The following is a 141,956-nucleotide window of genomic DNA, read 5'->3' as shown; positions in this document are numbered from 1 at the left end:
GTAAAAGGAATGAATATGGACAGGTTTGTTGGAATGCTTTCCTGTATAGTTTTGATGTGGTTTTTTTTTTTCTGTGTTACTTCTCCACATCAAGATAAAGACATTTAGGGCATATGCTTTATTGCAAATTAATGTTTTCTGTGCCAGTATGTAACTACCTTATTAATTTTTTTCTTGCAGAGTCAACTGCTCATTTTATTTCAAAATTGGAGCATGTCGCCATGGAGACAGATGTTCTCGGTTGCACAACAAACCAACATTTAGCCAGGTTTGTTTCCCCTTTTTTCTTTTTCTTGTGGAAGTATATTCTGGCTTCTTTAAAACATAGATTCTCAGATACGAGTGAATAATTACCAAGCTCCAGATTAACTAGTTCAGTTTTAGCCCCAGTTTATCTGGGTCTTTGCTTTTTTGGGGGTATTCCATTTACTTCTCCCAGCATTTCTAATTATCTCCTGTCACCCTTAATGGCTGCAGGAAGCGATCCTGTTGTAAGCTTGCCTGTAGTAGAGACCAACCAGTGCTAACTTTCAGGTGAGTGTGCCTTCTCAGTGGTGTTCAGGCACTTAAACCATCCCAGAGTTTTTAAATCACAGAAAATGGCAGCACATTCCACCTGTCCCAAAGGTGGGAACCTCAATCTTTTATACATATAATAGAAGAAAATTAATTAATGAATAGAAGTGACTCATCTGTCATTACATTTGCTCTCTGACCCAGGCTCTTAAGCTTCAAGAGTAACTTGTGTACTTCTTTGACTGTGGAAGAAATGGTTTATTGAAAACAACTTGCCTGGTTGCTAAGGGTGAATTGTCAATTGGCATGACAGATTGATTATTTAATCTTTGGCTCAGTGAATATTGTTTAGAGACATGATGTGTGACTGCATGTCTGCCAGAGATAAAAACAAATTTGAAAAGGTGCAGGGAGTGACAGGGTTTTCATTATTGTTATTATGAGCTGTACAGTATTCACAAATTACATTCCTGGAGAAACATATGTTTTTCACTCTTTCTATCAATGCTGATTGTCAAGGTACACACATGAATTTCTTTGGGAGTTTTGTTCATGAGCAATAGTGCCTTTGAAAGTTACTGCATTTTTAACTACAGCAGCTTCAACTGCAGTGGTTTTAACTAGAGAGAAAAAGTTCATAAAACAGAAGAGTCTTCTGCAAAGTTCATTTAATCTGCTTAGGAGCCAAGTTGATGGGAAATGTGGGCTGATGTTGGTTTGGGAGTACAATCAATATGATGGGTTCATAGCTATGATCAAGTTAAACTGGGAGTGGGCAGGGGGACTTCTAGGGGAGAATGTCAAGGTTACTGGCGGATAAGGACTTCTGATACTTAAGCAAGAAAAAACACTCTTTGCTCCTGGGATTTTAAATTTTTTTAATGCAGATACTGTATTTCAAAAGAGTATTGTCCATTTTCAAAACTATCCCACGTTGCTGACCTACATGGAACACAAGTTGAAGTGCAGTTGGTTATTTAGAGACCTAAATTCAGGTCATTGGCTACAAAAAAATATTTCTAAAGCAGACAGCTTCCACAGTAGTTGTCTTTCAAGTTAGAAAACCTGAAAAACTTAACAAAAAAAACTAACAAAAAAAACCTATGACCCTTACATCTTTTTTTTAATCAGTAAAAGTTTGTGTAAAACTAGAGTTTTCTGTCAGAGCAGCCTTTAGCTTTGCTTTAGACGCTGATTAGCAACACCAGCTGAAGTCGGTCAGCAGGGCACATCCCATTCATCCAGGGATGTCTGGGACTGCACAGCCTTGTATCTGGCAGCTGTGCTGTGACATCTCCCAGGTCCTGGCAGTGTGTGGGGTCTGCAGAAACCTTTATTTGTGTGCAGGTTGACAATCAGCAGTGATAGAAAATAGAGCGGAGATCTTGCAGAGGGGAAGTTACTGGCACAATGTGCAGCTCTTGCTGGTGCAGCTACTTCACAGAAGAGCTGTGTTAGGAAAGGTCACACAATCCATGGTGATCAAATTACCCCCAGTCAGCAGAAACACCCTAAGGAGATGCCCCTTTCTGGCACTCTCTAGTTTTAGGCTAAAGCATAGATAGTTGAAACCTGGGCCATGGAAGCACAAAGCTTTGGTTGGTATGGCTGGACCCTAAATAAAACAAGTGTGTGATTTTAAATGTGATGTTAAAACTATTTTTTTACATGTTAAATAGATAGTGTATGTAGGTGTGACATTGCTGGTCCTGTGACTTCTTTAAGCTCTGAATTCTTTTTGTGACTAATAATAATAATAATAATGTCTAAGCTAAAGTTATTTGGGGATTGCCATTCTTACTGACTAACATTGAGCTTGTATTTTAAGTAATCAAATCTCAATTTTTGAGCTACTTACAGTGATATGGACGTTTGGAATTTTTTTGTAATTAGTTTACTAACTTAAACATGGTTTGTTTTTTCAGACAACTTGATTTTAAGAAGAACGGTACAAATGTAAGGTTTCAAGTCTGCCTGGGCTAATTCTTCAAGTAAAAAGCAGAAGGGCTAAAAGGATATTGTCCTTGTTTGAAGGATCGGAAACATGTGAACCTATGATGCTATTATATTATTTAAACAGAAATTCCACCAAGAAAATCCTGATGCACAAAACGAGATGTAGCAGTTGCCTAAAGGCCTTATGGTCTGGTGTAGCATTTTGGACACTGTGGCATTATATATTACATGCTGTGCACATAACACTTATTTTTTCCCCCCCTAGACTTGCAGTAGTGAATCTGGTCTCGAAAGTTTAGGCATCTCTAGAATACCTCGTGTGACTTTTTAGGTTACTGGGCCTCACACCTCCCATTTTGAGGATAGCTGTTGAGATAAACGCAGCTCTTTCTTGGTGGTTAATTAAAACTGTTTTCATAATATGATGGTCTGGATGCAGTTTTGGAAGATACTCTGCAAATACAAAAGGAAGTCTTAAGGATAAAATATGACTTTTAGCTGTTTGCAAACAAGTTGTCTCTTTGCAATTGTCTATTATATGCACAGCAGCCAGTAGAATTCCCCTTTTTATTTTTTTTCCCCGCAGACCATCTTGATTCAAAACATCTATCGTAACCCCCAAAACAGTGCACAGACGGCTGACGGCTCACACTGTAAGTCCCACAGTTGGAGAAATTTTTTTAAAGAATGGTGTTAAAGAGCCCACTCCTAATTATGAGAAAATAATGTTGGCTTCTGAGCTGCTGACATAAAGCTGTTGCAAACAGGACAAGTGACGGAACTCTTCTTGCGCACAGATCAAGAATTTGTGGAATGTGTGCAACTCTGAATGCAGAAAGGACTGCACAAATTGGACTTGATGCAGATTCCCTTTTGTGTTGCAAAGTGAAACTTGGTTACTTGGTAACACTGCATTCCTTTGAAAAGGTTAAGCTGCAGACATTTTTCAAATTCTTGATTTAACACCCAAAAAAAAAAAAATAAAAAAAAAATAGGTCTATATGTGATGTACGGTAAGTCCCAAAACTGGGTTTTCTTTCATCTTAACTTTTTTAGGAAAATGGAGATTTCATGTTATGCTCTAATTATTGTATTACTTCCTTTCCTGGGATTTTGCTGCTAAGAAGCCATTCAGTAATAACAAATTAAAATTATTATGCTTGTAATGTGACTGCTGTGTTTATATACCACCTATTTTCAGAGCTGTCTGAAATCATGCAAAACCCCTCTACAGTAATACTGGTGAATGGAGTGAAATTAAGAATACAATAATGGAGTATCATGAGATCTCTATTACTTTACAGTGTTAGGTTGATGTAGAAAGGTCACCAGCTAAGTGCAAGTTCTCCTGCTTGGGAGAGAATAACCACCTCTCTTTCAGCACAGACTCGGCTAAAGCGACCCTAAAGGAAACCAGTTTCTTGTTAAAATTATTTTCCATAATATAAAGTTGTTGCGTTTTGTATTTCAGACCATTGCCCTCTTGAACATTTACCGTAACCCTCAAAACTCTTCCCAGTCTGCTGACGGTTTGCGCTGTAAGTTCATACAAGTTCCTTCACTGGTTCCCTGGGCTTGATTGTCAGAGCTCAGTGTCGACTTAAGCTGGTCTGCCATTTTAGTTTAACAGATCAAACTGACCACATTTCCTTACATGTGTTCAAAAAAAAACACAAACAAAAAATAAACCCAACAAACTTTGTCCCACTACCTTCCTCCCTGCTCCCAAAACTATGAGGGGAATCTGAATACCAAATACTAAATCAAAAAGGGTTGAAATTGTACTTCCCCTGTGAAGCGGTGTTGGTTGCACTGCTTTCTTCTGTCACCTCCCTGCCAGTTGCCTGCATCCTAGGAATGGTTTTCTGTATGTCTTGTGCCATCCATTAGGTTCTACTGTCGAAAAGAGCAGGACAGTGAGACATTGACTTCATCCAGAACAAATGTCCTGCTCTGTAAATGTTAAGAGAACTTTAACTGAAACTTTTCAGACTGCATGCGTAAATTTGTCCTAGGTTAATGCAGCTTCCATTCAGGGAATGTACTTTGGAAGAACACACCATGACTGACTAACCCCTTCTGCAGCTGTCCTTTTTGGATGGGTGCATGTTTAAAATTCTTTCCATGCTTTGAAAATTCAAATTCCAATGCCATTTGGCATATTTACCTAAGACAAGTATTTTTATTAAAGTACTTTTGAGGAGGGGAAGGCATTTGGGTATGGTCATGAAGTAATTTAATGACTCCTCCTGAGACACAAATGGGCATAAGCAAACACATCTCCTGTGAGACTGGCAGCACTTAATGCCCAGGATTGTTGATCGGCGATTAACTGATTTATCATTGTAATTGAATCATCACTATTAGAGTAAGATTTAAAAAAAAAAAAGAATTTGTAGAACTAAAAAAGGGTCGGTGTTCTTTTCTAACTAATATTTATTGTTGAAGTGAGTATTGACTGTGTGGTAATAAAGCTTTGTTTGGCTACTTTTTTTTTTTTTTTTTTTTTTGACTGTTGGTTTATAGACTAGTTCAGATTAGTTACCAGCATCTGATTAGAAGTGCTTTGTGAATCAGCCACTAACTTGAAAGTCAACACTGTCTCTCTTGCTTCTAAAAGGAATAATGGCTCGATTATGCAATTTGTGTTTTTGTCACACGATCAAGCTGGACATGTAAATGAGCTGTGTCATTTTGTTGAGATGCTTGACCAGTTCCATTGGTTTGTAGGCTCTCTCCTTGCAGATGCTTAGTAGTTAACGCTGTTTCAGTAGACCAAAACATTTCCAGCTGGGTGTTTCTGCTCTGTCCCTGAACTCTCAATGCGCTGGTAACTAATTTGCACAGAGTTACAGCAGTTTGGTCTGTGGAGCTGTTTAGATTTACAGCTGCAAGAGTCCTGTACAGATCCTCCAGTGCTGTAAATGCTGGTATCCAACTCTAGTTTGTCATGACAAGCAAGTAGCTGTGTGCCAGAGCCTGACTGTACCTCCTGGGGTAGAGCTGGAGCTCTGCAAGCAGTAGGTTTGCTGAAACTCCTGGCTCCTTGGTTTTTGATATTTGTCCCTATTAAATATTGCATGTATTTTAAATGGATAACTTGGGTAGCTATTTAATGCCTTGTCATTGTTGCTTAACTGTCTTCCTTTCTATTGCCGTCGTAGAGGATTAACCTTAGTTTGGAACAGCAATAGTTTTCCTGAGTATTTGAATTAGTAATTGGGCTTCTCATGGTTCAGATACCAGTAGCCCTGGAAAATGGATGTTTGTAAAGCCTGTGCATATGTATGCTTCCCACTTTAGAAGGTCATTGAAATAGTCATTAACTAACTGTTGCCTGTGATCTCCTAATAGGACCAAAAAAAGGTTTTAACATTTGTCCCTCTGGTAAAAAGTAGTTATTCCCACTGAGGCTCACAGAGGCTGCTGTCTGATACCTTTAAAAACAAAACCAAAAAATCCTTAGGTGTTAGTAAGCTGTTATCAGTGGTGTTGGCAAAACCTTGGGAGTATAGTTAAGTATTAAACTGCCTGGAATTACTGGTTTAATGTTTGATATTCCTTAATTTGCTATAACCATGGAGGAGAAGAAATTTCTTAAAAGCAAACATATCTCAAATGCAGAAATGTTGTTAGCCTAAACTATAAACCAAATGCCCCTTAGCCTCTAAGGAGGAGGTGAGCTGGGTGGAAGAACAGGAACAGAGAGTGTGGCTGGTTAATATTAGAACCTTTGAAGAAAAACATATAGTTTGTCCAAGTGGTAATACTAGCCAAAAATTTTTTCATAATAGCCTGAAAATGAATAAACTCAGCTTTATTGGCTCAGTTTCTTGTCTTTCACATTCTGTGAATTAAAACAATCTGGTTTGTAATTTTAAACACTAGCATATTTTTCTAGCATAAAATGCAGGGTTTGTTGTAAAACTGCTTCTCTTGATCCTAATAAACCACTTAACTGCTGAAGAGCTGATCTAATGGCTTTAATGTATACAAGCTTTTTTCAAGTGCTGTAGACTGGAAGAAATAAATGAAACTCATTTTTATACTTCTAATGCTTTGAAAAAAATAAGCCACACTTATATTGGGTTTTGTAGCAGCAGGCAAGCAGCACTCATTTATGAAGTCCAGCTTACAGCATGAAAATAATCTTGATTTGAGGCTGGCTTGTCTTGCACTGAAAGGTGTTTTGCAGGACTACAGAAAAATGAAGTGACACTCAAACTAGAAAATGGTGCTCTTTTGCAAAGAATTGAGGGCACAGAAAAGTGTGTCATTTCAGTAATTGTTTTCAGCAAATTTAAAAAAAGATTCTGGGCTATTTTACATCGTGAGCTCTCAAATTCTAGTGGATATGCTGGAGAAGTGGCCATAAATTTCTGCCTTTAGGAAGAGGAATATAATAAATTGTTAATATTTTAAGGTATGGAATTGTAACAAAGCACTTGCCTTCTGTTTAGGTAAAATTGTTGGTAGTTAGAGAGTGGGACTGTACATTAAATTTTAAGTGATATTTCAAAGTAATTCTTTTCCCCTTTAAATTTGTGGCATACAAGCTTGGCTCTGATTAAAACTTGCTTTGATTTGATCATATCAATGTAATGTTTTGACAGATATTTTGGGGACTCAAAGCTCTTCACAGATCCTTATTTTGCAATATTCCTGTTAGTTAGCTCCATGCTATATGATGTCTCTTATGCTCCAGACGGCCTCTCTAGATTGTTTTGTAGTTTGATCAAAATCTCCTATTCCTTATTGGCAGGCTCTAATCGATCTGACTCTTTGACTTTTGCAGGTGCTGTGAGCGATGTTGAGATGCAGGAACATTATGATGAGTTCTTTGAGGTATGTAAAGGTGCATTGCAATGTCACTGGATTTGTCACCACAGATAAGTTAAATAGATGTAGTGGATAGCACAATTCGATGGATTGAGGGGAAAAAACCACTTATTTCCTCAGGTGTTCATTTAAAGCATACAGCTTTGTATTAAATATTTCCTGATGTAACCATTGGTTTGTTTGGCCTTAATTTTACTGCTTGAAATAGACTTTGTTTAACATCAGCAGCTTAAGTAATGTAGCATTTTGATTGTATAATCTCATTTTTTTCTAAATTTAAAGTATTCTTAATTATTTATATGGAAACAAGTACCTGAAGCTAGCATCAGGGTTTCTGTGTTGTGTTTTCAGTGCATTCTGTGTATTCTGTATATGCTGTGCGTGTTTTCCATAGGTTTTTATTGTATATTGGTAGTGCTGTGCTTACAGATGGCCAAGCAAGTACTAACTTTAAACCAAAAAATGTAAAAAAGAAAATCAAGTGGTCTCGCTTTTTTCCAAGGAAGGTTTTTTTTTAATACTTAATTAGAGCTAGATGCAATGTTTCTGTGCTTACAAATAATGTGCTGCAAACTTCTGCTGGGTTGCTTTGTGCTTAGGAGGTCTTCACAGAAATGGAGGAGAAATACGGCGAAGTTGAGGAGATGAACGTTTGTGATAACCTTGGAGATCATTTAGTTGGAAATGTATACGTAAAGGTAGGACAAAGAGATGCTCATGTAATCAGGAGGGGGGTGATATTTATTGATTTAGAATTTTAAAAGCTACTGTGTGATTGTAGATTTTATTTTGCTAGGAGAACTCTTCAGTGTATAAGCTCCTCTCCAACTTCACAGTTTAAAGTAGAGTAAAAATGTTAAAGGAATCCAAAATAAATTTTAATGAATTTTGAGAAAATTTCTTGATAGTTCAAATTATGTAATTTTCAGAAAGACTTACACTTTGATTTTCTTTTACATAAACTATCACTGTTGCTGGACTGTTCAGTTTGGCAGGATTAATTTGGGATCTGTTTTAGTATCATGCTGCCCTTTAAGCACATCAGTATGAGATAGGTTTATATGCCACAGATGCATTAATTTTCCAACTTTTTAGTTAAACACAATATCTGTGACCAAGTTGGATTTGGCAGTAGCTGGGTGGTTCAAGGTGCAAACAGGAGCACTTAGGTTTAACCTTTAAAAGTCATTGGTTTCTCTTGAATAACAAGTACAGAGTTGTCACCTGCAGAAATTTTACTGTGTTCACAGTGTGGAGGTGGTGTGAAAGAGTTCCTTTGAATATTTTGGCTGTATGTTGCCTCAGCTAGAAAGTATTTTCACACCTGAAATTCTTGACTGTAGGTCATAATCAGAAAAAAACACTGTTTTAAAAAAAATCAGCTGTGAAAAGGAATTTCAAATTTAAGTTTTACATTCATCGTAAAACAGGATCTGATTTTTGTAAATTCTCATTTAAATTAATGTTATCTCCAGTTTTTATATAAATTTCTCTTAAATTTTTGAAAAAATGCATTACATCAGGACTTGGTATTTCAGAAAGTGTTTATAAGCATTCTCTTGGTTTAAAGCTATACTAAGAAAATACAATATCTTCGTATCTTCTATTGACTAACTTTCCCACTTGAAAGACTAAACAGAGCATAATGAAGAGGAGAATCAATGTTTTGATTAGCCCTTGAGTCCCAGCTAATGAAAAGCTGGCATATTTACCCTTAATTTGATGGAATGTCCAAGAAATCTCGGGTAGCTTCTTGGTTTCATTACTAGCCCTGAGCCTCAGATATCACACAACTGATTTGATAGGAATCTTCTCTGTTCCAGTTGCTTCACTGAAAATGCTAATTGTACTTTCAGTTCCGCCGTGAAGAAGATGCAGAGAAGGCGGTGATCGACCTGAACAATCGCTGGTTTAATGGGCAGCCCATCCATGCCGAGCTCTCCCCTGTGACTGACTTCAGAGAGGCCTGTTGCCGTCAATACGAGATGGGGTAAAGCAGGGGCTTCCTCTTGCCTCCACAGCTGGGAGGTGTTTGCACAGCAGGGAGGGTGCTTGGGGGTGGATTTTACGTGGCTGAGTGCAGGAAGAAAACAGGTACCAGTAGTGTGCAGGACCTGCAGTGAACCCTCCTGACTTCTGCCATCTTTTGGGGATTTTCACCTAGAAGTGAGGTGTTAGAGGTCAGCAGAGGTTAGCAGATAGTGTCGAGCTGGAAGTTCTAACTGTGCCTCTTGAATTCTGTTTCAGAGAGTGTACACGAGGAGGTTTCTGCAACTTTATGCATTTGAAGCCCATTTCTCGAGAGTTAAGGCGCGAGTTGTATGGCCGGCGTCGTAAAAAGTAAGTTTGTTGTTAAACACTACTAAAACAAGTGATTTAAGAATCAGTTGCTGAAAAATCTGAAGGCAAATCTTTAAACTTGTGCAAAATCCTCTTGCTTTATCTGACACACTTCTGGCACATGCCAGAGGGCATCAAGTGGCCAGTTTAGAATAAGGGACTAGGGCTCTAAAAATGCAGTGCTTCTTGCTCTGCAGCACTGGGGATTCTGAATGTGTGGAAGGCTCAAGGAGAAGACTCAGAGTTACTGAGTACGTAGGCCCTACCTGTTCAGATCTCCAAACTGTAAAGTGTACAAGATGGATGTATTTGGGAGAAGTTGCTTTATGCTTCTTGGCCTTTGTTAGATGCAGACTACCTTGCCAGTGGGTATTTTGGCAGCTTTCAGCATTATGTGCAGTCAGGCATATCTATAGATCAAACTCAGGACCCAACCTTACTTGCTTTTAACTGTTAATGGTGAAATGTTGCAATCTGTATTCATTTCTTACTGTTAATACCAGCCAGTCATTGTATGGAGCTCGCTTTTAGCTTTACAGTGTGTCCCTTCTTGATGGGAATTCCCAGTAGGAGAAAGAAGTGATTTTGCTTAATGGAAAAAAAAATTGATAAATACATTTTATTATATATTAAATTATTCATTTAGTGAGGTACCTTGTACAAAGGCTTTTACCACTGCTTGTTACTATGGTGGTTCACTTGGAACTGGATCCAATCTGCTTGCATTTAAGACCTTGCTATTTGGGATAGGCATATAAAATTTTTGATCTTGCTTATATATAGAGTGTGATTTTTGTAGATTTCTATCAGTCAGAAGGAGCCTGGTATTGTGAATGTGTTTTTTCTATAAACATCTCTTAATTGGCAGTGTTTCAGAATCTGTGAGGATGAATTTAACTTTGAAAAACACAGATTGTGCTGCTTAGCCACACGTATTTGTGGCTAAGTAAATTTTTCAGATATTTGAATGCTTTATGAAAAGACCAAGTGTGCTTTTTATATTAACCTTTTGGTCACTGTTACAAATCTGGAACTCCCAGAATCAGTAACTCTGATTGATAGTAGCTGTGGTAGCAGTATGTTCTGTCTGGGTGGTTTTAGCTCCCTTCCTGAATTTATCAACTTAAGAGCCAGGGAAGAAGATTTGCCAGTGCTGATGTCCTGAGGAGGGGGTAGAAATCATGTAGAGGGAACAGCAAGAGAGAATAGGGTTGTAATTGCTAATTTATGCAATTGATTGAATATGGGTGGACTTAGAAGCAGCTGTAGGCTTTCAGTGTGTGTTGCTAAGAGCTATTCCTGTCTGCCAAAGCAGGTGTCCCCTTCTCCTGCTTTATATAACAGCGCTGTAGCTGTTCCTTCCCTTAGGGTTTGCACATCCATTGGAACAGATGACTGCAGGGAACAGCCAATTCTTGTACCTGTTTGTGCTGACTCCCCAGTATGAAATTTGGGCAGTTTATAAATACACTGGGTTTGCAGCCCAAGTGCCAATTAACCAATCCTTCTAATGACATGCTGCCTTTCTTCTCCCTCATCACTCCCATTCTTAATTACGTGTTCCGCTGTGTGGTGCTGCCTGGGATGAAAGAATAAAATGTCCAAACTTTCTTTGAAGGCATAGATCCAGGTCGAGGTCCCGTGAACGCCGGTCTAGATCCAGAGATCGCGGCCGTGGCGGTGGAGGAGGAGGAGGAGGAGGAGGCCGTGAGCGTGACAGGAGGCGGTCAAGAGATCGTGAACGATCCGGTCGATTCTGAGCCATGCCATTTTTACTGTATGTCTGCTAGAAAGTGTTGTAGTTTGACCAAACAAGTTCATAATGACATTTTTTTTAAAGATGGGCTTCTGAATAAAAAATTTGTAGTGATACAGTATTCTTTGTGTAACTTGTTTCTTGTGGGGGGAGTCTTTTTAACTGTCATTCCTCTATCTTGACAAATACCTGGATTAAGTCTGCCTGAGGGAAAGGTGGTAAATGTATTGGAGGAGCGCCAGTTTTGGTTTGGGTTTTTTTTTTATTTTATTCGGGTATAATTTGAACTGTTGATGAAAATGTGTGTGTATATAATATAAAATATTATATACATAGTAAAAATAATATACTGCTTAAGAAACAGTTACTCACATAAGTTTCCCTTTTCTGCTAATGCTGTCTGCTTACTTAGGTTAGTTTAGGCACATTTAAGAGGAAGGCTGTGCGAAATGCATTTATTTACTGAGTAGAAACGCTTAGTTACAAAAATGTATGTTTGTTTGTTACCAGAAGTCTGTGCTCTGTCTATCAATGTGACTGTGGCATTTACAATAAATCCAATTTCTTGGTGTAAAATCTAAAGCCTATTTTCTAAGCACTCCGGAGTAGTTGAGTTGCTACTCCTGGCTGCCTATTTTCTAAGCACTCTGGCATAGTTGAGTGGCTGCTCCTGGATGTGCCAGAGTTCATAGTTCAGGTTTTTATAATTCTTGACTAAATTCCTTTCTTTAGCTGGAAAGAAAGTTGCCTAGTGCAGTGTGGAAAAAATATTTTTATTGCAATGATTCATAATAGGCAGGTGAGGGTTTTGTGAAAAAAAAAACACCAAAATTAAGCTCCATGCAGCATGATAGAGAAGTGCTGTTGAAGGAAATGCAAGGTCCTAAATACAAGGATCAATTTTCTTAACAGATTTTTTTTTTCTAAGCTATGCTCTCTCACCTGTCATTTATTGAAAAGCATTTTGTTAGCATTCAAGGTCATAGAAAACTAATTGGATGCTAGTGGAAAATAAATCTTTTTTCCACCTTTCTGATGGTCTGGAGTGTGGTGAAAGCTAATGGACAGATGGCAGTTCCTTCACAAATACTTTTTTTTTTTCTTTTGAGCTTGAATTGCACAATCACTGAATATCATAGGTTGTGTCCCAAAGTGTTAAAGCTCCAGTGGAAATGTTGGAATATCCTGAGAGACAGTTTGTACAATGGTTGACTTGCAGTTTCACCTCATTCGTGTCTGCTTTTATTCAAACTGTAAAGTAGCAAGAACTTTGGGTCATCAATCATATTTCTGCAAAGTAGAACTTTATTACACAAAGCTACGCAATAAAACACAGCTTTCCAGTTGGGGAGAGAGTTTGCTAGAGCTTCCTTAGTTCTGAGCCAGATAACTTCCTAAATGATAAATCTGTTCCTTGGTGATTCTTCTAAAAAAAATGGAAATAGGATACGGATGCATCACATAGTCAGATGATTAACAAACCAGCTTCTTTCTGCCTCTTAAGTATAAAACTTATACTTAAGTATAAAAGTTCCATTTTTCTCTGGAACTTAAAATGAGTTTTTCTAAATTAATCTGCTTTGCTTCTTAAACTAAATTCTTTCACCAGTTCAATTTTAAATTTTTTTGTTCCCACTGGATGGTTTGGCCAACCAGACTTTGGAACTTGGTGTGCCAGGACCCTTTTTGAAGAAATATTACTCAAGCAGTGAAGCCCATCTTCCACATGATGTTTTGTTGTAAGTACATAAATGATGCTTTACTGGAAGAAATTGAGCAGTGCCTGGCATTAAATTGAGCTGAAATGTATTTCTTCTGGGCATTAGGAATTTCACATTGATAATTTAGTTCTTAGAGTTTACAGGATATTTTATCCAGTTCCATATTTCTCTTAAATGAGATTCAGGATTATTGGTGAGCTAATTTCAATCTCAAACTACAAAAGGTGAGGATAGTTTTTGTTTTTTAAACAGTATCTAATACAATGTGGATACTATTTAAAAGGTTTAAGATTTGCTCTATAAAGCTAGTTTAAAAGTTAGTTGTTCTATAAAGTTGGTTTAAACCAAGTACAAATGTGTCCCTGTAATGGCTTTAAATGGATCTAAATCCTGTTTCACTGCAGGTATATTTTTGCATGAACAGACAGTGGAAGGTTGCTTTTTGTCTCTCCACCAATACAATTTTACTTAAGAAAGCATTCTAGAATTCTACCAAATGTATAATTTTATGATCTGATTGCACAGCTGCCCAGAAATTCCCCATGTAACTGGAATATGTCAGAATGGGCACTGAAAGCAGCGGATTTTACTGGATACTCTAATGGGTGCCTAGTGACAGCATTCAGCATATAAACTAAGCTCATGACATATCTTGTTAGGTTCACCTTTTGGGATTGTGCTACCAGTAAAATTCATCAAATTTGAAATTTAAACTGCACCAACATTTAACATGGTTAAACATTTACACCTCATAGACCCAAGTGTTGGCTCACCAATACAAACCAAGTGGAAATCCTACCTCCCCCTTCCCTTGTTGCCCACAATGTCTTTAAGATTTGTTTTTTCCTCCCTCCTCCTCAAGGTTCCTAATTCTCAAATATTTCATTGTTGACTCTTTTGTTGAACAGTGGATCATAATCTATGGAATTCCTTTACCTCAAATAAGTGACAGCATACAGGATTTTCTGAAATCTGAGTCAATTAGGTTGAAACTGTTAATCCCAAGTGGCTTTCTCTTCTTTGTATTTGGCTCTTATTCTGTGAAAATGCTGCTTGTCCATGAATATGATGTATGTTGAGACTGTAAAACCAAATGGAGAAAACTTGTTCAAAATAAAGCCTTTTTTTATAAGAATCTGACAAAAATTATCCCTTTCCTTTAGATTGGATGCCGCTCTCTAAATATCTGATGAGGACACAGACTAGAGTTTCAAATTCTTAGCTCTTAAGCTATTTTTTGAGCAGTTCTTTGCCTTCTGTTTTTCAGAGCTGGTGAAGCATGTCTTCAGCTAAAATAACCCCAGCCTCTCCATATTTACAAGATCAAGTTGAATTTTAAGAGTGCAACTTGGGGTTAGGAGTTGGGGGGGTTGGTTTGGGTTCTTTTAATTTAAATTTTAATAAATTTGGTAAGGTTAGGAGGAACATGCAAATTTCTGTTGTGGTGGTCTGCAGAGGACAAGAAAGCTCATTTTTACAGGAGTAATGTGCTTAAATGAAAAAATAGGTTATCAAAGGGGGTCATGACTTTTTAAAGATGATTCCTCCTGGTGTTGTGCCATGCAGGCTGCAAAATTTTGGGTGTTGTACATCAGCACCTTAAACTGCATCTGTTGTCTTTAATATGTTAAAAGTGAAACTGTTTTCATAGCAGCTGGGGAGGGTGTGGGTAAATAATTTAATTCTCCAGACACTACTACACTGAAGATTCCCTAAAAACAGTCCTGGCCAGGAAAAGTTCCAGCTGAGAAGCAGAACTGGGTTGGTGGTTTTAGCTGGTAAGGAAGTAATGGCTGAGTGGCAAGGCTGTCACAGGAGAAAATATTTGTAGCTGCAGTTACCACTTACTGCAAGGCTGAAGCTGAGCTGTGTTACTGTACAGTCTTACCCTGGAGCAAATGGATTTCAGTTTAAAAAAACCAAAATTACATCTAGATGTCTGTAGAGCAAGTTAATGCATCTTCACATTGAATTGATACATGATGCTCTCCGAAGCCATCCAGAAATATTTCTGAATTCATCCAATTAGCTGTTCTTTACAAATCATAGAATAATTTGAGCTGGAAGGAACCTGAATGACCTGCCATGGGCAGGGATGCTTTCCACTAGAACAGGTTGCTCAGAGCCCCTTCCAGGTCTTGAACACCCAAGGGCAGGGAGTGCCCAACTGTTCTGGGCAACCCGCGTTGCACTGTCAGTAGTGAGAGTGTCTCCAAATTGTTTTTATTGTTTTGTAATTTTCATTGTGTTAAATGCACTTGTATGAAAAATTCAGCATATCTCCTCAGCTCTGTAGGCAGTCCCTCCTTTATCAGCACTGTGCTCATCAGCCAAAAACCTCTGATCCCCTGTTTTCATGTTTTATTTTTTACAAAATTATAACCTTAGCAAGAAGAGCCACGAGCGAGAGGATAGCACAGCGCCACTCTGCAGTCCTGTGGTTCTTCAGCAGCAGCAGCGCTTTAGAAGGTTCCTGTTTCCCTGTTGGTGTTTTCTGCCAGGAATGACGTTAATTCAACTGATCTCAAGTTTCAACTGTAAATTGGATGTGTGGGATCGGGTGGAAGAGCCCAGGTCAGCTGCCAGCAGCCGGCTCCGGGTAGCCAGCGGCTCGTTTGAGGTATCAAAGGTGGGAGGTGGGGGAGCAGGGTGTGCTTATCTCTGACTGTTCAGATGCAAATGCCGACTTCTTGGTGCTCTGATAAGCATCGGGTACTTTTGCGTAATTTGTGTTGTTCAGATGTTCACTTTCCACCAAGGTTGTTTTTACAGGACAACTGATGAAGTGGTGGGATGTGAGTGAGGGGTGGGCAGCAGCTTGTGTGTGTGGCTGCCCCTTTGATCCAAGTGTCCTAACAGCATTCTTCGAGCTGTTCCCACTAGGCAGAGATAATTGCTGTGATCCAGCTGCTCCTTGGGACAAACCCGTGTGTTAATGACAAAGGTCTGCAGAACACTGTTTTCCCGAGCACTGCAGGCCTCTTCCAGCTCTGCACTTCCATGAGGGCACATGCAGTTAAGGCTGGAGGAAAAGAAAAAGTTTCTTCTCTGGTTGAGCAGTGAGACAAAGTGGGGACAAAGGCAGCAGGGAGCAATGGAGTCTTCCTCCTCCTTGTTTTTCAGGGAAAAGCCTTTAGTCTGCCAGGCTGAGGCCTCCTCTGCTTTTGCCAGCACCTGGCTTCATTTCAAGTCTTGCTACCTATTCAGCTGAATATTGGATGTGTTTCAGATCCTTCTCACTGTCTTCCTGGAGCTGTCTGGGATTCTGGCCAGGCAGAGGGAAGGAGGGAGCTGCACCCACTGCAGGCTCTGCACCAGCCTGCTCCTGGGTCTGGGAGCTCTGGGAAGAGCCAAGGGGAGTGACTGCTCCTCCCTTCTCTACCACCCATTTTCCTTGAGAGCTAGCATTGCTCCTGTCCCAGAGAGAAATGAGAGAGAACCTCACAGATCAAAACAGTCCTGCTTCTTCCATCATCCTTTTTCCTTCCTCTTCACTGAGCAGGCAAAATGTTCCCTCTTGTGTTGTAGGAAAAGAATCCTGGAGAAGGGAGGTGATAAAGAGACTCTAGGCAGGACACGAAGAACTGATTTCTGGACAAAACACCAGAGGAGAGTGAGCAGCCAGCCCTTACTGCCTTGGGGATTGCATGCAACATTAATTATTGCAGTGCTGGACTGGAGATGGGTGAGGAAAATTCCAGTCTGACAGACCAAAATCTGACCAAGTAACAGTCTCGTTAATGTCTGGGCCATTTTTTCCTTCTGCAAGAGACTGACTCGTTCTATTTTACCCTTTCATGTGACCACAACAAAAATACATTTAATTGCCTTCCTTGCTCAGTTTCCAAGGAGGCCAGCTTTTGGTCTTTTGGACAATCCTGGAATCCTCAAGCGCATGTGTGGTGGCAGCTGTTACACCTCACTGAAAAAGCACCTTCAACAAAGGGAATAGATCTGCAGTCCAGAGCAAGCAGCAAATTATACTTGTTCTCTGATTTGTACAATGTAGCTGATTTGAGCAAGGTTTCTGACAGTCAGTTTTCTCTGACAACTTCCCTTTTTTCAGTCTTTACTCCTGGCCTGTATTTCCCTCTACAACTTCTTGTGTCACACGTGGGCCACGTTATTCCAGGTGGGACAAGGTACCTCCCCACAGCACATGGGCGCTGGGAGTGCCATGTGTCCTGCAGGCTGGATCCTGTTTGCTTAACCCTGTATAATGTTTGCTTTTTACACAACAGCAGGGCCTTGTTGACTCACATTGAGCCTTCCTGGCACTGTAGTCATCCCTTCCACTCCACACAATTACTGTCCAGGTAACGGCCACTCAAGCAGATGATTCCTTCTGCCTGGCTGCAAAATTTAGCACTTGCCCTTATCAGCCACCTTCCTATTTTACTTTCTCTTCTGATTTCTCCAGTCTGCCAAAGATCATTTTGAAGTATGATTCTGTCCAAATCGTGGCTTATCCCATTCAGTTAAAATAAGGAGTGATTCTTTTTGGGCTGTGTTTTCTTCCCTTTGCATAAAAACATTGCCATGAACTTATGCAATAGGCTTATGCTGTCCCTTCCCAAAAGGGCTCTGGGTACCACCAAAGCTCCATTGGCTCTTTTGGTGATTTCAGTTGCTGCTCACAAAAAGCCTCCTCCACTTGATCTCCTCCTTCAGTGATGTTACCAAAACGGCATTTACCTTTTTTTCCCCCTCTCTTTGATCACTGACTGTGCTTCTCCAAGGGGTTCCTTTCCTTGACCTTTCAGCCTTCAGCATGTCTGCTAGTCACTGGTACCAGAAGCATCATTCTCTGCTTGCCATTCCTAAACAAGTTGTTTATTTCCATGTTAATATTTCAGCTGGTGTCACTTCACTGCTAGGCTGATCAGATCATAATTTTGCTTTTATACCAACCCTCACTGCAGCTCCTCTTGTCCCTTGCAAGAGAAAGAACCTAAATCATTGCCAGATCTCAGGAAATGGATTAAGTGGTTCTCCTCATGAAATTGGTGCTGATTTATGGGAATTATTCTCAAGGCTGGGATGAAAAGTAATCTGTGTCCCACTGATTGTGCTAAGCCCTAATGGAGCTAATTAGTGGTGTGTATTCATTCCCAGCCACCATGATTGATTTTAATGGCTTTAAATGCCAGTGGCACAGTCTGGGTTGGTGTTGCTGTGGAGATCTTTTAAATCAGTTTATTATGGATACCAAAACTCCCTTGTAGTGGAGAGGGACTTTCCAGAAGAGCATGTAGAGACAGAACAATGGGGAATGGCCTTAAGCTGGAAGAGGGCAGGGTTAGATTGGATGTTAGGAAGAAATTGTTCCCTGTGAGGGTGGGCAGGCCCTGGCACAGGGTGCCCAGGGAAGCTGTGGCTGCCCCATCCCTGGAAGTGTTCAAGGTCAGGCTGTTTGGGGCTCTGAGCAACCTGGGATAGTAGAAGCTGTCCCTGCATGTGGAAGGGAGGTTGGAACTAAGACGTTCTTTAAGGTCCCTTCCAACCCAAACCATTCTTCACCTGGCTGCTGCCTTGGCAAAGGAAATTGAATCTTGAGTGCGGAGTTGTGCTGTAATTACAAATCCCTCTAATTTGCCTCACACATCATGTTCAGATAGTTTCCAACACACTTGGCGCTGTCACTTGGTCTTACAAGTTTCCTCTGAGGTGTCTGTCTTGCATCTCTCAGGATCTGGCACATCCATCTGTGCTGACGATTCCATACCTCGACACCCATCTGTCTGAAGTTGCAGTGGTTGCTGCAAGGCTGGCACTTCTTCAGACAGAACAGCTGACTCAGGGCCTCTTCCCCAGTCCCTCCTGAAAGGCATGAAAGGTATGGATATTCCTCCTCAGCTACGACTGCAGTTTGTCAGTGCTTGCACTCCTGTTCCAAATACTCATTCATTTTTGCATAACTTCGCCTCATGTATGCCCTGGCATCTCGTGGTTTTCTGAGACCCAAATCAAAGGCCAGGCCTTCTTCACGTCACCAGTTTCACACTCTGCATCGCTCCTGTGCCATCCCATAATTTATCTGCTACCAGATGCAAGCCACAATCTTATTCTGCATGTTTTTCCAACTGATGTTTTTACCAGTGGGGCTAATGGTTACTTGTGCAAATGTCACTTTAAAGCATCTTTCAGATGTAATTAACTAAGCAAACTATGATTTAGAGTAAATAATTGTTCTGTTTAAGAACACTATTTTCTACTAAACTCTTTAGTAAAATTAGAATGTGGAGGGTAAGGAAAAAAGAGAGTTATTTCAATCAGAAATTGTATTTTGACGATCCTTGTGGGTCCCTTCCCACTCAGAATTTTCTGTGACTGTGATTCTGTGGATGTTTCTCTGCAAGTTGTGAATTTTTAACAATACAGTGAGACAACTGCTTCAGTGTCTCTATTTATGGCAAATACAAAATATCTGGCTCTTCTCTTGATTTGTTTTTAGTTGCTCAGTGTTTTTCCTGCATTTTTTTCATAAATTTCACCCCACATTCTAGTCATGGTCCATTTTCTTATCAGACAGGTGGACCCATGACTTTTTAACACTGAAACTGGTCCCTCAGCTTTAGACCAGTCACATCCAGGTGGGAAGTCTTTTCTATCACTTTTACTTGATTCAAGCATGCTCTTTCTCATTTTTCCTGTTTCTACAGTGTGCAATACTTTCCAAATAGCTCTATATAATATATGTGCAGATGGAGACATCCAGCTGTCTCAACTCCTTCAATGGCCTGAAACACATGGAACACTTCAGGGTGAATCTCATGTCCTAAAATAAACTACCTTGAAATGCTTTTCTCTGTATTGGTACTTTTTATAGATACAGAAGAAATTGCTGCTTGGGCTTCCCAGAGGCACAGTCTGTGCTCCTGAGGAACTTCTCTCTAGTAAGGCCTTTCAGTATCTTCTGCTTTCAGGCAAGGATTTCTTTGGTGTTTTTCTATTTTTAACTTTCTGCATAATCTAGAGCAACATTTTAAGAACTACTGTGAGGTAATTTGCATGGAGTGTATTAAATTCACCTGCACGCTGTGTCCTACATCATCAAGCCGTGTTCACAACAGTGAGGATGCAGCTGTTGTGACACTGAGCTGTTTCCCAGGTGAATTGTCACATTCTCAGGCACCATCAGAATGGCCTTAGGCTGAAAGAGGGTAGGGTTTGAATACATATTAGGAAGAAATTCTTTACTGTGAGGGTGGTGAGGATCTGGCACAGGTTTCCTTTGGATGTGGCTCTGATCATCCTGGGCTAGTGGCAGGTGTCCCTGCCCACAACAGGGTGTTAGAACATGATGGTCATTAAGGTCTCTTCCAACCCAAACCATTCCACGATTATCAGGCTCCCTGCCCTGAGATGGGCATTTCTAGGGCTGTCTGCCCCTCTCCCTCCTGTTGCTGGCCTGGGCAAGCTGAGATGCCTTGGCAATGCCTGCACAAACCCAAGGCCTTTTTAGGGAGAGCACTTGACTGCTGCCCCAGCCATGAAGCCCCTCCCAGACCCCTCAGATGCAGTGGGTGTTCTACCCCCAAACCAGAGAAGCGGCCACTGCCACAGGAGCCAGTGACAGCCACATGTGTGTCCCCACTATGGCCACTGCCCATGGGGACTTGAGTAAAACATCTTCAAAGGTGCCCTGGCAGAGCCCTTTCTCCAGGGTCCCAGGATTAGGCTGGAAAACCTCTGAGATCATCAAGTCCAACCTTTGACTGATCTCCACCATGTCAACTAGACCATGGCACTGACACATCCAGCCTCTTCGGGGACCGTAACTCCACCATGCCCCTCAGCAGCCCATTCCAATGTTTAATCACCTGTTCTGTGAAGAACCTCTTCCTAATGTCCAATCTGAACCTCCCCTGGTGCAGCTTGAGGCCATTTTCTCTTGTCCTGTTGCTGTTTAGGGGAGAAGAGGCTGACTCCCACCTGGCTACAACACGTCAGGCAGTTGTAGAGATTGATGAGGTCATTCCTGCACCTCCTTTCCTCCGGGTTAAACAAACACCCCCATCTCCCTCAGCTGCTCCTTACAGGACTAGTGCTCCAGACTCTTCTCCACATCCTTTACCCTGGTCTGGACACGCTCCATCACCTGGATGTCCTCCCTGAACTGAAACCAGAAATGGACACAGTCTCTGGAGGCCCTGTGGGTAAGCCCTGGGTGTTTCTCCCCGGGTTTCCTTCAGTGATCGAGCCGGACATCCCCGGACATCCCCGGACATCCCCGGACATCCCCGGACATCCCCGGACATCTCTGGACATCCCCGGACATCCCCGGGCGCTCCAGCCCCGCGCACCGCGCTCCCATTGGCTGGCTCGGACTCGCCGACACCCCCACGCTGACCAATCAGCGCTCGCCTCGCCGGTCTCGCCCCACCGAGGGGGCGTGGCCGTGGGCGTGGCCAGAGGGGGGCGGAGCCGGCGGCTCGCGGGCTCCTCTTAAACCCCGCGCATCCTCCGCACCTTCATCCTCCTCATCATCATCGTCCTCCTCCTCATCATCATTGTCCTCCTCCTCCTCACAGTGTCCATCGCCGCCATCCCCACAGCGGCCGTGTCCAGGGCAGCGTCCGGATCGCGCGGGTGAGGAGGGCTGGGCGGGGGCCGCCGCATCCCGGTGGCCGCGCGTTGCATCATCCGCGGGAGCGGGACCTGGGGGGGAAGAGCTGCGGCCGGCCGTGCCCCACGTCCCCGAGGGGATGGAGGGCTGCGGACTTGAGCGGACTGCCCACAGGGGCTGCGGAGTGTGGCTGGGTGAAGATGTTCCAGAAGCGTCTGGATGCGGTCCCGTGCCATGTGCTCCGGGATGGCTCCGCTTGCGCGGGGAGCTCGGACCAGATGTCGCACCGTGGTCCCCTCCGTGCCGCACAGCTGGGCTTCTGCTTTGCTTTTGTGATGCCGGGAAGAGGCAGCTCTGGCTCAGGGGAGCCCCGGAGCCACCCCCGGGCGCTGCTGGCTCTGCTGCGGATGCCCAGGACGGGCCGGAGGACGCCTGGGAGCGCCTCCTCTGAGCCCGGGGCAGAGATGGGCTCTCTGCTTTTCCTACAGCTTCACAAGATGACTTTGTGCCTTTTGGGTTTCACGCGGGGTTTGGCACCGCCGCTCCAGCCTGGTCTCGGCTCGTTGCCCATTGTTCTCGTGGGTGCCGTGAGGTTATCCCGCGAGCTTTTTTTGGCTGATGCACTGGACCAGGAAGCTTATGTTTTACATTTGATTCCATTTACTACCCCTCGCCAGCTGAGAGGGATCTGAACTTGACTAGGACCTGAGGGAGCTGTTCAGTAGCAGGGTTAATAATGCTCCCAGTGACTCGAAGCAGCCACAAGTTGAAAGACGAGTGATTCTTCTGTTCCTGTTCCTGTTGAGTATCTAGTCTGCTGTGTATCTCTGTAATCCTAAAGCCTTTGGCCATGGAGGTTTTGGAGCACTGGGCCCCGTTCCAGCAGAGTTGCTCACTGTATTTACCCTTGCCAGGAGTCTGTTTGCTGATTTGAGGCGTCAGAGCTCTGCGTTCTGCAACGCTTGCGCTGTGGAAAGGCGGAAAAACACAGAACATCAGGGCAGAGAAAGGTGGGGATGTGAGAGAGAAAAGGCATTTCCTGAGAAACTGGGGCCTGCTCAGAACCTGGCACTTCTCTTCTGAAGGGAGATCAGCACTGATGAACTGTGGTTTAGGTGCCCAGTACTGGGGTATTTACACTCAGCATCCTTTTCCATACCAGCTGGTGGCTCCTGGTATCCTGCCATCCCCTCTGTGGGAGTTACCAGCTTTCCTGAGGCCAGGGAGTGCTTCTAACGAGGGTGGTGGCAGTCAGGAGCACGAGTGTCCCGTGTCCTGGAGCGTGCAGGCTCAGGGACGTCACTGGCAGCACGGCAGCCTGCCAGGGTGGCTGGCATGGGCTGGCCTCTGGCTACTGGCCTGTGGCCTGTGTGTGAACACAGGAACCGGGCACACAGCAGTGCTGTGCTCCTGGCTGCTCTGGGGATCCTGCTGAAAGCTCCACGGGTGCAGTCAGAGTGGTGGCAGCTGGTCTTTCCCACAAAACATGCGTCAGCCAAAAAACTGCCTTCCTGCCCAGCTCTCTGCCAGCCTTTATCAGAGGTCCCTGGGCTAACAAAAGTTGAGAATCCTTGCAGGAGGCACCAGAATGCTGTGAAAGGGGTGCTGTGCTTCTGCCTGTCTTATAGACCTGGTCAGAAATTGAGCAGCTCCCTCTTTTTGTCATGCTGGGAAACTTGTTTAATCTCTGAGCCTCTGTCTCCCTCCCTGGAATCCTCCTCTCCCTGGGCTTGGTGAGCTGGGCAGATGGGGAGCACTGATGCAGTGTTGGTCCATCTCTGTGTGCTAAGGAGGGGGAAGTAGAAACCAGGAAAGAAATACTGAAAGCTTCTGGCTGCAAGAGGTAAAAACCCAGCTAAAGCGTTCTCCAGTCTTTTCTCTAATGCTGCTGTGCTCCTGAAGACATCAGTCTTCACTCGAAAGGCTGAGTCCAGGCAGGGTTGGAGTGAACTCAGGTAATGGAGCTGTCAGACACCTGTGGGAGGGCTGCAGGCACAGCTTCCCTCCTTGGCACAGCAAACTGAGCACTCCCCTGTTCTCCCTGGCTGGTTGCTAGAATAACAATTACCACAGCAGTGGAAGTTGCTTTGCTGCCAGAGTTTAATCTTTGCAATGTTACAGAGGTGAGGGCATTAAAAAACTTCTCTTTTCCTTTCAGAAAGTTAGGAGTGTGCCAGTCTGGCTTTTAAAGAGGGATCATCGAGAGGACATGCATGTCCTCACCTGCTCTGTAGGAGAAAATGGAAATAAGACTTTGGATTCTTGAAGGATCTCTTCCTAGAGCCAAAGTTAATTTATTCCCCTGTTACTTCAGGTCACTTGATATCTCCTGACACAGGAGGGATGACTGCTCCTGAGGAAGTAGCAAGGACACACACACACACACACTCACAGAAAAACCACAGCAGCAAAACAACCCAAATGTTTGACTTTCTCCTTAATCTGTTACAGCTATGGTGTTTCCAAAGGCTGGATGGGTGCTGCTGCATCTGGTTATCCACAGAGATCCTGCAGCTCTGTGGTACTCAGGCTGAGCAGAACAACTGTTCTGCAGTGGTTTTTTTTGTACCTGCTTCACATCATCAGCTTTCCCTTTCTCAGGCTGCAGCATAATGGAATTCTGTATCTGGTCCCTCCCTGAGCAGTCACCCCTGGGGCCATCTCCCTCTGATTCAGCTCTCACTCCTGCCTTTTAGACAGCTCTCTGTGCTCCAGGCAGACTCCAGTTAATGTGGTTGTTGCACATGGGTTGTTTAAATAGTTGAGTACATTAGTGCTGATACCACACTCTTTGAACAGCCACAGAAACTGTAGCTCCTGACTCATCTGTGCAGTGAGTTCAGCTCAGGCTGCTCAGGGATTATTTCACTCACTGGCCTTCTCTAGGAGCTGGAAAATACAGATCTTGGGTTCCCTGTGGAGATGGATTCAGGGGTGTGAGCCTTGCCCATGAGACTTTCTGGATCTTGTACCTCTGAGTCCCACTCCCCTTCATGACTTAGGTTTAAGTGGCTTTGTAAATTGTCTTTCTGATTATTTTTTTTTCCTTGTGTTATCTGCAGATATAATGGCAGGAGCTAGTCAGGCTTTTCTAGTTAGACTCTAGCCACACTCCCAACTAGTTTTGGCAGTGTTCCCCTTTACAGGAAAATTAAATTCAGGCTGCCAGAATTTTTTTCCTAAAGATGGGCAGCTCTTCCTGCAGCTTTTCTCCCTTGGCCTCTGCTGAGCAGTGTTCAGCTGCAGCTACAGAAGCAGAGTTGCCATCCTCCAGTGCTGCCTGTCCAGAAAAAAAGGCTATTTTGGGCCTGCAGGGAGGATCAGGGTGGGGATTTGGATGTCCTAGACCACCTCTGCCCCCCATTTTGCTGAGGTTGTGTCACCTTGGGCTGCAAGCAATGAATTATGTTGCTAAAGGTCAGTATTTGGTGACCTTTTTGTCACCAATTTGTTGTTGTTTAGCTTTTTGTCCATCTCCTTGTTTTTGTTCAGAGCTGAAGCCCCATTATTGAAGCTTTGATCAAACATCAAGTACTGCCATTATAAAATATGAGAGAATTTCACAGCTTATTTGAGGGCAATAAATAAGCTTTTTCTCAGCTTCTGCTGTTCAAGAAATAATGGGAGTTGCTGTGAGTAAGTTATTCATATTTTTGCCTTACCATAAAGGAAATCAGATGCTATTGCCTTGCCAAGTCCAGAGGGAATCCTCCAAAAAGCAGCTTTCTGAGAGTCACATTAATTTTTTTTTCCTGCCATTAATATGAAGAACAAATACTGTAAACCTCTTAATTTTTTGTTTTACTGCAGCGAATTTCTCCCTCTTTCATCTCAGTCTTTGGATGCTCTTGAAAGATACCAAGAGCTTTAAAACTGAGTGTTTTAAAGCTTTTACAGGTTTTGTGCTCCTATTTTATGAAAACTTGGAAGCAGAACGAAATTTGCAGTTTCCTGCCTCTAAACCCTTGCTGCTTTTCTCCTGCATTTTGAAATTATTTGATCCTTTGGCAGCAGGGCCCCCCTTTCAGCTGGACTTTGTCAATATTGTCAGTGTTACCTGTGGCAGAGGCAGCCACTGTCTGTGTCCAGTGTTTCATGCCAGCTCTCTCAGGGAGCATATGCCTCATAGGAAACCTTGAAATTCCTCCAGTAATTTTCCTTTACAAAAAAAAACCAAACAGTGATACTCTGGACTGTGAACCAGACTGTCCTAGAAAGAGAAATGAAGGCTGGGTTTCTCTGGAAGTAAGCTGATTTCTGGTGGCAAAGACCAGTGTAATCTGGTGTTAGATTTTGTATATTTATGGGATCTTTGCTTTTTTAGACTGCTGTCCCTCATTCTAACCCTGGTCAGTAGTCTATGACAGGTTATAGTCCATCCTGGCTCTTGGGCATGCATTAACCTGATTAAATAGAATTCTGTCATTTTGGTGGCGTGGAAATCTTTTTATCTGGGAGGAAAATTATTTCAAGACCTAGTCTGGAAAGTTGATCTTTTCAGAGGTTTTTTTTTTCCCCTAGAGGAGAGCAGTTTAAATGCTTTAGGCATTTTCTTCAAACCAGCATGCAGGAGGGGCACTGGTGTGCCTGAGGCAGCAGTGGTTAGTGGCCCATGTTAACTTTGCAGCATCAAACACTAAAGGTCACTGATGCTGTGATCCAGGTTTTATTTTCTCCAGTTTTCTCACCAGACCATCAGCTCTGTGAGATCTTCAATACGTGTTTTGTGTGCATCTGTCAGGAGGATAAGGCCAGGGACCCTTTCCAGCACAGTTCAGTAATGGAAAGAGCTGAACCTTGCTGCAAAACAGTGATGAAGAAAACAAATACTATGGGGGGGGAAAAAAACCCCTCATGCTTTCCAAAATTTCAGCCAGATTTTTGTCTTTAATTGATAGGAAACAGCCAGGCTCTGTGAACAACTGGTAGGAGAAATGAAGTTACTATTTTGTATTTACTAATTTCTGGAGCAAAAAGCTGCTAGAAGTATGGGCCATTTGCTGTGTGTGTTTTGTGCAGCATCACTGTAGCTGTGCATGCATCACTAATTAATTTTGGGTAGGAACATGTGAGATTTTGCTCTCCTCAGGGGTGGAGAGGCCCCTGTTCCTGGATAAAACTTTTTCCAAAGTTGTGTGCAGGGTCTTTTGGGGACAGCACCATGAAGCCCTTTCACCTTTGGTGTCTCTAGGACTGTATTTCCTGTGAACTGAAGTATTTCCTATTATTTCTTGTGGCTTTCAAGCTCCTGGAGTTGCAGAAGGTCTACTAAAAGATGTTTTGTGCTTACTTTCTGGTTCTGAGCTGTGGAGGAAAGGGCAGAGGGAAGATTAGGTAATGCAGGAGGGACAGGGTCAGGGGACCCTCCATCAGTCTTGCACAATACCTCTGCTGCATGATTTATTTTTAATCCTGCTTATAGAAGTAATCCTGTTTTGCAGCTTCTTTTTTTTTTTCCCTATGAAAAAGATGTGTTTTGCCCCTGTGAGAGAGTTTCCTGATAGTTTGTTGTTTTGTTTTCTTCTTCTAACTTGTATGATCTGCAGCTTTGAAGAGGATTCCATTCTTGTGACCCACAGCAGTCGTTCTCCTGAAGAAAACCGAGTTTCCTGTACCGCCACCCCCACCAAAATCCATGGAGAAGTTTGTATCAGAAAGGCCTGTGTCTAAGGTACTCACAGGTCTTTGGGGAATACTGTTTGCCCATCTTTCCATCACCAGTATTTGGGAGAGCCTGTTTCCAGGGAGATTTCTAGTTTGTTTGGCTGAAATTCTGTTGAGGCAAGAGGTTAATAAGTAAAAATACATAAAATAAACTGAAGGGATTGATGCTGGGCATACTGGAGTGAAAGTTCTGAACAAGGGGAGAAACTTCCAGTTTTATCAGAAGCTTTTTGGCTGGAGAACTTTTCAGGGAAGGGCCAAGACCAAGAGGTTTCAAGGCCAGGTTGGATGGGGGTCTGAGCTGCTGTGGAGGAAGGTGCTGTTGAAAACTTTCTGGAAGAGTTCTCTGTGACCACCAGCAGCAGTGCAGAGTCTCCTGGCACAGTTTTCTAATCAGACACCAAGCAGTCTTACTGTATTCCAGCCTGCTTGGAACGGGGAGGTTTCATTTCTGAGAGCTTTTGGTGTGGGAGGGGTGTCTGCCATGAGAATAGTCCTGGTTTGTTTTTGTATCTGTGGAGGTTTGTTAGAGTGAGCACATGTGTGTTTAAATTATCTTTGTGCAGAGCACTCGTGGTGAGCCTTTGCTCCCAAACTCGCAGTGCAAGATTCTCATGTTGGTGATAAGGATTTGGCAAATCAAGATGATGCTGAAACGCTTCCCCATCCTCACAGTACTGCGAAAACATCAACTACTTTGTTTTTTTCTTCTTTTTGTTTTTCTTTCCTCTTCCTTCTCCCTCCCCCAAGAATGAAATCCCTACTCTTCCTTCCCAGAAGAAGCCAGATACAAACTCATGCCCTCATGCACCTGCCAATTATCTTGTCCCTGGTGGGGTGGACACTGAGAAATGCAAGGCTAACGAGAAGGAAAGGCACTGGATCCGTCCTGATACACCCAGCAAGTGCACCTGGAAACTTGGGAAACCTCTCTCTGCCTCCCCCCATCATCATGCCACCCTGTAAGTGATATCTTATTTCCTGATTAATCCATGTTTTGGATCAAGGACTTGATCTTGTGAGTTTGTACCCAGTGGATATTCCTTTGAGCTTAAATAACCAGCCTGATAAGAGAGAAGGAGAAAGCTGGTTGAAATAAAAAGCAATAAATGCTGTGTGGTTGTTGTGTGACCCTTCTGGGAATCCACTGACTTTGTGTTTGTACCAGGCCAGAGCCTCCGAAGATCCTGCCGAACATCCTGAATAAAGTTGGCAATACGCCTTTGGTGCGGATCAACAAGATTGGGAAGCACTTCGGGCTCAAGTGTGAACTCTGTGAGTTGCTGCAGGCAGAGAACAAACTAACAAACACTGTTTAAGTAACTTGGGTAGCTCAGGTTAGTAGTGTCATATAACCTGGCCACAGGAGTGCAGGTAATTGGCAGGAAATGGTGAGGAAAAATTCCTGGGTTTCCTTGGCAGATTTTCTGGTTTTCAGGATTTGGTCATCTAAAACATCTTTCAGTTTGTACCTCATGAGAACAATTCCTGCAGCTTTTCCACTTCTGTACAAAACGCTAAATGTTTTTCATAGAAAATAATTTTTTAAGTTTAAAGAAGTTGTGTGAGGTTTTTGACTGCTTCTCCTATTCAGAGTATTCATCATTTTGTGCAAAATTCAGCTCTGCAGCTATCACTAAAGATCACTGAAAGTGACTGAAGGGGTGAAACTGTCGGTGATTTTTTTTGTTGTTTGTTTGGGTTTTTAACCCCAGCCATACTGTAGATATTAGAAGGCTCTGATCAGAGTCCTGGAAGGTGGTGAAGGGATTGATGCTGGGAGAACTGGAGTGAAAGTTCAGGCTGAGCATGGCGAGAAACTTCAGTTTGATCAGAACATTTTTGGCTGGAGAACTTAGCAGGAAAGGGCAAGACCAGGTTTTAAAGCCAGGTTGGATGGGGCTTGGAGCAACCTGTTCTGGCGGAAGGGTGCCCAGGACAGGGAGTGGAGCTGCCTGAGCTTTGAAATCCCTGCCAGCCCTGCTGTTGTGTGTTTGCAGTGGCCAAGTGCGAGTACTTCAACGCCGGGGGCAGCGTGAAGGACCGCATCAGCCTCAGGATGGTGGAGGATGCTGAGAAGGCTGGGATCCTGAAACCTGGGGACACCATCATAGAGCCAACCTCTGGGAACACAGGTAGGGGATGGAGAGAGCAAAGTGTGGGGGAAATGCTGTGGGGGTTTTCCTGGAAAAGGCAGGTTTGGGGTGGCAGCCTGTGCAAGGGAGAAAGGGAATCTCTTCCTGCCTGCGTGGTGCAGGGAGCAGTGCCTCTTCCATCTCACACCAGGAGCAATCCTGCAGTGTCCTGTGCTGAGCACAGCAGGTGGGAACAGGTTCTGATAAATTGCAGAGCCTCTTTGCTTTAAAATAAAAGAAGTGCTAGGCCAGACTCACAAGAGTCTTTAGGACTTCAAGTCTGACTGAAATTATTGTGAAAAATCCACACCATAAGACTGGTGTGAATCTGGATCTTCCCCTTCATTCTGTTGGGGAAGTCCCGTGGTTCCTCTGTCAGGTTTGAGGAACAGCCCTTTCCATGGTGATGCAGCTGAGATGGGAGATGAGCTGCATCCTTACAGCACTGCCTGACAGAGCCCCTGCACACCTGGATTGTCAGCAGATTCCACCTGGGTCCACTTTTCCTCCTTGGAGGGCTGGAGGAAGGAACAGTCCCTTAAGTCAGGGGCCAGGGCAGAGCATCTGATGATCTGAGCAGTCTGGAGTTAACTCTGGGCTCCTGTGGCAAGGTTGTAATTGTGTGAATCTACTCTACTTGTGGGGAGTCAAACACACCTGGAATGTTCCCCCTCGAGTCAAATATAAAATACATAATGTAGGTAAAGAGAAACAGTTAAATATCTAATACACTGCCTCCTCTGAGGAGGTTGATGGGGTGAGCTACAAGCTGCCCTTTTGCCTGATGTGTTCAGTGTCTGGTCCTGTTCCTGAATTCTTCTCTGGACTTCCCCCACTGCTGTTTTCTGACAGACACAGGGCAGGCAGATCTTTATTCTGCTGTTCCTGGAGGGCCTGGGGGCTGATCTGTGACCAGCTCCCCAGCCTGCAGCAGAAAAGAAGAAATCCCATCCATTGCTGTTTGCTCAGCAGCTGCTCTGGGGGGAATCAGGGGGTTCTGGGGGCATTCAGGGCAGCTGAAGCCTTTGTGAGTGTGGCTGAACCTCCTGCCTGAACAATGGCATGGAGTGGAAAAAATCCTTGTGTGTTGCATTCCTCCAGTATCCAAGGTCTTACCATGACACCCCTCTCTCTGGGTCAGTACCTGATAAGTGATTCTCATTGCCACAGCATCCAAAAAGGCAGAACTGAAGGAGATACAGGACAATTACTTCAGAAAGCTGATTTTTTTTTTTTTGTTACATAAGAGCAAAGACCAGGGCACACAGTAACCTGAGAAAATTGGTTTTTGCTCTCTACTGCTCAGAGCTACTGAGTATGTTGAATGTGCGAGATAGTGTGTTATATTTTTATCCTCTCTGCATCCTAGTTCTCCCTCAGCCAAAGTCCCATTTTGATGTTTGCTGTATTTCCAGGTCAGTAGCAGAAAGTACAAAGTATTAGAGTTCAGGTCACAAAGTCATTTCTTCATCAGACCATGAGGAAGATCTGGATGACTTCAGCCTTTGGCTTTAATGAGGCTGCTGCTGTCTTATTTATTTGTGTATTTGGGCATCCATATTTACCTATAATATACTGAGAAAACTTTCCCTTACATTAAACTTTCCCAATATATTAAACACTACTTGAGTTGTTTGGGGTGTGAGTTATGCTTCTCTTACAGGAAGAGTTAAAAAATTATTAATGTGGGGTTTTTTTCTCCCCTATGCAACCCACACAGAAACAGAGCCAGCTTTGAACAAGCAAGCCTCTGTGTAGGGTGAGCTGCATGTGTTGGTGCCCAGAAGAGCAGGGGAGCTGCAGCCTGACCTCTCACACCTCTCAGCCAACCTGATCAGCTCAGCCTGTCCAGCAGAGGTGATCTGATAGCAGGTGTAAGCTTCTCTTCCACAGGGACAGCACCTCTGAGCTCAGCTCGTCAGGTGCAGGCAGTGACCAGGCAGGAATCAGGCTGGAGGTACAGATTTTCAGGGTGTGCTTCACTGTGGTAGCAAACTGACACAGTGGATTCGAACCTCAATCACCAACAGCATATAAATAATTTGTTTTCAGACAGGATTTCAGCACATTGCAAATAGGGATTTATGCAGAAGTGAGTCAATAGAGGTTCTATGGACCTTTTGGCAGAATCCAAGTGATTCCTCTAGGTCCTCTGGCTTAAAGCACAGTTCCTTTCCCAAATTACTTCTGGACAAATGAAGTGGGTGAGACAAATGAGTGGGAGGAAGGTGATGTGCATGTGGTAAAGCTTTGTTAAAGTTTCCCCACCCTTGTCTAAACTTTCTCTGGGCTGTGAACCTCAAACAAGTATCAGCATCTGTAAACCCTACAGGCAGAAACATTCCCTTTGCCACCCCTCTAGAGACACTCCACTCAAGCCTCTGGTGAAGATCTGATGAAAGCCAGGGCGTGCCGAAGCTGGCACTGTGGGTTTTGTGCTTTGCTGCTGCTCACTGAGTGCTCTGCGTGCCTTTGCTTGCAGGGATCGGGCTGGCCTTGGCGGCGGCAGTGAAGGGTTACCGCTGCATCATCGTCATGCCAGAGAAAATGAGCATGGAGAAGGTCAGAGCCGCCTCTGTTTTCAAAAATTTAAAGATAAACGTGTTTGCACTCGCAGAGTTCCCGGTGCAGATGAGTGCTGGGGCTTCAGCAACAAAGGTGCAGGCTTTTGGCCAGGGAAAGCTGTGCTGAGGCACTGTTGCCAGTGCCCAGAGAAATCCAGGCTGGCTAGCCATGGAGAGAAAATGTCTTTAAGACCCATCCCCACAGCACTGCCACTTTGATAACTCCCATTATTGTTTTAAATACAGATGTCAGGACAACCTGAGGTTTGCCTGGCACATAGAAGTGGTTACCTGTGCCCCAGGTTAGCTGTCCCTCACTGAGCAGAGGGTGAAGGAAGACGGTGCTGAAGCTTTGAATAGTCTGCAAATATTCTGGCCTCGGGGCTCAGTGTGAAGGGAGCCTGTTGAGGGTGTTTTGGGGTTTTGTGACCACCTTTATTTGGTGCAGGTGGATGTCCTGAGAGCTCTGGGTGCTGAGATTGTGAGGACCCCAACTACAGCCAGATTTGATTCTCCTGAATCTCACGTGGGGGTGGCCTGGAGATTGAAGAATGAAATCCCCAATGCACACATCTTGGACCAGGTAAGAGCCAAGGTGTCAGAGGTGCACGTGTGGCATGGAGGAGGCTCTGTGGTGTTCTGGGTTGTCTGTTCAACACTCTCCATGTGTCTCTGGAGGAGAAGATGCCCCAAATCTGGAGCTGGAGCTGAGCAGTCACCACGTTGTAGGAAAGGAAATTATTACAGTCACTAGAGAGCAGCAATGAGCTGGTGTTTGTCAGAACTACAACACAGTGTATTTCCACTGAGTTGGCAATCCTGTGAAGAAGAATGGACACAGAGCTCATGCTGCTAAGAGTGCTGTCCCACTGACAGGACTAATTTTGGCATGGGAGGGTGCTGACACTTTAGGACTGCACTTAAATTAGGTCACTTAGGAGGCCTAGTTCCAGATAACACACAATCAAACATTCTGCAGAGAGAGTATGTTCAGGTGTTGTGGGGCCTGGGGATTGTTCAAAATAGTTTTGAACTCTCTCAAAATGTGATTTTTGTGTTTCTGATCTATTTTGTGGCTGATCTGTCTTTCAATTTAGTACCGCAACGCCAGCAACCCCCTGACGCACTACGACACCACAGCTGAGGAGATCCTGCAGCAGTGTGATGGTAGGTCTGCTCTACTGCTAAACCCCTTCAAAGAGCCCCTGGTAGTGCCCTGTTGTTAGGTACTTGGAGAATGAGACCTCAAGTGAGAAAAGCATGGATTTTGATGAAGCAAACCCCATACATGTGCTGTGTGTCGTTAGAGAGTTACCTTATTTCAGTAGTCACAGTAATGATGATTCTTTTTTTTTCCCTTAAAGAGGAATTATTTGGTTTTTAGACTTCTCTGCCTGTGAGCAGGTGGAGAAAGCAGTGGTGTTTAAGTTACCTTAAAAAAAAAAAACCCACAGGTAGACTGGTATGGAATAGGGTCATTCTTTGATCACAAAACCAGAAATAGGTGTTGTAACATTCCCAGAGCAAACACTCCTGGATTCCTAGTACTGGAAGCATCTTCACTGAGCAGTCCTCAGGAGCACAAAGTGCTCTGTGTCTCAGCTGTCACCAGCAGGACCCTCTGGCTCTGCAGGACTCTCTCAGTGTTGGCTCTGAGCAGCTGAGCACCAGAAGGGGCTGAGCTGTGGCAGCAGATCTTCAGCTGGGCTCATTCCTCAGCTCTGGAGCTGTTTTGAGAGCTGTTGGATGTTGTGATGCTGCAGCCACGTGGGCTTTTCCACAGGGGACAGAAGGGGGTCATACGGAAGGCTCCAGACCTGCCTTATTAAACAGTTTCTGATTGGGCCCTCTGATAAGAAAATCAGCAATTAAATTAATTCACATTAAGGCAAAGACCATGTGAAAGGTTCTCCTCCCTCCTAAAACTCAAGCTGTTGAGAGGATTTGGCTTGTCTTTCTGTGACAAACTTTGAGTTAAAGTCAGTACGCTTTTACAAGCTGCCATCCCACAAACCAAGGGTCCAGATGAGTTCCAGATTTAGGCTTCTTGTTTCTGTTTACTTCTCCTTACAGCCCAGGCACTGTTCAGTTACCCCTGCTTGGTAGGGTGTTATTCTTTTGGCTGCTAATCAATTGATTTTGTGAGTGAATTGGTGATCTTTTAAAAATCCATTTATTTTTTTTTTTTTTTAATTAACAAAGCTGTCATGTGGATGCGCCAGAGAAGCTGCAGGTGGTGACACAGGAATGAACTGTCATATCCACAGTCACTCTGAGTGCTAGTGACCAAAACTGTCTTTTTGATACGAAAATGAGGGAGTAGTTGTGTTAACATTTCTCTCCAGGGATGCCTACCCCATGCTCTTGGCACTCACTCAGTTAATTAACAAACATAATGGGCTGCTCAGTTTAACTTAGAGAATGAATTATCTGTATCAGCAAATACAGTAACAGGAAAACTGCAGCTGTCAGCTCTGTGGGCCACCTCCAGCTGTGTCCAAAGTGCCACAGATTGGTGCCTTGCCAGGCCTTTGGGTGGACATTTCAAAACCCTTGTGGGAGAAAATGATGATTGAGCAATGCAGTTTCAAGGCAGGTCTCACAACAGCCCCTGGGAAGCAGAGCCCTACCCTGCCCTTTTCAGCCACTTTGTGCATTTTTGTTGAAGAAAATCCATCCTTAGGTGTAAGTGAGCTTTCAATCCATAATTCTGTTGGAGATTTCACACTTCTCTTGCACACCCTTAAACAGGAAAGGTGGACATGGTGGTGGCCACGGCTGGCACAGGAGGTACCATCACTGGCATCTCCAGGAAGCTGAAGGAGAAGTGTCCAGGGTGCAAAGTAAGTGACAAGCCCACTTCTTCTCTCTTTAGTGTCTCCTCAAGCTGCTCCCCTTGGCACATCCCACTCCTTGCAAACCTGCCCTGGGTCTCTGGGAAGCTTCTGGGTGTTCTCAGTTAAAAGGTAGCTCTGGCTGCGTCAGAGTGTCTGAAATCATTGTGCTCTGGGTCCCACTGGTGACCAGACTTGAGGTTTGGCTCAGCAGATGACCACTGACCCTCAGATCCCTCAGTGGGGTGCTTTGGAGACTTCCCTCTCTGGTGTGTGCTCTGCAGACTTGAGTTTCCTCCCTGGCTGTGCCTTCCCCAGCTGCTCTGGAGCTGCTGAGGTTTTGCCCAGTGGGATTGTCTCTGCACACACCAACTTGTGTGTTTTACTGTGTGATGTGTTAGATTTCCTCACAGAACTTGGAATCCTGCTTCAAGCATGAGAATTTTCCTACACAAGCAGGGAGTGGTAAAGAAAACAAAATGGATCTGCCTGCACTTGGCACAAAATGAATTGTCTGTAATGATGCCTGGCAGGATGTGAATGAGGGCAGCCTTGTCAGAGAAACCCTGCTTTCTGTTTATACCAAGCAAAACCTGTGTAGAACAAGTGGTGCCATCAGTATCCACAGCCTGAGGAGGTGGGATGGGTTTCCAAGGGGGCCAGAAGCAGCAGAGCATTTTGCACCCAGGGGAGGTGAATGCTGCCAGGAGGAAATGAACAGGAGAGCAGGTTGGCTGTGTGCCACCAGCAGCTGTGACAAGGCCAGTGCTCACAGGGGCTGTGCTCTCCAAAGCTGTGTGTCTTGGTGGCCTGAGTGGAAACTGCTTCTCCAGATTATAGGTGTGGATCCTGAAGGCTCCATCCTTGCTGAACCAGAAGAACTGAACAAGACTGACAAGACAACATATGAAGTGGAAGGAATTGGATATGATTTTGTCCCCACGGTGTTGGATAGATCTGTAAGTCATGCTACTTGTTTTGCTGCCCTTTGTCCTCTGCTGGGATGTAGGACTGAGGTTAAAGACAGAGAAGAAATTTGGGGAAGTACTTCTTCAAGCTGAAATGGAAGGGGTAGCAGACAGAACTATTCCTGCTCTTTCCATCAGCATAAACAGCCCTTGAAAGGCTTCTGAACTGGCCACATTAGTTTTACAATGCCAGGTCAAAATGCTGCAAGTAGATAAAATTTTTAAAGCACATTTATTTTTGTGCTTAAAAAAGTCCCAAAACACACCCAAAAAGCCAATCATGAAACACACACAATAAAAACAGACACACAACAAAGAACACCAACTTACCAATCACAAAAAAACCCACAAAACTACAAAACAAAACCTTCCAGCAGAGCATCCCAGCCCCTCCTGGACAAAGTGGTTAAGACTGTCCTGAGCAGAGCCTGTGTCTCTAGGAAGCCTTCCAAGAGAGGAGGAAGCTGATGCTGTCTGAGGCTCACTCACAGCAGCCTACTCTCACAGGAAGGTTCCAATAAGGAGCCTTTTGTGCTGATGTGATCATCTTACCTTGGCAAAAAGCCCCACTTGGCATTTGGAGGAGGATGGAAACACCGGGCTCAGCAGGGAAGCTGTTCTCCCTCCAAGAGCCAGGGCTGAATTCACACTGGTTGTGTAGTTCCCCTGTCCCTCCTCATTTAAACAGAGCCTTGTTTCTGTCTCCTGCTCCTCCCCAGGTAGTGGACCAGTGGTACAAGAGCAATGATGAGGAGTCATTTGCCTTAGCACGGATGATGATCCGCGAGGAGGGGCTGCTGTGTGGTAAGAGCAGGCGGGAATCCTCTGCCTTTCTCCGAGGAGTCTGTGGGAGGCTGAAGCCTCGTGCAGATCAGAGACCTCCTTCCACTTCAGAGCTTATCCTCCTCTCTCTGGGCTCCTCTGCTTTTTCTCCTCCTCTCTTTTGATGGCCTTCATTTCGTGGTTTGACTGTTTTGGCCCTGCTGTGTGTCCTGGCAGGTGGCAGCTCGGGCAGTGCCATGTCTGTGGCTGTGAAGGCAGCCAAGGAGCTGAAGGAGGGTCAGCGCTGTGTTGTCATCTGCCCTGACTCCATCAGGAACTACATGTAAGGACCTGCAGGTTTTCCCTCTGGGAGAGGGGCGAGCGAGTCCCTCAGACCCTGTAACACCCAGCAAGGAGTGTCTCTGGGGCACAACTTCTGAGCTGTCTCAAAGGGGTCTGACATGGAGCAGGGAGGATCTTTCCCCTTTTGAAGCTGAGCTCTGATTTCAGTAAATAATCATCACTGGTTAGCACTTTTCACAACAAAGGCCTTGCATTTACTGTATTATTTGTGGGAGATCACTGGTTATCCCATTCCTGGGAGGGTTCCTGTGCCCACAGCAGGATCCAGCAGTCCAGCAGCAGCAGCAGCCACATCAGGGGGAGTCTGCAGGTGGAAGTGCCAGGGCTTTGAGCTGTGCTGAGAAGTTTTTCTCCAACCACACTGAAACACACACCAAAACATGGTATTTTTATGTGAATTTCCTGACTTCTCCTGCATCCATCTCAATATTAGACAAATAGAAGCTGCAGACAGACACATCTTCATTCCAGGCTGTGCCTCTATTGTATTCCAAGGGGCTGATGCAGTTGGAATTTTGCTTCCTACGGGATTCCTTTTTCTTCCCATGAGTATTTCTTCTCCATGTCCCTGGCTGCTAAGCTTGGATGGCAGATGATGGTCTATTTCCAATCACACTGTAGCTGTTGGTGACAGTGAGCTGTGAACAGTTGCCTCTGTTTGCTGTCAGATGTTCAAATGAGCTTTTCACTTCCTGGTGCTCTGCAGGTCCAAGTTCTTGAGTGACAAATGGATGATTCAGAAAGGGTTCATGAAAGAAGAAGACTTTGGCAACAAACCTTGGTAAGCCAATCAGATCCATTTGGATTTCCATCAGTCTATTCAATCGAGTTTATGGCAGTTGCTAATTTAAAGCAATTTAAATTATTTTCATTTCAATTTACACTTCTCCTTTGATTTAGCTGATCTTCCATGCTATTGTCTTGATGTATAATTGCAGCTGTTAATCAAATCTGCTTTAATTAACAATTAACTTTAATTGACATCCTTCCTTGAGTTTTATGGCAGCAGAAGAAAATTTGGTATTTAATGACTGTTTTTTTTTAATGAAAAGCATTATGTCTGGAATTTTAAAAAAAGAAGGAAATATGCAAAGAATCCTTCCAAAATCAGAGTTCATGAGTGCAAAGCACTGCAAGTCTACATAGGTAGAAGGGAATCTTTCCCAAATTGTTGTCTATTATGACTGTAAATACATATGGGTCTTTGAGTAAAAGCACAAAATTTTCTCTGTGAGAGATAAATAATGAAATTGGGGAGATTAGTGCTCTCTATTGACTGTCTGTAACCATAGAAAGCAGATGAAATGAGGAAAAGGGTTTTGATTTTCAAACCTTCTCACACTTCAGTGACTTTCTGATATTGGGAATAACACCTGAGGGCGCTGAAGCTTTACTGACTCTGGATGAATCCTGACTCTTCCTTGCAGCCTTTTGTCGTTCCTGTGGTGCTGGAGCCCACTGTGCATGAAGGACTGGTTCTGTGTGCTCCATAAGACTTGCATGGGTTTGTTTCTCATTCCATCCCCAGGTGGTGGAACATCAGTATTCAGGAACTGAGGCTCTCTGCCCCCCTGACTGTGCTTCCAACTGTTACCTGTGCAAAGACTGTGGAAATTCTCCGGGAGAAGGGATTCGACCAGGTACCAGTTGTTGATGAATCTGGGTATGTCCACATATATCACTCTTCATCCATATGTATCACTTCCCTCAGCAGGTCCTCAGGGATGTCTTTTAAATGTCTTGCTGGAAATACAATGTCTTCTCACTCATCCTTTTTAATTTATTAACACAGCTCAGAAATGTTGCCTTGAACACACCAGTGCTGGACTTTGTGTTTTCATGCCAGGATTGTCATGTCCTTCACATGTTTCTAATGATTAATGTGACATACTTATTCATTGTGTCTCTGCAGGATAATTTAATTTCTTTTAATAATACCAGTTTAACTTAAAAAAGCAAAAAATTCCTATTTAAAACAGCCAACCCAAACATGCCCACCTCTATCAGAGTTTCACAGAGCTTCTTCAGCACCCTGTGTTGTAGTGCAGTGCTGCAGTGACCCCAATAAACCAGGGTGTCCCCAGGAAGCTGGAATGTGCCTTGTCACCCTGCAGGTCTCCTGCAGTCAGGCTGAATATTGAAGAGTTGCAGAGTGGTGCTGACCCGAGGGATGAATTGTTGTAGATCCTCACAGGGAGAAGGGAAATGAGCCAAACTGGGGTGAGCTTGTCTCTGGCTGTCACACCTTTCAAAAGGACAGATGGGAGTGTGAAAAAATGAAGTAGTCTGTGCTTTCCAAAAGCTCTCTGAGATTGCAGGCAGCTCTCTCCAGTTGCAAGGACATGAAAAGGTCCTGGTGCTCAGAAGGACCCGCAGCACCTGCTGCCCTGTGTGTGAGTCTCCAGAACCTCTGAGAACTGTACTCTGTCTCCTGCAGACACACAGAATCCGAGAATACCATCGATAATGCTGCATTATTACCATGAAGTAGCTGAACTGACTCCTCCAGGCTGGCTGGAGTAAAGGCTTTTTTCTACAGGAACACCTGAGTCTTTTGTGTTGTTTATCCCTATCTTGTCTCTCCTTCCCCAGGGTGATTCTGGGCATGGTTACTCTGGGTAATATGCTTTCCTCACTGCTTGTTGGAAAAGTTAAGCCTTCTGATGAAGTCAGAAAAGTAATCTACAAGCAATTTCAACAGGTAGGCAGGTATATTCTGCAAGTACTAGAGAAGGTGTGCTAACACTACCCAGGCTGGGTGAGGTTTATCTGGGACCATGTCAGCAGCTGTTATTGAGCACAGAATTTTCTTTTAAAAACATGGAATGCTTGGCTTAGTTTTCACCAGGATTTAAGTTCCAGCACTGTCCCAAAGTGGATTAAGTGCTGTGTTCTAGAAGTGTGTTTAATGCTCCTGTTCAACCTGTGAGCCACTCAAGGGTGCTGGTTCTTTATGGACAAATGTAAATTTATTTTTTCCTCCCCAGACAGATAATCCAGCATCATGGGGAAATGTGGTGCGTAACACAACTTCTTAGCTCCTGTTCTCCCTCACCTGGACACCTTGAGAGGTTCTGGGGCTGGTGGTGTGTGATAGTTTCTGTGGCTGCTCTGGTGTTGGCTGCATCAGCCAATTCTCTGCACTTCTGAGGTGGCTCTTGCCATGGGCAGCTTAAAGGCTTCTTCAGTAAAGAACAGCTTAAACCATTTATTTTCTCTTTATTTCTGATATTTTCTTGGTGGAGGCTGAAGGGAAGTGACACAAGCTGAAGTGAAACAAGTGGTACTGCTGACTGTTAACTAAAAATGGTTATTTTCCATTTGAATTGATGGGTTAATGGAGAAAAGACCTCAGAAATATTGTGGCTTTTGCTTCTCTTACCACTTTAGACAAGCTGATTTGGCATGTTTATGAGTGAAATTGGTAAAACGAATCAACTGTGGCACCAAAATAACTTCTGGGATCCTACATGGGATACCACAGCATGCATCAAGTAAGAGGCTTGGCCTGTAAACCAGGGCAAAGGTACATTTTGAAAAGACGGATCTTTTGGCTTTTTTACATTGCTCAGAGAGGTTGTGGATTTCTCATGTATGGAAGCATCCAAGGCCAGGCTGAATGAGGCTCTGAGCAACTTGAGATAGTGGGAGGTGTTCCTGCCCATGGCAGGGGGTTGGAACTGGATGATCCTTAAGGTCCCTTCCGTCCCAAACCATCCTGTGATTTTATAACATGGGCAGCCTGCTTTGGTGGGATCTCCACAATTATTTTATGATAATCTCTTAGAATGGAAGCAGAATGGTTAGAGCTTTTTTCAGTCTCTGCTACAATTGTGCTCTGGGGATTTGAAACACCAGTCACAGGATAATTTGCCAACCCAAACAAGTGCCAGTGGAGGGGGTAGCCATCCTTGTGGACACAGATGTTAGTTCCAGTGGTTTGGGTTCCCAGTCATGTGTAGTGTAGTACTCACTGCCTCGAGACCTAGTAGGCTTAAAAACAAAGCCTAAATGTGGGAAAACCCATGGGCAAAGTGTTTTAAGAAGCTTGAACAAGCAGTAGTGAGACTGGTGAAAACTCTGTGGGGGCTCTGTTAAATTCCCACTGAGCATCTCTAGGCAGGTTTGTGCCTCCATGCTTGTCCCAGTGCTGCTTGTCCTGTCCAGTCCCTGAAGACAGATTTGGGATTGAAGGATGACTCCATGTGGCAGCAGATCCAGATTTCCCACCTCCTTCCTTTCCTGGCCCACAAGTTGAAGGATTGGTTCCTCAGTCTGGATACACAGGCTGCTGGGAATGCTCTGACTCCCAGCAGGGAGACAGAGCTCCATGTTCTAGTGCAGCCCAACTGTTCATGCTGTGGGCATTTATTTCTTACTGAGAGGCTTTTTGAATCTACAGTGCAAAACTCTGCTGTGAATTCCTTCATTAAAAGTATGTCAGATGGTGGGTGCTGGGGAAAGTCACCTGGTTAATGGAGCTGTGGCTGCTGCTTCATCTGTTAAGTCACGTTTGAACAATTTTAGACATTTTTAAAAATGATTGCAGCAGGTGATTGCTGAAGTGTTTTGCAAATATCTGTATTTTTTCAGAGTTGAAACAGGGTGGTTTCTTGTTCAGTCTTAGTAAAGTCAAATTTCACAAAAAAATGAATTATTAAATCTCAGTTTCTTGATTTGCCCCCAAATCCAGTGTTAGCTGAGCAGTCTTTCATCCTTGTTTTTTTGTTTTTTTGGCTTGTTTGGGCTTTTCTGCCTTTGAAGATCATATTCACTTCACAATGATTTGCAGTCTGATTTGTTCACTTTTTCAGTCTTTTTGGAATAAAATCACCAAATATAAAGGCTTTTATGGTAACTTCTTTTGTTGAGACACATGGAAAACTTGACCTTCTTTGATTATTAACATTTTTCAGATCTTCATTACATTCACTATGTTTACAGAATCAGAAGGAATAACTTTATGTAGTGCTTTGTTTTTTTGGAAATTAGAAACAAAGAAAACTGATCTTTTAAGTTGGCCTTGATTTGTTGGTGTTTTCTCATGCCTCAGGTGGGAGCATTACACAAATGCTGATGTATTGATTTTAGTTCTGTATGAAGCTTATGGGGATTATTAACTACTAAACATAGAAAAGATTGTTTTATTCAAGTTTTGTAACTCTCTCCTCAGATTAACCTGAGAGACAACTTGGGGAAACTCTCTCACATCCTGGAAATAGACCACTTTGCTCTGGTGGTTCATGAGCAAATTCAATGTGAGTACAAAGTCCTGCACCTTGTGAGAGCAAATCTTTGAGTGGCAACAAGAAGCAAGTGCAAGTGTGAACGTGTAAAGTGAGCTCTGAAGAAAGAAAATCCTCATTCTGTGTCTAACTTCTGTGCTGCTAAGCCAAATTTCCACTCCTGGAAGTGCTCAAGGCCAGGCTGGACAGGGCTTGGAGCAACCTGGTCTAGTGGAAGGTGTCCCTGACTGTGGCAGGGGTGGAACAAGATGATTTTAAGGTCCCTTCCTTCCCAAACCATTCTAGGATTAGTAAGACTAAATAAATCTTCAAATCTGGGGTATACCACTCTAATATGTGAATAATATTTTGTCCTGTTTAATCTTCCTAATAGCAGACAACTTTGCAAAGTTACAAACACTGAGAAATGAGAGTCAGAATAAATCATGTCAGATAAATTTATCTTTAGCTTCTCAATTACAACTGGAAGAAGAAGAGCCATCAAATTTGGGGCTGTTCCTGATAATCTCCATAAGGATGTGCTTTTGGCTCTGAGCTGACTATTTATAAACCTGGAATCTCACTGGAAGCTTGCCGTGAAACTGAGATTGAGTAAACAAAAAGCCCAGGACAGTATAGAATTAGACTAAACCTCTCAGTACAGAGAGACTTTAGGAACTGGAATTTAGACAATTGATAAAGGGCCAGAGGTCATGTGGCCACTTGGTTCTCAGGTCAAGGCTTAGGCTTACTAAGAATCAATGAGAAAATCACTTGAACCTGTGCTCTCAATGCAGTAAAGGTGGTATGGTTAGTACGTTTTTTGGATATGAGTGGGGTATTGTGGTTTTTATACTGATTCTGTATTTGATAGGGATGCAAGGAAGATGGTGGTGTCACATTTCCTCCTCCAAATGCCATTCAGGTGCCCCCTGGTTCCAATGGGGTTATGCCACTTGCAGCTGTTTCAAGTAATTAATGTTTGAGGAAAATACATTTATAACAAGAGGGCCTGCTTTGAGTTTTTGTGTCAAGACAAAGAAATCCAGTGCATCCTTATCCTTCTTTCCATAAAGCTTCAGTGTCCCTTTTGATGAGGAGCTTTTCTGAGCTGAAAATCCTTGTCACTTGCTCTGTGACTCTTGCCCAAGGTGCTTTTTGTGTTCCCCCTCCACAGCTCCAGGCTCATGGAGCTGGGATGGCTCAGCCCCTGACCTTACAAACACTGCTACTAAAACCAAGCAAGAGGGGGTGTGTTTGTGCCTCCTGAAACCAGAACTCCCTTTTTTCTCTGTGCAGATCACATGAATGGCTCCTCCAGCAAGAGGCAGATGGTGTTTGGCATCGTGACAGCCATCGACCTCCTGAACTTTGTGACCGCACGGGAGCGGGAGAGGAAATCCAACTAAAGCCAAGCAGCAACGTGGAGCCTCTTCAGTATTTTGCAATCTCAAACAAAGAATCAGGTTTATGTCTTAAGTAGAATGGGTTTTTTTCTTGTGTTTTTTTTTTTGGTTGGGTTGTGTTTTGTTTGTTTTTTAATTCTGAAGAGAAGCAGTTAGCTAGCCTGGTGTCAGCTATCCAGCCAATGTGTCTTGCTGTATTGCCCAGATTCTGGGACTTGTTTCTTAATCAGGTTAAGCAATATTTCTTATCAAGACAATTTATTTTTTTACCTATATATATATATATATATATATGTGTGTAAGAAATATTGCCTAAATGAACTGGTTTGTTCCTTACTTGTTATGTCTAAAGGCTGGCTTTCCAAAATGTTGTTTCAGAGTCATAAAATGTGTTGAAATAAAGTTACTGAAGCAGAGGCCCAAGAGAGCTCTGGAAAGTTCTGGAATTTTTATTTGCCCACCCATTCAAGGGTGTTAAGTTAGGTATTACCTGTGTGGAGACAAAATTGGGACTGGGGGGCATAGGGAGAAGAAAGGAGGGTTTCCCTTTTGGTAGCATCATTGTAAAACAAGAGAAAATCCTCAGGGCTGAAGCTGAGACTTGCTCCAACCATCTGCTCTGAGGAAAAGCTGGTCTGAGTAGAAGCATGGCAGTGAAGTGACAAACATAAACCAGTGACACTGTTTTACACAGTGCACCAGCTTCCCTGCCATGACAGACCTATTCTTTTTCCAGTGGTATCCTGATAAGTAAGCACAAGTGGAAAGATTTAAAAGGTGAGATCAAGCGTCTTGCCTGAAGGTTTTTTCAAATCATGCTGTTTCATCTCTTACCTTCCTCTTCCCTCCCCATCCTTTTATTTATCTCAGTGTGCCTTTTTTGTGCCAAAGAAGAGCCAAAGATAATCTGTCAAGATCTGTGAACTCTTCCAAGTCTTGTTCAGGTACTTCTACCCTGTAGTGCCTTATTCTAGGAGAAAAGCCCTGCACTGGCTACCCCTTCAGATTAGGGCTATTGCTGAAGGAAAGTGAGCCCATCCTTACCTTAAACTGTGGTTTGCCATTAAACTCATACACTTCTTTAAGATTTAAGACAACTTTTCCCAAGGCTCTGGAAAAAAACTATCGAACTATACATGTGCAACTTCAATAGTAGTTAAAAGGTTCTAAAATGTGATCAATTTCTTTCTGAAAACTGACATTGTAGATGTCACTGCTGCTAGATTTTGGCATTATTTTGAATATTTACTTTACTGGCTCTTATCTGATTTTCTTTTCCCCATTTTCCATCTGACATTCGAGGTGCTTGAGTAGCTAAGGTTTGTCCTTTTCCCATGTAAAAACTCCGTGTCACTACCTAACTGAATTCAGCAAGAAATATGAAAATGGTAGAAGGAGGTTCTCAAAGCTGCTTTTCAGAGGAGTTAAAGGTGGGACAGCAAATTAGTCAGTTATAAAGAAGAAGTGTAAAGATTTGAATCTGTTTTTTTTTAGTTCACTGCTCATACATTAATCCCTGTAGTGCCATGAAAACTGGCAATATTGTGGACTGAGACATAGGAGGTGGTTAGAAATGGTGGGGAACATAGGATGGGAGTCTAAAGCATTCCAGGTAAGCCAAGGGATCCGAAGGAATTCACCTGCTTCCCTGGGGTTTGCTAAGAGCAGGAGCTATCTCCAGTTCTGCACTGGCACAGGGAGGAAAAAGTCTTTCATATTCAGGGCAGCAACTTGGTGAGACCATGGAATGGGGTAAATAAATAGAGTTGCTGCACAACTGAAGAACTTTCCAGAGCTCTTTCCCATGGCAGGGATGAAGGCAGCAAAGAGAAGGGGACAGGGAATCCAGCAGGGCTGAAATTCCTATGCAAAAGCTTGTAAATGTGATGCCTTTTTGCATGCCTGAGAACCTCATTGCTGGCCTGGTCCTGGTTAGTTGTGATAGGGCTGATTAAAACTGGGCTTATCTTTGTTTCAAATGCTCTGAAAGCCAAGAAAGACTGCAGTTTGTTCAGTCTTCCACCTGAAGCTGAAGGCCAGAGCCTGAACAGAACTGTATTTTTTTTCCTGAAGTGAGTGCCTGCATCTTCTGTTTACTTTTGCTGCTTATGCAAGCGCTGACTAAACCTGAAAACTATTTTGCACATGGATATTTTTATCAACAATTTATGCTGTATTTGCTTGTCACTGTAAGAGATTATAGGTCCTAATGTTGGCTGTGCAAAAATACTTTTTATTTTCTCACCTGAAGACAGCTATTCAGTAAAATCGGTACAATATTTTGCAAGCAGTTACCAGACAGTGACTTAAGGTTTATTTTCATGTTGTCATGTCTAATGTTACTTCCCATTTCTTGTACAAGCTGTGGCTGACTCCAGAACTCTGGCTAGCAGCTTAGCTCCTCTAAGCAGCCAGACCAGCCTCATCTGCCCACCAAGCTCATTTCTGAAAACTTTTGCTTGCTGCTATAAATCTCACTCAAGGCTCACTGTCTGAAGTTTCCTGACATTGCCCCTTTTATCCAACAGCTTTTCTTACTGTGTAGTGTCAACTAAGGGAAAGGGAAGATTTCTTATGCTTCAAGGAGCTGGGAAAAATCAACACTATGAGCTGTATTTATTGCACAGATATTCATGAATGTACAACACAAAGAGTTCAATAAAAGCTGTTTGATTATGGAACGACTCTGGGTTGTTTTTTTAATGCCAGTTCAAGCTTGTAAGCGTGTTAGACTGTAAGAAATCAGTGCAGAAGACCCCTGGCTGTCAGTGTGAGTGTTTCTGTGTCTCCAGAGCGAGGCCAGTCCTGCCAGCACAAGCTCCTTGGTCTCATGCTGCTGTTCATGCTGCTGCCCACACACACATTGCTCTGTCCTCAGCTTCACCTCCTTACCCCAATCCAGCAGCGTGGGCTGACTTCATCTTGCACATCCTTCTTGTGTGACACCTGAAATGCTGCTGTGGCTGGCAGCAAGTGCAGACCCCTGCCTTCCCCTTCCCTTTTGGCAGCCCCCTCGAAGGGAGAAAAGGGGATCCTGATGCCACAGCCTGAGGGGCAGAAGGCCAGCATCACCCCTGTGCACAGAGAGGTTTATTTTCATGTTGTCATGTCCAATGTTTCAGCAAAAGGCCAAAGGCTGCCCAAGCACAGAGAGCTGCAGGAAGTGTGAGGGATCAAGTTCCACCTTCCAGCAGGCTGAGCACGGAGCTGGACAGGTTAAGAAATACCCTGGTGAGGTACCTCAGGCCCTAAACCAGGCCTCTGCTTTCAGCCAGGGCAGCTATTGAGGGATCAGGGCTCCTCAGCACCTTGTCAGCAGCAGCCCCCAGGCTGGAGGGGAGAGCAGGGTGCTGCCCAAACCCCCTTTTTGCAAGACCTTCTGACAAATGAGTCACAGCCTAATGACAGCCCTGGGACCCAGCTGTCCCCAGCTGAGGAGCTGCCCCTCCTCATCACCAGCAGGAAAATTACTGGGTACAATCAGCTGTGCTGGCTCTGCAAGATAAAGGGAGGACTTCAGTCAAGGAAGCTGCCTTATGAAAGCAATAAATTCCCTTGAGGGAGAACAAAAAAAAAAGAAAAAAAAGCACAACCACCAACCCACACTCGTGTTGCTGATGGAAGTGCTGCTACCTTTTGTCACGTGCTGGAGGATGGTGGGTGAGGGCAGAGCCCACAGGACCTGACTCGTGGAGGGCACTAAGAGCAGCCAGCTCACCTGCCACCACCCTGTCCCATGGAAAAATCCACCTCTAGTTAGAGGAAAAGCCAAGTGCTGTTGACCCTGCAGGTCTCACTGCTCTTTCAGGAGCTAAAAACATGCCATAGCTTCTCTCACACCTGCCAAATCCCAGGCTTGGGGAGGTCATTGCCTCCTCCAGTGGCAGGCAGCTTTTTGTGTGCCCAAAAAAACAGGGCAAGGGGCCCATGGGCACCACCTGGCCCTGTATTCCCTGTCACAGCCACTGCCTGTCCCTGGGGAAGCTGGAGAGCTGGCAATGTCCTGATGCACGGCGAGACCCTCCTGGAGCCAGCAGGAAGGAGCTGATGTGCCCTGTGGGACAAGCAGAGCAGGTGTGACCTGTGAAGGGTGGGAAACGCGCTGTGCTCGGAGCTGCTCATGCCTCGTGCTCCTTCCAGGCCTGCAGGCCTGCTCTTCCCAGGATCTCTGGAGCATGGCTCTCCCCACAGCCCCCAGCAGCAGACCAAAGGAAGCTCCTCAGATGTGCTGAATACTCTGTGGGTTGTGCTGAAGCCTTTCTGGGGCTACCTAAAAACAGACACCAGACAAAATCAAGGTAAAGAACAGGTCTATTCATTGAAGGGCCTTCAGGTACATTTAGGGCAGACAAATTCCCCCTGGGGCTGCACCCAAAACTGGATGATGGGTCATGGGTTTTCACACTTTTATGTTTGGTCCATTTTGGGGGTGAATCTTCCAATTCCAGCTGCAGGTAATGAAGTCATTTACCCCAAGTTTGCTCCCCCCAGCTCACTTCTGTTTACACTTCTCAGGGCCTGAGGCAGTGAGGCGTCCTTGATTCCCAGGCCTGGAGAGGAATTGTGTTGTCTGACTAAAATGGGAAAGCAGCAGCTAAAACTTGATGTGGAGTTTAAAGTTACACACTAAAGAATTTCAGGATTACAAATACATGAAAAATAAAAAAGCTGAAATCCTAAGGCACCACTACAAGCAAATGGTGAGCTCTCCTGAAACAGATGGGTGTGAAGGGCTGCTCCAACGCAGTAACAAAAATGTAACTTTTCTAACCTATTCCTGCCTTGGCCTGAGGCAGCTGGAACCGTGTTTCAGCTGGCATCATTTTGTTCTGCAGTAACACTTCTACGCCAAGTGGTAAAACCAACAGGTAAAAAAAATAAATATTTTTAACAGCAAGTGAGAGCCTCCCTTTTTCCCAGTTTACCCACATTATTCAGATAGCAGGTATCGTCAGTAGTACTTCAACTCACAGGCCAATTCAGCTCAACCAGAAGCAGTTTTAACCTCATGCCCTCGCAGCAAGATTTTTTTTCTGCTGGCCAAAAATAAGCCAAGAACGAAGGAAAGCCTGTTTTGCCCTGAATTATTTTCTAGGCCCTCCCAAAACATTGCTAACCCTTCTCCTGACATCTTCTCAAGCCCTCATGTGGAGCTTCAACTGCTTTGATTAAGCCTTTTGAATATTAAATTACATGGGAGGGGAAAACATGGATTTTTCTTCCCACTTGGTACAGCAGAATCAGGAACACTTTAAAACCAGGTTGTGCCTTCTAGGGAACACAAAAATCGCTGGTGGGGCGTGACTGTGGTCACGAGAGGTCTTTCCTCCCAAGTGCCTAAAAGTAAAACCCGAGTCCTGCATTCCCACAGGGGTCACAGAATCACTGGATGGTTTGGGTTGGAAGGGACCTTAAAGACCATCTCATTCCACCCCCTGCCATGGGCAGGGACACCTTCCACTATCCTAGGTTTATGAAGGCCCTGTCCAGCCTGGCCTTGGACACTTCCAGGGATCCAGGATTCTCTGGGCTGTGCCAGGGCCTGCCCACCCTCAGAGGGAAGATGAGATGAAAACTATAAAACTCCCTCTGCAAGGAGTCTTTCTGTTGGTGTTTTAAAAGCAGAGTCCCTCTCCCCAGGCACAGATTTTTGTGTCACACCTTCTTGTGAAAGTCCAGAAGCACCGCAGTGTTCTCAGCCGCCTCCCCCCATTTTTTTGGCTGGCTCATTGCTCTCTCCAGTTGTTGCTTCCCAGCCTGAAGATGCTGATGTTTAGCCAGTGGAATCCTGCAGGACATGATTAAATTAAATGCTGCAAGGCAACTGCTCAGGTAGAGGATGGGGCAGTGCAAGCCTCCTGGGGAATGAGCACCTGTGCCCTGTGCTGTCTTGTGTTTTTTAAACTTAGAAACGCCAGCGCTGCAGAACAGCAAGGTAAAATTAGATTTTATGATGTGTACAGGCTGTGAAATACCTGGTGTTCCTGTGTGTTCCTTCTGCATGGCAAAGATTCCAGTGCAGACCCCAGCCCAGCTCCTCCTCTGCTCTTAACCCAGGCACAGGCAAAGCAGGAAAACCCATCTCAAAATACCTGCTGTCCTCAAAAAAATCAATTGTGTGTGTGTCTGTTGGGCTGGTGATACTGAAGAGCCTGAGTGCACAGCAGCTCTGGGGATGGTGGTGGTGGGAAAATATGGTTTAAACCCAGCCAGCAACACAGCCTGAGCATTCTGGTCAGATGCAGCAAACAGCTATAACCTTTCCCCCCCCAAAAAAAGGGACTTTTTTCTTTCAAAGTCCCCAAACTTGCCACTTAAACCTTTTTTAAAAAGAAAGTACTTAATTAAAAATTTTATGTCTCTAAAGGAAGCATTTTATTTCAAAATTGTCTTCTGTCCCTCCAATACCCATCTAAATCTTGTTTCCTTTCAAGTTGAAAAGATCCCCATTTCTTGTTTGGTCACTGAAGGGAAGAATCTTATTTTTGAGCACACACTGCTGAGGAGACAACCAGGAAGGGGTGGCTGGGTTATTCTGTAACTGCAATGCCCAGAAAACACAATTCTTGCTGGGGTTGGGATTATTTGCAGCCTCTTTGCAGGAGAGCTGCATGTTCTCTGTCACATCAGATAGCCCAGAAAAGTTTTCTGTGATGGATTACCTCTGGCAATGTTTTCCCCGAGAGTTCATTTATTGCAAAAAGATCAAAGGTAAAGTCATCCCTGTGCTAACACCTACACCAGTCTTGTCTTCAAAGATGTAATTCCAAAATAAGCATTCTGAAAAATCCTTATTCTTGCCTGATCATGTCAGCAGTGGTGAAGTTTCCTTCACCACAGTGATTTGGAGGAGCACGGCCCCAGCATGGAGCAGGCAGCTCTGTGCGCTACCCTGGGGAAAAGAGGGACTGAAATTCTCGTGTGTTCTTCCTCTTCAAGCAAAATCTGCATCCATGTAATTTCCTGATCTCCAGCTGGTGCTTGGAAATCACCATGGAGCAGAAGCTGCTCAGTGCTCTCAGCTGATTTAATAGTGAAGCAGTTGTACAAGAAGGAGGCAGAGGTTTAGGGCTAGAGGTGGTGCAGAGACTAACCCTAGGATCCCAGAGGACACAGAAAGTCCCCGCCAGACAGCACCTAACACAATATGTCATTTCTGTCACTACTTATGCCTGATTGAGCAAGGCCCACGTCGACACAGATGAGCTGGGTTTAAGTTCCAGCACAGGACATGAAACCAAAACAGCAGCAAAATTCTACAACCAGCACCAAATTGCTGGGGGAAGGGTTCAGAGCACTCCTGAAGATAAATATGTAATTAAAACAAACAATAAATTGCTTATCTTTTCCTTTCTAGCCCAGTCACCTCCCCTCGCAGAGCAATCAGGTGCTGGGCACAGCGAGGTGTGGGGCAGGACCCAATCGCGTCCCTCCCGGAGCCCGCAGGTGTCCCCTGCCACCAGCACATATTAACTGGGGCTGAGCCTCAGCTCACTCACTTGGCTGACGGGCTGCAGGGGTGAGTATTGGCTCATCTGTTACCTCCCAGCAGACTCCCTGGGAAATGTCTCAGTGCCGTGGGGAGATTTGGAATTTGGCAGCCCCTGCTCCCCATCCCGTGCAAAGGCTGAGCCTCACTTGGGGAGTAGCTGCGCTCTCAGTAAGCCCTGAGTAAATCAGGCAAGCAGGAAGGATTTGGCTTCACACTATGAGGTCAGTGGGGTGGTGGAGAGGGTCTTCTGGAGAGCTTCTGCAACTCCGTCCCTGGAGGTTTTCAAGATCTAAGGAGGGCAAAGCCCTGAGCAGTCTGGGCTGAATGAAGTGGTGCCCCGGCTCTGAGCAGGAGGCTGGACTGGGGCCTCTTGAGGTCCCTTCCAGCCTGGGTCACTCCATCATTCTGTTAAGCTGATGTTACATTTGTCTTGCTCAATGGCAGCAATGCTATTTCTTTAGAATGAGGCAAGAAAAAGGCATTTTGCTTCTCATGGAGCGAGCTTGCATGTACCTCTTTCTGCCTTGCTGAGTTCATCTAATTCTTCCCTCACTTTACTTAATGAACATCTTAATTTTCTTCCCCTTGAAGTTATCAGAGCAGTGTGATAACCTGATAACTGCAATCTCCTATCTGCAGAGTGCTCTGTAAACATTAGCCTGTGCTCCTTGTCATATATTTTCATTAAGTGGCAGCAGCTGGGTATTATCATTCCCGGTCTCTTGGCCTGCTTCTCAGTTCCAGTGGAGATTTCCATTTATCCTTTGCCCAGTCTTGTGCCCTCTCAAGATTCTCCATTCAGCAGCAAGTAACGGGGCTGTGGCAGGACACCTGCAGTGGGTCAGGTGTATCTGCTGGCTGACCAGATCATACCTGAGGCTTCAGCCAGGGACTGGGAGGAGTATTGGGACACAGGTAAGAGTTTTGGTAATCCAGAGAGGATGTATCTTCTCTTTGTGATCTAAAACTGCACTGCAGGCAGTGAGGGGAGATGTTTGCACTGGGCATTGCTCCTCTCAGCCATCCTTGGCTGCAGCCAGGCTGTTCATGACTGTCCTTTCTCCTCACACTCCACCCAGCCCATGCTGCTGGATGTGACTGAGGCTGGCAGCAAGGGATCAGCTCAACCAGTGCTGTGTTAAACCCTCCAAAAGTCCCAGATTCTTCCCATCCTTTGGTGCCGTTTCAGGCCATCTGCCATCTCGTTTTGGGGGTTCTACACTTCAGGCAGTTTTTGAAGTTACCTTCAGAGCCACTGTGGGGTTTTTTGATGTACATTAATGTAAATACGAATCCAGACTCTGGGCACAGAAATGCAGTGATTTGAGAGCATTTTTTAAGTGGAAGGAGGACATCCATGCCATTCCTGCAGCTCCAGGAATTACCCAGCCCTTGAGGAGACACATGAGGAATTCTCCAGCAGAGAGGAATATAGATGCACAACTAGTCAAAGGCCAGCTCTTGTTTCTTTGTTCCCTGGGTGTCTAGAAAACATGTATGTATTCACTTTGGGTGAGAGAACAAATGAAAACCCCATTCTTAACTTATTTTTGTGTCAGATGTCAGGGAAGCTGAACACAGTGAGGAGAATGCAACCTTATTTTAGAAGGTGGCAGCCAGTAGTGCTCTTCCTTCCATGAAGCCCTCCTGCACCAGGGCTGGAGGGGAGAGGGGGCTTGTGTGGTGAGGGCCTGAAGCCCCAATAATTTCACCCTCCTGCCTTGTCCCTTTCCACCCCACCACAATTATAGTAGAGATGGGCATCACCAGAAAAAAGGAGAAAAAAAATATAAAGTGTATTTTGCCAGCGTTTTGAACTGGTGAGTTCAATTGTGAAAGCATGCTGATCACCTCTGATACACTGCAGGTTATCTCTTCTTTACCCACAGGTGACTTTTGCTCCTTCCCAGCTAATTCAGTAGGTAAACACAGATTTGCTTTGGGAGATACACTCAAGGCCAACATAAATCCTGGCTTGCAAAGGAAATGAGCCATATTTTTCCCTTTAATCCCTCCCAATGAGGGGCAGGTTTGTCAGTGGTGGGGAAGAGCAGCAGGTTTGCTGGGAAAGCTTTTACTGGCTGAAGGATCCAAGGCATTTTGGAGTGATTGCCCTGCACAGTCATGGTTTCCTGCTGCTCTCTGAGGCTGGGGGTGGTGTCTCTGGAGAAGAAAAGGTGGCTGAGGGCCTAGTGTGGGGGTGGACCAGAGTTCTCTGTCTGCTTTAGCTGTTGGGCCAGGCTGCAGCACGAGGTTGTTGACCTCCATCTTTGGAGATGATGTGGGGCCTCTGGATAAGGAGAAGGTTCAGCCACACACCATGGGCTGTTCCATCCCTCTCATGTGGCTGGAGTAACAGTGTGGTGTGTTTCTGTGTTCCAGGGACAGCCCCAGCCCTCAGGGACCAAACCCCAGCCCCATCCTCCAGCGTGGAAACCACCAGGGAATTACGGCACAGACCTGGGGCTGTCCTGCCACGCTGCTGCAAGGAAACTCCCACCAGGAGGGTGAAACGAGCAGGCAAGCAGGAGGAGGACAGCAGTAATGGTAATTAAGGCTGCCCTTGGGCTCATATGTCAAACCACAAATAATTCAGAAAATCAGGACTCAGCCACAACTGCGTGCTGGCCACTGTGAGTCACAGCTACTGCAGGGAGCCCAGGGACTGGGGAGGAGCAGGGCTGTGGCTTTATGGCCTGGGGGGAAGATGATTCTCCCCAACTAAACTGGATTTCCCAAGGCCCCTCCAGGTCTGGCCCTACTGCAGCAAGTTCTCTGTGTTTAGAAACGGGATGTTTCTCTTTTGAGTCACTGGTTTGCTTCTGTCAGACGGCAAAACAACGTCTCTGTTCTCAATCTGAAGCTAAATGCAGAAGGAATGTCCAACACCATGTCTTGGACCATTTCTGCTACAGCAAAGGTAATGAGAGGGTTAGGCTTGCTCTGATTGCAAAATGCACCACCACAGAGGTGTGGGGAGACAGGGCAGACTAAGCAGCTTAACAGCAGCTTCCATCACCAGTCAAAGTGAGACACAAATCTCCACGACCCTACGGAGTTCTGAGGTCCCTTTATTCACCAATGGTTGAATCAAGGCAAATTCATTCTGTGAACAAGCCAGAAAAGGAACTTACAGGTACCAAAAATCATGGTTTTTCTCCATGTGGTTTGTTTCCTTAGCACAGATGAGTGTTGGATGGATTGCAGAGAGGTCACACCAAACCTGCATGTAACCCCTGTTTCTGGTACTGGACAGTAGCAGATGTTGAAAATAAACTTTAAGCCCAGACTCCTCCTTTTGTCTGTATATGCACCACCAATACAGAGAGAACAGCATGGAAAATTGCCTTTCTACAGAGCACTGATGCCATCAGGGCTTGTGTGCTTAAAATCTGCTACTGAACTCAGCCTTTTCAAACTTGTTTAACTATTTTCTCATTCCATTTTTTTATCTGCTCTGCCCCTGTAGTTGTTCCTGATAATTCCATTCTGCCTTATTATTTACTGCTCATTATTTGATGCACCTTCTCCAACTCCCTCAGGATTTACAGCCTGTTCTCAGCAGTAGCCTCTTGTCTCATTTCCAGCCTGATGAACCCTCCTCTCTTTAAGCTGCTTTACTGTGGGAGTTGCTCAGTACCCCTGGGCACCTTTGCTGCCCTTTGCTGTTTCATTTTTGGTTTTTTGTTTTTTTGTTTTTCTGGTTTTTTTCTCAATTTTAATACACTTGGATGCCAGAGGAGAGGTGACCTCTAAGTCTCACCATCACCACAGAAGTATTCTCCAATTATTGCTGGATGGATTTACCTGCAGGTTCTTCACTGCTAGGGTGAAAAAAAAAGCTGTTCTTGACCATATAATTAAATTGGGAGCATAAAACATTCTAGTGGAGGCGATGGTTTTGAGATGGGCAAGAAGATGTACTGGAGAGGATGCCCAGGTGATGTATGGGGTCTAGCACACCACTCCAAAAGTGCAATTTTGTCATGGAATCATGGAACCGTGCAATTGCTCAGGTTGGAAAAGAGTGGTATGATCATCAGGTCCAACCATGAACCCACCACCAACATGTTCCCCACCAGTATGTGTCCTCAAGTGCCGTATCCACACGAGTTTTGAACACTTCCAGGGACAGTGACTATACCACTTCTCTGGGAATTCCATTCAAACACTTGATAACCCTTTCCATGAAATTCCTAATGTTTAATCTCCCCTGGGGAAACTTGAGTCCACTTCCTCTTGTCACACCACTTGCTCCCTGGGAGAAGGGACTGACACTCACCTTGCTACAACATCCCTTCATCTGTTCATCTCCTTCCAACCTCCTTCCATCACTACAACCTCCTATCCACCTAGATCCATGTGGTTGAAATGCCAGCAGGATGCTCCAAGCAGCCTGGCCACCCTGCCTTCACACCCAAATGCCATTTTTTTCCCCCTTCTGCAGCTATTTTTCTCCCAGGTGCCTATGTGGTCTCTATTTCCACCACACAGGAGCTGAGTAAGAAGTGTCCCCTCGTGAATGGCAATGGTGCAGGAATTCAGGACAGCTCATGGACCCTCCCCAACTTGCCCAGTAAATGCACATGGACAGCCACAACGCCTGCCAGCAAGTCTCCACACTCCTGTATTCCCTTGTAAGTAATTCCTCGGTGCTGCTAGTTTCAGGGCGCAGTTCAGCACCTTTTCCTGGAGGTGAAGTACTGTTGTTACACCAGGATACTCATGGCCAGAAGCCAGTTGTTGTGTTAATGATGGTTTATTTTCCAGATGGCAAAACCAGCTTAGTAGCTCCTCTCCAAGAAGGCCTTTTTCACTCCCTTTTATTTTGCAGAAAGATGTGGCTGGCTCGAGTTTCAGCTCTGTGTTTTCCAGAGCATCTGTTTGTTTGGGGCATCTTATTTTAGATGGCTGAGGGACCTTCACAAAAATGGATTACCAAGGCCTGGGCTTTTAGATCAATGCCAAATGGCCACAGTACAGAGAAAAGTGTTCTGAGCTCTTCTTGCCCTCGCAGCAGCAGGTTCCCTCCCCAGGTGACGTGAGGGCCCAGACTAGACTTGACAAGAGGTGCTTTAATGACCCTGCAAACCAGACACAGACAAGCTACTAAAGATAAGGCTGTCCCATAAATGTCAGGGGAACTGCAGGCAAGTCCCTGCAGTGCAGAGATGTAAAACAGGAATCCAGCTGCAGCGAGTGAGGAACTGGAGCCCATGGGAGATGCAGCACTGCTCTGCATGGTCGTGTCTGACCACATGCCAGGTGGAACAAGGCCAGGGCACAGCCACCAGCATGTGGGTAGCCCAGGGCAGCCTCTGGGTCTGGCCCATGAGGGAGGGAGGAGTGGAATGCAGAGCCCTGGAGCTGATCCAGCATGCTGTTCATCCAGGCACTTGCTCAGTGCAACCCCTGCAGCTGGTGCCCGAGGATAGAATCAGCTCTTTTCAGTCAAAATTAATTTTTTCCCCCTCAATTATCATTCTGAGAAGGATAGCATTCTTGGTTTTTAACAATTTAGCATCAGGGTGCAATGGTGGTGCCAGTGGCTGGGCCCATCCCATCCCCAGACAGGAGATGGAGAGACATTTCCCAAACCTGGGCATCAAACAGTGCTCTGGGAATGGAGTCTGGCTGAGGGAGCCCACACAGCACTGCTGGGGCAGGAGCTGAAACATAACCCATGCTGTAGCAGGGGAGAAAATACCCTGGAAAACACCACACCTTTGCAGCAGTGCATGGAGGGAGAAGTGGTTTGGTTTCCCTGCTCTGGGTAAACCACAGATGGCAGTCAATGCAGCAAAAATCTCTGGACTTGCTGAGATTCCCCGGTGAAATCTGATTGAGTTTGGGGGTAGAAGCAGAAGAGGAGATAAGATGTTATTTTAATAATATTTAGGAATATTAAAGATTTTATAAAATTTAAGAATATTAAATATTTAAATTTTTTGAGAGATACAGAGTTCTGATATCCCTTGAGCTGATTCTGACCCACTATAACCTCAGCAAGAATCCTTTGTTTTGCCAGGACTGGTTTTCCCCTGGACATCTTAAGGAGTAGCAAGCCATGACTAAAAGCTGGAATCTTAGGGAAAAACCATCCCTGTCCACTGTGCTGAACTGATATCAGCATCTGCAGGATGCAATCCAGATGTGTAAAGCAGTAGCACAGGTCACTCTCAGGAGAGCCTGGCTCTAGTTAAATGTTATCTGAAGGAGCTGGAGCCTTCTCATGCCATGGCTCAGCCCCACTGAAACCCCTGAGCATTCCAGTGGCTTTTGGAGCAGATGGGCACTGGCTGCAGCAGTGGGGGAAGCTCATTCACTGCGTTACTGCCTCACATTTGCCAGCACTCAACCGAGCCTGTGATGTGTGCAGCACATCCCATCATTTCTGGGCTTGAGAAGCAGAGATCCTCTGGGTAGTAAAGACCTTCACTAAACCCCTGTAGTCCTGAACTGCAGGAAGTGTTTCTATCATGCTTGCAAAACCTGGAGGGAGGGGTTTGAGGACTCTAAGTGAGCCAGCACGTCACTCCAGCACCACACGGGCTTCCTGCCAGCACACAGCCACCTGCCTGGCCTGACAGGGACAGGAGAGCCCCAGTTCAGGGGTCAAAGGATGATAGGAGCTGAGGGCTGTGCAAAGCAGAGCTGAGCAGTGAGGGAACGTGAGTGAGCAGTGTCACCCCACTGGCAAAGAGATGTGCTTGGCTTGTGACCAAGGGCAATAGGATGCGGCCCAAATAAACACAGCCCTCCCCAATCTGCTCCTTCTGTCTGTGAAAAAGCTCCAGGGTGTGAGTTCCCTGGCAAGATGTGTTGGGCAAACAGGTCTTTTTCATCCTGGTTGCAGTTGCTGTGATGTGGTTCTTGGCTTCTGCTGGAGTCTGACAGTGACTGGCAAATCCAGGCAGCTGGATTTCACTGATCACAGAGCTGGGTTTAACTCTTTGCAAAACACCCCCCAGAACCCTCTGTGGCTTCAGCTTCTCTGAGGGCTTGGAGCCATCCTTGCAAGTTTGGGAGTCCTGGCCAGCAACTCTTGGCCCAGAGGCATCTGGAAATGTAGGGAGCAGAGATGGGGCTGGGTAGGATGGGGGAAGAGGAAGAGCCTTGTGCTGTGTCTCCTGGTTTTCTCAACCACTGCATAAAATCCTAAGGCTTGCCAGCATCTTCTCATTCACTCCAGACCTGGCCTAAGGCCTCAGTGTTCTCAGTGTTCTCAGAACAACCCTGAAAATTAGTTAGCTTACTTTTTATGTAAAAGAGCTAATAACTCATGATGGAAAACAGTAACTAACTCCTGGTTAACTAGCTGCTGATGGGGCACACCCATTTTCTCTTGGAGCTGGGGTATCTTTTGGTGGCCTTGGATAAAGTTGGTAAAATCTCACTCACTCAGATTTCCTCTTGGTTTATGGTGCACAACAATAGCTTTGATTTGACTTTTTTTTTTCTTTCTATCCCCTGCATTATTTCAGGACAGAAGAAAAGAAGATCTTGCCCAATATCCTCAAGAAAATTGGCTGCACCCCAATGGTCCGGATTAACAAGATTGGGAAGCCCTATGGGCTCAAGTGTGAACTCTGTGAGTGCCCCCTTCCCACCAGGTTTTTGCATGCCACGAGGTGAGGGTGAGGGGTGGTGCTGGAGGGAGGCTTCAGGAGAGGCTCCTAGAGAGGAAGCACAGATGGGGAGGGACAGATGTGGCTCACGTTGGGCTCTCCTGCTTAATTGGCAGTAATTTCTTGGACCAAACAAGGAGGTTTCAAGCAGCAATGAGCAGGAGGGTAATGGTAGTGAAGCATCTCTCCTCCCAGATAACAGAAGCATAAGCTCAGAGCAGAGCTGGCCTGAATTTGGGGATGGACCTAAGTCCTCTCCCTAAGATGTTAACATAGCACTGTTGCTATCTCCTGTGAGGGTCCCCTACAATCACAAGTATGATAAAATCAGATCTGTGCATGTGGACTTTTCAGTCTCCTTTCCTGCAACTCCTAACCCTAATTGATTTCATCCAAACTGGGCAGAAAAGCAGATTCTCAGGGTCAGAAAGTGCCATGAGTGTCACATGAGCAAGGAGAGGCTTGCTGAGCACTCATCCTCAATGGAATGGCACAGCAGAACCTTGCAGTGCTGTGGGGCAGCTGGGAACCCACAGGGCAGCCAGACCCCACTGAGCACACGAGCACGTGGAGCGAGCTGGGCTTTCCCAGCAGATCCCTTCCCAGGATCTGGGATCTTTGGGACACCAACCCTGCAAACTCCACACCGCACTGCCTCCCAGTGAGAGCTGAGGGGACGGTAGGAGACAGTGGGAGGGAGCTGGTGGAGGTGGGAGGACAGATGTGCAGTGCCCGGTGCACCCCTGCAGCAGCCTGTCCCTTGGAGGATGTCTGGCTGGTGCTTAAGGTGCTGGGAAAGCCGGGCTGATCCCATTTTCTGGGATGGTGTCTCCCTCCCCTGGCACAGGAGGGGAAGGAGAGCAGAACAGGCAGAGCAGCCACATGCTCCCATCTGAGCGAGGTGTCAGCACAGAGCCTCTTCCCCAGCAAACGCAGGAATTCCTGCAGCACAGCTGCCTCAAGACAGGCTACAGCTGGATGGGATTGCCTGGTGTTGCCTTGTGCAGCTGGAGTTGTGGCACTTTGCATTATAAAATGTAACGGTGAGCACAAGATTTCTGTATCCACCCAGGCTGCTCAGGTATTGGGCTGATTTCTCAGCCTCAGGTAGCTGTCCCTGCTAGGATTATGTGAATGGCCCCTGGAAATCCCCATTTCTCCCTGTTGTCTGTAAAACAGAGCTCAGTAGCACCAGTTTAGATGCAGATTTTCATCAAAGCCTTGGTAAGAAGAATCCTGTGGTGTGGAGGCCTCAGTGAGGACTGAGATGTGCCTTGCAGTTTGAATGTGCCTTGGAAGGTTACTTGGTTTGTTGTTAGCTCAGTGAAAAAAAACATAATTTTGTCTGACAGTTGAAAATGTTCTTTCTATTGTTTGGGATTTTTTATGGCACCTCAGGACTACAGATCACCCCTGGAAAAGGGGACCTATTTAGATATCTGCGAAAAACCTCAATGCCTCAGGATAGACAGGGAGACCTTGCTGCTAAACCCTGCCACAAAAGAATCCTCAAGGCACAGTAACAAGGAGTGCTGTGCCAGTGTTGGACTTCCCCCCCTTGCAATGATTATGTCCAGCTGATTTTAAACCCATCCTGGGTTGACCAGGTTGACTTCAAACCCATCCAGGGTGAAGGAAATGTGGGGGGAAAGAAGGATTCTGTGCAGATTATGCCAGTGGATAATCCCAGAAAAGCAGATGGTGGATGCATTCCCCTGAGCAAAGGACAGTCCTGCAGAGGAGGAATAGGTGTCCTAAAACTGCAGTGAGGCCTGGGGGAGCAAGAAGCTGCTGCCTGATGGAGTCTCCCCTTTCTTTCCCTTCCCAGTGGCAAAATGTGAGTACTTCAATGCAGGGGGCAGCGTGAAGGACCGCATCAGCCTCAGGATGGTGGAGGATGCAGAGAGAGCTGGGATTATCAAACCAGGAGACACCCTGATTGAACCCACTTCGGGAAACACAGGTGGGAAGGGCAGGGATGCTCCCTCTGCCTGGGTACTGAGCAGAGTGGAATTCTGAGGAGCAGGATTTGAGGAGCTCTTGCACTTGGAGTTACAAGGTTGGCTCCATCCTCCCCTCAGCTCCCCTCCTGGTGGCCATGGGCTTCCTGGGATGCTGAGGTGCCTCCTTGCTGAAATTCCTGAGGGTCCTGCAAGGGTCCCACACCTGCACAGGTGTGCCTGGAAGGTCTCTTTGTGGCAAGGCAGACAGCAGCAGCAACTTGGGCGGCCCTGTGTGTTTTCAGGCTGGGAAGCTTTTAAATCCTCAGAGGTTCCCAGAGACCATTCCCCTGATGGGTTGGAAGAGAATTCCTATGATTTTTGCCCTTGTTGCTGTCACTTGTCACCCCACCACATTGTGTCAGCCCAGCCACCCCCAGACGTGGAGCCAAGGGGATCTGTGCTCCCCCAGCAGTGTCCCACATGGATCACGCTGGTTCCCTGCCTGCCTGGGGCAGCTGGAATGGCACCAGGCTCCCTGCAGCCCCTGGCAGGGACATGCTGCTCCTTCCTGTTGCCTCACCTTCCTGCTCTAGCTGGGAGCAGCTGGCTCCATCCATCACCCTGGTGAAACTGGAGCAGAGGTGCCCTTTGCCTGTCGGCCACGGGGTGACGTGCAGTGTCCTCTGTGCCTGTCCCCTCACTACTGACAGTGCTTGAGGGGGAGGGGAAGGCACTCCTGAAGCAAAATCACCTCTCTCCTGTGTTTCCAAAACCACGGGAAGATGCCTGAGCCTCGGAGAGGGGAGAAAAGCTCTCCCCAGCCCTGCCATTCTCTCAGTGCCACGCTGGTAGACCCCTGGGAGCAGGAGTGATGCTGCAGCTCCACTTGCCTGTCAGCACATCCTCCAACACTCCCTGGTGCTCCCAGCACATCCCAGGAGGCTCGTGGAGGATGTCCTCACCTGTGGTTTGTCAGTGCCCATTTCATGGTTCCGTTCAGGAGACAGGAATGTAGGAAGTGGCGCACGTTGGTCGCTCTTGCCAAATGCTGTTGTCAACCAATTCCCTTTGCTCCCCCCCACGCAGGAATTGGGCTGGCACTGGTGGCTGCATTGAAGGGTTACCGCTGCATCATCGTCTTGCCAGAGAAAATGAGTGTGGAGAAGGTCAGAGCTCTGTATGGTTTTACCCCACAGCCAGGGAACATCTCCTTCCTCTCTCTCTCTGCCTCTCCCTTCCTGGAGCCCTCTCCTTCAAAGGCCAACGAGCCTTGCACACCCACTGCCACAGCTGCTATTCACAAAGTTGCCTCTTGAGGGAAAAAAAGCAGCCTGTGACAGCCTGGTGGCTGTGGGTTTTCAGAAGTGCAGCTGGGTGGTGGGATAGCCAAACACAGTGTGTTGCTGCAGAGGATCTGCTGCAGGTGAAAGCACAGCAGGAGAGGAAGGCAGGCGCCAGGGCTATCCTGCCAGTCCTGCTCACTTACCCTCTGACATCTGACGGGTCACTTGGCCTCAGTGGTGTTTATGGTTTTCTTTAACCTGGAGACACTTAGAGCTGCCTGAGCTGCTTTCTCCAGGTGGTGTCTCAAGTCAGCTTGCATGAGAGCTGATGATCAGGTGAACACACTGTCCTGGAGATGACAGAAATCCCTCAGTCGTGGGCCAAGAGCCTCACAGACAGCTCAGCTGAACTCATGCCACTGAAGCCAGACCTGGACCCTGACCTGGCTCAGGAATGAGCCCTTCTCCAAAGTGTCACCCTCATTTCAACCTAAATCTCACTTAAGCTCAGTCTGTATCAGATGCCACCTCCAGCTGCCATGGGCTTCATCTCCAGGGGTCCCAACACTCCCCCTCTCCCACTGACAGCCACGTCTCTCAGAGGAGACATCCTAGGGCTGATTTGCTTCTTAACCATTCTTTGGTGAGAGAAGAGAAGGGACCTTGGGCAAAACCGGCTTTCTGATCTTCCTTTTGCATGCTGGGGCTCCAGCCCCAGCACACAGGAGACACTGTTCCGTGTCCAGCTCCCTCTGCCCTTTTCCCCAGGCACCATGGAGCAGCACACTGTCACCTCCCTCCACCCTGTCCCCAGCCTGCCCTCCAAGTAGGACAGGGCAAGAGGCCAGGCTTGAATCCATTTGCCAGCTTCAGGCAGGAGGCCCTGGGGTGCTAGGAGCATGTCAGAGATAGCACAGTCCAGAATTGGACATTGTATCTCCAAATGATAAATGTCTCCCACATGCAAAGCTGCTCTGGCATCTGGCACTGCCCTGAGCCCACAGCTTCGGGTTACCCTCCCTGTGTGGGATTAGCTGTGTTGCATCTCCTCTTTTCCCTCCCAAAGGTCGATATTCTGAAGGCACTGGGTGCTGAAATCGTGAGGACCCCGTGCACCCGCTTTGATGCCCCCGAGTCCAACATCCGAGTTGCCTGGAAGCTGAAAAGTGAAATCCCAAACTCTCACATCCTGGATCAGGTAAAGGCCATCCCTCCACTGACACTCTTTCCCAAGAGAGTTTATAAGGTGTTCTCCAAGTGTGCCTTGTTTGGGGGCTTCATTCAAACTGGCACCAGAGGCAGATTTTGTCAGTGTTTTATGGCATTTGAAACTTAATTGCTCCTCTGCAAAGTAGAGGGGGACAGAAACAAAATAAGGGACACTTCCAAACCTGTGACAATTCTGCTAAAGCCCGGGTGTGGGCAAGGCTGGGTTTTCTTGCACAATTCAGACTCCTCAAATTGCTTCAGGTTTAACTTTGACCTGAATAAAACCCACTTTTTAAGCCTAGCTAGCAGCCTCTGTTCTGCCTCAAAAAAAAAAACTCATTCTGTAAAGGGCAAACCCTGGTGATTCATGCCAGAGGCTCCTGCAGTGCTGGGTCTTGGACAGGAGGGCACTTGGTCTGACCCCTGAGTAAGGAGCCCCTGGAGTGCAGGAAAGTCAGACTCCTTCCTTCTAAGAAAAAAGAGGCTCAGAGACTGAATGAGCTTTTCAGGAGCAGCCTGGTCCATGGGTGTGAATGTGGGGGTGCACAGACACCACTGCTGCAAAACCCCTCTGTGCATGAGAGCTGATGATCAAGACAGCCTCTCCAGCCCACAGTTCCCAACCTCTGAACCATCCCCACACCTAATGGGCACCAAGTGCTGGAGAGTGAGTGTTTGTGGACACATTTAACCTTCCAGTGTGGAAAAAACCCCAAGTGGGCTTGGAAATCTGTCCCAAAGGGATAAACAGGAGGAATACCTGTGACCTGCTCTGGTGGGGTGGCAGTTTCCCCCTTGGCAGGGAGAGGAGGGGGCAGCTGCACGCTTTGGGTACAGCTGTGTCAGGAGCTGTTGCTGGTTTGGTGTTTGACCTGCTCTTCACACGGTAACTGCTGCTGTTCTCTGTTGGAATAAACAGTACCGAAATCCGAGCAACCCCCTGGCTCATTACGACACCACGGCCGAGGAGATCCTGGAGCAGTGTGAAGGTCTGTGCTGTTGCCTCTACGTGCAGAGGGCTGTAACCCTCTCTGAGAGGTTTAATTTACATCATTTATTGACCTGCATGTCTAGAAACAGCTCAAAGGGCCTCTGTAGGGGCAGGCAGTATTATCTTAATAACACTGACACGCGGGGTGTAGCAACCTCTCCTAATCCACTCCAGATACACCTCAGCCTGCAGGGCTTCCCGGCTGTCCCCTCCCATTGCAAAAACCTGGGGGAGGAGACCAGAGGCTTAAGAAATTCAGGCTGTACCTAAAGAAGAGGGAACATGTCTCTTGGTGGCCACAGCACCTCTGTGACCTGCCAGCTGGGCACACAAGATGTCCCACGTGGCCTTGCAGGGGAATATAAATCCACCAGGGCATGGCAGGCTGCATCTGATCCAGCACACTCCTTTGCAAATCAAAACAGACTGAAACCTCACAAACTAGTGACGTGGGAAGTGAGGGCTGGGGGATGATAAAGGGCTGTCCCAGTCCATGTGTGTGCAGATAGAAGTGAAGTTTATTGCCGGTTCTGGGAGCCCTGTAAAACGTGAATAGGACAGGAGGATTTTAACTGGAGAGCTGTTATCACAGCAGTAAAGCAGTCAGGTATAAACAGGAACAAGAGTCCCAGCTTTCCCTCCACCACAGTGGTAGCATTTGCTCCAGCTGGCTGCCAGCCGTGGATTGAAGCTCCCCCTTTCCCAATGCAGCAGCAGCAGCGTCAGGTTTTGAAGGCCAGACTCCAATTCTGCTCCTACCAGTCCTAAAACTGTATAATTGCAGTGATGCCAGTGGGGCTGCATCTGACAGAGGCAGGTGCCGGGGCAGAGCTCAGCCCTCCCTCCATTGTGGATGCCAACACAGGCTGAAAAGTTGTGCCTGTTAATGATACTCACATGTGTGATTTGCTTTGATATGCTGTGGTTTGAAAGGGATGGATGTGCTGAGATATTCCTTCCCCCTAAAGCCACAGAATCACAGAATATCCTGAGCTGGAGAGGACCTACAATGATCATCAAAGTCCAACTTCTGGTCTTCCACAGGACACCTAAAAAGTCACACCTTGTGTGTGAGGGTGTTGTCCAAACTCTATCACTCTCTACAACTCCCTGAAAGGTGGCTGTAGTCAGGTGGGGGGTGGTCTCTTTCTCCAAGCAATCACTGACAGGATGAGAGGACACAGCCTTAAGCTGCACAAAGGGAAATATAGGTTGGATATTAGGAAAAAGGTTTTACAGAAAGGGTGATAAATATTAGAATGGTTTTCCCAGGGAGGTGGTGGAGTCACCATCCCTAGATGTGTTTAAATAAAGACTGGATGTGGCACTGGGTGCCATGGTCCAGTTGTGGTGTTAGGGCTGGGTTGGACTCGATGATCTTGAAGGTCTCTTCCAACCTGGTGATTCTGTGATTCCTCACATGGGGTTCTGGTGGACACAGGCTCTGCATCTGCACAGGTGTCTGAATAAAGGGGAGATGGTGCTGGGGGCTGTGCTGAGTCCTTGCAAGCCTCTCTCCCCCCTGATCTGCAGGCAAGGTCCATATGGTGGTGATTGGGTCTGGCACAGGAGGCACCATCACTGGTGTGGCCAGGAAGCTGAAGGAGAAGTGCCCAGAGTGCAAGGTAAGGCAGGACTGCCAGGAATCACAGCATGGTTTGGGTTGGAAGGGACATTGAGGGTCACCCTGTTCCACCCTGCCATTGGCAGGGACACCTTCCACCAGACCAGGCTGCTCAGAGCTGGCCTTGAACAATTCCAGGGACGGGGCACCCACAACTTCTCCGGGCAACCTGTGCCAGGGCCTCACCACCCTTACAATAAGGAATTTTTTCCTAATATCCAGTGTAAATCTACCCTCCTCCAGCTCAAAGCCATTCCCCCTTGTCCTGTCACTGCATGTCATTTCCTGCCTAACCCCAAGGCTCACCTGAGGGAGTTGCTGTCTGCACCCATTTGTTTGTTCACAGCAATCGTGGCTTTTGTTAGAAGCAATTGGATGATGTTTAGGTTGATCTAGACCCATCCAAGTGCCTTAAGAGATCAAAGTTTCAACAGCCCCACTAAAATCTCCCCCTGCCTGGTGCCTTGTCCTGTGCAGGATGCTCTGGGGGGCACAGACTGCAAATGCTTCTCCTCTGCCACTGCAAAACGCTCTGTGCTTTAGGGTTAACATCTGTCACAATGCTCATCCTGCAGAGCTCGTGCTTTGAGGCAGACTGGAGGCGTGACAGTCACTGCCTCTCTGGTCTGGCCAGTTGTGAGTGATCCCTGATCCACCAGGGAGGTGTGGACCCACCACTGGAGCACTGGCACGTGAGGTCACCTCCCTGGCAGTGGGCAGCTGCATGTGGAGCAGTGTCACCATCCCTTCTCAAGCTGCGTGCTGAGGGAGGCACCTGAGCCCAGACACCAAACTGTAAATAACCAGGGAGGTGTCACCATCAGCCAGCACAACTAGATCCAGAAAGGATGTCTGTATCCACATGTTGGAGCTCACTGGCTGGCTTCACCTAGAATAGATTAAGGAGCTCTGGCACTGTCCTAAGGGTTGGGCTTTGGAAGTGGCAGGCTCTGCCAAAGGGGTGACGACAAACACCTTGAGAGTGATAACATTTTAAGCCACCAGTCACTTCTGCAACAGCTGAAGCCACCTAGGATCTATTTTAAAAGACAGTGAAAAACAGCACCCTTTTATCCTGGAAGCTCTCCATGCTGCCAGTGATTAGGAATATTAATGAGTATCACGGGAAGGAAACATTGCTGATAAGGGTGAGGGTAACTTTTCCTTTGGGTTTTGTATTTGGCTGTTTCTGAATTCCCACTTTGGCTTGACAAAATGTCTTTCCCTCAAAGATCATTGGCGTGGACCCCGACGGCTCCATTGTTGCTCTGCCCAGTGAGATGAACAGGACCAACACCACAACCATTGAGGTGGAGGGCATTGGGCACGACTTCATCCCCACTGTCCTGGACAGATCAGTGAGTAACCCTGGGAAGAGGGGCCTCTGCCTGATCTCTGCCTTTGCATCCAGCCTGCTCCCCAGGCCAGAGGTGTGGTGGCCCTGACATATCTTCCTAGTGCAGAACTGTTGTGGGGTATTGGGACACCCAATTACTTTCTGAGTAACTCTGATTATAACTGACCCACAAGGAGAAGGCAAATAGAGTGAAAAACAGGCATATAACACAGTGTGAGTCTCCTCTGCTCAGCCTCACCATTGTTCAGTGTGTCCTTTCCACTGTGAACACACAGAGGTCTGGGCTGAGGCTGCTCCTCATCATGCTGCTGTTTCCTGAGCCTTCTCTGCCTCAGGCACCCCACACAGAGAGCAGAAATCCTGCACTATGCACAGGCTGGATGACAAGATCCAAGCCCTGTAAGACAGCAGACCATGAACCTTGTAGCTCTTCTTGTCACGTTCCCTCTCAGTCTATAAGCTGCCACAGAGCTTTAAATCCCTAACACAGGCTGCCTGTGTTCCCCATGCCTCATTCTAGAAAGGTCCCTCACAGCCTTAGACCCCAGATTCCTTCTGCTTCCAGGTGTTGACTACATCCCTGCTGTCAGCACATGGCTGTAGAGCTGTCACCTTAATACAGACTGATCATTGTAGCTGGATCTCATTCTGGCAAAATCTCCACAATTAATGTACTCTGGCCTGGGACATCATAAATACTCTTCCACATCCTAACTCTGGACCTGTCAGGCATTCCTAACTCTCCAAGAAAACGGTGCTGGATGGAAAGGTGTGGGTGTCTGCAAGCAAGAACCCACCCTCCAGACCATGGGTGTTCTGACAAATGCTTTCAACAAGTGTGGAGGGCAGCTCAGGGCTGCCAGATATTGTGGGCATCAGCACCATGGTGTGCTTCAGAGGGTCAGGGCAGCCTGAAATGACATTGCCAAGACTCATCCTCCTTGCTTTCCTTCCAGGTGGTCGATCAGTGGTACAAATGCAACGACAGAGACTCATTCCTCATGTCCCGCAGGCTGATCAGAGAGGAGGGGTTATTGTGTGGTAAGCAGAATGCAGCCACAACAGTTTTGTTCTCTTAACAAACCTTCTGAACCTCATCCTTTTGGGACCAAAACGCTCCAGGGTGAGTGCTCTCTGCATTTAGTGTCTGCTGGGTCAGCAGGGCTGAAAGGCTGAGCCTGGGGCTGTGCAGAGGTCACTGCAGACTCCAGAGGTGTGTCCCTCAGTCTGCTCTGGGGTCTGACTCATGGGCCACAGTAATTATAGAAGCAATAATTCTCTCCTTACTGGAGCACTTTTGCAGTGGAACTGGATCTTCAGGCAGTGTAGAGTTACACAGGCTGAAGGGAGGATTAGTGGGGCTCAGGGCAGGACAGGTGGGCTCTGCCAACAGCTCTGTGAGGCCGTGCTTGGTGTCACTGCCACGCCAGAGGTGCCAGGTTTGGACCAGGAAGGTTTGAAAGTAAAGAAAGTGTGAGATGTTCTTACTGAGTATTTCTCCCTGTGCCAACAAGCTGTAAGTGATCCCACTGGCTTCCCAAAATGAACAGGTGCCCTCAGACAGACCCTGTCTGTACCCTAAGAGCCTCCACAGAGCATCAGTGTTGTTTTCAGCCTTCCCTGACACCCAGCAAACAGACACAGGTTTGCATCCAGGACCAGACACTACGTAGGCTTGTAGTTACAGCTGATAAAAGCCCTGAGCACTCATATCCAAGGAGTTTTGGAAAAGATCAGGCTATATATATGTAATGAAACACTTAAATGTTGATTTAACCTAGCAGGCACAGAGTCACTGTGTTTCAACAGAAACCACTTGTTTGAACTCAACCATAATTTGTGAACAGCTTCATGTTCCCTGAACTGCATTTTTCAGGGCCGTTCCTAGTTTGTTTGAAAAATGTGACCCAGGGATAATTAACCTGCTGTAAAATACGTGCTGCCTTGAATGCAAGTGTGTAATTGGCACACAGATAGTGGAATGTGTTTGACTTCCAGCACTCAGACTGGTGGTGGAAGAATTGCCTCTGTAAAGCAGGGACCTGCTTTCCCTACGTGCAGCAAACCACATGCGTGCACACAGACACGGGGAGCGTTCAAGTCTGCCCATCACGTTGGCCTGGTATTCCAAGCATGAATGTAATGTTTATGTTTTTTTCAGTCTTTACAGTGCATTTAAAACCAGTCTTTGGCTGCCAAGTGTGTCAGCCAGAAGCTCTAGAAATGGCATGGTCTTCTGCTCATGCAAAGGGAGGGTGTGGTGTGGGCAGCGTGTTGTGAATGTCCCTGCATGGGACCTTTCAGCCTTTGGTCTGCCCACAAGAAGTGGTTTATGGAGTTCATGAGGTGACTTACGCTGCCTCAAAAGCCCAGGAGCCACCATATGAACACGTCCCATCAGTCCCTACCTCTACCTGGCCCTAAAGCCTACAAGGCTTTGGGATAGATTGTCCTCCCATCCCAGCATCCCAAACCCATGAGGTGCCACCTCTGCACCTCAGCTGGGGCAGCCTGTGCTCCCCACACCAGGACAGTGGCCCTGCATCCCGGGCTGCCCTGACACCTGTGTCCCTCTCCTTGGTGCCCATGCAGGTGGCAGCTCGGGCAGTGCCATGTCCGTGGCTGTGAGAGCTGCCAAGGAGCTGAAGGAGGGTCAGCGCTGCGTTGTCATCCTGCCCGACTCCATCCGGAACTACATGTGAGTGTCCCGCTCCCTCCCCTGCTTTCCAGCATCAGTGGGGGAGCTCCCATGGCCTTCTGTGGCAGGAGCTGAACCCAGGAGCTTGGGGTTCTGGAGAACCACCCCAATAAATCTGCTAGCAAGGCTATCACGGAGTGAGCCCAGAGCTGGGAGTCTCCCTCGGGCAGATCACAGGAAAAAAAGCAAAATAAACAACAGGGAGAAAGAGCACACCACTGTGGCAATCACCAGGGGATTGGGGCACTTGGGGTTTATTTCCTCTCATCCCTGACTTACTGCACAGAGCAGGACTCAGCCAAGCTACGCTTTCTGAGCGTGCATGCCTAAAGTTAGGAAGGCAAATAGCTGGCGTGCTTCAAAGAGTTACTGAGCACCCAATGCTCCTGTTGACCTTAAAAGGGGCTGAGAGCAGCCAGCTGCAAAAATCATGAGAGCCCCAGGGGCAGTGCTGTGGTCTGGTGCATGAAACAAAGCACGACTTCTTCTGGAAGCCTCACAGACTCGCTCTTTGTTGGTAATTTCTAGGTCCAAATTTGTGAATGATAAGTGGATGATAAGTAATGGGTTCCTAAATGACGTCCAGGAGCACAAGCCTTGGTAAGAGAACTTCTGCTGGGATAAACTGTGCTAAGGGAATCAGCTTTCTGAGTCTGGAAATCATTATCTTCAAAGGGAAATGTTCCCTTTTAGTGTTTAGAAAAAACACTAAAGTACAGAACCCTCTGGGGATACTGTAATGTCAGCTCCTCTTTTGGGTGGTTATATCTCAGCTTTCCAATCAAATTCTATAAAGGAGCCATTTCTGTCCCAAAGTAGCTGATCCACTCCCATGTGGCAGCCCAGGCCACCTAAATCCTCTGAAAAGCTCTCTCTACTCCACATCTGATGTCAAAGGACCATCAGACTGCTGGGGAGGGTGGGTCCCTGTTGTAGCAAGCCCCTTTCAAACAGCTCTGCAGCTCATTTCAGGCAGGGGACAGGAAATTTTCGCCTTCCAGAGCTGCTGGCCAGAAATGATGGCCATTTCTGCTGTCCCTTGGACACCATGGGGCAAGAGTCCCCTCAAGGCAGGGAGTCAGAGGCAAACTGCTGATGTGTGGCTGGGCAAATGCCAGTTGTTTAGAAAAGCTCTTGGTCCCACCCTAAGGACAGCAGGTATTACTGGTGTCACCTTCCCCTTTACCAAAAGTTACTGTAAAATATTCCCTGAAAACTTAATATATTTCCAGGCCTCTTGTGTCTGGTTAGAGCTGCTTTTGGCCCTTCCAGGCTCCAGCATTGCCCTGCCCTTTCTGCAAGGACTCAGGGCTGAGAAGTTTGGGAGCTGCTTGTGTTCCCCCACAAACAAGCTCAGCTTGTCCCTCATAAGTCACACGAGCATCTCTGCCAGGCTCTCTCCTGCAGGAGCTGCAAATGCTGCCTTGTGAGGACCAAGGATACTGAACAAAGGAGTAAAACTGGTAGGTCACCCATTTATGAGCTTGAAGTGAAGCCCTCAATAGCTTCCTTGGATTCAGGACAGCTCAGCACCTTGCCAGCTGCTGGTGTCATCCCTGCCTCTGGAGCTGCATGAACACGGGGCATAGGGAAAGCTTGGCTTCAACAAGATCTGGCCGTGGTGGCATTTCTGCTTTGGGTGTAGGAGTGGGGCTGGCTTTTCAGGCAGACAGACTATCCCTCATCTCCTCTGGCCTTGTCCCCCTGCTGAAGGCCACAGCTGTGCAGCAGTCACAGCTCAGCACTGCCATTTGTCTTTCAACAGGTGGTGGAACATCAAGGTGCAGAAACTGAACCTCTCGGCCCCTCTCATTCTCCTCCCAGAAGTCAGCTGTCAAAAGGCAATTGAGATTCTCCAGGAGAAGGGATATGACCAAGCTCCTGTTGTTGCTGAGTCAGGGTAACTATTTCTGCTCACTACAGAGATGGGCATTCATACAGAAAAATCAGTCATGATGAAGTTAAAGTCCCATTTATTCATCCAGCATTGAGGCTCTTGTGTTGGACTCTGATACATAATTTTAAAAAGATCATCTGCCTCCTTGTGAAAATTCATCAATAAAACTCCTGTAAAAGATCCAGTCAAAGCCCAGTCCAGTGCCCACTAGACTCGGAAGACACTGGATCAGTGCACAGGCAAGGGGAACCCAGGGGAGTGAGAGCTGGGGGAAACCACACAAATAAGCAGCTGGAGAGCCCACGGGTTTTCCTTCTCCCAGCTGCTAAGTCCTGGGCTGCAATAGCAGATTTTAACTACTGTAAAACCAACAGCTTGGTGAGGACAAAGGCTTCCTTGTTCTGCTCAAGTGAGGAGAAACCTGCTGCCTCCCACTGACTGCAGCAACAATTCAGTCACTGACTTCAACCTGAGCAGTTCAGCCCCTATGTTAGATGCATGTTCTACCTCAGCTCTGACCACCTGGAAAACTCCCTGTTCCCTTACAGGCTTATTTTGGGAATGGTGACCCTCAGCAACACCCTCAGCTCCGTGCTGGCTGGAAACGCAGAGTTCTCAGACCCTGTCACCAAGGTCACCTACGACCAGTTCTCCAAGGTACCACTGAGGCTGGGCTGGTGTCAGCCTCTGTCTGGGGACAGGGAGAGAGGGAGAGGTGCACCACCACCACCCTGGGGTGTGAGAGGAGCTGGGAGAAGAGGTCGGTGAGAAGGCAGAGATGTGAAGGCAGAGAGGAGTGGGGAGGGCAGTGGTGATATCTTGGAGATGAGAGTAAGAACAAGCACCTGTAAAAACTCTGCTGACCCAGCAGGGTTCAGATATGGGAGCTTTTCACAGCAGGAGCCAAGCACTGACAGGGGATTTCATCCAGCACCCTCCAAAATCAGAGCTCAGCCATTGTCAGGTGAAGTAAAATGTCAAATGTTACATTTTGTCCCGTTTAGATCGGCCTGGAGGACAGCCTGGGGAAGCTTTCCTGCATCCTGGAGAACGACCACTTTGCAATCGTTGTACTCGAGCAGATACAGTGTAGGTATCTGCAGAAACTCTCCAGGGGCTTGGCACAAGTGTTTGGGAGGGGAAAGGGAAATTCTCTAAGCAGCTTGTGGCAGGTGTCAGTGCAGCTGCTGCACATGTGCAGCCCCTGAGCCTCTGCACGAGGGGTTTCTGCTCTGCAAAGCCCTGGAACTGCCCACTCTTCACCTGTGTCTCTTCCTGACACCACAGAGATGAGGGGAGAGGGGCAAAGCAAGCAAGGGGGACACTAGGGATCTCTGTTGTAGACTTCTGTAGCCCAGGGGCAAGGTCAGGAGCATTTGGCCACATTAGGTAAAGCCTGGGTGGAATTCAGACATCTAAGTTGAGAAAGCTGAGAAAAACTGGGTTGGGCCATGAGCAAGCCCCATGGCACGAGTCATCAGGACACTGATGTGTGGCCTGGGGCAGCTGTGTGTCTCTTACCTGGACCATGGCTGGGAGTAGGGATGCTGTGCCAGTCTGGGAGAACCATTAAAGCAGGTTTGGTTTGTTCTCAATCCACTGCACAGCCACCTTCCCCCTGGTGCAGCAAACCAAACCAGCAGAGTCGCCTGCAGCAGCAGCAGCACAGCAGCATCAGGATTGCTGACACATCAGGGGCAGCAGGGATCACCCCAGTGCCTCCTCTGACCCAAAAAAACTGTGGTGGCAGGTGCTGCTCAGCACATCTGACCTCACACACCTTTCTGGTACAGTCACACCAAAAGACTACTTCTGGGACTACAGATTTGACCTTGGCTGGGAAAAGTGAGCAACACAAAAAAGCAGTCAGAAGAGTTTAGGTCTTGTGAATTAGAGCTGAGGGGTGTAATTATGCTGATTTAATGGGATTTTACACACTGAATGTGCAGAACATCCCTTGGGTGAGCAGTGGGTGACACTGCCAGCACAGGGCTGCCTGCTCCACTCAGGGCCTCCAGAACCCACCATGCCCAAACATCCCAAACCTTCCATCTCCAGGCCCTGCTTCCCCTGAGCCCACCAGCTCTGAAGCTTGCAACTCCATCCATGTTCCTACAACAGGTTGCAGACAAAAATCTGTCACTCAAAACTGCCTTTGATGCACATTTCCAATTCAATCACCAAAATTAATGCCAGGCAGAATTGCCTTTCTCAGCTATGTTTTCTTAAAATAAGGATTATCTCTTTTGTAACACGTTTTGATATAAATTAAATGGCATCAGCAAATTAAATGGCACCTAACAAAAAATATCAGCCAGCTGTCTGCAGCACCTCTTGCTCTGATTTTCAAACAACACCCACTTGCTTTTCCAGAGCTGCTGTTTTAATGCTGTCTCAGTTACCCCCTTATTTATTACTTTCTTCCCACACCTTTGGAGCTTGGATTTTATCTTGTGTTTGTACCCTGGTGGCTAATTTTATTTTTTATTTAAGAAAACATTTATCAGACAGTTAAAACAATTATTGAAGTGCTGTTTCATTAATGTGGTGTAGGATGTTATGAGAACAGAGTAGAAAAGTGCTTGACTGCTGCTTTCAGAGAGTCTCATTACTTTGCTCTGAAAAGTTTTGTGATGATAGGAGCAGGACTGGAACAGAATTTGGCTAAAAACCACTGGGAAATTAAGTTTCCTGCTTTGGCAAAGGTGTGTTATTTGCAGCAAAAGCCTCTCTGGTGTGATCCCAGTAACCTGACTGAGGCTCCATCAGTCATTTCTGTGGAGGTAGAACTCAGACAGGTGCTGCCCCTGTTAAGGGTTTCTTTTAATAAATGAACAGCAGCCTCTGCACAGCTGGAAGGTGGTGAGGGGGCTGGTGGTGGTGGTGGTTTATTTTATTTTTTTGCCACTAAGCTGGAACTTTCTGTGCTCCCAGTCAGTGGAAACGGCAGCTCCTTCATGAAGCAGATGGTGTTAGGCGTGGTCACAGCCATGGACCTCCTCACCTTTGTCAACAGGAACGACAAGAAGTAGCAGAGCAGCTCGGCTGGCCCCACTCCTCCAGCAGGTCCAGGTGTGCCCCCGAGCCCAAACCACCTGGTCAAGGGAGCCTCTGGCTCAATCCAGCCAATAGTTTCTCAAAATGCCTAGGTGAAAATTGTAATGTATTGTATTTGTCTGCCAAATGCCAGCCACGGTATCACTAAAGAGGAGATAACTAAAGAAACTGTGTTTAATAGCCATGTGTGGTCACATGGAGCTTCCTGGGGCTGGGCAGGGAATGTGGGAAGGTGAGGATGGGAAGGGGATGGTTGCACCTGCCCAGATTTTAGCAGGAGGAGGTTTGGTGTGTTTGCCAGCTGCATGTACCTGCACACTGCCCGTGTTGCAGCTGCTGGGAGCTTTCCTGACCCCATTTCAGCCACAGGAACAGCAGGGCTGGGGGCAGGTCACATCACTGCTGCAGCCTCCTGCCCCTCTCTGCCCAGCCAGGCAGGGCTGCAGGCACCCCCAGGAGCCATTCCTCCTCATCCCTGGCTGTGTTTGGTTCCAAGAAGGCAGCAGGAGAGGTGTGACAAGGAGGGAGGAATGGGTGGGACATAGAGCCCCAGAATGTGAAAGGTGTCAGCAGGGAGGGTGGGAAGGAAAAGCTGAGGGCTGAGATGAGCAGAGGGGATGAGGTGCTGGTGGTGAATGGTCACCTGGAATTTGGAAAGCACCTTTCTCACCTCTGGGGGAGTTGGTGGCACTGGGTGCCCCATGCATGGTCCCACGTGAGGGGACAGTGAAGTGAACCCAAACAAGAAGCAAAGACTCATTCATGGAACAGGAACTGGGAGAGGGGCTATGGCTTCATCCCTGAATATGCATCCTGAGAGCTTATCAAGGGGTGCAGGGGGAGGCAAGGCTTGGTCCTCATTTTGCTGTCAGACCATTGTGTTCCAGGAACTGATAATGAAGGTCAGAAGAGTCATTTGCCATGGCTACCAAAAACATAAATGAAAGCAAATGTCAAAAGTGGGCTGTGGGACCAAACTGAAGTGCCATTGAAACCCAGCTTGGGGGAGTTGCTCTCAAAAGACCCAGGGAAGTTAACAATCTTTCTATAAGTTTCAGGAGCTGCTCCAAGATGGCAACAACCAATTTCAATTTCAGCTTGCTGCTAAGTGGCTACTCCATATTCCCAATCTAATCTAGTTTGTACAAGACTTTTATTAAATTATAGAATGCTGAAGTATTTACATTTAGGAAAAGTGTCTCTACTGTCTGTTGTTTCCTGAGTGACAAGAGCTATTATCAGATTTTCTGAGAGTTTTTGCTTAAGCAATAACCATATTTGTTCAGAAAAACAATAAGTGATTAGATCAGCCCTCATCGTATCCTATTTGTTTTAGCAATTCTGTTGCAAAGTGAGACATGTTTGTCCATGCATGTATTCCAAACTCACATGAGTAAGTCTGAAAGCGCCCCACAACTCCATGAAGCCCAGAACTGAGTCTGGACCAGGCTGGCTGTTACGGATTAACCCAAAGCCCAGTGCTTCCAGCAGCAGCAGGAGGGCTGCAGGGCAGTGGCTGTCAGCTGCAGACAGACTCCAGGACAGGCAGATGCTCTCCAGCAGAGGTGAAGTAACCACTGAGTATTAACCTCGAATATTTACAACTTCTTCTGTATGTTAACTATGAGTATGGGAGCTAATAAAGTTGGGTGTGAGCCCCAGATATTTCAGGACTGCTCCACCTGGGCTGAAGCCAGGCTCACCAAGGTGCTCCCAGGGCCTTCCCCTGTCCCTGGGGGCTCTCTCTGCAGGCACATCCAGCAGTGGCATTGCCCTGCCCAGGGATGTTGGTGTTGTGTCTCCTGATGTTTGCCTGAGGATGTCCCACAGGGCACGGCCCCACTGCCACCCCAGAGGGCTGGGCTAGGAGTGAGAGGGACTGGCTGGTGCCACCCTGCCCACTGTGTCTCTGCTGTGGAAAAGGCCTCAGGAAGCAAGGGAGGAGTTTTTATTTGACTCGTGTGCAGAAATGCCTGCAGGACCTAAAAACATGTGCCCAAACACAGCATCAATGGCAGGAGCAGCGTGTCTGAGTGTCCCTCCCACACATCCCCGGGCCTGTCCTCTGACAGTGATGACCCCCTCTGGATAAATGGTCCTTTCAGTTCCTTTTCCCTCCCTTGCCACTGAGACCCTGTGAATATTTTATGCCTCCAGTCAGAGGCAGCTGCCCAGCTTGGCACAGCTCAGTGCTCTTGAGCTAGCTCTGTGGGGGTTCTGGACCAGAGGGATGGGGGTTTCCAGGCTCCAAGAGCCATGAGAGGGAAGCAGGAGGTGGATGAAGGCCAGGCAGCATCCCAGCCCACTGTCCTGAGTGCAGTGCCCAGCTCCAGTGCTCCCTCGACCTGCAGCTCCAGCCCGGGCTCTTCTCCCAACACCTCCTACTCCAAGGGGTGAACGGGTGTGTGCTCCCAAAACCCTCACTGCTTTCCAGTCCCATCTGCCCCAAGATGCCTCTGCTCTTCATCCCTCTGTTCTGCAAGGCTGGGGGTGCATTTCCAGTGAGTCCATGACACCAGGGCAAGACATTTCCACACCAGGGACCAAATGGCCCAGGGGGGAAGAAGCTCAGGCTGTCCGTGCTGCTCAGGGCACATGAAACTCGTGCACCCCTCCTCTGCTGAGATCAATGGCCTTGGCTCCCTGCAGCTTAATCCAGAGGAGAACAAACCCCAAGTGCTTTAAAGGGTGCACATCAAGTGTGTGGCACGGGAGGGCTGCCCTGTCCTGGGAAGGTGCGTGGACACAAGGACGTGTGCTCTGAGAAGGTCCATGCCCACCACCGGCTCCTGCATTTTGGGGTGTATCACTCCAGAGCTGGTTGCATTTCAGCTGTGCTGCCTTGCTAGAGCTTTTAACTCATTTTGCCCTCACTGTGGACCCCGGTATCCCTGTCCCCAGCAGTCTGTGAAGCCCAAGGGGCTGCTGATGCTTCGGGAACCCTGGTGAAGTTTGGGCAGAGCGGCGTGGGGACAGACCTGCAGAGGCTGGACGCGCCGGATTAGCCTGAGCTCAGACTGAACCAACACCACGAGCAAGATAAGCATCTTGCTGGCCCTGCCCAGCACCTTGGAGGCTTCCCCGCCTCCCCTTTCCCCCCGCCAGGGTTTCACCGTGCAGCCACATAAATAGAGGTGCCGGGCGCGCTGTGGGGCAGGAGCGGGGACCGCACCCCAGAGCCCATCCCGCCTGCCCGGCCACCCTGCAGGTAACCCGGGAACCTCGGGGACTGGGAACGGGCCAGGGCCAGCCTGGATCCCCAGAAGGGAGGGGGAGGATGAAGGTTTCCCCAGGAAATAGAGGGAGGCTGTTGATGCTGCTCAGTGCCAGACCCATGGCGCGGTTCTGCTGGAAATTGGCTCTGCCAAAGGTGCCCAATTTCACTGCTGGGTGGGGTCAGATGTTTTGGCAATGGATGGGACTGAAGCTGATGTGGCTGAAGTTGGGGCAGCCAGGAGGGAGCTCTTGGCTTGGGGAAGGGAGATCCTTTCCAGCAGCAGCTTTTCCATGGGGAGCATGTCTGGGTTCTGTGCCAGTCCTCTGGGAACAGCAGTAAAATAACCACTGGATTAAAATGTGTGAATGAAAGGAAGGGGCAGAACAGTGAACTCCAGCAAAGATAAAGCAAGTCTAAGTAACTTAAACTAGCAAAAGCTTGCTTTAAATCCGAAAAACCTTGAAAGTATTATTATTTTTTAAAATGATAATGGACAGAGCCTGTGCTTTCAAGTTTTTTCTTTATGGTTATGCAATTTGCAAATGTTTTTGTTAAAGAGATGTTAAGAAATTGTGAGTAGCTGCATGCCTGCAAGAGTAGGAAACTGGGGCTATCAAAGGGTGATGATATAAATGTAATCAAAGCACTGGGGCAATGGGAGAAGAGACCAGACCTGGAGAGACCCAGTGCAGGAAGGAAAAAGGTGTATTTAATACAGCAGGACCTAAGGTCACTCAGACAGAGGGAAGGGATCCAAAAATGCACTTAAAGGAAAAACTAAATCTTGAAAAACTGAAAAAAAAAAAGACTCCTCAGCCTTTAAACAGGAAAAGGATTCAGTATGGGCTGCCAGGTGCTGCACATCCAAGGTGTGAGTGGAGAAGGAGGAGGGAGCAGGCACAGGGAGGGAATTTCGTGCCAGGACTGACTCTCTGAAAACAGGCTGGCCAAAGAAATGGAGAAGGCAAAGAGCAGAGTCCCACAGGAATGCCCAACACTGGAAACATCTTCTTTAAGAAAAAAAAGGTTTTTCTAGTAGAAACGAAGATGGAGTGACCCCCCTTGGCTCCCTTTAAAGGAGTGAGGTGGCTGGAAAAGGCAGGCAGTGAGTGGCACAGCAGGACAGGCTGGGAGCTGACACCCAGACCTGGTGCCTGGAGCAGCCACAGGACAAGCCACCAAAGCAGACAGTGCTTCTTCAAGCCCTTCTTCTGTCCAGGCCTGAATGCCTTCTAGGATCAATTAATTAGTCATTTAAATGTCAATTATTAGCATCAATATGAGGGTGAACAAGGCCCATTTGCTAGTTACTGAGCCAAAGCTCGGTGGGTGCTGCAGTGTGGGCTTAGCCTGGGTGCCCCGGGGTGGAGGACACCGTGGTGGAGCCAGGATGGGCTTTTGGGGATGAGAAATTCTGGTTTTGGCGCCGGGCAGCCGTGGGTGATCCAAACTCCAGCCACGGGTTTGTCAAGGACACGGGGCCGCATCCCTCGGTTTTACACCTTGGAGGGGCCTCAGTGTGCCCACGCCCGGTGTGACACCGCTCCCATTTCCCTCCTTTTTCCCCCAGAATCATGGCTCTCCTCGGCGCCCTTCGCCTGTGGCTCGCCTGTCTCCTGCTCAGCGGCGCGGCCCCCAAACCCACCTGTGACCCCAGTGCCTGCGGCCCGTGTCCCGAGGGGGGCCCTGAGGGGACAGCCAGCCCCGCTGCTGGGGGCTGCTGCCCGCCGTGCCCCCCGCCCTGCCCCTGCCCGCCCTACCTGCACGATGACTGCGACATGCAGGGCTTCTCCAGCGTCCCCGCCGGCCGCTCCTTCTACATCGACTTCGGCCGCAAGCTGTGCACCTGCGGGCCCGGCGGGGACATCGCCTGCACGCCGCTGTGCCCCAGCCCCGGGCCCGCCTGCCTCGCCCTGGGCAGCCCGCGGGCCGACGGCTGTCCGCAGTGTGTGTGCTACGACCAGGAGGAGATGGCCGTGCCCGCCGGCACCGTCACCATCCGCGGCTCCCAGCGCTGCAGCTGCCCCGAGCAGGGCGGACAGCTGCGGTGCACATCGGGCAGCTCCCGCTGAGGCTCTCGGCCCGGCTGCAGGAGGGCCCCGCGGCCTCGCCGGCAGCAGAAGGCTTCCTGAGCTGTGGGGTGTCCTCGCTGAGAGGCTTCCAAGCGTCCCGGAGGACTTGGGGGTTGTTATGGGGAGGGGGAGATGCCAGGTTCTCTGGCGAGGTGTCTGGAGGGGTGAGCTTGCTTGGTTGTGAGGCTTGTTCCACAGGGCTTAAGCTGACTGCTGCTAGCGTGTAACTGGAGCAAACGCAGCTATTTATTTATTTGGAAGATGATTCTGCTTTTGTATGTGTTTGTGTTTATATAGGCTGTTTATATTAAACTCGCTCCTCCCAGGAGCCAGGCTTTTTCTTCCTGTAATTCCATCGGGTTCCAAGTGGTGGGAACAAGGTCAGAGGGCTGGCTGGCTGATGGGTTTTTCTCTCCAATCTCTTCATGAGGTTGGAGTAGGGGGGTTAGCACAGATCTGTGTTCTAACTTAGGAGGCAAACCCCTCTCCTGTGTCCATCCTCTGGAGCAAAGCCGTGACTCACATGAGGATGGTGGCAGTCAAGGCTCAGTCCTTCACAGCCACCTTGATCTCACCCAGGGCTGACCCCATGGTCAGTCCCAGTTTAGCAGGAATGCCCCGAAGTGTGACTTTGTCTTCTGGATACGGACACAGGATACAGGAGAACCGCATCTTCTGAGTGCTTTGACATGTATAAACATGCACACACATAAATGAATGTATCTATGTATAAAACCTATGTGTATCTATGTATAAAACCCACAGCTTCATCAGGCTGTGCTATTAACACGTGGTAATTGTTTAAGGATTGAATAAAGTCAGTGTTACCAATGAACTTTTGAGGGCTTTACTGATAAGGACACATGTACTTTCCCCTTGTGCTAGCTAGTGGTACTGAGGCCACACAAGGCTCTCTCCAACCACCTTGGATCCAGGCACAATTAAATGTGTCCCTCAGATTGTTTTAATTTTCTTCTCTCCTGCTCTAATGCTGTTTGACTGAAAAAAAAAAAAACACAACCAGTGAGCAGGTGGGATTCAGGTGGAGGGTCAGGAAAAGGCTGGAGGAAGCCGGTGAATTTGGCTTTTGGGTTGCAGCAGGGGTCTCCGTCAACTGGGGAAGGAACTTTAAGAATCACCCAACTCCCCTGGCACGGGCTGGGACACCATCCACTGTCCTGGGTTCCTCAGAGCTCCATCCAGCTTGGCCTTGGACACTTCCAGGGATGGGGCAGCCACAGCTTCTCTGGGCAACCTGTGCCAGGGCCTCACCACCCTCATAGTGAAGAATTTTTTTCATATATCTAAGCTAAATTTCCCTTCTTTCAGTCTGAAACCATTCCCCCTTGTCCTGTCGTGCCAGACTCTTGGAAATTGTCTCTCCATGTTTTTTGTAGGCCCCTTCAGGTACTGGAAGGCCACAAGGAGGTCACCCCAAAGCCTTCTCTTCTCTGGTCTGAAAAATCCCAATTCTCTCAGCCTTTCAGCTGCTCCATGTTTCTGTCAGGGAAGGGGGGTTTGACCTGACAACACTTCGCCCTCTGCTCTTCCCCATTTGGTGTAAAAATCTCAGTTTTTAGTAAGGTTAAATCTCACTGTCTGCCTGACAGACACCAGACATCCCACGCCACCATGACCACCAGCAGCACAAGAAATTCTTCCCATTACAGGTTTCTAATTACCTGCTGTCCAGGTATTTACAAATTGCTGAAGGAATCCACATCCTGCGTGCCCTTGCAAGGTGAGGGTGTTTGAGTCCATGGGGTTGGCTCCCTTTTGTGTCTGCCAAGAATTTAAAGAGATCAGGACGAGTGTGTGAGTGCACTGATGGGTTTTGCAAGCACAGGGATTATTCAGAGGGAGTCATGAGGGATTTGGAAAGACTCCTCACTGCTTGGGGAGGGTGGTGGGCTGCTGGGGTTGTTTATCCTTTGTCACACATCTTATCTGTCTCACTGCTCGCTGCTTTGTGTGACTGATAACCTTGGAGCAGGGGGGAATGACCGACAGATGGGCAGCCCTTGCATAATATTGGGTTTGTCTTCCCTACAGAGTGTCAGCACGGGAACAATGAAAGAGTTATTGTTTAAATATCTCTGCAAAAAGGTCCCTGTCGGCTCCTTTGCAAGCTGCTCCTTGGAGGTGGTGCAGAGTTTCTTTGCTCTGCCCCCTCCTCTGATGTGAAGATACCTTCTGTCTCCAGCATCTCTGTCTGCATTTCATCACATTGAAGGCACTAGGTGCATTATTTTACTTTTACCATGAACAGCACAGGGAGAAAATTAAAAACTCACAATGATCAGTCAGAATTTTTTCACTTAAATTTAATGTCCTGGGGTTTGGCATGCTTTGTTTGAATGGGTGTTGTCCTGGATTCTCCAGTATTAATCCCTCATGTGTTTATCTGCAATTTGGACACAGAATGGCTGGTAGTATTTGTATTTTTCCAGATCAGATTTTCCCCAGTCTGGGCAGGGGTGTAGTTTTGTGGCTGCTCCTTCACATGATCACTGTCAGTGCATCAGAGCCAGGCACATGTTTGCAGGGAAGGACTGTAAATGTTTCTCAAGAGCAGAGCAACACACAGACTGATGTGCATCCCTAAATGGGCCCTGAGAACTGAAACCAAAGCTGAAATTTGCAGCTCCTAGCAAGAACTCATTTTGCATGTAGAGCAATCAGGTTTTGGGGGGTTGTTTGTAAAAGATCATTACTGATGTTAAGTTAGTTGTGGAAGGGATAGGGCCTTTCCTCATCCTGTTAATCATAAAATGACTGATTTAAATAGAGCCGTGCTTCAGCCCTCAGTCCTTTTATGAGCCCTCTCAGTTCCTGTCTCATGAGGCTGTAAAACATTAAAATATTCATGAATGAAAGCCCATCAGGAGGCTTCCTTTGGGTACAACTATGTCAAGAAGTTGAAGTGTTTGCCCAAGTCCTTCTACCTTTTCCAACACCCTGCCAGAAGTGAATTCCTCAGGTGTGGTTTACCAGCTTTAGCACCGCAGACTACATTTGCACAGCCCAGGTGTGGGGGGCTGGCTGGCTGCCATTTGGTTTTTTCCTAGTTATTATGTCTTAAACAAACAGAAATCTTGATCCATGGCAGGTTCTGCACTGATGATTTCTGATCAGGATAAGAACAGAAGTTTCCTCAAGGATTCCCTAATTTAATTAGAATTAACTCAGTGTCACACATTACCAGTGTTGGTAATGAACTGATTACATCCCCCTTAAAAAAATAGTTTTTCTTTAAAACTGGGGGGAAGGGAGAGAGGTAACGTTTGACACTTTTGAATGTGCTCATTATAGGAAATTTTAAGCTGCCCTGACATGCCAAAGGTGCAATGCATTTATTAACCAGCAAATGGCACAAGGATGGGAGTGTGAGAAATGAACTTGTAAAAATTCGTAGAAATCTAAATAAATGTATATAACAATAATGATATAAAATATAAAGTACAGTATGACACACAAGCCCTTCCCAGATCTAGCCACGAATTCCCACTCAAAGGATAACGATCCTAGCCGGCGCCCATCAACAAAAGAATAGACAGGACGCGGCCCATCAAGCTGACAGAAAAAAAAAAAAAAAACTCCTCAAACTGACAAGGACAGGCTCGGTGACCATCAACAGGGAAGAATAGACAGGACACGAAACATCAAGCCAAAACGGAGAGGCACCGACGAGATATTCATCACCGGACCCGAACACCTCGCCTTGCGGGCTACCGTTGGGGGAAGCCATCAGGTAAACAAAAGGAAAAATCCAGCCGAAATATCCATCGGCTCCAACCCGGATCCAGCCATCCCATCCGGATGGCCTGAACCACAAGAGCCACTCAGAATTTCTTTACATATGAGGAGACTCGGTCCGGACGTCCATTCGACTCTATTCTCCAATGCCAGGAAATCAATTCATACGACAATCAAGGACTGTTGATGAATGGTGCCTGCCTGGAATTTGGCCTCAAGGCTAAAAATCCCTATAAAAACCCCGGACAGTTTACCCTCCTTCGTGGATTTGGGAACACCTATACCTTTGGGTATAGACCCCTGTCCACCCAGCGCTGCGCTGTTTGTTTTATTGTGGTTTTCCCTCATTGTTTATTTTTTTATAAAAATTGTTTTATAATAAATTGTTTTTATTTAACCCAAATCTGCCTTTGCATTTATAACAGGAGCTACACACACACAAGTGTATTTGGGATTTTATCATTTAATAGGGAGGAGTTCTGCATGTTTCCCTAAGGTGTGCACATTTTGTGATGCAGAATATTGAAATATGCATTTCTAAGCCTAAGACCTTTTACTGGTGCAACACATTATAAAAAGCTTCTATGTTGCAAAAATGCCATTCAGTCATTTGGGAAAATAATATACAAGTTGTTTTGAGGCCAAAGTGATTTCAGTAGGACAATGGCCTCGAGCTGTGCCAGGGGAGGTTCAAGTTGGACATCAGGAAGAATTTCTTCATTGAAAGGCTTCTCAAGTATTGGAAAGGACTGCCCAGGAAGGTTTGGAGTCCCTGGAGGTGTCCAAGGAATCTGGATGTGGCATTCAGAGCTCTGGGCTGGGTGATGAGGTGGGGTTTGGTGAAAGGTTGGGCTCTGTGGTCTTGGAGATCTTTTCAACATAATTGATTCTGTGATTCTGTTCTATGATTTAGCTTCAACATTGTACATCTACACTAAAAACAGCTTTTTAAAATCATTCTGATATTGCATACATAGCAGCACCCACAACTCAGTTCTCCAAGGCTGTTGGGCTTTTTCCAGCAGCTGGCTTTGAATCCTGGAGTGATTTGCAGAGTCATTATTCATGGCTATTCACAGTTCAGAAGTTCAAGAGACACAAAAAAAAGTCCAGGGTATGTAATCAAGGATTAATTGTTGCCAGTTTCCAGAGAAAGGAGGGAAAAAAAAAAAAAAAAAAAAGGATAAGAATGCAAACCCAGTTGTTTGAAAGCAGAATGGAGGATCTTAGAGGGAAATTATTGTTCCTGTAGCTGCTGAAAATGTCCCTGTGTGTGCAAGTGAGTCAGGAATATTGTTTCCCCCCAGCATCTGAAAAGCTGGGAGAGCAGCATAGGCATTACCTAACAAATGCCAACCCAGTTCCTCAAAATCTTTGGAATTTTGCCATTCTGAGTTTCATTTGATGATGATGTTTAAGATTTTCAAGAGCTTTCAGGTCTCGATCCAGCTACAGTACTGAGTTAAGAAACTTAATCAGAATCAGCTGTGCAAAATAGTCCTTTTGTGTATTAAAAAAAAATTAAAAAAACAACAGAAATATTCTCTCTCCTTCCTGGCCTTAATTGGGATCCTGCCTGTGGAACCATATATACTGCTAAGTATCTTAGAAAAATCAGTACCTGCATAGTAATTGAATTTGTAATTATTGTAATTGCACATATCAGTAAGTCCTCTTGTTTTTCCTGTGTGCCAGCCCCTGCTGAGAGCAAGGAGTCTAAATCTTAAAGACCAAACAGGGCCATGAACTGAGCTGTGCAGAAACACGAGGAAACAGAACTTGATGAATGTTAAGAAATTAAAGGAAGTGTCCACAGTTTGTAGCTCATAGTGAGAGGTTGCAGGAGGAGGGACACACACACCCCTTGAGATAAAAGTGGCATAGAAGTCAATCACTGGTTTCTTAATCACAGAATAATTAAGGTTGGAAAAATCCTGAGACTGAGTCCCAGCTGTGCCCGATGCCCACCTTGTCCCCAGCCCAGAGCCCTGAGTGCCACCTCCAGGTGACACCTCCAGGGATGGGCACTGCAAAGCTCCCTGGGCAGCCCCTGCCAAGGCCTGAGCTCCCTTTCCATGGGCAAATTCCTGCTGCTGTCCACCCTGAGCCTCCCCTGGCCCAGCCTGAGGCCGTTCCCTCTCCTCCTGTCCCTGTTCCCTGGCAGCAGAGCCCGACCCCCCCGGCTGTCCCCTCCTGCCAGGGACTTGTGCAGAGCCACAAGGGCCCCCTGAGCCTCCTTTGCTCCAGGCTGAGCCCCTTTCCCAGCTCCCTCAGCCCCTCCTGGGGCTCCAGCCCCTTCCCAGCTCCGTTCCCTGCCCTGGACACGCTCCAGCCCCTCCAGGGCTCTCCTGCACCAGCCACAACTGGAGCCAGCCCAGCACAGAGGGACAATCACTGCCCAGTATGAGCTGCATATTTCTTCACAACTCCTAAAAATCTAACTTGAAAAATTCTTGGAACTTAGCAAAAAATTATCTAAATTAATTTTTTATTAACACAGTCACATTTAGTATATGCATCAGTGTGTATTTAGGATTCAGGATCAACTTAACAAAAAATGTGCAAGGAATAATTTTCAGGAGTAGGTCCAAGAGACTCAGCTCCTGCTTTGTGCCAGTGGTGACACCAAAGTCCAACACAGAAGGTAAACACCCACAGATTTTCCCTGATTACTTCACAAGCCCTAGATGACACCTCAGTTGCATCAGGAAGACAAACAAAGTTTCACCTGCAAAAGTCACATTGCTTTCAGATTTTAGGAGGGTATCTAAATGGTGTTTTTTAATTTTGTGTTTTAAATATACCACAGATGTAATCTCACATACCTCACACACTCTGAATTTGCATGAATTTATATACAGATAAATAAATACCTAATATGTGTCCCAGCCATATTGTTGGGTTGTTTTTGCAGAATCCTCACTTCACACTGTGTGTGTAGCTTATTCTCCTTTGTTTTAGCTTTGAGGATATTGCTCTGGTTTTTACAAAGAGAGTTATTTAGGAACAGCCCTAAATTGCAGAATAAAGGACTTCGTAAACTGATGCTCCACAAAAGCAAACCAGCTCACCAGTTATTTACAATTAAACTTCTGATTCCTGTAATGGCTTCTTGAAGAGGGGATTTATCTCTCAGGGAAATTTGAAACCATCCAACTAAAAATACTCAATATGGGACCTAATTTAGTTGCTATAATCATATAACCACAGAATAGTTTGGGTTGGAATGGACCTTAAAGATCATCCAATTCCAACACCCCCTGCCGTGGGCAGGGACAGTTTCCACTATCCCAGGTTGCTCCAAGCCCCATCCAGCCTGGCCTTGGACACTTCCAGGGGTCCAGGGACAGCCACAGCTTCTCTGGGCAACCTGTGCCTGTGCCCCACTACCCTCACAGGGAAGAATTTTTTCTTGTATCTAATCTAACCCTGCTCTCTCTCAGTCTGAGAGACAACATTCCCCTGTGCACTTTACAGGTGGGGGATTTTTTTGTTAGGTTGTTTATTGATTTCAGATTAAGGAAAAAATTGCTCCCTGGCAGCAGTGGAGTTAAAATTATTTCCAGTTATATCACCAGGAGTTACTGGCACTACTCTCAGACACTCTTCTTATGCCAGACAAGGAAATGATAAATACTCCTTTGTGTAGAACACAAACTACTCGGCTCTCCACAGATTAACCCTCTAACCACAAAATATTATCTATAATCAGCCCCCTTCCCTTCTGGAGGCACTCGTGGGTGTCACCATGCCAGATGCTGGGGAAGAGATGGCAGGAATAAATAATGCTCCAGTACTCAGCAGAAGTAAATTCTGGAGTACCCACATCTGATTTAATCTCTGCTGAGCAGGACTCGCACGCTGGATATGAAAAGAGTTTGAGATTCTTGCTTGAGTAGAATCTTGTAATAAAGGAGCTGCTCATTTCCTGAAGATTGCTGATTTGGTAGAACGTGGTAATTTTAGAGATGTATTACAATCTGGCTAAACAAGTTAACACATGGGATTGGCAGAGAGGAAGTGTTTTCAAATAAGTCACTACCATATATGCTTGGAACCATTACTTGAAGTTTGATGTCCATGCCATTTTAATTAATTCAAAACAACAACAACAAACCCCCCCCCACCCAAAGTCACAAACATTATGGACTATTTGCCTAATTCTTTCTTTCATCGAAGCTGCTCCTGCAATACAAAAGTGTAATAAAAATCCCCACACTGGTAAGAACGAGTAAACATTTTTCTTCATTTGCATAAACAAGAAACCCCGAACAAATACAAGGGCCAAGGACTTTCCCTGGCCAAGAACTGGTTAAATAGTTTGAAACTATGCTCAAGATTTCCTGAAAACATATTTGTCTTTCAGCCAAACAATACTGTTAAAGCAATGTAAATGCTTTGCTTCCAAAATGTGCTTTTTCTGTTCACAGAGAGCAGCAGTGTAAAAATAAATCATCCATGAAGCATATTCTCATTTTTAATTTCATCCCTTGATAGATCAGTTGCTTCAAAATCCCTTAACAACCAAGGAAAGAAAAGTTACAGGGTTCACATTTTAAAGATTGTCGATTGTACAGACCCAGTGCTGCTAATCCACGGGCAGGTTAGGGCCGCTTCCGTCACGACCTGAAACACTGGATTTTATTAACAACCAACTATGAATCTTTATGGGCTTCTACAAGGTTGGAAAAGCATTTCCCTGCCTTCTCACACCTTGCTTTTCTCTAGCAAAACCAACTGTGAGCACTCAGCAGGTCCTAAAGAACTATGTCACAGAAAAAGAACGGATTTTATATGTCCAGGTGACAGGAATGAACAAATTACCTGATTTGGGCAATCACCAAAAGCACATCAGTGCCATGGACCATCAGGTTACTGTAGGACTTGAAAATTAAACAACCCAGAAGGTCTTTGCAGGAGTTTAGCATGCCAAGGGCAGGGGAGGGGGGAAAGGGATCCAGGCTGAGTCTGAGTTTGGCAAGAATGAACCTGCTTTTGTCGCAGAGGGAAGAGCAAAGTGCGTCCAGCTGATGGTTGGATGTCCTGCACACCACACCAAATGTGCGCGTTCATGGATATGCTGTTTTCAGGAGGTGGTGAGAGTTTGAATTTATTATTAGGAAACCAAAACATTTCACTTAATTGTTTAACATGCGAGATTTTCATGAGGGAACGAAGGTTAGTTACATTTCCAACAGGATTTCAAAACTACATTTTGCCTATTCAACTCTAAGCCAAATGTAAGGCTGAAAGGTCGAAGAGACTAATCAAAGGAAAAGAAGTCAGAAAGACAATAACAATACAGTACCTAAATATGGGTAATTCACACATTTTTGACATTTGTGTCTTGCATAGACAAATACTTATTCATTCTTTTTCTCCCAAGACGACTCAACTTCAGAAAATAAAATATTAAATCAACTTTAATTACAATTAAATGCATGTGTTCCAATTTTTTAAAACACATGGGTGTTCTGGATTTTTGTTTAAGTGCAACTATCATCCCTTGGAAAGGCTTTGTTTTGTCCCGTGGGCTGCCAAGTTCCTGAAGTCAGGAAGGTGGATTTCTGGTTCTTCCAGAAACAAATCCACAATGTATTTCACAGAACACTCTGAGGTGGAAGGGACCCACAGCGAGTCCAGCTCCCCAGTGAATGCCCCACACAGGGCTCTGGGTGTCACTGACCAGGAGCTGGGGCTTGAGCCACGTGTGCTATTCCCCTCCAACATCCATAAACCTAAAGCTACTCTGGAAGCACAAACTTTGGAACTTTGGAACTGGGAACTGCAACTCCTCACTGCGCCTCTGGCTCCTGGCCACGTTTTGAACATCAACAAAAAATATTTTTTGTTGCATCCCAGGTCACCATGAAATCCTGCCCTGCCAAGCCCTTCATCCATACCCAGGTTTCCACTGGAAGAAGACCCAGGAATGCAGGCAAGGTAGAGCTGGAGGGCTCTCCAGAAGATTCCTGTCAGAAATCAGGTACCAGAAAGTAAATGCAGCCTGACATGGATCCGTATGGAGCTTCCCTGAGGTTGGCAGGACTCCACTGTGACACAATATCCAGATGTAGAAAACCTCCTGCAGAGCCAGAGTTGATCTGAGTATTTTCCAACGTGATTATTTATTTGTAACAGTCATTCAGAAACTTATTCTGATCACTTTGGAATTGATTTACTGAACTGCAGTGCTTCCAAAGTTAAAAAAATAACCAACAGAAAATTGCCTTGCCTGTTCCCAGGAATATTGAAAAAATTGGACTGAGAACCCTGTTTTGGGTTAGATTGAAGAAAAAAATTAAAAGTTTTAATAACTGCATTTGCAGAAGAATCACATTGATTCAAAAACCAAATTAGTTCTATTGCATATGAATATGACTTTAATTGGGGGCAGGGGGAGAATTCTACACGGACTTGAAGTTAGGTCCCCTATAAAGACTTTTTAACGAATGTAAACATGTACCTTTCCTGAATGGTGATGCTTTGCTGAAACCAGCAATCTTCCTTACACAGAAAAAAAAAAAAAGGACCTTACTTGTTTCTTGTTTTCTCTTCTTTTAAATCATGAAAAGAACAAGCACTTCCCTGCAGTTCACACCCACTACAGAATTCTCACTGAACTGAAAGAAAAGGTTTGAGTTTCATATGTTAAGCAATACTTTTACACTGGTGAAGCCCTTTCAGTTTTAGGAATTCACATCCCTATATTTTTTTTATGTTTCTAATCTGACAGTGAAACAATTCCATATTCCCCTTTCACAGTAAACTCCGTCAAATTCAGTCTCCAGGAATTGACAAAGTAGCTGAGACAAGGTCATGTTTTGCAAGAAGAGAATTTCTGCTGCATGTAAGGTGGGGGGATTAAAAAAAAAAATAAAAAAAGCAGCTAACTAGAAAATGGCTTCTTTCTGAAAAATAAACTTTCAGAAGTTTGCAAACCCTGAGGTCTTGTTTCCAATAAAAACCCCAAACAAACCAACAAATATAACCTGCTATTGAATGGAGACGGTGGGGGTGATGAAGCACTCTTGAAGTTAAAAACAATTAAAAACAAAAATACAGAATCTGAGTTCCAGTAATCTAAGCTATCTTTTGTAGGGGCAGTAGGCTGAATGCTTCCAAAGGAGCAGGATTTGTACATGGTTTGTCTTTTAAAGTGTTTTGGGGTCAAAACTGGATTTGACAACAGCCTTTGAGATAGCCATGCTATGTCGAAGCCTCCCTAATTACATCTTTCATTACTCATTTACTGTGCTGTTTAACAAACATGGCACATTAGTGACAAAGCAGAGAAGTCAGAAGAAAACAAATTCTTTAGAAGTCACCAGTCCAGTGGAGCAGATCATTACAACACTTGAAGAAAGGAAAATCCTCAGCCAGTACTCGGTGAGAGCTGGAGCAGAAATACTTCTTGTGTCGAGTAAAAAAAATCTAAAAAAAATAACTCCCAGTCACTGAAAATTTCTCTTATTCTCCATGTATGTATGGCAATGCCACTGAGATTTCTTCCTGAAGCTTTTCTTCCTACCAACTCAACCTTGCCTTGGAAGACAATCTGCCATGACCAGCTTCCAATCACTTAAGCAAGCCCAGCAGTACATTCCTTCATCCTCCTGAAATCAAGGGGACCTAAGCATGTGCCTGAGTGTTCTGAGAAGCAGAAATTAAGTATTCAATTAAATATTTGCATCTGCCAAAGGGCTTTGTTCAAATACAGTGTCTGAAGGTTCTAAAGGCTACCACCTTTCTCCCTGTCACGTTAGAAACACACCCAGATTTGGTCTAAATCACAAGGAAGTTCTGGCTTTGATCTAAGCCAACACTGTGACAAATGGACAGGGACAAAAGATGGTGTTGATCATATCATGAGGCTCTTGAGTCTCTTATTTGTACTCAACAACAGGAAATACAAAGTTCCAAAAGCAAGTGTTCATGGATAGACAATCACAGACTTCAAACTTTGGGAAAATAAAAGAAATTAACTGTTACCACAACAACAAAAAAAAAAAATAAAAATAAAAAATTTCAAAACAAAACCAAACCAAAACCCAGCTGTTTGCATACCAGCTCTTCATTTTTCAAATGACACACAAGGATTTCCTACTCTAACAAAGCCTGCTGTATATTCTGGTAGTGAATTTCAGATCTGAAGACATTTTATATAAATCCATGTTATATTTTTCTTTTTGTATTAGGGGAAAATATTTCAAATGCAATAAAATAGCAGAATTCATGACTGTATAGTAGGCAACTTTTCATTTTTTTAGATTCAGTTGTACAAACTATAAACTGTTAAATTTCTCTAATAATTGGAAAAGTTGTGGGTATTTGAACTTACTTACCTGAATACTCATTTAGCAAATATTTTCAGATACAATTCTAGATACAGAGTTATGCAATTTGAATATCAGTTTACACATAATATAAATCAATGTTTGACAATATCAAAATCCCATCAAACGGTGGGCCCTTCTTATGCTATTATCAAATATAGTATATCATTGTGGGATAGCTGAGAATCATAGAATGCTACTGTAGGCTTGTTTATTAAATTGGGTCAATTTTCAGACCTTCCAAATAGGAATACTAAACATTTATTTTTCCCCTCTGGAAATTCTTTTTTTTTTTCTTTTTTTCTTTTTTTCCTCCTGCTTAATACAGTTGTCATCCCAATTTCTACTGAATTTATAAAAATATTTTTTTTTATCCAATAACCCCAGCAAGGTAAAAATAGGAGTTTTTATAGCAAATGATAAACAGGCTCACGGACTATGAGAGAAACTAAACTTATTTAAATTGCCATACATTCTCTACTGAATCACACATCAACATTTTCTTTTTATGTGTGTTGCTGTCCACCTCAGACTAGCAGTTTTTAAGGTGCAGAAGCATCTTTCAAATATATGCATCTAACTCAATAATCAAGTTTCACACACTAGTGTCACATGCTTTAAATTTACATCACCTGCCCATCAAAAGCTGTGTTAAATAACAGCACTAATTGAAACTGCATAATTCATCAGAAACTGCAGCACTTCCAATTCAGAGAACAAAGGGGTACTTACGTGGTTCTTTATATTACTAGATATAATTTTCTGAAATAAGGAAAAGAAATGGAAAAAAAAGAAAACACATTTGAAAGAAGTTGCTGCACCTGCAAAAACACTCTTTAAGCTTACTATGAAATACAAAAAAGTGCACCCTTCTATATCTACATATAAAACATATTAGAAATAAAACTTGTGTAAAATGTTTGCTGTGCAAACTATAAAAAGTCAGTCAGTCAGTCCATTCTTTTTCCTAAGTGTTTTTCTCCACGCTCTCTTGCTTCCTACTGCAGAGAATCACTGTTATCCAAGACCAGCCCACTGATATTTGCTGTTGAGAGGTCTCCTCCATCATCTTCACCGCTGTCCACAGACTCATCCTCGCTCTGCCCTGCCATCATCACCTGCTGCACAGCCAGGGTAGCACCATCGGAGGACAAGGACTGCAGACTGTCTACATTCATGTTGACTGGAGCTGTGATGGTCACGACAGCACCTGCAGAAGCACAATCACAGCACCTCAGCACCTGTCTTGCCTTCTACTTACACATAATAGAGCTTGTTTCTAATCAACAGTTAGGAAACTTAAGGAACTACATTAAAATAGAAGATATGTAGGTTGCCAAATACTTAAATATCAGGAAATGCCAGAATTAGGTTGGTTGGGAATATTAAACTTTGTGTTATGGACACCTGCTACAGCAATTCTCCAGTCAAGTCATCACAAGGCCATTTCTGTAAAGTATTCCAGCTTAATTCATTGCAGAAAAAGGGGAGTGTTCAGATTCAAGGTAACTTCAATGGATAAAGCTGTTGCCAGATCCAGCAGAGGCTGGGGGAAAAATTTGTTCCAAACTGGAAAGAATAAAGCACCAGGCAGCAGGACAGAAAGGACGATCCTGGCATTAAAGCAGTTATTTATCTTTCTTAAATTAAACCTTTTTTTTTGATCTGACACTGAGGAAGTTACTTCAGTCACAGTCTGTGGAGGCTCTATGACATCTTTCTGCCTCTCACTGTTCAGCTTGAAGCATGTGAGGCAGATGTGGAATTGCAGCTGCTGAAGCTGAAGCTGCAGCCCAGTGCTGCTCATCCAACAGGACACTCCTGACGTGCACACAGAGAGAACTCAGCTGTACATCTCAGTTTTACATCTTTTATTCTGTCGTTTCATAACTTCTGAAACAAAAGCAAGTTTCTCAACGTGGATTCCAATATAATACCCTTGCTTAAACCACAGAAAACTGTTACAGAGAAGAAAAGTGCCACATTTCTGTTATGCTTTCCCAGATTAAAACCACATTTATACTGAAATACCCAGAAGTTTCCCTCCCACCATTCCCCTGTCAGAGAGGGATGAACTTTATTATCCATGTTGAGGCAGCTCTCCTCACCATCTGACATCGTGAGCTCGTTCGATTGCTGCTGAGCAACTCCTGAGGCAATGGAGTCAGGCCAGAACCTCTGGACCGGTCGGTTCTGGGCTGTTTTCTTCTTTGTTTTTGGAGTTTCAGAACAACTGGAATCCAGCATTGGCTGAAGAATTCGCCTTCTAGCATTGATAAACCTAAATACAATCGAGGGCAAGGTGAACTTAGGACCAGTTGGCTGTAAATTCAGTCTCTGTCTCTCTCACATTCACAAAGCATGCAGCAGGAAAAAAAAAATAGGAATATAAAATCTTCTATCAGCTGGGCTTCACATTCTTTTTAAAGTGTAGAACCACCCCTAGAACACCAGTATTCCTTTTGGCAAACTAGCTAAGAAAGCACTTCTATCATTTTGCAGCAAACAGCATTTTTCCCCCACCTCAGAAGGAAAAATTCTCCAGACAGCACAACAGATGTACACTTCAGGATCTTATTAAAAACTAAGCACCAGAAAACCTGCTGACAGCCAGCTCAGAAAGCTGATACTCCTCTCATTAGGGTTCACCTAAAATCTAGCTCCTGCCTAACCTGCTTTGTTTGGTCTGGTTTAATTTACTCCCTCTTAAGCTTCTGTATTACTTATTTTACAGGCTCCCTGGCTTTCTAAAGGCTGGCTCCTGATGCAGATGACAGCAAACACTTTTGTCAGATCTCTCCTGATTCCTTTTGTTCTCTGATTTTCACTTGCTTACTTTAGCATGCTAATTGCCACCCTTCCCCTTTCTGCTAGTGAACAAAAAAATACTTAAACTGAACCAACAGTACTTCAACATAGTGATCTATGGCAGAGAGTTGTGACTGAAGACATCATCCCTAAATATCACAAAATACATCCAGGTCCCAAGTTTACCTGCAATGGGAGGAAATCAGGTGCAGCTGGCAGGTTCCTAAGTTGTAATACAATGCTCTGCAAAGACAGCAGTCAGATCCCAGTGCACAGAGCTCCATGGCCACATGTCACACAGTCACAGTCACCCTGTTCCACTTTTGGAACCAGTGTTCTGTCACTATCCTGACTATTTCCCCCCTGGACCCCTCCACAGCCTCACAGCCAGTGTCATCTTTGAAATCTGAGACAGATCCCTGTGGGACTTTGCTGCAGCAGTTTTAGGAACCGATGCCACAAGGCGAATAGGGCACTGTCAGCACCTTCCCTCCTCTCTTCTGCAGGGAAGGTGTCTTATCTTACACCTCCAGGAAAGATAAGACATGACAAAACATGCTGAACCATGGACTGGTGTAGCTGAGGAACTGCCTCTCCTTTCAGACATCACTGCTCAGGAGAGCATCCTTTGATACAAGAACAGAATCTCTTAACAGTAACTGCTTCAACATCTGCAGCCACCAGGCCACTAAATGCCTTTAGACTTCAATTTCTTTGCTTGCAGAAGAGACATGAGAGTACTTCCATCTCTCTCAACACTGGAACAGAACACAATTCCTTAATGCTGCAATGTTTTCTGGAGTCCTTATATAATTTAAATTACATGAGTATTATTATACCTTATAAAAATAACGTGCTTGTGTGCCAGTGCATAACTCTTGTATTTCTATACATGTTTTGTAACATATGTAGAAAATTTAAGTTCAACTCCAGATGTCCAAGTTATCCTCCTCACTGTTTCTGAGCTGTAAGCACGTGGAGACGAGGACAGATATTAAGGGCTTTGCTCTTACCAGTTGTTAACCTGGAGTAGTGTCAGATTTGTTTGTGCTGCAATCTGCTTCTTCTCATCCTCTGTTGGATATGGATGCTACAGAGGCCAGAAAAGCAAACAAAAAAGGCATAAGCTTGCTTTTCATCTCCCCATCAAAAATAAGAACTCCTTTATTACATCTGATTAAAGAGGGTGGATTAAGGCCATCTGACTCATTAAAACACAAACCTTAGAAATCTCACAAACTTTTATAGATGAAAATAATTCAACAAAGAGTGCTTTACTACACAAAAACTGATTTTATCCTCGAGAGTGTCCGTGGCACCATGAAACTGCTGCTGTGTAATTCAGAAGAAAAAGCTTCTCATGGCTGACAGTCTTTATTAAAGAGCGTGATCCCTGGGCAGCACAGCATGTGAGCAGCTCTGATTAGTTCTGCTGGCCAGGGCACTGTCATATGAGAGAGCTGAGGAGCACTCTGGAGTTAAATAAAGCTGCTCTAAGCAGATGAGGATGGGGTACATAACACAAGAAGTGCTCAAGCAGCTTCCCTGGATCAGTTCTCTGCTGCAAAAAAAGTTGGAAATGGCAAAATATCAATCAACTCAACATTGTAATAGCTTGAGAGCCATTTATCCTTTCAATGTGTTCATGCAAAGGGAAGGCAGTTGAAAGCACAAGCAGATAGTGACAAGCTTGGTACACATCAGAAGGACTGGAAAGGAGATCGAGACAGAAAATTTGAAATTTTCCTCGGTCAAAAATACCCCTAAAACACCTCAAAATACAGGTGGAATTATTTTTCCTTGTGCCATGAACCAGAGTGTAGAGAGCATTAAGTTCTCAACACAGTGAAATGAAGAAAAGCTCCCTGTAACAACACTTATTGAGACTGTGCAGCACAAATGTAATATATTTATTAAAATATTAATAAAAGTCAACCAGCATTAGAATGTGGAACTACTCCAAATAACTCCAGGGAAAACTGAACAGAGATTCCACAATTGACAAAAGAATAAATTCACCTTGTTTATGAAGAAAAATTGCAAGACACCACATGAGAGAGCTACATAAAAAACTGACCATGCTCAGTCCTTACCCCTATGTGCTGAAAAAGCCAAGATCTCATCACATTTGTAGCGTGCTTGGGAAGAACTCCTCTCTTATTTTTTGATGAGCCATCATCTTGATGCAAGATGCCTAGATCTTGGTTTAATTGCAACTGGAGCTGCACGTGTAATTTTAGGAGAAATTAGGCAGTTAACATAGTAGTGGCAGTTCTGTATCAATGAATGAGCAGCTCATTTATAGCAGGAATGAAAAGAAATTAGGCTTGACTATCTTGAATATACTCACTGTGTGCAAACATAAACAACTATGGAAGCTTTAAAATATTACTGTTTTAAGACTTAAATGAAGGATAAAGTAAAATGCTGCAGTAATGCTGCAGTTGCACACAAAGATGCTAAAGGTCCTGCTAAATAAATGTATTAGATTCTCAAAGAGCATTAAGATCTATACAGTAGAACCTATAATTCACTTTACAACATTCATACCACTTCCTAAATATTCACATATCTTTCTCTTTGTTTTTTGCTTCCTATGATTCATCAAATCATTTGCACATTGATTATCTGAACATTTGGGAGTACATTCTTAAATGCTTATGCAGAAATAGAAAGAAACAGCACATAAATTGCATATAAGATTCTATTTCAGACAATTGGAACAAAAATAATTCTAAATCAGGTTTTCCAGACAAATTGGAGCAATTTCTTAGGCCAATGAATATGTAGGAAACGAGTTTTAAACAAGGTTTAGGCTATCAAATTACTACAAATATATATTTGGAGCACATTTTAATTTCCAAAGTAATGTCTTACATTCTAAATAATCTGCCTGCATATGGAGGCTTTATAATGAACTTTCAATAGCTTTTCTACAGTGTTTTTCCCTACCTCCACAGCATTCTGAAACACTGAAAAAGAAGACATTGAAGGATTTTCAATTAGTGACCTTTGCATAGATGGGTTTGGAGACTCCTACTAACATTAAGAGTAGTCACAGATGTATACAGAAGGTGAAGTCCTTTTTTATTTACAGGCTAGAGGCATTATTTTTCTCTCAGTATTTTATTTTTTTCAAAAAAGGTAAAAAACCCCTAATTTTTCAAAATCCCTTCAGTCTAGGAGAGTAATTTTACACATTTCTTTCTGAGAGGTGTGTGAGGACAGAGCTGTCTGTGTTCTAGGGGAGAACATGGCTGAGCACAGATATGCTCCTGCCAATTCAAAGAACACTCTGTGCACACTTTTTTGAAATTAGGGGGAAAAGAAGCCAGTGAGTCAGTGATTACCAACAGATTTTATGCTGTGGAGATGGGAGCTCCTCATTCACATTTCTAATTAAATCCAGATTCCAGGAAGACTTGGTTTTTCACTTTCAGAGAAAACGAGCAAGGTTTTCTGTGCCAGAAGATGGTCTAGCTTTCACGTTTCTTTTTCTTTAGTTGTTTCTTTGAACTCTTCAGATCCAGCTCTTAAGAGCCTCTCACAAAAGAGTGCTGGCCCTTATATTTTAGGGTATAAGGAGACAAAATTGAGGATCTTCCAGAGTCTCAACTAAATATTTTGAAGGTTTAATAGAAAAATGCTTCTCCAAATAGATAAACTCTGAAATACACACAGTTTCACAGTACTAGTGGTTGCCACTGTGATAAAAAGTCAAATTTCTCACAATAGCAGTGTGGCATCTTAATGCAATACATTAAATCTATACAGCCATAAACACAGTTCAATGATTAGAAAAGTTATAATAATTGAAAAAGTATTAATTTAGTTTAGAAGGGTTTTTGGTTTGCACTGGTTTTGGGGTTTGGTTTTGGGGGTTTTTTGTCCATCTGGTTTAGGGGTGGTGTTTTTTTTTTAATTTTAGTTAGGTTTTTGATTGTTTTTTAATTTCATGTACCCATACTCTTCTGGCATCAGTAAAGGAAGACAATTAAAATGTAGGAACTCTGATGTGCTGTTGTGGCAAGGGGGACCTTATGACATATTATATAACCTGCAACACACAGCAGTGGCTGCACCAATTTACAATTAATTACTCTGTGTGTACACAGAGCTCGTTCTGCCAGTGTGTCAAATTTAAATCAAAACTCCTAAAAGCACTGAGATGTATTTCCACTCACAGCACCATTCTGTGGAGCTCATGAAACAAACCTGAGAGTTCTGGATCCGAATAGTCCCAGGTGACAGTGCCTGTGTCACCACTTGTCCTTGTGGAGTGACCACAGTGACTGGCTGATACACTGTCCCCCCTTGAAACAAAACAAACACAGATTATGGGGAAGAAAAAGTCCTCCAAGTATTATTATCTTTAAACACATCAGCACTACACACCATACAAGACTTTTGGTAATATATAAATTATGCTTTTTTAGTCAGCAAGCAAGATGTGCTCTTTGCTACACTAAAATTTTCACCCATTCACAAAAAACTGTACTATGTTTGATTATATTATATTGTATTTTAGGCATTCTAAATCTATTTCCAAAGGAAAATGCCATGATTATCAGGCTACAAAACAGTTCTTCATGTTTTAACTGAGCTAAGTCTTCAACCAATAAGGGTCACAACACCAAAATCAAACCTATATGATCACGCCTTAGGGCAGCTGGGTTTGATTAAAAACCTTGCTGAGAAGCAAGACTCAACATTTCATCTCAAATGTAATCTCCAATATAACAAGGACATCAAGGATTTCACAGACTTGTAGTTGTGGTTCCAAACTCCAAGGAGCACGAGGCAGCCAACAAGTGCAATGGTTTAGCTAATGCATGTTTTTGTCAAATAGAATTTTTCTTTTTAAAGGGAAAAAAAAAAAGAAAACAAAACACCATAGTCTGTGGAAATGCCTTTTAACAAATGTAGTGTTGCACACTAAGAGCTCTTAGTATTATATATGTAATGTAATATGTGATCTCTTAGTATTATATATGGAACTGCCAGTCCCACAAATATACTTGGAAAACATATAAATTAAATGATTCATAAACCAGTAAAGCATTTGACTGTACAAAAGTTGTTGTACTACAACAACTTTTCAGGTATTAAAACACATTTTTAAAAGTGTTTGTGTAGTTTTTGAAACAACCATGAAGGAAACCAAGATGAAGAGCAAGGTGCCAGTTGTTTTTAGTGTGTCATACCTGCTACTGTTGCCATAGTTACATTTCCCTGCTGCAATGCTGATGCTGGCACCATGATCCCTTGGGGACTGAGTGTGCCTGCAATGGCACTTGGAATTTGCTAGAAAAATAAAACAATTAGTTGCTTACATTTTTGAACTTTTTTTTTAATGTAAGGAGATCAAGCATGCTTGTGTATTTTTGTAATTTGCACTATGTTTTTTTTGCTCTAAAGTACGTTTGGAGTTTAGCCACAGGATTACCTTCAAAGAGAAAGATCCTTCATTAGGGGTTCATCATTACCTACATTAACTTCCTCATTATCACCAACCATTACCTTTGAAAACCCTCATGAAAGCAACTGCTAGAAAAGATTTAAACAATTTTGAGACATTTTTGTTCTAGGTATATAAAGAACAAGAAACGGTTTCCAAAGGCAAGAGGGGAAAAAGGACAAATGAAATTACCCTTGATGCTCTTATTACAAGCATCAAAGCTTTAGAATTTTACTTATTACCTTAATTCCTTCAATTTGAACATAATGTATTAAATATTCAGTATGTTTTATTCTGCTCAAGATAGCTCTTACTCAACCCTGAACGTGCAAACTCTTACACATTTCCTTACTATGTATGAATAATCTCTTTTGATAGCAAATGCAAAATGGGTCCCTCGTACCTCTACAGAAAACTGCTAAGAGATACACAGAAAAAACCTTTCAAAAAGTGTTTTTGCCTGATTTTAGAATCTCCTTTCCGCACCTCCAGATATCAAAATCTATATAAGGAGTCCAGAAAATGAAGTTCAAAAGTCATTTGGGCTTTTTTTAATACAGAGCATCAGACACATGAGTAATTCAGAGAAGGGCCATGCCCCAAGACTCTGTTCCAAGTGGGTACTGGGGTGGCAGGGCTCACTCTGCAGCATCTGACAGCAAAAACATCAACCATAACCTATCAGCTGTGGTCCATTTAATATAGAAAATGCAATATTGCAACTTTAAGCCATCAGATATTGTCTACTTATTCCAGAATACAGGTTGTGTATAAAACATATCCATCATCTCAATAATTTCATGAAGGAGGCAGACTAAGGAGGCCTCGATGAGCAAAATTTTTCCTCTTTGTTTATTCTGTTTCCTAAACTCCTTCCAACCAAACAGCAAATCCAGGCTATTCTGAATATCTCCATTTGCTGAACTGAGAGAAAATCATAAAAGGAAAACAGACAAAAAAAAGAGCTCTTTCTACTCTTAACAACTGATTTGAAAATACAGAAAACTGCAGAAATTATGTTTGCAAACTGATAGCAAAAGAAGTGTAGCTGTAACTTCCTAAGGAAATCCAAGCAAAAATCCACTCAACAATATTTGAAACACACCTGAGATTGCACAGGTGAATAAGGACTTCCAGGCTCTCCACTTAATAGAGTTTCACTATTCATTTTTGTCTTCAGGCAGGCAATGTAACGACTACAGAAATCCTTGCAGAGTTCATTAACCTTTTCTAGCTCCAGCAGATGGATACGCAGAACTTGGATTGCTTTTACCATCTGAGGGAGAGAATTGGAAAAAAAATCAGAAACAAAATAACTGTTTGTTAAAAAAAAATAAAAATAAATAAATGTGATATTTAAACAAACACTACTTTCCAGTAACAAAGATCAGCCAATTAAAGCAGAGGTACTAATTGCTAAATCCTGGAATGTGAAAGGAATACAAGTGAACTGCCACACAGGGAAGATGAAACAGAACAAAATGATCTTTGTCACATGTGACATGTCAGGAAGACAGAGCAGTTCAGGTGTCACAGGGCACACGATGAGCCTGGATGTCCATGTGGTGTTTCACCTCCTCGTACAACTCTGGGTCACAGACCACACAAGACTGGAAGTGATGGAAAGCAATCCCATCCACACAAATTCTTTGGAAAGCAGGGCTGGGACAGGCTTGGCCAGCAGCAGCTCTCTGGAGCTCTGTAAATCACAAACACCAGGTTCAGCTCCACGTTACACCCTGACACAAGGAAACCAGAAGGGTACAGATGAGTTTGAGATAGTGTGAGAAAGAAGACACTTCTGTGATTAAGCATAAATTTGTTCCACAGATTGCTAGGGAGGATGAAAGCTTTTATTTTTCAATAAAATTAGAATAAAGAACTCCCAAATTTAGTCACACTGTTCAACAAAGCTTAAAGTAATCAAACAGTCCTTCAGTGCTACAGCTTTTAAGTTCCTTTGTGATTCTATGCCAAAGATGAACAACTCTCAGGTAAAATCTTGTAAGAACTTTCAATTGGAGGAGACTGATTCTGAAATCAAAACATTAAATACAAAGCACCAAATTAAAAAAAAAAACAAAATGAATGTTTAAGCTAAAATCCAAGTACAGGAGATACATATGTGAGAAGAATACTTGTCATGCTCACTGTGAGAAAAACACTGTAAGCCTGGATAACCAATGGTATTACATACTGCATAAAAATAGCTTAGGTGATTGTAAGGGTCATGGCAGAAGATCAGAAGCTAAAACCAAACCCAGATGGTCTAAAATCAATAGGAAATCCAGGACATTCAAATATGTACACAACACACCAGCAAAGTAATTATTTTTTATACAACATGCCATCCCCAATGTTTCTGTGCTGTGCTGGATCTCTGAGACAAATATCCTTCAGTTTCATGAAACTGAACTGAAAATTACACTGAGTTGTACTTTTGAAGCATAGTGCAGAGCTTGACTTTACAATTATTTGGAAAAATCTGTCCTATATGAGGGGTTATTTACCTGGGCAGAGCACTGAATCCAGTGAACAGAAATTATACCCTCCAAACTAATCTATCTATTACTTCCAGCTCCAGAAACAACTGGGAGATGAAGATGCCTTTGCTCAAGTCACCCAAAGGAGACCAAGGCAGGAGAACTTCGGGGTGTGCTCCCCTCTCCATCATGACATTTTAGCTTTCTTTAAGAGATCTTTTCCCTGTTTTTTCAGGAAAAGGTTCTAGGACACTCACTCGGTGTAAACAACTGTGTGTTAAAATAAAAAATATTTAAAAAATTTAAGAAATTAAGTGATTAAAAAAATATTTCTTCTTAAGGATAAAAAGAAAAAAACCCAAACATACATCTTTCAAAAGACAGCTGCAGAAAAACCTGAGCTGTAGATTTGAGGGAGTTGATCCAAATTAATATCTGGTAACTCTTGCAATCTATGACACTGAAAGCCTTTGAAACACTAAGTGCAGTGACCCAGCACTGAGACACAAACCAGTGATTTTCTAACCCAGCCCAAGTTGCTGTTTAAACTGTGCTCAAGCACCTTTAAACACAACAAAATTAAAGCATGCAAATGTATCTAAATTTTAACACAAAACAAAGGTCATCTGTGTTTAAAGAAATTCTGTCTCTGTTTCAGAAACAAAAAAGCTTAAAATAGAAAATTCTTCATGTGTGACTGATCAACAAATTGCACATCATATCAGTGAGTGTTTTAAACATTCAGCTAAAACTGAGTTAAAAAAATATACTTTTGGACACATAGTATTTGACCATATTAGAGATTAGTTTATTTTTGCCCAGTCAAGGGAGTTGTTTTTTTTTAAACATTAGCCAAATTTGGACTATTTATTTATCAGCATGTGCTTGGAGGAAAAATGAAAGTCCTTTCCTCAGCTTAGACTTAGTTTAAAATTGATGGTTGAGACTTGAGGTGAAAATTGAATTAAAGTCAAAATCAACCACAAACCCAGACTCAGTAACACTACCCAGGTTTCTGCAGCGCCCCTCTCCATCACACAATTCCTGCAGGAAGCTGTGCTGCTGTGGTTAGGAGGAAAACAAAACTTTGTAAATATGTCATGCCTGTCACCAGGACTTATTAATTCATTTACAGCTACAATAATTGTGGCCATATGGCTCCTGCTCTCTTGCAGCACAGGTGGACCAAACTTAATGTCAGCAGAAGTTCACTTTGTCCTTAAAACTAAAAAAATCAAGAACTCCTGATGAAATAACTCAAGTTGGACAAAGGTAATACAAGGAAGTGTTTTCAGACAGGTCACAGCAGCAGTAATACTTCATTTATTCAGTGCTACTGTATAGAATATGCCACAGAACAATTAATTATTTTAATTGATTCAGTCTTTACAGCTGTAGCAATAAAGCTGGAGAAGTTTTATTCTTTTATTTCTCTTCAGAGAAGTGCAGAAAGATGAAGTAACCATGAGACTTGTACATATTCACAGAATCCTAGAAAGGTTTGGCTTGGAAGGGACCTTAAAAATCATCCTGTTCCAACCCTGCCATGGGCAGGGAGACCTTCCACTACTGCTGAAATTGTTTTAAGTAAAAATAATAGTAAACTATTAATCAGAGGAAGAAAAGTTATTGAAAAAACTTCCAGTTCTTGCTATCCAGAGCCCATTCATGTATAAACATGTCTCCAAATTTAAGAAACTGTATTTTTACATTCACAGTTCACCTGCCTCCCTGACCCCAATCCTCCTTCAATTTAGATTTTCAGGGGAAGAACACAAACACTGGAAGAAAAGCTATTTTGTTTTCATTTGTTTTGATTTGATAAGTTCTCTCCTCTATTTTGAGTCCCCAGCTATGAGACATAGCTAGAACAGGTGTAGCTAGAGGTTTATGGGACAGTTCTGCAAATTAAAACAGAAAGCATCATTCAGAAAGGCTTGGTCAGACATCACCTGGCTTCACCACTACAACTCAGGCTCCTGACACAGCTAAGAATTCAAGAGAATTGAGAAGAGGGTACTGAACCAAAAATCCTTACCCCAAATGAAACAAAAAACTCGGGGGGTCTTCAAAAAAGGCAGTGTCCTGTTCAAATACAAAAGGGAGAGTATATTTAACACTCCTTGTTTTGTATTGTGTCTAGACTTGATAAAGCCATAAGTAATCTGACTTCACAGCTGACCCTACTCTGTGCAGGAGGTTGGACTACAAACCTCTTGAGCTTGTAGTCCAGCCCAAACCATCCTATGGTCCTGTGAATGCCAGGAAATTAAAAAATCCACCCATGTGTGGGAAGAGTTTACTCTGAACAGAAGCAACTTGAGAGGCAGGACCCACCCTGAGGCAATGTGGTATTTCTGCAGTGTCTGGGTTAGCAGAGAGCAACAAAAAAGTGTTAAGCAACAAATGTCTTAAAACATAAAATAATCTGTGAAAGGTCTAAAAAAACTCTCTGGAAGCACCCATGCCAAACAACTTCTTAGACATGGAGGTGTCTATTTGTGGATGTCCTAAGCACAAAAGAAGACTGATGGAGAACAAAGAGCAGTTGGTGCCTTGGTTCATTCCAGGATTTATCTGTAAAAATGAGGCAGGGATAGCAAAGGGTAAGGGTAAAAGGGTGTGGAGCTCCAACAGATGATACTCCAAGTTATGTGGATAAGCTGAGCACACTTCCAGAAAGCAGCAACAAAGACCACCAAAGTCTGGTTATTGACAGCAAACATGTCTTGTGACACTTGGTAAAAGGACTAAGGGGATGCAAATAACGTTCCAAGAAGATAGGGAGGAAGTTAGAACTCTAGAAAAGCACACTTGCAGTCTGGGGAGAACATGATCACAAACTTTAGCTTTTACTTCCTTCCCATAGGATTTGAAAACGGGAGATCTGCAGGACAGAACCACAGGGTCATGACAGAGCAGGATTGCACCCAGACCTGGGAAAGACACTGCAGAAGTAAAAAAGACCTGGTAACAATTCTCCTGGATTGATTATGATCCTTTGCCCTGTGATTCAAGATCACCAGCTGATGTTGGAGAGCTTAACTGGGAAGAACAGAATCCCCAGAACAGAATCCTTCCATCTAGATAGTAACAAGGGTTTGAAACCTGGTTCACAGGCAATTTATGAGTATCCTTAAAATTAAGTTTCAGGTGGATGCTACCCACATTTTCCAATGCTGAAATCCGTTTTAATTCTAAAACAGGAAGCCACCAATTAATTTAGAATGGGAATTATAATACCAAAGTAACAAGATAATCTAGACCATAGCTTAGTAAGAGCTGCTCAAATTGGAACAAGCATCCACTGCTCTTAATGAACTTCCTTTCTGGTCAAACTGATCTAATGCCTCTGCCACCCAGATTAACATTCTGTGGTCCTCTGGATGAACTCCAAACTCCTCTTGTGGAGTATTCAAGGCAGTTCAAGTGAGTGCACAATGTGAAACGTTGCCAGGACTGTAAGTGACCCTACAATCACTATCTGTGACCCTTCATAATTTCTGTTACCTACCTAATTAGCCCACAGGCAGCATGGAGCATGGAATTGTATTCTGCTGCTTTGGAGCTGTCAGCTAAAGCTCTGTCACAGAAACTGCAGTCTGGCTGAGTTCTACATGCCACATCTCAAAGAGGTAAAAGGAAAAAAAAATACAGCTGACCAATTTCCTTACTGTAAAAGGCCTGTGATTCTCAAATAGGACTTGAATTTGGCTCTTCAGTGTTGTGATGCTCAGCTCATCTCATTTTAGCTCTAGCTCCCAGCTGATACTACTGAGCAAACATTTACACCTTATTTGTTTGACTCTGCTCCACCCTTCTAGCCCAGTCTAATTATCAGTCTTAAAAGCTTCTCCTTTCAGATGAATGGTTGAATTAACATTGGAGTTAGAAAGGGAAGAACAGCATGAGCAGAAGATGGAACAAAGATGCACAGTAGTGTTTCTTGCTACTAAAGAGAGACTTTTTAATCTCTATAAAAAAATATATATGTGACACGAGGCAGAAAAAAACCTGCCTGTCTACAGCCTTCCCTGTGGCAAGCACCAATATTTCAAGCTGAAAAGAGACTGAAAGCCATGCTAGCCAGTTCAAACTTGACAGAAACTTGTGCTCACTGCCCCATACCAAATGAAGAGCCTGTCAGAACGTCAGCTGTTCAGAGCTCCCAGCCTCCAGGACAGGCAGGGGACAAGCTGCATTCAGGTTTCATTTGGTATCCAGTAACAGAAAGTCACAGCTAACAATACGACCACAGGACAGGAGTTCAATGCCAAGGATTTTTGATTTTGCAACGTGGTTCCAGTTTAAGCCACAACTGACCTCAGCAGCCATGGAATCCAGGACATGAACAAGTAATTCCTCACCTACCTCAAGCAAAACCAGCCAGATTTGTGCAGCCCATCAGCAAAGGGGAACCCCACATAACCAAGAGACTTTGTCACTAGAACCACAAACTAAAACCACAAATAGGTCAACAACAGGAAAGACTATCTGAACACACCAGACCCAACTACAACCAAAGCAAGCTGGATCTGAGAGACTGTTGATGTATGACCAAAAGCACAGGGAACAGGCCAAGGCAATCAGGATCTTTGGGAAACCAGTCTTCAGAGGCTCACAGAGGCCACAGAATAGCTGAGGTTGGAAGGGACCTCTGGAGCTTTGTATAATCCAACCCCCCTACTCAAAAGCAAGGTCAGATAGGGCAGTTTCCTTTCCAGCTGAGTCTGACCATCTCCAAGGATGGAGTCTCCACAACTCTCGGGGAAGCTCCTGTGTTCCAATTCATGCCCATTCCCTCCTGCCCTTTCACTGAGCACCACTGAGAAGAGTCAGTCTATTTTTCCCCTGTTAGGACTTGGCATTTCCCTTCGCTGAATTCCATGAGAATCCCATTTTTCTGCTTCTCCAAAGTGATAAAAAAAAAAGTACCACTGAATTGTGGCAGAGCCATGTGTGGATCAGCCCCTCCTCCCAGTTTTGCAACACCTGCAAACCCGCTGAGGGTTCAGTCTGCCCCATCACCCCAGTCACTAATGGAGATGTTAAACAGTTCTGGTTTCACAATCAGTCCCTGGAGAACAGCACTTAAGAGTAGATCTCAACTGGACTTTATAATGCTGGCCAGAATCCCTTGAGCCCAGGGGTTCACCCATTTTTCACTCCACCTCATTGCTCACTTTTCTCATCCATGTCTTGTCAGTTTGCCTATGAGAACACTGTAAGAGACATCAAAAGTGAAGAACCACTGCTCTTTCCTCATCCACTGAGCCATAGCTACTACATTTCAACTATCATATTTCAGATGTGCTTCTGAAAAGAAATTTGGATTAGAGAGATATGGGAAAACAGTGATTCTGTGTTGGATTCAGAGAGTTACAAATGGAGAAAATAACCTGAGGCTTAATAAGTCAGCAGACCTGCTTCATGCAGAACAGAATTATCATTTTTGAGTAAAATATCGAAGGCAGGTATAATCAAAACAGGCAAATCACAGCTTCATCACAGGAATGACTTTCAGAAAGCCTAAAGGAGTCAGTGACATGAAAGAAAAAATTGTACATGTTAAAGGCTTTCTGAGATCATCTTATAACAGCTTTTCTGTCACATTAACTATGTGATATGGTGAACCACAATTTACATAAAATTGGAAAAAAATTACATCAATTACATATTTTTAATAAATATGTTAAACACCCGACATGCTAAAACTGATTTTCAGAGTCAACCTGGCTATGGAAATTATTTGTTTCTGTTTGTCTCCAACACACTCATGTCAGCTGAGAATAGGAAACAACTGTGAAGAGCCCAGAGTAAATTTACAGATTAAAGGGAAAAAGGGGTCAGAAGGAATTTTAAAAAATATTTTTAATCATTAATATAAAGAAGAACCTCTCACAGGCAGAAAAAATGTGAGGAGAAATTATAAGGACCAGAAATTTAGGAAGAAGCTGTAAATGTGATAATTGTTTCAGAAACAAACTCCTAGTACTTACCAAATTATCAGTTTCTGGATCTTCACAGAAAAAAGGTTTTCCTTCTTTCTCTTGCTTCCTTACAAAGTTTTCAATATCTACATCAAAACTGGCAGAAGTTGTGCCTTCTGAGCCTTGTGTAGATTGTTCACATTTTTCAAATAATAGTGCTAACAAGGGAAATAGTGGGTGCCTAGGAAAAAAAAATTAAATACATGAATAAGTATTTTCACTTACGTGAAAATTAACACATGTAGCTCAGAAAAGCTCACAAACACTTGTGAGTGTAACAAGTTCTGGAAGAGACTGCATATAACAAATATTATAGAGCAAAATAAGATAAAAGTTTATTTTCATTTTGATTTATCACACCCAGTAGGCAAATACAGCAGTAAAATATGTATATATTTAATTAAAGAGAGCAATCACAAGCAAAAAAGCTCTGCCTGTTTAATTCACAATAATTGAGTGGCACTGAGACAGATTAATACAGTGCACTAGAAATGAGATTTAGGATTTACAAAGAGGATGAATGCAGATTTAAATGAAGCCTGAAAAAATTAATTTATTTTTCAATGTGGGCCCTACTTATACATCACAAAGTAACTTTAAAAAATTGAGTATTCAGGCTGTGCTCAGAAGCCTCTTGTGAAATCATGCTCTGAGGAGATATGGTTAGCACAAGTCTGTAAATGAATGGATACATCTTTCTGCCTCAGGTTGAGGGGCTTTTGGTGTTTTGCTTGGCTTTTTCCTGTTTTGGTGGTTATTTTTTTTGTTATTTTGTTTTGGTTGGGTTTTCTGATCCTGAAAACCAGTAAAAATTCTGTCTTTTTAAAGTAGTTAAAGTAAAAGAACACTTAACCCCATGAAAACTGAGCAAACTGCTTAGCATAGCACTTTTCACTGAAAAATCTCAAATTAGTGTGCTCATACATCAATATTTAATCCATTTTGAGCTAATTAATGGGGAATAAATTGTTATTCCCTAAAGAAAAAGGAATAAAGATTGACCTAATTTCAATAGAAGTAAAAACTCGTATTAAAGATAAAAACTACAGTATGACAAAATAGTGACCACAGTTTAAAGTCTAAGGTAGCTTTCTAAATTTGGCAGCCACTCTTAGAATACCCTTTAAAATTCCTGAAACTGAAAAATCTCACAAGCTCAGGAGGTTTTCCTTGGCTGATAACTGACAGTGAAGCCTCTTTGGTCTTTTTCTTTCCCTATAAACTATGGAAACAGCCAAAAGATCACCTGATTTTCAATCTCCCTATTATTTATTTATTAAAAAAACCCCAAATTCTCTACCCTGTCCTTCACCCTTCAAAAGACAGAACACGAGTCCATCACTACCTGTAAATGGCCTGCTTGTCTGCATCCATTGGAGTCTGAGATTCTACGGGGGCAGGACTCACCCCTTCGGCATCAGTTTCAGAGCAGTTGGGATCTTGTTCAGTTTTTAACTCTGTTACCACTTGCATCTGTAGGAAAAAAGAGTAAATCTGTAGCCCTGACGTAAAATAAGGCTGCTGTGTTCTAAGGAAAGAGCAGTGCAAAGGGCTCCTAAATTGCCAGAAGGTTGGTGTGACTTGGCAGTGACACAAGAAGTTGTAGCAGCAACAAAACCCCTCTTTTAATCCCTGACACTTTTTGGTGGATAAAGGTCACTTCCAAGTTTTAGCATTTGGCTTTAAAATGGGAATGACAGATATTAGTAAACTGTTGAAGCATTTTGTCTCTGAAGTGGCTGTTTTTGGAATAGCCTACAGCATATTGCTCCAAAAAGTTCATGGGAATGTCTGCATAAAAATCCTTTAGGATGAAATCAATGTAAAGAAAAGTTTATCCTCAAGTTTTCTTTCTTATTTTTTACTGTGCATTGTATAAGAGTACTGAAGAAAAGGATCTTTTAGGTTTTTTGTCCATTAAAATGCATATTTGCTTAAAAAGATCTGAAATATTCTGTCCCTCCAGTCCTTCAATTATAGGAGCATAACCTCCCATGACCTTTAGCACTCCATTTTACATACTGTAACAACCAAGTATTTTAGGGCTATCAAACTACAGGAGAACAGCAGTAACTCCTTCTACACATGCATTTAACACACATTTATACCATGGAAAAGCAACACAGAGCCACAGCTTCACCTGAGCACCTCCTAAATTGCATTAGGAGGCTGGGTACAACTTTGGGGTGCTTTGAAGATGCTCCAAGTGTTTTTTCCATCACCTCCAGCTAAATATCTTTTGGACTAAACGGTCTTCCAGGAACCTGAAGTGTGAAAGTCAGTTTTCACCCCTCAGCCCAAAGTCTCTGGTGTTCTCCCATTTGAGCATCTGCACAAAGACATGAAACCACTGCAAAATTTTATCTCCTCCCTCCTTTTATCTCAGTTAGAGGACAGACACTGTTCTAGGTATCTCCAGGCAGCCAGAACTGACAGCTGCAGAGATGAAGGCCTCTAGAAACTACTAGAGAACCTGACCTTAACATAATTTAATTTATTTCCACATAACAGCAGCAGAAAAAATTATAGTATTTTTAACAGACTGGGAGAACCAAAGTTTGTGGTTTATTACCTACTGGGGCCAAACCATCTCCTAGAAAAATCAGAAAATGGAGAAAATTCAGCATCTCCCACCCAACAGAGCAGCCTGCCTTGCAGAGAGCTCCCTTAGCAAGCAGAGATGATTTTCAAGTTAGAATGCTTAAAAAAAAAAAAAAAAAAAAGTAACTAATGGACTCATTTCTTAGCTAATGACAGGAAAGAGAAGCGAATTAAAAGGGGATGACTCAGACAAGTGATTATAAATGCTGGCCATACATCTGCAGAGCTGGAAGGGAGGGAGTGTGTTCAGTTAGGGTTCTATCTCCCTAGGAGGAGGAAACAGCTCACTTAAACTGCAAGTTTTTTTTTTCTGTGGGCCATATCCAAACTGGAAAAACAGCAGACACCAGAATTACCTGCCTACCTTGGACTCTGAGAGCTTGAAATACACTACAAATAGGAAGAAAAAGCTCTCTCCCAATCTGTTATTTTAAAAAAATGTATTTTATTTTCACTGCCACAGGATGGTATGTATTTGCAGGAGAATAAAGTCAAATATGTAAGTAGGTGAGAGAAGAGAGAGAAATTAGAATTTCAATAAAAGAAGCAAACTGTAAAACTAAAAATCAAAAATATGACTGCGTTCAGATGAACATTTTATAGGAGATGTGAAAGTTGCTGTTTTTATCTGACTGTTCCCCATTGTTGCCATCTGCTGACTGAAGTACTTGTATTTATTGCTTAGGGCTGACACAGAGTAACAGAAAAATGGATCTTCAGAGTAAAGCCCACCTCATGACTTGCCTCCAGTTAACAGCATTTTAATTTAGCAATTGAAAGTGTGAAACTATGCAGCCTGTTGTTCAAAAAAACCCCATCATGACCAGATATACATGGCTATGTTTCATTATTCCAGCTTAAACAATGCCAAAGCAGGCACCAAGGACAAAGTCACTATTTTTTTTCCCCCTCTTCTGAAGTGTATTTAGTGCCTAGAGAAAGGAAAACACACCTACCTGTTGTCCATCTTGATAGTTGTCTATACTTAATGTCTGTGTTGCCATCATGGTTATTAAGACATTAATTGTGTCAAATCATCATAAGTGTGAACAAATATTCTTCAAGAAAGAAAAAAAAAATTGCCAGTTAAAAAAGTGGCCACTTAGAATCCAATTCTAAAGGGTGAAGAAAAAAATAAAGGTAGAAATTCAAATTTATGCATACCTCTCAGTTTATTGACAACAATGGCCACATGCAAATTCAAACAACAAATAAATTCAGTTTGGAAATATAACAGGTTTTATCAGCAAAAAGTTCATTCTCTCTTTTTATATTTTAAAGTAAAATTTTAAATAAGAGGCTGAGGTTTTTTTATACTCACAAGCTTTAAGTGAACTTCAGCATTCTTTTCTGCACTACTTAAATGACATTCTAAGGTAATACATGAAATCTAGAAAGGGGAGGTTTGCATTTCTGTGTTTGGAAAAGGCTCCCAACCCACTGAGCATCACTGTAACTGAAATAATAAGTTAAAAATTATGAACCAAATGCAAAATGTTAGGTAGTTTTCACTTTTGGGTGTGAATCCCAGATTCTAAAGCAGGGCCTGGAACTACTTTCAGAGACCAAACCTCAAATAACTTCTGACATCAGGGATTTGCCATCCAAGTAATTTAAGGTTCAACAAAGGAGGGAACAATATCTAACAATTTTTAAACAATTGGGCCCACATGATTATAAAGTTTCAAAAGGGACCTAGGAATTCAGAAGTCTCAATTTCAGCGACATTTGATACTTTGGGAAATATTAATTGCAATAGGATTAAAACACAAGTAAATGCATCAGGTTATTCTCTCTAGGCTGGAGTTTGGTGCCCAGATGAGTTTAACATTTTTAAGTTAAGACATACAGTAATTGAAAAAAAAGAAATTAGCAAAGTACCACCATCAGATAGAGCGTACCCAACAAATTATTACTTCACATTTCATTTTCTTGTCAGATTTACAGCAATTACAACTGAAATCACGTAACTCATTAAGCTATTACCAGTAACTATTAACACAGAAGTCAATTTTCCTTGACATATAGGAGTCCTAATGTTTGGCTACCCTTAAGAAAATCCATATTAAAAAGAAGTCAGAGCTCATGTCTTGAAAAACATTACATCCAGGTAATAATTTCAGGTTTTCTGCTCTTTTTCACTTATATCAGTATTGAAGAACTAAGTTTTAAAATTTTCACCAGTTTAAGATCTGAAACAGAATCTTTTTAAATCCTTCCCTTATTGCATACTTCTACTGCATATTACTATTTTAAAGAGCAATTTTTATATTTCTGGATATTTTCCCCTACAGATTATAACAGTCTCAAGTGAGTGTTTCATTTTGCAAACACAGGAGAAGTTTCAAGGTTCCTTTCTTTGACAACAGTTTCAGGCACAGACACAAACCAAACTCCTCAGAAGAAACCTCAAGCCTTACTTTGCATCAAATTCACTCAGTGTAATTCCTAAATATGAATGCAATTTTTAAAATTTTTTTTAAACAGTTTCAAAGGCCAGAGAAGTTCACCAAGATGATGTAAGCATGGCTTCCTCTACAAACCAGGTTATATCTATTTTTACAGATCAGTATTCTTTCTTTGAAACCCTAAAAACATTACTGATTTCTCCACCAAAATTAAAGATACAAAGGGAACAACCTAAGTGCACTCACTGATAGAAGTACTTCAGATTATTTTTTTTTTTTACAGTTACAAATCATTTAGTGTTAAAAGTTAAATCAGCATTTGCCACAGTAAGTGAGATAACTCGTAAAATACTTTAAGGGAACACATTCTAAAGCATCAGCCCTGTAAGCATTTGCCTGATGTTTAAACACATTTTCTTTCATAAATGGCAGCTGACAGCCAGTGCAAGTGCCTGTCTGTATTGATAGAGTGAAGAGGCACATAGAAAATGCTGCTTTTCTTCTTCTCAAAAGATGTGCATTTAATTTATGACTGTGACATCCAAAGCATGGACCAGAGTATCCTCAAAATAAAAGCAGAACAGTTGAAACGATCAACAAAGAAAGAGCAAGCACTATTTAATGATTAAAGCTAAGTCACACAGAAAACACTGCAAAAGAAATTTTTTGACTGTGGGAGAAAGATGAAAGTCTTAGGCAAATAAAGAAAATAAAAGTAAAACAGTTGTAGAAGAGGAAGAAAAACTTAAGAGTTCACAGGGACATAAGATCATATTTGTGGCATGAAGAAAAACCTGGAGAGAGAGGCCACAAAGATAATACATGTAAACTGGTAAAGACAGTAGGACATGGCAAGAATTTTTGGAGAACAAGACAAGCTGGACTAACCCCTCCTTCCAGATTTCCATAATGAAGAGACGTTCCACATCTGGAAGGCCCTCAGGCCACACAAAAGAAGAAAGGAGATGCACAGCTTTTAGCTAGATCCATAGATTATTTCATCTAGAAAGGCTTTTGCCATATTTTCTCCCAGGGGAATGACTGGAAAGAATTCTATGTGGCTATATCCTTTATTTCCCACAAGAGCTTCCCCTCTGACTTACAATTACAGTAGAAAAAGATCAAGCTATTAAGCAAGATAAGAACTGATGAGATTTAGTGAAGACAGCCACTGCAAATCAAGAAGAACAAATTGAGCTAATCACACACTTAAATTGAGGCAATTAACTAAGGAATTAGTTCTGTTCACTAAAAAGAAACATTTCCTCATTACTCAGTAGAGGCAAGAAACAAACTATGTTAAACTTTAAGAAAAGTAACTGAGAAGGTATTTACAGATTTGGCTTTTATAACCTCATTTGGGATGCAGCAGCCAGGCTCCTTAGCAGGCACAGCCTCAGCAGATGCTCAGGCTGCAGACAGCGATGGGGCTGCTATCGCTCCCAGATGTTTATCACTGCCACAGCTAATTACTTCCACAGTTCCTCCACACATGGATGGTTTCTGATCCTTTTTACATCGAGTCAGCCAGGCTGTTTCGGGCCTCTCCCTGCTAAAGGTGGCTATGATGGAAAGCAGCTGACTTGGTCTGAAGCAGTTGCGGTGCACTCGAACAACCCCTGCTCTTGGCTGACCTACTCCTGTGGTAATTTCTGGCTCATGTGTGTCGATTCTCAGCTCACAGCAGGACCATCTCCTACCAGCACTCTACCTCAGAACACACAGTATTTGGGTATCTGAGGTGAGCCCAAGAACATGTGACTTCTGCACATCTTAGCTTTCAAAATGCCAATTATTCTCTGTGAAAGAAATCGAGTGTAGAGAGAAAACTCTGTGTTTGTGTTATATTCAAAGACTTACGAATAACAAAAAAAACCTGAGGGTGAGTCTGCCAGTCTGCTTCACACAGAACAGAACTAACTCTCATTCTATTTATTTTGAAAGCAAAGCGTGTGGAAAACCCAAGGAAAAACTTAAGGTCATGGAACTGGAAGCTGATGCCTGATCTGCAATCAGAAACTCCACTGATACCTGTGGTGAAAGAGAATTCATAAAAGATCATGGTCTTCAAAGCAAAGGAGAAAAAACCAGGGAAGCCTTTTATAAAATGAGGTATGAAGGGAAAACGTAATGCAGAAAAGAAGCTAAGTGAAGAGGGATAATCATAATTAGAAATGTGGAGACTTTATGCAAGTTGAGTATATAAGAGATTAAATGTGAGCTGAAACGTACACGCAAAGTGATCACTTAACATTCATCGCTCCACTCCTCTCTTGTTCCACTTACTCCTTTATAATTAAGGGCACAGGGACCACCCAGTAACGTTAACAGAAGGAGCAAGTGAGCTGCTGGAGATCAGTGGTATCATTTTTAACATATACAAGCTACAACAGATGTTTGTAAGAGATATAAATAGTTATGCTTCAGGCTAAGACATAACCACCAACCTTCTTAGGGTTGTGAAGGAACTCCCCAACAGACTTATTAACAAGTAATCATTCCTTCTAATTTTCCCTCACACACGTTTCTTTGAAGTCCTTCAGAGAGAAATGCACGACTGGCAGATTCCGCATGGCTCTTTGTTCATTCTTATTTAACTTTAGTCCTGGCACCTCCTATGTAACATTAGATCCTTACATTCACACACCAAGTTAAAAAGAAACAAAAATCAATTCACTTGGACACATGAAAAGCATCTAGAACTGGCTTCCTTTTCAACACAATTCAAGATGTTATTTATTTCCAGGGCACGTTGTTTTCTAAAGAAGATAAAATATTGGCCATGAGAAAGCTGCTCACCCCTTTCCTTCAATGAGTTGAAGACATTATCTTGTTCCAGCACAGAGATCCCACTGATGTACAATGTGGAAGACAGAAACCTGAAAACTAACAGAGAAATAGTCAGAAAAACCAACACCACAGAACCTATATTCTAAGACCCAATATGATTTTTTTTTAAAAAAAAAGTTTTATTATGTGGTTCCCTCATCGAGTTTTAATGAACAGACATTCTTTTGCATGTTTTGCAAATTTTTACATTGTTAATAATTTCTAATCACACCCATTATCCCACGCTTGAACTTCTTATCCCATTATTTGATCTTTCTCTCATCTTACTCCATTCATTCTCTACATTCACCTTTGTCTCTGCTGACACCTCTAACAGAAGGCTCCATTTGGATAATAACTCCCTCACTGTTCAACCTTCATATTTTACCTGTTGACTCGGTGTCTGTCTGCCAAGACTAGACAAGACACATCCTAAAAATAAAACCATGAAATGCAAATAGGAATAACCCACCACTGTTGTGAAAATTAAGCATGAAATCAAGAAAGGTGAGAGATTATTTTTTCATTTAAATCTCCTTCATAATCATTTGTAAACAATCCACAGTAAAATCAAAGCATGATGGGCCATTGTTAGGATCATGTGTTCTGTGAAGACAGGTTCTGCTATAAGTTTATTCAGCAATCTTAAAAAGCTTTCCAAAAATTACCACTTAAAATTACTTTAATTACATTTAATAACACCCATTTGATACACTGAAGCTACTTTTAAAAAGTAGTAAGGATTGTGAAAGCAAAGCAGTAAAGATTGTGAAAACATACTTAAAAAACACAACTGCTGAAAAGCATTAAAAAACCATCTCAGGGGAAGTTCCAGACACCAAGGTTGCACAGAGGCCACCAGAAATTAAATGATGGCTAAAACACAGCTGAGATCTTGAATCTGATTATCTCTGTTTCTCACACAAAGTTCACAATAAGAAATAGAAAGTAAAACCAATATTTTTGAAAGCAAGATGAAATTGGTCTTTAAATTTATTAAAATTTAGGCACGTGATGTTTTCCAAGAATTGATGCTTTTTCAGACAAGTTCACAGAAAAACAAAATGTGAAGGGCCACTCAATATAGATGCCACCTCTGGTTCATGAAACCTGGTTCTAAACAGAGCAGGGAAGGTATCTGAGGAGTTTTAAGGAAGTTTAAATTTCAGCCACTGGTTAGAGACTGAACATTGAGCAAGAAGGAGTTTCAGTCCAAAGTGATACACCTGGTCATGAAGGTTCAAGGAGCAGATGGCACATTAAAAGTTCTTACCACTTTTCCTTAAACTGTCAAAGATCTATGTCTTCAGAAAATGAGATTCTCTCATTTTTGCAGTTTCTTAATTCTGTTCTGAGGACAATGTAACCCTCTTACTCCCTTCTTCACATGCCATGCATTTTGGTACTCATCCTCACTTCAATTTATTGGGTTACTTTCAAATAAAAGACTTCTCACTATTCATGGCATCTTCAGAACAGAGGTGACTGACAGATAAATCAGCACAGATAAATAGATAAATTATCCATTCCTTGTCTCTGGTCAGACACAAGGAGGACTACTGCAAATCTGAAAATCCTCCTCCTCCATCCAGAAATGACTGCAGCCAAGAACTCATGGGGTCACTGCTGCCAGATCTGGTCAGTCCAATATTCCACATATGAAGAAGTAGCCCTTGCCTGCAAAGCCTTCAGCTGAAACTCTGGAAAGAGCAAATTTCTACACAGCTTATGAGATATTGAGGGCAGGAACAAAGAGGTGCTAAGGAAATGCAGGCATGGGTGAAAGATGCTGCAGAGGGAAGGATGTGGCTGAGGAGCCAGAGGATATTGCAGTGATATTGCCCTTTTCAAAGAGACACTGAACATTTCATACTGCTGTCTACCCTAAAACATATTGTTCAAGAGAGATCTGAGCTTGCAGATGATTCTTCTTCCACATTTCAGTGGTGGCAAGAAGAGGGAGCAGATACACCTGTTACAGGGTGGAGACAACACCAAGGCGCTGTGGACTTGCTATGGCAAATTTTTGTTCTCCTTTTATTCAGCTGGCAGACAAGCTTTAAAGTAATGACATCATAATAAAAACACCTAACTATGAAACCAAAACAAAGGGCAACTTGCTTTGTTTCTCAGAAAGTGAATCACCTCTGAGGTTTTAAGTACGAAGTGAAATAGGAACTTGTTCGTTCAAGCGTTGAAGAATCCTCATTTGAGCCATCCTCTCATTCAGCATTTCCGATCACAAGACCTGTGTGTACATTCACGTCTACAAATATGAGCAGACATTAAGATCCATGTATTTTTATAGATTCAAATAATGATAGTAATAATTGATTCAAATAATGAAGCAATAAGTAGAGCACACATGCCAACATGCAGGATTCATTCCACCTTTGCTGCAGTCCTCCATCTCCACTGACCTGCCCACGCAGAGTCATTCACAGAAATTAAGACAAACAAATCAATATGAAGTTGATGCAGACAAGTTTATTAAAACTGTACTCAATGAGAATGTTCTCTTCATTCAGCACCAAGGTGGCTTCCATTTCCTTTGTCTCATGTACTTACAAAGTACAGTCATTATTTAGAATATTATACTTTTAAGAAAGACAATGTTCCTGTTCAGGAACGTAATTCCAGCCTCAGGAAGTTCCATCACACAGATACAGCCACTCAGTTACTCTACAACAGCTATGCTGTCAATTGCCCTGGGAGGCAAGCCCTAAAAAGCCACAAACCCAATTTTTGGCTGTAGTAAAATGAGATTTATTTTGTGTCACTTTGTTCCCTTTATTGTTTAGTGGTGCAGTAGAGTTATTTATATGTTAATCTTGATGAATATGAGATTACATTAAAAAAGAATGCAAATTATACTTTAAGAAACTTAAAATTAAAAATAAATTAAAATCCATAACTAAAGTTGAATTTCTGCAGAAATACAGGCTACACTCCAAACTACCATGAACGTTTATTTATATGTAAGATTTTGAATATCCATGCTATGTAACAGTGACTTTATTCACCAAGACCTCTCCAACAGTGTATTTACTGCTTTGTTGTCCCATTAATCTTTCATAGCATCCTCTTTTCATATCCCTCCATCTCAGATCTTAACAATCCATACAAAGTATTCATACCATAGGCCACCTCCCAAGTACCACCACACACTGTCACACAGCATGACCAACAACAAACCACCTCATTAAAACATTTGTGTTCCTTTAGCAACTCACTCTTTGGTACATTTAATTCTATAAATTCTCCTATTTGCAAATACCAAATTAAAATTATATATATATATATATATATATAATGAGACACTTTATAAGCTAAAATTGTATATGCAGTTAACTGATAAAATGAATATCAAGGATGCATAGATCATAGGAATTCCTCCAGGAACAATGACAGAAATAAAACTGAGGCAACCTGGGTCTTGTGAAGAACTCCAGCTCCTAATTCTGCACACGTCCTTGTTGTGTACACCAGCATATTTCTATGGGACACATTCCTGATTCCATGTCATCACCAGTTTACCACAGTCCTTAACAAGGATGAGAAAGACGAGGAATTCTACCCAATCCAGTCATAAAATGATGCATGCCAGGTATCCTGCCCCCAGGCAGCTCTTGGAATTCCGGAAGGAAATCCTCAGGTTGCTCTCCTACCTTCTGCAATATAGAATCCTCATTCTTCTGACTGGAAAGATCCTCAAATTCAAGGAACTTCCTGAAGCATCTCATTTCTCCTACCCTATTCACATTGTAATTTGACCCTGCTTTATCAGCCCCATAAGGTAATAGTAAGGAATTTAGGAGACTAAACAGCAATTTTGGCAAAAGGAAAACAAAACTTGGGGGAAAGGAAACCTCCTTCTTCAATTGTTTCAAGACTCTTGAGGGATCAGGGTATGAAGGAGCAAAAATATTTCCCACCACTCCCTCATCCACCGCCAATATTCACACAAAAAATGAAGATTCCTTTTTTCTGTATTCTTAATACTGCAAACAGAAGGACTTTATGGGTCCAGCATGAGAATCCTCACACACACATCATGAATCCTCACACATATTTATTGTTAAAGGACAAAGAAGGATTTTTTGCCCTCAGTTTTTACCCAGTGTGCTTTCATAAAATGTTGGACCCAAAAATCAGGAAGATGGTGCCACATCTGCCTTGCTGCTCTCGTGGCAGGAGGGTGGCATTGGAAAGACTACAACTTTCATCCCAGGGAATGTGTATCAGCACTTCCACAGCTGGAACTGATCCTGCACAACTCCTGCTTACTGATACTTAATTACTTTTTCAAACACAATTTCATTAAAAGAAAACAATAGAAAAAAATATCAATAGACAAAAAAAAGGTGAGAACTCCACCACTCTCCCCCTTCCCCTGGCACTCCCCACATGGATAAAGAGTTGCTGATGTCCCAGACATAAATCCATCCCTCTGCCACTGAAGCCTTTGGAATATCCACACAAGCACGTCCCGCATTTCTTACTTTTGGAGACACTCATGGAACCATCTCCTTCCAGGCAAATTAAACTAAAGCAACAGGAAATCCTATTTTAATCATGATTTGCATCAGCACCCAATAAACTATGACTGAAATTAATCTTGTTTTGTGTTTATACTTTGTGGTTTCATAAAGAAGACAGAATAACCACCGGTCTCTCTGCCTTTATTGCTACTGAATACTTTACAATGTGAGCAGTTTGTGTAAGCATATGTTATGTTTTCCAACATTTTTATTATAAAACCATAAAAGTTTCCCATTATTCTATGAAGGCATGAATTCCTGATGGTATTGAAGTACAGTTGAAGGGTGAAGGAGTTTTATTTAAATAATAAATGCATTTATATTGGACTTCAATGTTCAACGGGTAAGAAATCGCCCTCTACACATTTTTTGCATTTAAACAATTCATCAAGATCAAAATGTTCCCTTATCAATTATTTAATTTTTGTATCTTTTATGATTTCTGGAATAACAACCCCATTAATGAATCAAGCATTAACTTGGACCAGCCAAAAAATCCCAAAAGAGACACAAAATCCTGGTCCTGCAACCCTCTGCGAAATCCAACTCCAATCCACCACTTTTCCACAATCTTCCCTGTTTTGACTCTTAACATTTGGTCAAACCTGAACAACCAACTTTATTTTGCTACGAAGTTTAGGTCTTTAAATGAACTGTTATTTTCTTTTTAAAACAAGGATTAAATAAAAGCTCTTCCTTTCCTCCTCCACTCTTGTTTCCTACCTGTCCTAAACAAAAGTCTCCACCCTTCTAGGAGTTATGACCGCTGCCTAAGCATTCTGGGGTAAAAAACAGACTAATTAGGATTAAACTTACCCATCACCTACTACTGCTGTGTGCTGCATCATGCTGAACTATTTGGTCCAGGTGATGACTGCACAGGCAGATGACATGCAAGGACCAACAGACAGGAAGACACTCATGTTATATGGAGTACTCAGGTAATTTAGATAATAAATATTTGCCCAGCACCATATAAACCAGATTTTCCAAGAGGTTACAGTCTGTTGAAATTTCTCAAGGAACAGCCATATGCTTCATGTGAATGCTTACGCTCCTTTCCCCTCCACAACACTAAAATCCACAACTCAGCTGCTGATAAGCTCCTAAGTAAGAAGAATCCCACATTTCTTAAAAATTAACATATTTACTTTCTCTTGGAGTCATTCTCAAGATGCTGAGTCATTTTAAAGTTGGCAGAATAACGCTGCTCAAACATATTCATTGTGGCAAATTTCAGTAGGGCTACGCTACTGAAATCAACACCTCAAAATAGTAATAATAATACAAAAGATAACCAGGTCCTTTTGGTATTGCTGCTATCATAGTCCAGACCACATAAAAATGGGCTAGAAAACATAAATTAAGTGATCACAGGCTGACCCAGAGTTCTTTAGTTACGTAAACATACAACACAGCACACGTTTTCATTCCCCTGTTCTCTAGGCATGTTAAACACGTGTAAAGATCCAATTTCTGTTCTCTAATTGCCTCTGTTTCCCTGGAATATAAAAGGATTGGACTTTATTTTTCAGCAAGTATGATATCCTTTTCCCTTTGCTTTGTTTGCTGTGTAACTCATAAAAAGCAAAGCAGGATGTGAAGTATAGCCACACTTCCTAGCTTCTTCTATCCTCAAGAAAAAACACAAGCAATTCCAAAACCTCACCAATAAAATAAAAATTGGAATTTGGAGGTTTAAAAGAAATGGATCCTTCTTTCAGTATACCAGAAGTGAGCTGCCATATTCTACTTTTTTGCCTGAATTTTCCATCAGCTGCAGAAGAGAAAGCTGCAGATCCCTGGGCACAGCAGGGTAAGGGACAGTCTGTGATCATCACACTCCGCTCCCACTTTCAAAAATCACCTTTTGACTCCGTGGACTTAAACAGCCCTGAGGTTTAACAGCAAATACCTCTTCTGTACACCTAGGTACTAAAAAATGAGAACACCACGGCCTGGAGCAGCTGCCACATCAAACCCCAAACAATGTGCTCGTGTGAAGGATGAGAACCAACCATGCAAGAACAAGATCTAAGTTTTATTTCCCTTTCTAGCAGCAACTTCTGCCTCTCAGTGCCATACATGACGTGGCATCACCTCGCTGCTGGCAGGGGAACCAAGTTACTGCCCCTCACCAACTTCATCAAAACCTGCCACAGCTCCATAACAACAAAATTGGCATTTCTAGATCCATGGTGCCATTATTTTATTTTCTACCCCACCCCCAGTTCTACCTGACAAATCGCCTGTTCCACAGTTCTGGCACAAAACCACCTCAGTGAACAAAGTGAGGAACCTGCTACAAGTGTGAATATTGCAGTGTTCAATTCCCCTGGGGAGATCTAAAACCGTCTGGGTAAATGATTTTGGCAACATCTGGCATCAAGTAAGCAAATGAAAGGACTCCATCAGCAGCTTTTTCTCCTTGCTCTTGGAATCCTCATGCTTAGAAGAGCAGTAAGTTGTTTTACATTTTGTACAGCACTGAGCTGTGGCAAAATAAACCCCTCTGAGACTTCTCATTTTTAAACCTACAGACTCTTTGAACAAGTGAGAAGTGAGGTAACCAGCTGCTGCTGCTAGAGAAGTAACATTTGCAACATTTTTAATTTCACACAAAAAAAAATTGCATTTGGTCTTACTTAGACCAAAATAAAAATATTAATCTGCTTTACTGTAAGCTTTCACATATGTGCCAGTTTTGCAGAGGCAACATTTGGCTCCCAGACCACGACATAATATTCTGAAATACAATTTGGACTGCTTCATTCAGGACATTAACATGGCCATTAGAACAGGCAGTTCCACTGCCACAGTGGTGGTTCTGTGATCATTCACCCTCGGCCACTAATACAGGGCTTAATTTCACCAAAGAGTTACTCTTTTCCAGGAAATTAAATTGCTCCTGAACACTCCCAAACTTGCTGTGGTAGCAATCAGAATTATTAGGGCTTTATTAGAGGACTGCATTTACAGCACAGAAAAATACAGCTGCAATGCAAAATTTTGAGGAAGAAATTACAGCTTCCAGAAGACTAACCATTTTATAAGACTAAAGCACTTAAAATAAATTTATATTTCATTCATTCTAAACTCCTTTCAGTCCTATCATAGAAGACCGCAAGGACTTAGTTTTAAAATGTTATTTTTATTTAACCCAAATATTACCAATTGTATTAAGAGCACGAATCAAAGCTGTAAGCACTTAATACCAGCTTGACTTTTTACACACCAAAGTGAAATTTCCAAATACAAAATAAAATCCCCACCAACCCTAACAACATCAACAATGTACTCAAAATGTGAACAAGTTTTGGGTTTTCTATCAGCATATGGGAGATGGTAACAAGAAAAATTTCAGCAAAACATGTAAGCACAGATTAAAAAAAAATGCAAATCCACTGGGGAGATCAATGAGAAATGACCTGAGCCTTCAGAATTTCAGTCCAGCACAACAGCCCCTACTTTACCCTGTGATTTCCCATTTTTACCCTGTGACTGAAGCACACTGAGCCCTGCCTTTCACCACTGAACTGGAGATTACTGTGTAAAGAAAACACAGTAAAACCTACACTGAAATTTTCCTGTGGATACTTTAATTATGAGATGACAAGAAAATATGTCAAGTGGTGACAGTCAAGAGCAAAAATATACTGTACAGTTCATAAACTGAAGATAGAACACACATAAGAAGAATAATTAGAATTCTTTTGACTAGATTATGTGAAATGCTTGGGGGATTTTTTCCTTCAGAAATGTTGAAAAACTTGAATGTAATGATTCTGTATGTAATTATACACAGACTTGGATAAATCTGCAATTTTACTTGACAGAAAATGCATTCAAAATGCATTTGCTGTTCCTTGATACTGTAGCAATGACCCGGCCTGGAAAAAACTTGTAAGGATGTATTTCTGATACAATCACAACTTGATTCCTGGTTCAGTGTAATCCATAAAATTCACACATGCAGCTAACAGGGACTGACCAAGAATCCTTCCAGCTGCAGAAGCCATCTCACTTCAACCACACATACAACTACAGCTAAAGGGATATAACCCCATAGCACGGGCAGCCCATAAACAGGTTATATCTCATATATATCCCATAGGGGACAGGGAATAATCTGTGAGTGTATTCACAGTACGGAGAACAGCAAGATGTGTGGACATCCTAAGCCATAGTTGTTACAATTCTCATCAAACAATCTACACTGGTGAAATTTTTTTGCAAGAGCACACTGGAGAATAAAATTAGGAACTAACTAAATGTGCACGTTTTTTGTAAAAACTAAAGATTTTTTTAGTTTAAAAACCAAAAAATTAAATGAGATATTTAGCATACTTTGAGAGTGACCAACACGCTCTCGCTATCCTCCACAGAATCTTGGCCCAAGTGTTTTCCAACATCCAGAACATAATGCTCATGTTCCCTGTTCCTGGGATCTGTTTAATGGAATGCACACAACCTATTCCAAAGACGGGCAAGGACAAAAAATTAATCTTGCCTGGAGTCTCAAGTGCAAGTGTTAAAAAAAAAAAAAACAATAAAAAAATAAAGCAAACAAACCAGCAATTCATTCACTTTCTCAGTTTCATATCAGATATAGTGCCTCATATTAAGAAAAAATTATTTACTGCAAGACTGGTAAAGTACTGGAACAAGGTGCCCAGAGAAGCTGTGGCTGCCTCATCCCTGGAAGTGTTCAAAGCCAGGCTGGATGGGGCTTGGAGTAACCTGGGATAGTGGAAGGAGTCCCATGGCAGGGGGTTGGAACAGAATGATCTTTCAGGTCATCCAACCCAAACCATTCTGCGATTCTCCCTCCCTAAACCAGACCAGTCATTTACTCAGACAAAAATGCAAAAAGGAACTAAAAACGTCAGCAGCAGCAGATTAAAAAAATAAACGAATACCGTGACCTGTCTCTAAAATTACACTACATATCAGCACTTAAGACTAAAGAAAATATTTTAAAAATTGTATTTTAAAAAATAGCAATAAGCTGTACAGAGAATTATCACACAGACGTTTTAACTACTTATATAGTTATATTGTTAATTGACCAACTCCAGTGTGGTGGGACCGAAGGAAAGCCATGGACTGCTCCATGAGACCCGGGACATGTGGCTCACTGAGGCAATACTCGGGGATAAAACCAGCGCTTGATTTATTATTGTTTACACACATCCCCAGCAGGGCCTCTGGGCAGTGTCAAGTCTCAGCTCCTAATTGCGGCCGCGTAAACACCCGGCAACCCTCGGCCTGGCTGTGGAGAAGGTGTCTGCTCACAACCCAGCCGGGAGACCATGGGGTCACACCGAAAAGGCGGCACAAACGAGGGAGAACCCCGAACCGGCTTCGCTTTCTATGAACGCGGGAGGCGGGGGGGGGGAGCGCCCCCAAACCGGGCCAGCGGTCGAGGGGCACCACCGCATCCCCTCGCTGCTGTCCCCGCAGGGCAGGTGTGGAGGGATCACAGGAGGGAAGAGGAGGAGGGCGGGGGGCAGCTGCCGCGGCGCTCCGAGCCCGCGGCCCGGCCGCGGGGCCCGCGGCGAGGGGCGGCGGCGGAGCCCCCGGAGCGCCCCCCGTTTCCCCCCCCCCGCCTCCGAGGAGCGGCCAGCACGGCGCTGCCCCTTTAAGCATCGCGTCGCCTCCTCTCCCTCCCTCCTGCCTTTCCCCCCCCCTCCCATTCCCCCCATCTCCTTCCTCCTCCTCCTCTTCCTCCTCCTCCGCGCGGACCCGCGCGCGCTCCCGCGTCCCCTCCCCGCGCGCGCCCCCGCCGGGACACAACGGGCGCACGGCGGCCGTTCCAGAACCCTCCTCGCTTCCCTCCCCCCCCCTCCCCCCTCTTCCCCTCCTTCCCCTCCTTCCCCTCCCCGCGCCCGCCACCGCCCCTTAAACCCCCCGGTCCGTGCGAGCGGCGGCGGGGCGCGGGTGCCCCTTTCTCCCCTCTCCGCCGCCGCCCCGCTCGCCCCTTCCCCAGCCGCTCTCCCGCTTCCCCGGTGCGGCCGTGCCCGGGCGGCGGGCGCGCCGTGATGGACGGCGGGGCTGGAGCGGGGTTTGAGTGACAGCGCTTACCTCGGGTGCCAATCTTCGTCACACTGACAAGCGGCTGCAGCAATCGGGACCCGCACCGCCGCCGCGCGCGTCACCGCGCGCCGCCGCGCCCGGCCAATCGCCGCCCGCGCCGCCCCCGACGCCACGGCGCGCCTCATCAATATTCATCGTTTGGGGGCGGGGCTTGGGCGCACCGCCCCTCCCCATTGGGGCCGCCCGTCTCTCCTTCATGAATATGTATGAAGGGGCGGGGAAACAGTGACGGCGAGGCCACGCCCCTCGCAGTGTATGAGGCGGGAGGGTGAAACCACTGCTGGGGGTGGGGGGGAGGTACCAAGTGACTCCGCTGTGGGGGGAGAGGCGGCGGCTGCTATGGCGTGTTCGTGCCGCGTTCCCTCGGGCAGCGCTTGGTGCTCGCCCTCAGATCTCCTTAGGGCGCTGCTCCCCGGGCTTGGGGGAGTCCCTTGCCTCGGTTGTTGGAGCTGCGAGTCCCCGCGCCTTGTGGGATGCCCACGGGAGCAGCCTGGGGCGGGCGGGGGTCGCTCCGGGGAGACCCGAGTGCGGGAGCCGCGCTGGAGGCTCCTCACAGGCTGTGCCAGGAACTTCTCCGGCCTGTGTGGGGTGAAACTGCCCGGCTGATCCTTATGATCCTTCCAGCCCCCAAACCTGCTCCCCCCTGTTCTCCCCAAAACCCTGAAGTGCGGGATCTGAGTGAGGGCGGACCTGTGCTGTCCCTCAGGATCCTGCCCGTGGATCAGGTGCTGCTCGGGTCCTGCCATGCCCTGAAATAAAGGTGCTGACCACGCGTGGGATTTTTTGTGCTGCAACTCCCCTTGGGAGGAACCAGTGCCGTCACAGCTTCTTCCCCCGTGAGTTACCACTGTTAAATATTTCTCCTTTTCCCAAATCATTCCTATATAAGGGGCAGGAAAGTGTCAGGAATGTGCTTTCAGACTGGTGCCCTGTGGCTTGGCAGTTTTGCTGTTGGGATATTTAAGAAGTGTCTCTGCTGTGCAAAAGGGCTGGAATGCCGTTGAGTCATTCATGTCACAGGTGATAGATCTGTCATCTTCTGAAAGGTCCCCACAACCCCTCACCGGCTTTGAGAGCAGAGGTTTGCAAGGGGAGGAAGAAGGTGACACATAAAAAGTAAATCTCATTTTAGGAAGCTCGGTTTAAACCCAAAGCAGCTCTTGTAGTCCCTCTCCAAAGCTGCCACTGGGAATCAATTTGATTATCCTGTCCCCAGTAAATTGGGAATACCCTACATTTTTTCATGGTCCATGTATCTCTTCCTGGTTTAACAGTAGCAAGTCAGCTATTTTTTTGTTTGTTTGGGTTTTTTTGTTTTATATAACACTTTCCTGGGCCAGGCCACTTTTTAAAGATCTGGCTAATAGTTTGGCAATAGCAACAGCTACTTAAATGTTCCTGCAAGCTACGTCTGCCCTCAGTGCTCTGCGCGTCACTTCTGTGTCAAGACCCTGCTCAGCCAGCACAGTTGCTTCAGGAATCTTGTCACCCTGTGCACACTGCCACCATTTGTCCACTGACAAAACAGTTGCTCCATCCCCTCGCCAGACTGCCTGGAGCCTTCACAGGAGTTCCTTTTCCAGCTATTTTCCCCTGCACAGTCAGAACCACATTGACATTGGGCTTGTGAGCAGAGAGGGAACTTCTACACCAAGTTAGAGAGGGTGGAACTGAGTTCTTCTAATCCAGAGCGCTCAGATGTGCAAATCATGGCTCAGTGTTAATGGGAATGATTGATTTAAACAAGATTGGGAAAAAAAACAAACCGACAAAAAAACCCAACCAACTCTTAGTTTGTCTCATTCACAAGAGCCTCTTTCTCTGTTTCCGCTCCTGTGCTGTGTAACAACACCTTTCATCCAGTTCCTGTGGCCAGGTTGGCTGCTTCTACCACAAGTTTCAGCTCATTATCCCTGACACATTCATTAGTGACACATTCACTAAACAGTGCTTAAAATTAACTGCTTCCCATGTCCAGACCTGCCTCTTTCTCAAATTTGATTCTCCCTGCAACCCCTTTGTTCTCCTTCTGCCTCGCCTGCACTTCTTTGGATACGAGTTCACTGATTTCTTCTGAGAATGAACAGATTAAATTAAAACTAATTTAGTCTTTGTTTAATCTCTCCTCCCAGTGATCTTCAAAGCCTTTCTTGATGCCTTTCCCAACTTGAATTTTCTTTTCTCCTCCTGCTTCCCTTTGCTTTTCCTTCCCTTCCTGGCTGCCACTCTCTATTCCGAGCTCCCCCCTCATGCACAACAGGTGTAGAAATTCCTGATCTATTGTTTCCCCCTCAACCCCAGTAATCCCATATTTTGATTGCCTTTGTAGTTAAAGTTACTCCTCAGCCTCTTATTCTTTTTGTGATTTCAGTAGATGTTTTAACTCCCTTGATCTTAAAGCTTGTGATCAGAATGAAGAAAGCCTGGTTGCCCACGTCTATTCTTTGTGGTTTGTTACCTTTAGGGTGTAAGGTGCAAGTGCTAACTGAAATCTTTTCAAAAGTTGTGATTTATTTAAGATTTCTCTTTAGTCAGTGCATGCTGTTGCCCAAAAGTTCCTACTGCAGATCCAGGGAGAACATGATACATCCTCCCTGCTCCACAACTGATTTTCATGAAAGTCACAGGAATTAAATTATTCTGTCAGCTTTAATCCTGTTTGGAGTAAGCCAGTAGATTCAAACATTATTAAACAACATTAATACACCCTCAGATATACCTCTACCTACATGACATGACCATATAAACCTCATTTCCACAAGAAAGTAACCTAAAAATCATTCCTGATCAAATCCGTGACTTCCAGCTCACGGAAAGCTCTGATCCCACTCACTGTCAAGAGGTCCCTACTTTTCAGTTTGTCTTCAGTCATCGCTGATACAGCTTCTGCAGGCTTAATATTTAAAGCTTAATCTTAATTTTTAAAATGTCACAGCTGAAATGGCTCCAGGAGATGAAGATTTGAGAAAAGCCCTAAAAATTGCAGGACCCTTGAGAGAAGCTGGCAACTTGGAAAACAGGAGCAGCAGGGGAAAAGAATGAAGAAGTAACTGAGATGATTGATCCAAAGGCAAACAACAAAAAAAATCCCAATAAAATGAAACAGAAAGAACATGTGCCTTTCCTTTCTGTTTCTGATTGTCCAAACTAAGAGTGTTGTCCCTCATCGATTCTGCAAAGGAGTAAGGATACAATCCATAGGATGGAAGACAGCACTCCTGAGGAAATTCTCCATACTACAAATCTTATAAGGATTATTACACAGCTAATGAGGTTTTATACTCTGATCTCCCGTTGGTATGGGTGTACTCACGTCAGTGCAGTGCCGAGAGGGCTGCTTTTCTTTCTAAAAAAGCAAAAGCCACATGCCAGGGTGAATGAAATGTCACTTTAATACTTCGTAATAGCAAATCACAAGTACATAAAAATGGGGTTTGACAATATTCAGGTAAATAACAGAACACTCAGATTCTCTACCTTCTGTTATCTTCTTCACATTGTACATATTAAATAAAATTATGAAGTATAGCTCATAATTTAAAGCATGCCCAGAGAGGTTTGTGGAGTCAGGACCTTACTTAACTACTTAGAACAGTCCCCAATATATAAGAGCACTCCTCACAGGTGGCACAAATAATTGCACACACTGAACTGTTGAGGTCCTGTCTCATCAAATGGCACAAACACTTTCCCAAATCTCTTCTGTGAAATACACTTTCAGTATCAATGTAGGATTAGTAGAACTGTGTAAATGCATTGGGGGGGGGGGAAAACTCTATCCTACATACAGCTGCTAGAGGAATTAAGCTTACTCTGACATCCTGCAGCAATTACCACGTTATGAATATTACAGCTGTGAGCAAAACATAACATTCACCTGCATTTAACCTGTTCAGATCACTTCTTGTGCCTCTCAACTGTGTACGTGGCAACTCTTTCATAATTAAGCTTTCAAAGGCAACATTTACATAGAGGTGAAGGGATGGACTTCCATGCAGGTGGCAGTAATCTGTACTCCTAACTTGTGGAATAAAGCCTGTAATTGCAGTGATAAGACAGGAATAATTTAAGGAGAGCAGGGTTACCCCCAGATTTCCATAAAAATCAGGTGAGTTTCTAAAGTGTTGATCTCCTGACAATGAGAGGCCTCTGCAGAAAACCAGTTTCTCCTTTCATCACTCCAAGGGAATAAAAAGGATGTAGTAAGACATGTCAACAACTTAGATGTCCTCTGGCTGTTTGGAGAACATTCCCAAGAGCAGCCTTAGTGTGCCCTGTTTGCAGGCACAGCACATTCACATCTGCAGCCACAACTTTACATGGTATAGGAGGAACCTGGAAAAAACATGTTATTTACTTTATAGTGAATACAGCTTTTAAGATTTTAAAGCCAAAATTAATGAGTTAACTCAGTTCAAATAAATGCTAAGCTTTGCTTGAACTAGATCATGGAGATCTGTGTAACTCGGCTGGGAACATTCCCTCTGGAGAAATTAGGAGCTCGTGTCCCACAGCAGGACTTGGGCTCCAACCAAAAGCTGGCACTGCAGTGCAGCACTACTGCAAGGAGTTGCTGTGCAGGGACCAAGGATGCCATCCTTTGAATCGGCTGTCACTGGCTTATGTTTTTCCACTGGCTTATGTTTTCCCACCCTCTCTGTTCAGTAGAAAAACCAACCTACTTAAAGCCTCCTTAAACAAAAGGAAAAATTAGAAATGTCTTATTCAATATTTCTCCTCATGTTAAATCAAATTTGAATTTTCCAGAGCTGTACATTAGCTGAATCACTGGCTGCACACTACTCACTCCATCTGTTTATATGGTTGAGTCACTGCATTACCGATATTTTAACACGTTACTTGGAAAGAATTTTGGGCGATCTGGAGGACAACCCCCCAGAGCTCTGTAAGACAATGTTCCCTTCTCTGTGTTCTGTAGCACCGTACTCTACTCATTGCTCCCTTTCTGCTACCAGAAAGATGCTAATTGGAACAAAAGGCTATTTTAGGAATAAAAGCACAGCTTCCACTTAAAAGCTGAAGATTGAGCTGTGATGTAGAAATCCACTGTCACCTGCCTGTGTGCCATGTCTTGCCCTGGGAACTGTGCAAGGAGTTCCATGGTGATGGAACAAACATCTTTCACAACCCAGCATATCTTTTTTTTCCACCTGAGATACTACAAACAAGTTGTTTTCTGAGGGCATGCTGTCTGTTTTTAACGATGCCGAAAGCTGAGGGTATTTTACTGTTCAAAGTTTCTTCAAAAATGTGCTATATATAAAAAGAAATTTTTATTTACTTCTGTGTAGAAGGTCAGGAGGGTGGAAAGGGGAAAAAAAATAGAGTCAGAAGGACAGAGATGGAACTGCTGATACACATTTTATTTTATGAAAAACATAAAAAGAATATTTTGTATGAATGTCACCATGGAGGACTATGAATGCATTCATGTTATTTGGGGAGTTGAGAAGCAGTGAAACCAACTGAAATAAAAGAAAGCCAGTGAGACTAGTTTTGCTTTTCAGACCAGGGGTTAGATCCAACTCTCGCAGAAGTCAGTGGAATAATTCCCACCGGCTTGAGTGGGATTTGGATTCAGCAAAGTGAAATGCAGAAGAAATAACTGGGAAGCACTAATGAAAGGTTCTCAAACACTGGTCTACAGAACACTTTCTTCAGTCCACAGAGACGTGACTTCCCTCTCCATTACTCATTTACTTCCAGCTGCTTTTATGGGTTTCTGCATTTTGGAGCCCTGAAGGACTGAGAGGTGTTGGTAACCAGGAATGAGAATGGCCAGCCAGCAAGGCCAGCTCTTTTGGAGATGGAAGAGGAAAGAATTCAATTGCTGACCAAATAGGGAAGGAATAAAGAAGGGACTATCTGAAGGAGCAGAAGGCCATTAAGCTAAGAGGATTAGGTGGCCTTCAGTGAGGATTAGGTGCTTTGCTGCCTAATGCAACTGTCTAGCCAGGCACCTGAGCTCCCAGCACAAAGCAGAAGCAAAGCTGAGCCCCACACAGACGTCTGCATGGAGCTAAAAGCAAATAGGAAATGCCAAGGGCAGAAGCCTTCCACAAACATTCCCCTTCTCGTCTCTGCCAAGTTGGGATTTGTGGAAACTACCACCACCCCTACCCCTGGGGTGAAGGTAGCCAAGCCCGTCTCTGAAGCACTGCAGCGCTTGCACCATCTCCTCCTGGCCCACATCCACACTGACACCCCAGAGCTGACACACATTCCTACCACCACATCTGGCTGAAGCCCAGATCTTTGGAGCAGCCAGGCCTCTGGACCAGGCTCTGGATCAGCTGATGGGTTTATGTTTGGGGCAGCATTCCCATTAATGCTTTCAGGCTCTTCCTCAACATCGAGGGGCTGCTGCCATCTGAGTACAAGGACAACACATGCATTTAGGTTAGAAAAGACCTCCAGGCTCATCAAGTTCCACCTTTATGGATTTCCATCTTGTCAGCCAGAGCAAAGCACTGAATGCCACATTCACATGTTTCTTGAAGACCTCCAGGGATAGGAACACCAACTCCTCCCTGGGCAGCCTCTTGCAATGCTTGGCAGTCCTTTACATGAAGAAATTCTTCCTGATGTCACACCTGAACCTGCCCTGGCACAGCTTGCACCTTTCTGAAGCTGAAGTTGCAACCAGACTATCATGTTCAATAGCCACTGGCAGACTTCTCCTCCATTAATTCCTTTATTCCCATTTTTAAACAGCTTTCAATTCTGTAATGTCCTTTTGCTTGCCAATAAGTCTCTCCTGGAGTCAGATTACCCAAGTCAGCCTTTCCTCACAAGAAAGAGGAGATACAAGAGACTTTCTAGACAGTTTTTCTAAGATTTACTGATAAGAAAACATTCTAGGAAGGAAAGGCTGTGCAGAGCTGTAAGGTACAGAGATCCCCATACTGGCTGTGCATGAAAGAGCTTTGGATCTGGAAGCAGCAGAAGAAATACCAGTCTCACGCTATGCCTGGGTTAGCCGGTGGGCTGGGAGGCAAATTGGCTTGAGACTGAATGCTCTGCTAGCAAGGCAGTGCTGCTTCTGGGATCCAGGCTTGTATCCCTGCCAAGCTCTGCTTCTTCCACTGAGGAAGACTGGCCCATTCAGCCCTGGGCTGGGGATGGGCAGCACAGAGATGCTTTGTGCACAGCATTCTCCCAAAGCTTGCAATGCCTGCAGCTACAGACCCATGGACCGCCAAACTGAGCAGTGACTTTTCAGCCCTTTTCAGTTTGCAATATCCTGTTTATTTCCCAGAGCAGGTGCAGATTCTCAGGGACAGATTTAAGCCTCCTCCCATGGAAGGGGTGTATGAAAGCCCACACACCACACAGCCCATACATTGCTGTAGGGCTTCCTGGTACTGTGCCCATCCAGCACTGGGATTCCTCCTCATCACATGCAATATTCATTCATTGACCAGCACAGAAAACAGTGGAACAATGCTCTGTAGGGGAGGTTTAGCTTGGGTATCAGGAAAAAGCTTTTCACCCAGAGAGTGGCTGGGCACTGGAACAGGCTCTTCTGGGCAGTGGTCACAGCCCCAAGCCTGACAGAACTCAAGAAGCCTTTGGACAATGCTCTCAGGGACGTGGTGGGATTCTTGGGGTCCCAGCTCACAGCTCCACGCAACAGCCAATGCAGCCCTGGAGAACAGAGCTGTTAGCAACTCATCCCCTTTTACTCATGTAAGGAATAAGTCAAATCAGTAAGATTTTTCTTTTTTAAGTCTAGTGAGTGAAATTCATGTAGTCGGCACCTCTTTTCTAATAATCTGTATATTTTCAAAGAAACAAACAATCCCAGAATGGTGTGGGTGGGAAGGGACCTCAAAGGTCCTCTTGTTTCACTCTCCTGCCATGGCCAGGGACACCTTCCACTAGACCAGGTTGCTCAGAGCTCCATCGAACCTGGTCTTCAACACTTCCAGAAATGGGGCAGCCACAGCTTCTCTGGGCAGCCTGTGCCAGGGCCTCACTACCCTCACAGGGGAGAACTTCTTCCTAATATCCAGCCTTAACCTACTCTCTGTCAGTTTGAAGCCATTCCCCCTTGTCCTGTCACTCCAGGCCCTTGTGAAAAGTCCCTTTCCAGCTCTCTTGTAGGCTCTCTTCAGGTATTGGAAAGCCACAATTAGGTCACCAGCATATTTTGATAGCTTTACTGTCATAAATACAGCGTTGATCATGAGCAGAGAGAACACTCTGGAATCAGCAGAGACCCTTCAAAAGGTGCCAGAAACAATACTGCTTCTGGGTTTGTAGGTTCATAGAGCAGCTCTGCAGTCCATTTCATGACTAAACCCTGCTCTCACTGCTCTCTGTTTAAAATAACAGAAAAGGCAGCAACGAAATCCACTCTTCACTGAGAGGTGACTCTTGCTGTGCTTCCTCCTCATTTCAGGGATTTACAGTTCAGCTGCCTCCAGGGTTTGCTTCCCTCAGTCCTACTTTCTGACAACTATCACCAAACCCAGTCAAAATTGTGCTTTTGTTTTGCACTGCCTTCTCCAATTCTCTTCTAAAAATGGTCATGCTTTTGCTTTTCCAGTCACACAGGAATCGAAAAGCTGTTTCAAACCCAGCATGTTTGTCTCAGTACAACATCCCACGTATAAAACGCGTGCCTACTTTGCTTGTCAATCTTCATTATTTTCTTTACAGATACAGGGAAACAATCATGAGACACTTAACAGATTTTTTTTTTTTCCCTTGGTGGTTTTTCAGGATGCTGGCATTCCTTTGGCTGCCAAGGAAGATATTCCCTGACTCCACAGTCTCCACTGGCAGGAAGCAGCTGAGCTCCCGTGCTGCACAGCTTGTGCAATAGACTGCATTTGCACAGTGAGATTCAGTCCTATCTACTTTCAGGGACATTCTTTCTTTTTAAAGACTTGGGAACAAAGTTTTACATTATCAAAGGTTTGGTGGTTTGTGGGTTTTTTTTTCCCTAATTAGTGTAACACAAGCTGCATGTAGCCAGAATCTGTGGTGACTATAAATTCCAGCTGCTTCCCTGGTCAGTGCAGTGGTAGGATGCTACCGAGCCAGTTAAACATGGATAAATGGAAGCTTTCAGAGCCTCCATTTTCCTGACATACCTAGAGCCAGCCTTGCCCCTTTTTCATCCTCCCATTCAGTTTTGTATCACCACCTCCACTGCTGACAGTCCTTTTTTCAATGGGAATATCACAGCTGCAGCCACTGCCAGAATCTCTTGGCAAAGGAGCTGCTCTCTGAGTCAGAGCCTAATGCCATTACAAGGTCTGCAACAGCTGCAGCAGTCAGACATCTGCAAGTCATTTGAACATTTTATGATGAATAAAAACTATCCATTACATAGACCTATACATTATATATTAACCCTAATACTTATTCAGTTACACTAACAATAACCTTTTCCCTCTGCATGCTGTAAACTTCTTTGGCTGCAGTGGTAACAGAGATACTCAGCTCCAGTCTGGTGGAGCAGTCCCTGTGTACATATTACCTAACTCTTCTACCTATTTAACTATGAAATGATGGAAAGAAAGAAAGAAAGTGAATGCAAAGCTATAAAAACTCATACCATGCATAAGGAAACCATTTTTATATAATTACATGAGATTGCATACAAACGGAGAGGGTACAAAACAATGAGAAATGCAGAGGAAGAATGAGAGCATGGACTCAAAACATATAGTGAAGAGATCTGATTATGATATGCACAGATCTCAGACCCATCCAGATGTCTCCAGCCAGCAACCTGATTCTCAACACTGCAGCCAAACCATTTGAAATCTAAAAAATCAGAATACCAAAGACAGGGGAGCAAGCCTTACGGAAAAGGAGACCAGAGTTGCGAGTAGTTAAAATCCTTTAAAATAATAATGATAATAAAGAAACATAAGTGTGGTTTCATGAAGGAAATATATCCACGGCCACAAATTATGAAGTCAGCCCTCCAGAACATGACATTCCTCATGCAACCTGCTGAGCCCGCTCCACATAAAGAGGTGTAAAATTCACTCACAGGCTGGGTGACCTCAGGAACAGAGCCCCACATGTGATTCCCTACCACTGAGTCTTCTCCATATGTACACTTTGCAACGCTAGATGCAAAGTGGGAAAGACAAACTTCTCCCTGAGTTTCACCGTAAGAGTTTTAAAGAGACAAGGTGAAAGTCTGGCATGACAGAAATTACCAAAAATTATCCAGGAGGTCCAACCAGAGCCAGAATTTTCCTAGCAATCCATATGCATGTCAATATGATTTCAGGTTTGTTCATTTGTGTCGTTTGCAAACTCTTTGGATTCTCAGAAACACACCCCTACTGCTTCCCATTCCCTTTTACTCTGCATTTCAAGTGGCAGTTTGGTGCCTATCATAATACCTGGATTGCTCTGGAAGCAAAATGTCAATTAACTTCCACTTTCACACCAAGTTAAATGTGTGGATTAATAAACTGGAGAACAGTGTAGGTTTAAGTAAGAATCAACCATTAGAATTGCCTTACAGTAAGAAAAGGGACTTTTAGGAAATGTTTTCTTGACTTGATCTGCTTCCTCTGTGCAGTCAGAGGCCAAACTGTTTATTTTACTGGCAATCCATCTTTATTGCTTGTGTTGGCTTTAATGTTTCCATTCAGGCAATCCACACATTAAATATGAGAGAAAGGCCCTAATATCCTAAAATCCTTATAAGTTTACAAACCATTCATTTAAAGGGGATTCAAAGGGAGTCCAGCAAAGTTATTTTTTTTTTTTAAGGGTCAGAAAAGCATTACATGTCAAGGATGAAAACCCACTTTGCCTCTGACAGATGGGACACTTTACTCGACTTGACCAAATCCCCGCCATCAATTTGTGGAGCACCTACCTCCCACAAAATTTTAAAGAAAGGGGAAAAAAAAAGGGAAAACCCTGGCCCTTCTGATGGCAAAGATAACTTACCCAGCGTGACGTGATGCAATGATGCCTTTCTAAGTCAGCAGCCAGCCAGCTGTCTCCCTGCTGCTGCTCCTGCTTTTCCCATGCTCCGGAGGAGCGGGGCTGGAGCAGCCAGGCCACTTGCACAGCCGCTGTCAAGTCAAAGGGCAAGAGCAAAGCTTAGAATAAACACGTTGTTTTCACCCGCTCGCTTGAAGTGCTGCCAAATCTCTTAACATTAGCGCACATAAATCGGAGAGGATGGCGGAGCCTGAGGCCCGAGCAGCAGCTGGAATCTTGTAGCTGTTACCTGGAATCCTAAGGTCCGAGTAAACAGCTTCCCCATTCCTTGAGGCTACGTGGAAAATCTCAAAAAACACAGTCATAAAAGTGCAGCCAACACCAAGGAAAAGAACCCCCAATTATTTCTTTCTTCGGTTCTCTTTTTTTATAGTCATCTCAAATTTGCAGTGATAGAAGCAGAGGGGGGAGGAATGGGGTGTCCTTTTGGAGATCTTTAAAGATGCTGGTTTTTCAAGACTGTGCAGAAGAAAGCAGCCATTGATTCTAGAGACAAATACTGAAGTTATTCAGAGGGGAGGAAGACTATGAAGATAAGCAGCTCTGGGCCCAGCAGTAAAAACCAAACAGCAGGAGCTGAGCAGCTGCACTAAGGGTAGACTGGTCGATTTTTCTCAGTCCAGTGGTAACCTTCAAGAGGCAGGAGCGGGGCAGAGCAGTGAAGTTCCTTCCCTGAACTCCAAAATTCAGTTCTTTCAGCTTTGAAATGGTTCTTCAGCAAGGACTTGAGAGAAAAAACTCCTTCACCACATCCAGCTGCCAAGAGAAAAGGAGTTGAAAAACACCAATTTCTTATGGCTAACAGGAGGGTGATATAAAAGATGGAGTCCATTGACTGGTGTCCAGAGACAACAACCTGGTATGAATTCCAGCACCATTCCACTTCCCAGCAACTGGATTTCTCACCAGGGTGGATTGCTGGTTTTGGACACCTCCCCATTTTTTCCTGTCTGTTAACAGTCTTCCACTAGTAAGTATTTGGAACAGTTGTAAAGCTTTTTTTGTATCTCAACGGCCTTACCATTGCCTGAATGCAGTTTCAAAGTCTCTGGCATTTCTGCCCAGCCTATCTGAAGTGTATTTTTGTCACACTGTTAATAAGCACTGCATCTCCTGGGAGAACCTCAGCTAGCTCAGAGCTCTTAAAAGATGTGTGTCCCCAAGACAGAAGTTGTAAGGAAAAAATCTTTCTCATTTTTTACTCTTTCATTCTGAGTTGCTCACTAAATAGATGTGATGTAAAAAGAGAAAGCTGGGACCACTAACTCCTCATCTATAAAGTAAGGATGAGAACCTAAGGAATTATGCAACTTGCCAGAGGTCTCACAAATGATCCAGTCCCAACACCTGAGTCATAAGGACCATCTTGCTGTCAGTTCCTGCATTTTCCTTATGTATTCTGAGTTTCTTTCCAGCTCCCCTCACATTTCTCCCAGTCCTTAAACTATAGGATACAGTTTGCTTTTAGGAATACTCCAGGAGAGTTTGGAAAACATCTATGCAGTTCAGAATGGCCTTGTCTGGCATGATTTTTAGTTAAATAAAAAAAGGCATGGAAGAGGCCTTTTGGAAAAGGAGCGCCTGGAAATGAGCAATGGAAGCACTGAGGAGTGGTGCTCTCAAGTCCCTTTCCAAGCCTCCAGGGAAGAGGAATTCTTGCTCTCTTTTGTGAGGCATGACATGAGCATTTGTGTAGCACAAGGTGTGTCATGGCTTGCACGTTCCCTCTCCCCTGCCAGAGAGATGCTGTCACACATTTTAGAAGCCACGTGTACCCCCATGGCCAAATGGAAAAGTAAGAGCACCTCACTATCATGGACAGATGTGAGAGAGAAACAGAAAACAAAGCAAAATCTCAACCAATAAAAAACAAACAAACAAAAAACCAAACCAAAAACCCACAAAAAAACCACAAAGCATAAATAATCTACATTAGCTCATTTTTTACATTACTGCTTTGGGCAGTGTCTGTTTGGGAAGGGGCATTGACATTTGAATCACATTTGAACCACATTTCAGACTGGAGTAACAGAAACAATCCCAGTAAGAATTGTAGGTGTTGATTTTAACAGAGACACGTGGTGTGGGCTCTGTGAGTGTTAGAAGTTAAAATGTATATAGTCTGTATTATGTGATGCTATGGGTTTACAGAAACATATTCCCATCAATCTATTTGGCAGTTAAATGTTTGTTAAGAGGGCAGGAGAGACCAAAATAAATTTTGAGAGTTCACTCACTGACTCTACACACTGAGCCAAAGTTTTTGGGATATTTCATTATAAATACATGCATTTAAACTTATGTCTCTAACTGTACATTAATACATTGTACCCCAAAACTGCTGCATATCCAAGACTTTGAGAGGTGGGTATGAATTTCCAAGTGTACTGAATTTGTATAGGCAAAAATAAAAAAAGGGGAGCTCAAAAATATTTGTAGATTGTATTAGGAGTGATCCTGAAATGAAACCTGAGGGTAATATGTAAGCACTGAAACCACAGAATCACAGAAGAAAAGTACTGACAGTTCTATTAAAAAGAGCCACATAAGAGAAGGATGATCTGGAAACTTGGTGGGATATTTTGTTGAAAACCCTAAGAGTTTAATTAATATTACTCACAGTTGAGAGGATCTCTGGTTATGGAGTCGATCACTCTGTGTTACAGAAGCAACCAGGTCTGAAGGGGACAATAAGGGGGATTCCTACCTTTAATCAACTCCTTGGAGGGTGCAGAAAGGACAAAGCCAGGCTTGTTAGAAATGTGCAGTAAGGATCAGCATCAGGAAACAAAAATATTCCAATTAGACAACAGGTAAAGGGTTTTTGTTTGTCCTTTAAATCCCGAGAGTGTCCAAACGCTGGAGAAGGTGACCAGAGAGCCTTCAGGATATTGAGTATACTGAGAACTCAACTGGACAAGGTCCAGGACAACCTGATCTAATTTCAGCAGCTACAGAGCAGAAGACTGCTCATCTCAGGATTTCCAACCTCAGTTTGCACACTTCTGATGTTATAATGCTACACAGGATACTGGGAGTGTGTTTTTTGCTCATTCACTGCACATCAACCACTGACTGGACCCATCAGAAATTCAAACTGTTTGGAACACACAAGCAATGGCATCTCTTGTGGTGAGAGAAAAGACCTGGGGCAGGTTTTTAGGCCTTAGTGGATGTGTTCTGATTGTTGAACACTGGGGATGTACTGTGGGAGATCTGTCAGTGCACTCAGTGAAAAGTCTCATTTCCCAATTTGAAAGAAGACTTGAAGAGATCCTTATAGATTTCAGTTCTCATCGTGACGAGGCCACAGGAAGCACCAGAAGGACCAAAATAGTCTTGAACTTGTAATAGCTAAAGCTATAATACCACAGGCTGTGTTTGCAGTACCACTTCTGGACCTTGGATTAGTGGGTTTCCAGTGGCTGTCCAGAACCTTCTGGGTTCCAAATTACTTTGAAAGATCTAAGTGTGAGAATATTATGAAAAGCAATTTTGTTAGCAGGTTGCTGTGCTTCAAAAAAAAAAAAAAAGACAAAAAAAAAAGAAGACAA

The 141,956-nt window shown here is 44.2% G+C and overlaps 5 protein-coding genes across 11 annotated transcripts in view; 4 read left to right on the top strand and 1 right to left on the bottom strand.

Annotated features, from left to right (window-relative positions):
• The window catches only part of U2AF1 (U2 small nuclear RNA auxiliary factor 1), a 16,587-nt gene extending 2,313 nt beyond the window's left edge, over nucleotides 1-14,274 (top strand). For 2 of the 6 annotated variants that reach the window (XM_005526523.3, XM_088068428.1), the window contains 7 exons: nucleotides 181-268; nucleotides 3,944-4,010; nucleotides 7,268-7,317; nucleotides 7,911-8,009; nucleotides 9,168-9,301; nucleotides 9,559-9,651; nucleotides 11,270-14,274. In XM_005526523.3, the coding sequence (XP_005526580.2) occupies nucleotides 181-268; nucleotides 3,944-4,010; nucleotides 7,268-7,317; nucleotides 7,911-8,009; nucleotides 9,168-9,301; nucleotides 9,559-9,651; nucleotides 11,270-11,411 (673 nt within the window). In that variant the 3' untranslated portion in view covers nucleotides 11,412-14,274. Of the gene's footprint in view, nucleotides 269-477; nucleotides 535-3,058; nucleotides 3,126-3,943; nucleotides 4,011-7,267; nucleotides 7,318-7,910; nucleotides 8,010-9,167; nucleotides 9,302-9,558; nucleotides 9,652-11,269 lie in introns of all 6 variants that reach the window. The other 4 variants (XM_088068441.1, XM_088068432.1, XM_088068434.1 and 1 more) reach the window with 4 other exon arrangements.
• Nucleotides 14,275-21,572: 7,298 nt separating this feature from the next.
• On the top strand, nucleotides 21,573-46,299 carry LOC102108034 (cystathionine beta-synthase-like protein). Its single transcript, XM_005526530.3, has 17 exons — nucleotides 21,573-21,720; nucleotides 27,244-27,368; nucleotides 28,112-28,323; nucleotides 28,530-28,636; nucleotides 29,362-29,496; nucleotides 31,979-32,058; nucleotides 32,509-32,643; nucleotides 33,158-33,227; nucleotides 34,812-34,903; nucleotides 35,728-35,853; nucleotides 36,582-36,666; nucleotides 36,862-36,967; nucleotides 37,694-37,768; nucleotides 38,516-38,650; nucleotides 39,580-39,688; nucleotides 42,161-42,245; nucleotides 43,512-46,299. Exons 2-17 carry the CDS (start codon nucleotides 27,333-27,335, stop codon nucleotides 43,619-43,621), a joined length of 1,698 nt encoding a protein of 565 aa, XP_005526587.2. The 5' UTR covers nucleotides 21,573-21,720; nucleotides 27,244-27,332; the 3' UTR covers nucleotides 43,622-46,299.
• An 8,843-nt stretch (nucleotides 46,300-55,142) lies between these two features.
• LOC102106314 (cystathionine beta-synthase-like) lies at nucleotides 55,143-74,807 on the top strand. The gene is made up of 16 exons (XM_014255656.2): nucleotides 55,143-55,191; nucleotides 55,573-55,747; nucleotides 58,595-58,701; nucleotides 60,567-60,701; nucleotides 61,768-61,847; nucleotides 63,031-63,162; nucleotides 64,093-64,162; nucleotides 65,698-65,789; nucleotides 67,021-67,146; nucleotides 68,102-68,186; nucleotides 69,738-69,843; nucleotides 70,372-70,443; nucleotides 71,609-71,743; nucleotides 72,289-72,397; nucleotides 72,745-72,829; nucleotides 74,675-74,807. Exons 1-16 carry the CDS (start codon nucleotides 55,143-55,145, stop codon nucleotides 74,770-74,772), a joined length of 1,656 nt encoding a protein of 551 aa, XP_014111131.2. The 3' UTR covers nucleotides 74,773-74,807.
• A 4,781-nt stretch (nucleotides 74,808-79,588) lies between these two features.
• Nucleotides 79,589-80,086, top strand: LOC148184769 (fibulin-2-like). The gene has a single exon (XM_088067715.1). It carries the CDS (start codon nucleotides 79,589-79,591, stop codon nucleotides 80,084-80,086), a length of 498 nt encoding a protein of 165 aa, XP_087923841.1.
• Nucleotides 80,087-91,694: 11,608 nt separating this feature from the next.
• PKNOX1 (PBX/knotted 1 homeobox 1) lies at nucleotides 91,695-127,486 on the bottom strand. Of its 2 annotated transcripts, XM_014255692.2 has the most exons (12): nucleotides 127,381-127,486; nucleotides 116,726-116,812; nucleotides 112,475-112,576; nucleotides 110,263-110,390; nucleotides 108,927-109,098; nucleotides 101,550-101,720; nucleotides 100,191-100,290; nucleotides 99,202-99,299; nucleotides 97,080-97,208; nucleotides 96,000-96,076; nucleotides 94,287-94,459; nucleotides 91,695-93,388 (listed from the first exon to the last, which is right to left on the bottom strand). In XM_014255692.2, the coding sequence occupies exons 3-12, from the start codon at nucleotides 112,523-112,525 to the stop codon at nucleotides 93,177-93,179; spliced, it is 1,311 nt and encodes a 436-aa protein (XP_014111167.1). In that variant the 5' UTR covers nucleotides 112,526-112,576; nucleotides 116,726-116,812; nucleotides 127,381-127,486; the 3' UTR covers nucleotides 91,695-93,176. The 2 variants fall into 2 exon arrangements, with proteins under 2 accessions (XP_014111167.1, XP_014111168.1); XM_014255693.2 differs by lacking the exons at nucleotides 110,263-110,390; nucleotides 112,475-112,576; nucleotides 116,726-116,812; nucleotides 127,381-127,486 and adding an exon at nucleotides 104,966-105,012 and having other exon boundaries at nucleotides 108,927-109,055.
• Nucleotides 127,487-141,956: the final 14,470 nt, after the last annotated feature.

This window comes from Pseudopodoces humilis, chromosome 2 (genome assembly GCF_049639895.1).
Source record: "Pseudopodoces humilis isolate 2021_Gansu_Grassland_sample_001 chromosome 2, ASM4963989v1, whole genome shotgun sequence".
Lineage (NCBI taxonomy): Eukaryota > Metazoa > Chordata > Aves > Passeriformes > Paridae > Pseudopodoces > Pseudopodoces humilis.
Note: the sequence above shows the minus strand (reverse complement) of the source record. Positions and strands in the feature narration are given on the sequence as shown.

Bases quoted from the DNA above. Each gene is read 5' to 3' on its own strand.
- LOC102108034 (XM_005526530.3), top strand. From the start codon at position 27,333: ATGGAGAAGTTTGTATCAGAAAGGCCTGTGTCTAAG. The intron at 33,228-34,811 runs GTAGGTCTGCTC...ACCCTTAAACAG, and splicing joins GATCCTGCAGCAGTGTGATG to GAAAGGTGGACATGGTGGTG. The intron at 35,854-36,581 runs GTAAGTCATGCT...GCTCCTCCCCAG, and splicing joins CCACGGTGTTGGATAGATCT to GTAGTGGACCAGTGGTACAA.
- LOC102106314 (XM_014255656.2), top strand. From the start codon at position 55,143: ATGATCATCAGGTCCAACCATGAACCCACCACCAACATGTTCCCCACC. The intron at 55,748-58,594 runs GTAAGTAATTCC...GCATTATTTCAG, and splicing joins CCACACTCCTGTATTCCCTT to GACAGAAGAAAAGAAGATCT. The intron at 71,744-72,288 runs GTAACTATTTCT...GTTCCCTTACAG, and splicing joins CCTGTTGTTGCTGAGTCAGG to GCTTATTTTGGGAATGGTGA.
- LOC148184769 (XM_088067715.1), top strand. From the start codon at position 79,589: ATGGCTCTCCTCGGCGCCCTTCGCCTGTGGCTCGCCTGTCTCCTGCTC.
- PKNOX1 (XM_014255692.2), bottom strand. From the start codon at position 112,525: ATGATGGCAACACAGACATTAAGTATAGACAACTATCAAGATGGACAA. The intron at 110,391-112,474 runs GTAGGTGTGTTT...TTTTTCCTACAG, and splicing joins ACTATCAAGATGGACAACAG to ATGCAAGTGGTAACAGAGTT. The intron at 109,099-110,262 runs GTAGTGATGGAC...TTTTTTTCCTAG, and splicing joins GACAAGCAGGCCATTTACAG to GCACCCACTATTTCCCTTGT.